General features: G+C 44.7%; 3 protein-coding genes and 1 pseudogene across 37 annotated transcripts in view, besides 1 other annotated feature; 3 read left to right on the top strand and 1 right to left on the bottom strand.

Moving 5' to 3' along the window:
• The window catches only part of Akap8 (A kinase (PRKA) anchor protein 8), a 17,567-nt gene extending 1,305 nt beyond the window's left edge, over nucleotides 1–16,262 (top strand). For 3 of the 7 annotated variants that reach the window (NM_001357760.1, XM_006524665.4, XM_006524666.4), the window contains exons 2-12: nucleotides 1,125–1,163; nucleotides 3,267–3,747; nucleotides 4,150–4,279; nucleotides 4,446–4,492; nucleotides 5,790–5,823; nucleotides 7,561–7,648; nucleotides 8,840–8,981; nucleotides 9,263–9,356; nucleotides 10,385–10,515; nucleotides 13,349–13,444; nucleotides 14,228–16,262. In NM_001357760.1, the coding sequence (NP_001344689.1) occupies nucleotides 1,135–1,163; nucleotides 3,267–3,747; nucleotides 4,150–4,279; nucleotides 4,446–4,492; nucleotides 5,790–5,823; nucleotides 7,561–7,648; nucleotides 8,840–8,981; nucleotides 9,263–9,356; nucleotides 10,385–10,515; nucleotides 13,349–13,444; nucleotides 14,228–14,677 (1,722 nt within the window). In that variant the 5' untranslated portion in view covers nucleotides 1,125–1,134 and the 3' untranslated portion in view covers nucleotides 14,678–16,262. Of the gene's footprint in view, nucleotides 1–1,124; nucleotides 1,164–2,055; nucleotides 2,089–2,587; nucleotides 2,868–3,266; nucleotides 3,748–4,149; nucleotides 4,280–4,445; nucleotides 4,493–5,789; nucleotides 5,824–6,671; nucleotides 7,649–8,839; nucleotides 8,982–9,262; nucleotides 9,357–10,384; nucleotides 10,516–13,348; nucleotides 13,445–14,227 lie in introns of all 7 variants that reach the window. The other 4 variants (NM_019774.5, XM_006524663.4, NR_131218.1 and 1 more) reach the window with 3 other exon arrangements.
• An 18,928-nt stretch (nucleotides 16,263–35,190) lies between these two features.
• On the top strand, nucleotides 35,191–123,662 carry Brd4 (bromodomain containing 4). Of its 26 annotated transcripts, XM_030249928.1 has the most exons (22): nucleotides 35,348–35,416; nucleotides 66,734–66,893; nucleotides 77,475–77,688; nucleotides 90,199–90,517; nucleotides 94,221–94,358; nucleotides 95,712–95,847; nucleotides 97,769–98,061; nucleotides 98,426–98,788; nucleotides 99,645–99,773; nucleotides 105,094–105,303; nucleotides 106,208–106,407; nucleotides 106,800–107,095; nucleotides 108,657–108,767; nucleotides 117,214–117,266; nucleotides 117,388–117,760; nucleotides 118,342–118,932; nucleotides 120,664–120,776; nucleotides 120,876–121,038; nucleotides 121,121–121,251; nucleotides 121,372–121,577; nucleotides 121,660–121,903; nucleotides 122,114–123,660. In XM_030249928.1, the coding sequence occupies exons 4-22, from the start codon at nucleotides 90,233–90,235 to the stop codon at nucleotides 122,180–122,182; spliced, it is 4,104 nt and encodes a 1,367-aa protein (XP_030105788.1). In that variant the 5' UTR covers nucleotides 35,348–35,416; nucleotides 66,734–66,893; nucleotides 77,475–77,688; nucleotides 90,199–90,232; the 3' UTR covers nucleotides 122,183–123,660. The 26 variants fall into 26 exon arrangements, with proteins under 26 accessions (XP_006524754.1, XP_006524753.1, XP_006524752.1 ...); XM_030249932.1 differs by lacking the exon at nucleotides 77,475–77,688 and adding an exon at nucleotides 94,989–95,075 and having other exon boundaries at nucleotides 120,664–121,038; nucleotides 122,114–123,208; XM_017317588.2 differs by lacking the exon at nucleotides 77,475–77,688 and adding an exon at nucleotides 94,989–95,075 and having other exon boundaries at nucleotides 95,712–95,850; nucleotides 120,664–121,038; nucleotides 122,114–123,208.
• Nucleotides 77,079–78,014, bottom strand: Gm4432 (predicted gene 4432; annotated as a pseudogene). The gene has a single exon (NR_102329.1). The product of NR_102329.1 is annotated as a predicted gene 4432 (transcript).
• Nucleotides 123,663–130,463: 6,801 nt separating the features above from the next.
• Nucleotides 130,464–136,164, top strand: Ephx3 (epoxide hydrolase 3). Of its 3 annotated transcripts, none has more exons than NM_001347341.2 (7): nucleotides 130,464–130,899; nucleotides 131,063–131,148; nucleotides 131,366–131,523; nucleotides 131,630–131,758; nucleotides 134,385–134,488; nucleotides 134,582–134,718; nucleotides 134,813–136,164. In NM_001347341.2, the coding sequence occupies exons 1-7, from the start codon at nucleotides 130,486–130,488 to the stop codon at nucleotides 135,036–135,038; spliced, it is 1,254 nt and encodes a 417-aa protein (NP_001334270.1). In that variant the 5' UTR covers nucleotides 130,464–130,485; the 3' UTR covers nucleotides 135,039–136,164. The 3 variants fall into 3 exon arrangements, with proteins under 3 accessions (NP_001334270.1, NP_001028335.1, XP_011244933.1); NM_001033163.4 differs by having other exon boundaries at nucleotides 130,464–130,920; XM_011246631.2 differs by having other exon boundaries at nucleotides 130,807–130,899; nucleotides 131,063–131,194; nucleotides 134,813–135,334.
• Nucleotides 139,026–140,432: an enhancer, noted in NCBI's record as "VISTA enhancer mm1733". NCBI's record gives its function as "enhancer in: hindbrain (rhombencephalon)[5/5] | midbrain (mesencephalon)[3/5]" and the evidence as "EXISTENCE:transgenic organism evidence [ECO:0001131][PMID:17130149]".

Raw genomic sequence — 141,409 nt, 5'->3', positions numbered from 1 at the left:
GGTTTTTTTGTTTTTTTAACTAAGAATTTTTTTAGCCGGGCGTGGTGGCGAATGCCTTTAATCCAAGCACTTGGGAGGCAGAAGCAGGCAGATTTCTGAGTTTGAGGCCAGCCTGGTCTACAAAGTGAGTTCCAGGACAGCTAGGGCTACAGAGAAACCCTGTCTCAAAAAACCAAAAAAAAAAAAAAAAAAAAGAAGAAGAAGAAGAAGAAGAAAAAGAATCTTTTTTTTTTAAGATTTATTTATTATATGTAAGTACACTGTAGCTGTTTTCAGACATTCCAGAAGAGGGCATCAGATTTCGTTAGGGATGGTTGTGAGCCACCATGTGGTTGCTGGGATTTGAACTCGGGACCTTCGGAAGAGCAGTCAGCGCGATTAACCACTGAACCATCTGGCCAGCCCCTCCCTGGTTTCTAAGTAGCAGTTAGGTATGGCCGTACTGAGTGCCTGTCAGCACATTTAAGGGACTGTGTTACAGTGGGGCTTTTGGGATATTCTGGAAAGGGAACTAACCATTAACACTGTCAAAGTGAAGTCATTCGACAGCCTGGGACTGTGCCACTGTATCGGACTATATGCTAGGCTCCAAAAACACAAATGAAGAGAATGTATTCCCTTTCTGTTCAAAGGAGTGTTGTAGGGGGTGACTTAGAAGGTCAGAGGGAGGCTTGAAAGCTGGGGTGTTGAGTGTTTAGTTACATGGAAGCAAAGCCTAACGTTTATGTCACCGAATTTCTAGCTTGTTTCCCAGTTTCGTGGCATAACTGGCAGCACTCTGAGCTTTCCCGCTTATGTGGCGGCTAGGCCAGTACAGTGGGCACTGTGACCTAATGCTGTGTTTTGTGTCCTCTAAACTTGGTTCCCTCCCTCCCGCCACCCCCCCCCCCTTTTTTTTTTTTTTTTTTTTTTTTTTTTTGCTTTGATGTCAGCTCAGCCAGGTAAGGTATGATGGTTTGCTTGCATTTGTGGGTGGAGATAGTTCTTAAAGGCTGGAGGAGGTGCGCTGGATCACATTTACGTTCCCTCGTTGTAAGCTGACACTTCTTTAGACTCTTTGGGTGTTATCAGAACTCTTATTTCCTTGAGGTAGGACAGAATCTTGACACATGATCTTTTCACAGGCTATGGGGCATGGAGTGCTGGACCTGCCAACACCCAGGGTAAGTGGTTCCTGATTAATGGGTTGGCTTGTGGGTTTCTCCACTGCATGCCCCCTTGTAGTAGAGCCCAGCATCTGTCTTCCCTAGGGGACATTTTGCCTTTTTTTTCTTTTTAAGGAAAAACAGTACTACATGGGAGCGGAGGCTGATTAGTAAGAAGAATGCTCCTTGTGTCACTCTGCTACCTGCCACCACAGGCCTCAGTAGCACCCATGCACCCCTGTTAGTCTGTATACACAAACTGTGCGTTCCTATTATGTTTAGCATATTGTGGAACGTTTGTCTTGGGGTGCTTTTCTTGTGACCATTTAGAGAGATAAAACCTGTTTTTAAGTCAAGAGTACAAAAACAGACAGTAGGCTAGATGTGGCCTAGGCTTTTGTTCACCCTTATTTTCTGAGTCTAGAACCTGTCCCAGGCCAAGTCCCTAGCACCATTGGAGGCAAGCCACTTTTTTGTGTGCCCCGTGAAAAGGTCTTCCAGACACCTCTGCCACATAATATGTTCTTATTCAGTTGAGAATGTGATTTCCTCCCACTCCCACTGATGCCTTAGGTATGGTTGGGAATAACTAGGTTTGGTGAGAACTGAGCTTATTTATGCAGGGGATTTTCTAAGGTCCAGTGCAGCCTGTCCTCTCAGTTAGTACTGTAGTGTAGACCACCATCTTGGGGATTGCTGTGTACCTTTCTTTTCTAAGCTTTCATGGGAGAAGTCAGGCCTGCCTGGGAGAGAAATATTATTGGTGCTTTGTACCTGTTCTGTAAAACGTGAGCATGCTAAGGACCACTGACACAACCAGTCACACCCCACCTTGTGGTGCAATGAGGTGGCAGCTGTCCTTAGGTAATAACTGGTATTGAAGTGCTTATGTGTTTTTGTTTTTCCTAAGGTACATATGGAAGTGGTATGACCAGCTGGCAAGGTAAGACCTTCTGAAAGGGACCTTGAGGTGGGCAAGTGAGTCTTTAAACAGCCATCCAGAGGTACAGGTCCCCACTCCCCCATCCTGGCTGTGCACATGGCTCTGTCGATAGCCCGGAGAATAAGGCTGCTGGGCCCTGAGGCGTATCAGAGCTAGGCTGACCTGAAGGGGAGTTTGAACTTGTTTGAGAGGGATTGTGGATATAGTGCAGGAACACTTTTCAAATGTCTTTGTTAGTACCTGGAATTGCTATTCTGAGGTTCTTGGCCATCTTTGATTAGGAAACAAGTCCTTCTGTCTCTTAAAGAAAACCTGCTACTACAATCTGTGGCCACCTGTCTCTCTGGTCTTGATCACATGTGTATTGTGGTATGATGTTGGTAATGCTTAGTTCCATAACTTTTTCCTTCTTGGTGGGCAGAGAGTGCTCCTGCAGACAAGAATGTCATGGCTAGCCTCATGTGCTCAGGCCTAACATGGTTCTTCTTTCTCCTGATAGGTTATGAAAACTACAACTACTACAATGCCCAGAACACCAGTGTCCCTGCAGGAACACCCTATAGTTACGGCCCAGCCTCATGGGAGGCCACCAAGACCAATGATGGTGGCCTGGCAGCTGGGAGCCCTGCCATGCATGTGGCGTCTTTTGCCCCAGAGCCATGTACCGACAACTCAGACTCGCTCATTGCCAAGATCAATCAACGTTTGGACATGTTGTCTAAGGAAGGAGGCAGGGGTGGGATCAGCAGCGGTGGGGAGGGCGTGCAGGACCGAGACAGGTGATTATGGCCTTCAACCTTTGCTCATGGAATCCCTTTCTGGAATCACGGGAGTGGGTACCAGCTCTTTTAGAAAGCCCTCTTTCCTGTTCCTCCTTTAGGCTGGAGTTGGACCCTGTGGGGTGGGCTTCACTGAAGGTTTCCTAAACTGCTGGCCAATGAGCCTAAGATTCTTTGTTCTGGCAAGGGCTTCATGCTCTTTCTTTGTTAGCAGTGTTTGAATGAGTGTTCTTAGGCTAGTTTGCCTTCTGGGCATTTAGGTAGATACTGACTGGGTGGGTTGGTTTCTTGTTCTGAATGTAAGAGGTCCAACTTAGTGTAAAGTTAGGCTGAGGGCAGATTATTGGGTAGCCTGGATGGCTTAGGCTGCTCCTAATGGGCTGTATACTTCCTTTGCAGCTCCTTCCGCTTCCAGCCATACGAGTCCTACGACGCCAGGCCCTGTATACCTGAGCATAATCCCTACCGCCCCGGCTACGGTTATGATTATGACTTTGACTTGGGAACTGACCGCAATGGTAGCTTTGGTGGGACATTCAACGACTGTCGGGACCCAGCCCCAGAGCGGGGCTCCCTTGATGGTTTCTTGAGGGGCCGGGGCCAGGGCCGCTTCCAAGACCGGAGCAACTCCAGCACCTTCATACGTAGTGACCCTTTCATGCCACCCTCAGCCTCGGAGCCCTTATCCACTACGTGGAATGAGCTGAACTACATGGGTGGCCGTGGTCTCGGTGGGCCCTCCACCAGCAGGCCACCTCCTTCCCTCTTCTCCCAGTCCATGGCCCCTGACTACAGCATGATGGGCATGCAGGGGGTGGGCGGTTTTGGTGGTACCATGCCTTACGGATGTGGCCGGTCCCAGACGCGGATACGGGATTGGGTAAGTTCGCCAAGTTCTGTCAGGCCTTACTGCCTTTTCTTCCTGACACCTTTGTTGAGCTAAAAGTTTGCATACTGTAAGATGCCCTCATTTCCCAGTGTCCAGTTTACTTTTAGTACGTTTACACCACTTGCTTTAGATGTGTCCATCATCTGTTCTCTAGTCCTAGCTCTGGGTTGACCTGTTGTAGATATTTCACAGCAATAGAGTCACACATGTGGCTTTGTGTGTCTGGCTCCCTCAAGCATGACATGGGCTTTTGGACTCTTATTATAGTCTCACTTTTTTGAAGGCTTTTTCCTGCCTTTGTTTTCTGTCCTTACAAGTGCTGATCTTTATTTTGTTTGGGGGGCATCTTACAGGCCCAGGTTAGCAGTACATGACATGTGTTTGTGTCTGTAGCCTAGAAGGAGGGGGTTTGAACGCTTTGGACCAGACAACATGGGCAGGAAGCGGAAGCAGTTTCCATTGTATGAAGAACCTGATGCCAAACTGGCCCGTGCTGACAGTGACGGAGATCTGTCTGAAAACGGTATGCTCTGGGATCACTGAGCCAGCTGGGTGTGATGGGAGGCAGGTGCCTGCTCTGGGTTGAAGTGGCATTGTTTGGTCAGTCAGGTCACTGAGTGTGGGAATGTGGCAATGCTCTGGGAACCATCCGCTTAAGGGCTAACACTTCTGTTCCCTGTATCTGGCAGATGATGGAGCTGGTGACTTAAGATCAGGAGATGAAGAATTCAGGGGGGTAAGTTCACCTTCACAGAGTCTCTGTCTCTCTGGGCTTGCTTTTTTCTGTCTTTCTTTTTCTTTTCTTTTTTTTTCCCCCTCACCAGAGGTGAAAATGGCTGTTTGGCTTGAATGAACCATATACCTTTGGTGTGCATCCTGTAACAACCATTTTGTTCTTGTGTTTGCTTGTTTTTAATTCTTTCTTCATACATTACATCCCAAAGGAAGTTTCTCTTTCCTCTCAGTCCTCCCCAGCCTCCTCTCCTCTTCCTCAGATCGATTCCTCCCATTCCCTTCTGAAAAGAACAGATCTCCCAGGGGTATATATTATCCACTGTTCTCTTTCTTTTTTATTCTTTTTGGTTTCTTGAGACAGGGTTTCTCTGTGTAGCCCTGGCTGACCTGGAACTCTGTAGACCAGGCTGGCCTCGAACTCAGAAATCCGCCTGCCTCTGCCTCCCAAGTGCTGGGATTAAAGGCTTGTGCCACCATGCCTGGCTCTTTCTTAAAGCTCCCAAACCATTTCCCTTGCCCCACAGTGCTGAGTTTAACCATCCGCCTTCTAATTGTGGGGCTCTTGTCCTGATACCCAGTCACTGGGGAGTGTCAGGGAAGGCAGGCTTGGGCCACACCACATTCCTGAGGAATGCACAAGGCACCAGAAAGCTTCCTCTGGGTACTTCTAATGGTCAGGTAGAAAGCCAGGTGAGGGTGGCCTGACAGAATCTTGACTAGTTTTGTTCTTTTGGGCAGCAGGTGGTAGAATCCAAGTGTTCTACCAACCTACCACCAACCACGTTGAGGCTTTACTAACAATCTTTCTTGCTCCCCATTCAGTTGAAGTAGCTCTTAAGGCTGGAAGTCTCTGCAGATCTCTGACTGCCTAGATAATCCTAGGGTCTGTATTTATACTAATTAGTTAGAATGCTAAACAAATACTTAGAAATTTGGGGGAGCCTGTTTCTGGTCAGTGCTAGAATTAGAATATCCCAGGGTGGAGCAGCTTCCCCTGCCAGTGGATAAGCTCTTTTTCTGTGGTACAAAACTATATTGGCTGCCTTTGCCACTGGGCACATTCTGTCACTTTGGAGAGAACCCGGTTGGTCACTGTAAAAAAAAAGAATTACCTTTATGGTCTTCTAATAGCCATGAGTTAGAGCTGGACACCTGGGCTCTTCTTTATGACTCCAGTTTCTTGGTGCTGCCTCATTTCCCAGCACCATAGCAGGCCACATCCTAGGTATTAGTCCTGGGCTGGTTAGACTTCTGGAAGCTCCGCCTCACTGCCTAACGTTGGGTTTGCCCTTTTTCAGGAGGATGACTTGTGTGACTCCAGGAAGCAGAGAGGTAGGCGTCACCCAGTATCTTTTGTAGCCTTTCTTTATCTGACCCACACTCGATGCCCAGCTCCCAGCCAGCTTCTGAGCAAAACAGACATGGCTCATGGCAGAGGTGCTGCAGCTGCACAGTGGACCCACACTAGGAACTAGCCTCAAAGCTTGGGTCCAGTGTTTGAGGCAAGGTTCGCTTGAAAGGAGTTCCTTTGCCTCAATAGATACAAGTTGTAGGAGGTAGGAAAGCGGGTTTTAGAAATCTGAAGAAAGAGGTCCCTTTTCTATTCCCGTCTTCTTTATTCCTACCAGGGGTATTTTTGTTATTGTTGTTTTGTTGGGGGGTTTCCCCCTCTTTTTTTCAGTTGTGAGCCTCAGTTTGTACCCTGGCCTCTGCAAGAAATCCTGGCAGCTTCAGTACCTGTGGACAGAGAGCAAATACCTACTATGGTTGATCTTGAGGTCGTGGGAAGATAGCCTATAAGGTGTACTCAGGGCCGTATCTAAAGGCCGTTTTATCACTGAACAGGTCTTGTAAGTTCTAGGGCAAGAGACCTAAGATCTGAACACCCCAAGGGTGAGAGTCAGCCTGAGTGGCAAGGCCTTAGGCTCACCCAGCCTTGTCTTTCTCCCTGCTGTGTGGACCTGTCTTAGCTGGTTACTCTCAAGGATCACAGGCTAACCCTTGTCCCTTATAATCAGAAGGCCTTTGGCTCCTTCAGCTCCTCAGGTTAACTAGCCCTCAGATGTCCCCTATCCTACACATTAAAGTTTTGTCCACAGCGCGGGATCACCCCCCAGCATTCAGCAGTTCATGCAGCCGGGTAAATGCTAAAGCAAAGGTGACATGTTTGTTGCGCACAGGTCCTGCTACCCAACCGGGATGACTTTGCTATTAAACAGCAGTCATAGTTTCAGGCAGTGACCTCTTGCCAAAAGTCCCACACGTCCTTTTGAGAGGCTTCTGAGCAGCGCACGCCGGTCGCCATCTTCGTGGGACAGTCTCGGGACTGGCACCAGGGGTAGGGGTTACAGTTCAGATGCTTATCCAACCTTTTTTCAGCATCCAGCCTTGACCCTCAGCCTGGGGCTCTGGTGTGGTCTCATGCTGAGATGCTGGCCACAGGCCTCTCCTGGGAGCTATGCCAGCCCCAAGGAGTAGATGGGAGGACCAGTCGGTCTCTTCCCATTTTTGTTTCTAGGATTGTTTCCCACCTGGCCTTGGGAAAGTCCAAGGATGTTGGTTTTGTGAGTGGAAACTAGAGATTGGGCCAGCAAGGACTGTCAGACCTGCTGAGTCCCTAGTTCAGATGAAGCCAGCAAGACAGTCACCACAACCCACCTAGACATGGGATGGAGGGTGGCACTGCAGCTTGTTATATTTCCTGAGACTTTCTAGCTGCTGCCTCTGTTGGGGATATTTGCAGCTCTTTGAGTGATGTGGGAGAAGAGCCAACAACAAAGTGATATATTGGACAACAGCCTGGGACAGAACAGAGTAGGTGGCCATGAGTGGGATGGGCCTCTGCCCATCAGGCCATGGGAGGAGTGAGGCAACTCCTCTGGGTTCTCATCCTGGTACACCAGGAACCTCTAACAGCTCCTCGGTGCCTTGGGGTATCCTAGCCCCACCACAAATGTAATGGAAGCTGGGCACAGGGTGTGGCTGCCAGGCTGCAGCATCCAACTTGGCCCCTGGAGCTGAGCTTTCCTGCAGGCTCCTCAGTGTCTCGAGGGGACTTTTCTGTTACAGGAGAAAAGGAGGACGAGGATGAGGATGTGAAGAAGAGACGGGAGAAACAAAGGAGGAGAGACAGGATGCGGGACCGAGCAGCTGACAGGTAAGGGACAGATCCCCACTAAAGGCTGTTGGATCTGGGCACTGTCGGGCTCTCCTAGTCACATGTCCTTCCTTTGTAATGCACAGGAGTTTGGTTTTATAACTCTAGCTGTCAACCTTAGCCAGGTTAGTGGAAGATACAATTTAGAGAAGTGTGTGGAAGATGGATGTAATTAGTTAACTTTGTTTTTGCTTGGAGAATCCACCTCTGAGACTACCATCTTTCCTCACTTTTGGAATTAGAGCCCGAATGCCAGAGCTGAGAGCTCTCTTGACTCCTCAGCAGGCCCAAGGGGTGGCCAAAACTGTCAGCACTTGACATTTAGCCTCCCAGAAAGTGATCTTCATTCAGGATAGCTGCTAGGAGGTGTTTTGATTCCCTGTCCAAATCTAGACAATCTCTGGGATTCAGCAGAGTGAGAATGCATGTGTAGGTGATTCTGCTGGCCAGATTTTGTATCAAACAAGAATGCTAAAATGCCAGGCCCATACAGTGTCTCTTTTACTCCATCATGGGACTGTCCCTCATGATTAAGCACCTACTGCCTATATGAGAATCTGTTGCTTTTTGGCATTGTCCTTACATAACAAGTCCTCTTACCTATGGAGCCATCTCCCAGGACCAAATGACCTAAAATTTTCATTTGTTGAGGGTTGGGCCATGTGTTTTTATGTGAATGAGTACACATCTGCCGCTGCATGCTCATGAAGGTCAAAACAAAGTTTGAAGGAATTTGTTGTCTTTTTCCACCTGCAGATTGGTGCAGGTCTTTAAGCTTGATGTCAGTTGCTGAGCAAGTTTCCCATTCTATAACATACCCTGCTCTTAGGGCTCAGGTGCTGCCCTCTCGTGCTGTTTCCTAGCCCGGCTAAATGGCTCAACACCTGGGAGACTGGAACTGGAAGAGGCTCCATTTGGCTCTTTCTTTTTTTGGAGGGGGGAGGGTGGGTCAAGACAGGGTTTCTCTGTGTAGCCCTGGCTGTCCTGGAACTCACTTTGTAGACCAGGCTGGCCTTGAACTCAGAAATCCGCCTGCCTCTGCCTCCCAAGTGCTGGGATTAAAGGTGTGCGCCTCCACGCCCGGCATGTTTGGCTCTTTTGAGAACAAGACTAATCCTGGTTCTTTGCGTTTCTGTATCCAAAGATGAGCTGGTAATCTCTGTATTACCACTTTTCCTGTGTTCTCTCTAGGATTCAGTTTGCCTGTTCTGTATGCAAGTTTCGTAGCTTTGAAGATGAAGAAATTCAAAAGCATCTGCAAAGTAAATTTCACAAAGAGACTTTGCGATTTATAAGTACCAAACTGCCCGACAAGACAGTAGAATTCCTCCAGGTAAAGTATGCTACTGTGTTTGAGGATCGGTTCTGAAAGTATAAGGACTCTTTAGGGGGTTAAAAGGAAGGAGAGACCTAAACATGATAGAATTTCTTTTCCCAAATTGAAACTACTATACATGTTCCTGTGTCACAGAGTGACAACAGCTCTGACCACAGCAGGTTCTGCATGTGGCAGCATGGAGCTGCCACAGTAGAACCTTATCCCACTCTATACTTGAAAAGTGCCCAGAGTAGTGTGTTGTCATTTAATTTGGTGGTATGTCTCAATCCTTCTAGGAGTACATCATAAACAGGAATAAGAAAATTGAGAAACGGCGTCAGGAGTTGTTGGAGAAGGAGAGCCCTAAACCCAAACCAGATCCATTCAAAGGTAAGTTGTGATCCAGTATCCAGGTACAGAACATGACTCCTGTAAGCTGGCTGCTCTTCCAGAGGACTCGGGGTTTGATTGTTATTACCACACGGCAGCTCACAGTCATCTGTGGCTCCAGTCCCAGGGAATCCAATGCCCTCTCTTGGCTTCTGTTCACATAGACATGAATACAGACAAAATACCAACACACCTAAAATAAATAGATTAAAAAAGAAGACAGAATGCAAAGGTTTATATAGTTCTATATATTGCAGTACTTAGCATGTATGAGGTCAGAGTTTGTTTAATCTCCATACCATGAAAAAACAGCCCAGGGCCTAAAGAAGTCCCTCAGAACTTAGGAACACTGACTGGTATCCTACGGTTTTTGAGCTCCAACATAGCAGCTCACAACTGTCTGTAACCCCAGTTTTAAGGGCTACGATGCCCTGTTTCTGGCCTCCTTGGGCACTGGGCGCATGTGGTGAGGATGCCCTGTTTCTGGCCTCCTTGGGCGCTGGGCGCATGTGGTGAGCAGACATATGTGCAAGCAAACTACTTTTTTTTTAATTAAACAGCCAAATGATGGCAGTCCGCACCTTTAATTCCCAGCACTAGGGAGGGGAAAGCAGGTGAGTTCAAGGACAACCTCTTCTACCGAGCAAGTCTCAGGATACCTAGGACTGCATAGTGAGACCCTGTCTTCAAAAACTAAACAAGAACAACAGTGCAGTGCTAGTTAAGGGCTACCAAAAATGTGAAGCCGCGTGCTGTGTAACAACATTAGTGGAAAGAAGCCCTGCTTGTGCTGAAATGAGAGCACAGCTGCGTTGATGGCCCATCAGGGATGTGAAGCAGCCTAATGGTTCTCTCCTGGTATAGCCACAGCTGGAAGGATGAGAAAGGCCAAAACAACATTTCTCACAGTGGAGCTGATCTCCACCTTCTCACCTTCTGTCCTAAAGATATCCTAGAGGGTAGAACAGGGAGAGTGTGGACCTTGCTGGAGAGGAGGGAGAAAGCTAATTGTTTGGTTTCCATTCCAGGCATTGGCCAGGAGCATTTCTTCAAAAAGATTGAAGCCGCACATTGCCTAGCCTGTGACATGCTGATTCCTGCGCAGCATCAGCTTCTCCAGCGGCATCTGCATTCCGTGGACCATAACCATAATCGAAGGGTAAGGCTTCTTTTAATGCAGGCTGCTCCTGGGGTGACCTCAGACCCTTGTATGCTGGGTCAGGAATGCTCACATTCCATCAGGCCTCGCAGTGAGTCTGTCATCTTACCGTAACCTTCACTTCAGAGTCCTTTAAAATGGGGTTGTGTTTGGTGGAATGCATCTCTTAATTCCCACCTACCTAGAGGCTGAGTTGAGAGACAGGCTTTCATCCTCTCTTTTCTCTCTCCGTGGTCTCAAACAGGTTCTCCGCATGTAGCCCTAGCTGGCCTCTCCCTCTGCCTCCCAAGTACTAAAGGTATATGCCTTGACACACAGCCTGGCCCTCTCTCTCTTAAAAAGAAGGGAAGAAAAACACACAGAAATTTGGTGTGTAGTAGCTAAAATTCTGAATTGAAACTGTTTTCTATAAATCAGAGTTAAGTTTCCAGTTGCTGAAAAATTGGATTTCAGTATGGTGAGGCCAGGACCGTTCAGAACTCCGTGGCCTGGGGAACTGACCTGGTTCCCCCCACCCCCACCCCCCTTCCCTTTTTCCTCTTGCTCTGGCCCAAAGGTTTTTCATGTTTCTCGTTATGGGTGGTTGTGAGCCACCACCATGTAGTTGATGGGATTTGAGCTCATGACCCCTGGAAGAGCAGTCAGTGCTCTTGACTGCTGAGCCATCTCTCCAGCCCCTGACCTGTGTTTTAGTATTGGTTTGGTCTTCCATTGATGATGAGGCTGAGGCTGAAGATGTTTAACTTGGGATTAACAAGGTTTTGTTGCTAGGTTTGTGGGAGTTGTTTGTTTTCATAAGAAGTGTGATCTTAGGGCTTGTAGCTGGTGGCTCACAACCATCTGTACATCTATAGTGTACTCAGATACATAAAATAAATAAATCTTTTTTTTTTAAGTGTGATCTTAGATATAATTGGCTTTTATCTGTGATCCTACAGTCACAGGTTGAACCAACTGGAGATTAAAAACTTTTGGTGTAAGAATTGCAACATTACTGAATGCACTGCAATTCTTTCTAAATGTTCCCCAACAAATACATTATAACTATTTTGCACAACTAGTTTTGTTAAGTCATCTAAAATATAGGAAGGATATGCAAACGCCAGTCCATTTTATAGGAGACTTGAGTGTCCTTGGACTTTGTAATCTGAAAGGACCATGAAGTCAGTTCCCTGCAATTAGGATGGTTCTGTGGGCCCAGAGCTTTTGATCGTTGTTGTGTGGTACAACTGTTGTAGATATGCAGATGATAAAGTGGGTGTGGGCTACATTGCTGGCCCATCTCAAGATAGAATACCAGTTGCTGTCAACCCATCTCTATATTTATTTTGCGGTTTGGGGATAGGGTTTTTCTGTGTGGTCCTGGTTGTCCTGGAACTTAGAGATTCATCTGCCTCTATTTCCTCGGTGCTAGGATTAAAGGCACACACCATCACCTGGCTACATCACATCTCTTAGTACTTGCTTTTTTTGTTTTTGGTTTGGTTTGGTTTGGTTTTTGGTTTTTCAAGACAGGGTTTCTCTGTATAGTCCTGGCTGTCCTGGAACTCACTTTGTAGACCAGGCTGGCCTTGAACTCAGAAATCCGCCTGCCTCTACCTCCCAAGTACTGGGATTAAAGGCCCGGCTTTTTGTTTTGTTTTTATTTAACGTGTATGACTGATTGTTTTGCCTGTTTGTATACCTGTGTACCATGTGAGTGTCTGGTGCCTATGGATGTCAGAAAAGCTCCAGACCCCTTTTAACTGGAGTTAAGAGACTCTAATTTGGAGCTGCCGTGTGGATGCTGGGAATGAATCCTGGATCCTCTACAAGAGCAAAAAGTGTTAGCCACTGAACCACCATCTCTTCAGTTCCTCTAGGACTTGGCAGAGATCTGCAGGACAGTAGTAGTAGTAACAAGCCAGGAGTCAGTGACATAAGATAAGCCTCAAAGCAGTCAAGTAGTTGATAAACTGCTTCTTTGAGACAGGATCTCACCCTATGGAGGCAGGGCCCAAAGCCTTGTACCACTGGACTTGCCCAATCTAAAGTTTTGGTTGATGCTGCTGGTATTTACTATGAAAGCAATATAACCCCCAAAAGTAAAAAGGTTTGCCCTTTTTCCCTGTTTAGTCCACGTAACTTACTTTTTTGTAGTGTGTGTGTGTGTGTTGTTTGTTTTGAGATACTGTCTCACAAAATAGCTGTGGCTAGTGTGAAACTAGCCATCTATATCAGACTGGCCTGGAACTCAGAGGGTTAAAGGTGAGCGCCACCATGCCCCTAAGTGCTCACTTTAGCCTTGCCGTGCACATGGAGCTTAGGTATCAAACCTGGCTTTACCCTGTGATGAAACCTTTGCACTTGCACAGCCTTTATGTAAAGGAACTTTTCTTTCCTATTTGGCATTTGAGATTTTCCTCCAAAATAGTTGTTTGTTTTTTGAGACAGGGTTTCTCTGTGTAGCCCTCCTGGTTTTATTTCTTACTGTGGGTGACAAAATACCCTGACCAAAAGCAACTTAGTAAAGTGTCTAGTGAATTCGGGTTGTATACCACATCATTTTGAGGAAGTAAATCAAGGCTGAAATCTGGAGCAACTGTCACAGCCACAATCAAGAGCAGAGAGAATGAATGCATGCATGCTTAATGCTGGGTCTCTCTCTTATGAAGTCCAGGGATTTGTGCCACTCCAGTGATCCGGGCTAGCCTGATCTAAACAGTGCAGACTTGTCTGTGGTTGGTTTGTGTCAAATTGACAGTTAAACTAAATGTCACACACTCTGGCTAGTTTTCTGATTTCTCTGATATTTTAAAAAGTTGTTTTGTTTTGTTTTTGGTTGCCTTTGCAGTTGGCTGCTGAGCAGTTCAAGAAAACAAGTCTCCATGTGGCTAAGAGTGTTTTGAACAACAAACATATAGTGAAGATGCTGGAAAAATACCTCAAGGTTTGTATTTCGGAATCTAGTGGACCAGAAAAGCCATGGGGATGGAAGGTGTGTATGTAGACAGCGTGCAGTGTTGAGCATTTCTGAGTTTTGGTTTGTTGTTGGTTTTTTTTTTTTTTTTAAATTGAAGGCGGCGATCAGAGGTTTGGAGGTTGGGGGTTTCCAGAGACTTGGTGTTTAGCTGTGACCGTGGGTGGGGTGCTCTTTGGTGGATCACTGTATTACACTACTCATAGTCAACACACATTGATGGTTATTTGGCTGTAAAGTGCTGAGCAGATGTTGGGGATAATGCTTGTTAGAAAGCATCCAGGCTGAGTGTAGTGAGCGACACATGCCCAACTACTCTGGAGCCATAGGAGCATCAGTTCCGCCCAGGAAATTGAGGTTAGCATGGCAACGTAGCAATACATGGTCTCCAATGAAACAGGACTAGAGAGATGGCTCAGAGATTAAGAGCCGATAGGGTCTGTGGGTGTCACTAGTGCTGCAGCACTTAGCGTGTGTGTACTTGGATTTAATCCCCAGCACCCCCAATATGGGTAATAGTTAACAGGTAGGAGACTGAATTTGAGGAAGGGGAACATGGGAAGAATTGGAGGAACAAATGTCATGAGTAGAATACTTACTTATTCTAAGTAAATTTACCACACTTGAACCTGAAGCTTCAAAGGCTGCAGTCTACAGTGTAGTGTGCTGCTTCGCAGACTCTTCCTAAAAAACGAGAGCTCATAAACTGGGCCTGTCTGGCTGTGCGCTGATTTGTGTTTCCTGTTTGTCCAGGGTGAGGATCCTTTTGTCAATGAAACTGCTGACCTTGAGACAGAAGGAGATGAAAATGTAGGAGAGGAGAAGGAGGAGACACCAGAGGAGGTAGCTGCCGAAGTCTTAGCAGAGGTGATCACAGCAGCAGTGAAGGCTGTAGAGGGGGAAGGAGAACCTGCTGCAGCGCATAGTGACGTCCTAACTGAAGTGGAAGGGCCTGTGGACACAGCAGAGGCCAGCAGTGACCCCCACACTGAAAAGCTACTAGAAGAGCAGACCTGTGAAGCAGCATCTGAAACCAGGAGCATCGAAGACAAGACCAGAGGTGAGGCTGCTGAGGCCAGAAACGAAGCAGCTATGCCAACAGCAGACGCAGGAAGCACGTTACCTGTCATAGCAATCCCGGGAATCATGGAAGATGAGCTGGAACAAACTGGTGCAGAGGCCAAAGATATTCCCACCGAATGATTTTTTTCTTCCCTGTTTCAAGGGATATGTTATATATCATGTGTTCTTTTTATTTTATAAGATGTACTAGGGTGTGTATTATTTGGTGGAAAGATTGGGCCATTTCCTTCCCAATGTACCTCAAGGATTGATGCTATACAGTAGATGGCTTCCTACCTCTGTTAGAATACAAAAAGAGGTAAACCATTTTCCCAAGTGGCCTTTGATGGCTATCTGTGCACTGCAGTTAGAATAATAAAAGTAGATCTTCCTGGTAATTGTTAAGTCCTAAAACGGACAGAATGTGAGGATTTTTTTGTGTGTGTGTTATGTTTTTGTTTGGTTGGTCTTTGTTTCGTTTTATTTGCTTTTTCTCCTGGAAAGCAATTTGTTACAAATATAACTTGTTTGAGGGGGAAAAAATTAATTATTTAGGGGAATTCCCTTATTCACATATGAATTTATTCATAAATTATGCATGGTTGATGTGGGACACACACGATTCAACCATCCATGTGTGCGAGAGCTCAGATTGTGCCCCCTACCAATAACAGTCCTGCCTGTTTCAATAAACATCAGACCAATTTTTTGTTTGTTTTGTTTTTGGTTGGTTGGTTTTTCGAGACAGGGTTTCTCTCTGTAGCCCTGACTGTCCTGGAACTCACTCTGTAGACCAGGCAGGCCTCAAACTCAGAAATCTACCTGCCTCTGCCTCCCAAGTGCTGGGATTAAAGGCATGCGCCACCATGCCCGGCTCATCAGACCTTTTTTTAAGGCCTTTATTTTAGCTTTGGCATTGAGATAGCATCTTGCTTGGACCAAGCTTGCCTTTGAATTCAATCCTCCTATCTCAGTCTCTGGAGTACTAGGACCATGTGTGTACAGCCAAGCTCAGCTGGGCTTTGGTTTTATAATACACTGTATTCTATGTTCCTCACCTGATGTGGCAGCATCCTGTTAACTAAAGGCATAACAAGATGGTGACCTTGGCCTGTGTATAAGATTGTCAGAGCTGTTCCATAGGAAGCATGCCTACCTGGGCCTCTAGAGTGAAGACACTGCCGAAGGCATTCGTTCTCTCTGTTCAGTGCTTGCTAATCAGTTTGATGTTTGTGTTCCACCTCTATTTGTGCAGGATTATGGGTTTTTGTTTTGTTTTCTCTTAATTTTGTTATTTCCACCTAAAAGTACTTAGGAAAAAAACCTGAAATTACTCATTGATGAAAAACAAATGTAAACTTCCGTAGATGGGATCTATCTGTAAAAAGCTCACACAGTTACGTAAAGATGTTTCATTTTAAGCAAATAGTATTCCTTTGGCAGTTCTGAGTCTGAGAAAGGGAGGCTCAGCATGTCTGTAAAGTAGCATGTACTAGGTTTTATAGGGTCAGTATGATGGGTTTTCCTCCCTTTTGAAGTTACAATACTGTGTCCATTAACTGTACACAGATCACATCTTGGAAATATCAACCAGTGAAGAATTATAAAAGAGGCAATAAAATATTGCAGGGATTAAATCAGCACTCTGTGAAGGAGCATTACTAGGGGGTAGGAGATGCACTTTGGGAATATCCTCGAAACAAGCAATAAACTGATGCCACGAAGACATTTGTGTTCATTAATTACTGCTGTTTAGAGTGTGTGTGTGTGTGTGTGTGTGTGTGTGTGTGTGTGTGTGTGTGTGTGTGTGTGTGTGTTTGATCTGAGAAACCCAGGGCCTCCTGGCAAGCAACTCTTACATTTACATGAATATGCCACCCAGAAGAAAACTTGTGGGTCCTAGAGATCCAACTCCTGTCATCAAGAGGTTTGGCAGCCAACATCCTTACATGGTGAGATGACATGACGTCACCTTTATTTTTGAGTCTCTAAGGTACTGAGACTACAAAAAAAAAAAAAAAAAAAAAGCAGTATCAAAAGGAGACTTAAGATTTTTGTTTTGGGAGTCAGACATGGTGGCGCACGCCTTGAATCCCAGCACTCGGTAGTCAGAGGCAGGCAGATTTCTGAGTTCAAGGCCAGCCTGGTCTACAAAGTGAGTTCCAGGTCAACCAGTGCTACAAAGAAACCTGTCTCAAAAAACAAAAACAAAAAAAGATTTTTTGGTTTGGGCTGGAGAAATGGCTCAACGGTTAAGAGCACTGACTGCTCTTCTGAAGGTTCAGAGTTCAAATCCCAGCAACCACATGGTGGCTCACAACCATCCGTAATGAGATCTGATGCATGCCCTCTTCTTGGGTGTCTGAAGACAGCTACAGTGTAATTACATATAGTAAATAATTTGGGGGGGGGGGCTAGAGATGGTTTCTCTATGTAGCCTAGCTTATCTAGAAATAGCTCTGGTCTCAAAACTCGAGATCACCTGCCTCTGCCTTTTTTGAGTACATCACCTTTTCTGGCTTGAGACTAAGAATTTTTAAAGTAGACCTGCCGTTGAGAAACATTTTAAGTGTATGTGTGTTCCCCCATTTGATGTCTAAATATATAGGTGATTTTATTATACGTGGAGTTAATTAAACTCCAAGATAAGGAGAAATTACTTGAGTATATGAGTCTTAAAGATGCCAGTAGGTCTTTTTCTTGTTTCGGGTCTCACTGTAATGCCAGCTGACCTTAAAGAAATTTGCCTGTTTCTGCCTCTCCGGTAAAGAATTGGGCTTTCGCCGGGTGTGGTGGCGCACGCCTTTAATCCCAGCACTCGGGAGGCAGAGACAGGTGGATCTCTGAGTTCGAGGCCAGCCTGGTCTACAAAGTGAGTTCCAGGACAGCCAGGGCTACACAGAGAAACCCTGTCTCAAAAAAAAAAAAAAAAAAAAAGAATTGGGCTTTCCAGTAAGATGTAGGCTACCTTGCCCTGCTCTAAAAACAGATTTTAAAGCCTGACCGGTAATCCCAGCTCCTTCAGAGGTGGAGGCCTGCAGAGTCAACTTAACTCCACTGTATCTCGAAATAGCTTTGTTAGCTTGCCTAGCACATGTGAGGTCCCAGGTTTGATCCCAGCAAAGCTAGAAAGAAAAATCCAGGGCAATTTGTGCAAGAGTAGTTGGTTTTCAGCACTCAGATACATACAGTCATATATACTAACTGTCACAACACTTAGCCAAGTTTGGGCATGCATAATACCAGCACTTGGAGTTCAGGTTATTATGGTGATCATACAGATTCCAAAGCCAAGCTTAGCTGCATACAATTCTTTATTAAAAATAAGCCATATTGAGTACATCCATACATAAAGAAAATCCACCATCACAATTTCTTATTAAGCCATTTGGCAATGTTTTAATAGTGGATCTGGGATTGCAGGTAGATGTCAGAGTGTATATTTAGTAGCGTGCCTTACTCCCTGCACTAAGAATTAAAAGTCCCCACCCACCCTCCATTTTTCTAATGAGGTAGGGTCTCGTGTAGCCTCGGTTGGCATCTTAACTCTACATAGTCAACTTAGAGCTGCTTACCCTCTTGCTTCTGAATACTGGGATTATGGCTTTGTGCTATGACAACTGACTAGGCTTTTTATGGTGTGCTGGGGTCAAACTTGGGGCTTTATGTCTTACTTTGTTTTTGAAGCTAGACATGCTCTTTCCTCAACTTTCCCACGCATGCGCTGTCACCCTTTGCCTAGTAACTGGTTTTTTAAGATTTATTTATTATACACTGTAGCTGACCTCAGACTCTTACTTATGGGTGGTTGTGAGCCACCACGTGGTTGCTGGGATTTAAACTCAGGACCTTCAGAAGTCAGTGCTCTTACCGTACACTGAGCCATCTCTCCAGCCCCCCTATTAACTTTTAAAGTGGGCAGTGGCATTAGGTGGAATCACAGTTTTACATAATCACTTTTATCTACTTCCAAGATATATTAATCCTTAAAGCCTTCCTTCACATTAATGTTGACTCCTGCTTAAGCGTGGAAGCCCAACCTTGACCTCTCAGGCTGACCCAGTAGGATTTCAGCCTGGACTTAACATGGAAACAGTCTCCTAAAATAAGCCTGATGCCAGGTGTGGCATATACCTTTGATCCCACCACTCAGCAAGCAGAGGCAGGCAGACCTCTGTAAATGTGGGACCAGCATGGTCTACATAGCCAAAACCAAACAGGGCCACAACAGAGAACCTCTCCCAAAAACCATCCTGGCATGGTGGCTAACATCAGTAGTCCCAGCACGTAGGTTAAGGCATGGTAGATTTTCATGACTTTAGTAAGGCTACCCAGGTTTTCAGAGTGAGAACCTGTCTCAAAAGAACAAAAAAGGGCTGGCGAGATGGCTCAGTGGTTAAGAGTGCCGACTGCTCTTCTGAAGGTCCTGAGTTCAAATCTCAGCAACCACATGGTGACTCACAACCATTTGTAATAAGATCTGATACCCTCTTCTGGGGTGTCTGAAAACAGCTATAGTGTACTTACATAATAAATAAATAAATAAATCTTTTAAAAAAAAACCACATAACCCAGTGAGATGACTGAACAAGTAAAAGCCCTTGGTACTGCTCTTTTCCCACCCAGCAACCTGCCCACAACTGTCTTAACTAATTAGAGGATCTAGAACCTGAGAGGGCTCTACCAAGCCCAAGAATGGCAAGCATGGCTCATTTCCCTCTCCTTTGCTAAACTGTTAGATTATGTTCCTAAACTAGTCACCAGGGTCTATTCCCTTATTTGGCCACTTCTCTCCCTGAGGCTGACCACCAAGAGCCAGCTACCAAAGCATTGAAGTCCAGCCATCAACACCCCAGCTGTTTGTTTGTTTGTTTGGAGACAGGGTTTCTCTGTGTAGCCCTGGCTGTCCTGGAACTCACTCTGTAGACCAGGCTGGCCTCGAACTCAGAAATATGCCTGCCTCTGCCTCCCAAGTGATTGGATCAAAGGCGTGCACCACCCTTTGATTGCCATAATTAACATGTTGAATCAAAATTAACCAACTCTTTCCCTTTATAAACTGCCATTTGCCTACAGCCACTCTTCTATCCAGAATAGCAATCTTTTGTCTCTCAGAGCAAATTAGCCCCCCAACCCCTTGTTCTTTTTTCCTTCTCCCTTGTTCTCTCATGTCTTTTGTTTCTCTGAAGCAAATAAATCTCCTTTATGCTGAGAACTTGGCCTTGGGGTGTATTGTGCTGATATTGTACCCCCCCCCTTTTAATACCCCCTTTCCATCCTTGACACCAGGCATGCACAGAAAATAAAACAACAAAAATATCAGAACTGGAGAGATGAAAGAGGACCCAAGTTCAGGTCCCAGCACTCCTGTCACAGATGGCAGGATCTGAAACTGTCTTTTAGGTATCCATGGGAACCTGCATTCAAATGTAAACCCCATCACAAACATATATAAATCTTGTTTTGTAGTTTTTAAGATTTATTTTATATATGTGAGTACACTGTAGCTGTACAGATGGTTGTGAGCCTTCATGTGGTTGTTGGGAATTAAATTTTAGAACCACAGCTCTCTCCAGTCAGCCCCACTCACTTCGGTCAACTCCACTTCGCTCACTCAACTTCTGCTCGATCAGGCCCAAAGATTTATTTAGTATTTATTATATATAAGTACACTGTAGCTGACTTTAGACATACCAAAAAGGGGCATCAGATCTCATTACAGGTGGTTGTGAGCCACCATGGTTGCTGATATTTGAACTCAGAACCTGTGGAAGAGCAATTAGTGCTCTTACCTGCTGAGCCATCTTGTCAGCCCTGTTTGTTTGTTTGTTTGTTTGTTTTTTGTTTTTCGGGGGGACAAGGTTTCTCTGTGTGACTCTCACTTCCCTGGAACTCACTTTGTAGATCACACTGGCCTCAAACTCTGGCATCTGCCTTCCTCTCTGCTTTTCTGAGTGCTGGGATTAAAGGCTATGCCACTATTGCTCTCCAAGACTATAGAGGGTTTTCAAGTTTAAAATTAACCTGACTAGGTAGTGGTGGTACATGCCTTTCGTCCCAGCACTTGAGAGGCAGAGGCAGGAGGCTCTCCAAGTTCCAGGCTAGCCTGTTCTACAGGGAAAATTCTAAGACAGCCAGAGTTACTTGGTAAGACCGTTTCTCAACAACACAAATTTAAATTGTGTGTTTTGTTTTGTTTTGTTTTGTTTTTTCGAGACAGGGTTTCTCTGTATAGCCCTGGCTGTCCTGGAACTCACTTTGTACATCAGTCTGGCCTCGAACTCAGAAATCCACCTGCCTCTGCCTCCCAAGTGCTGGGATTAAAGTCATGCGCCACCACGCCTGGCTTAAATTGTGTGTATGTGTGTGTGTGTGTTCTTTTTTTTTTTTTTTTTTTTGGTTTTTGGTTTTTGGTTTTTCTGAGACAGGTTTTCTCTGTGTAGCCCAGGCTGTCCTGGAACTCACTTTGTAGACCAAGCTGGCCTTGAACTCTGAAATCTGCCTGCCTCTGCCTCCCAAATACTGGGATTAAAGGTGTGCGCCACCACGCCCATCGTGTGTGTGTGTGTGTGTGTGTGTTCTTAACTGCACATTCACAAGCTGTCCATTTCATTCTTAGCTTCTCCTTACACTGTAACCTCAATCTTATTATTCATTTGTTTTGTTTTATTTTTTCTTGGCCTTGAACCAAAGTACCAATACTGGGATCGCAGCCTATCATGTTTATTTTAGTAATCCACACTAGCCACCCCAGCCTGCAGGCCTGAGCTCCATCCCTGGGAGACACATGCTGGAAGAAGAGAACTGACTCTTGAAAGTCGCCTTTCTGACTGCCACCCACCTGCCTCCACATGTGCACCCCTCACCCTGAAACACACAAAATAGACAAAAGGGGAAAAATGTATTAGACATAGTAGTACATCCCTGGGCTACCCTGAGCAACAATGGGAATACCTTGTCCCAACAAACTAAAATGGTGAAGGATGACCCAGGCCTAAGGAATCAGTGTAGAAAGGATCCTTACAACACTCAAGTCCCAGCACCCACACATGGACTCATAGCAACTGCAATGCCAGTTGGCAGGGAGGGAGAGATCTGACACCCCTTCTGGCCCTTGTGGGCACTGCATGCATGTGGTGCATAAACAAATTCGGAAAACAGTCATAACACATAAAATAAAGGTAAATAAAATCAGCAAATAAAGTCAAGAAGAAGGGCTGATGGCCTGCAGGAAAGCCCCAGACCAGGGGCTGGAGAGATGGCTCAGTAGTTAAGAGCACTGGTTGCTCTGAAATAAGAACTGGAGTTGGCTTCCCAGCACCCATACTGAATGGCTCACAAATACCTGTAACTCCAGCCAATGGCTTTGAAGTCTTTTGAAGTCTTCTGGTTTCAATGGGCACTCACACACAAGCATGTGTGTGTGTGTGTGTGTGTGTGTATACACTCATACACACACAAATAAGATTAAAATCCCTACAAAGAAAAAAAATCACCAGCCCTCCTGGTGACACACACTTTTAATCCCATCACTCAGGAGGCAGAGACCGGTGGAGCTCTGTAAATTACAAGCCAGTCTAGTTAGTACATAGCAAGTTCCTGGTTAGTTCTCCACATAGTGAAAACTTGCCTCAAAATTAAAGACAAAAATGTAAAAGCTAAGTGGTACTGAGTAAGTACCATGTCCCACCGGTTATCAAGATGAAAAAGGATAATGGATTGGCATGGATGGTTTCTGAGCTATACCAGTGTTTAGTTTCTTTTCCTTTTTCTTAAATCAACAACCAGCTTAAGCCAGATGTGGTAGCACATCTGATATTCCCAGCACTTGGCATGGTGAGGTAATACGGTGAGATCAAAGCCCTTCAGAGCTGTACAGTAATAACCTGCAGGCACCCCAAAAGAGAAGAATTGGAGGGCTGGAGAGATGGCTCAGCGGTTAAGAGCACTGACTGCTCTTGCAGAGGTCCTGAGTTCAATTCCCAGCAACCACACGGCGGCTCACAACCATCTGCAATGGGATCCATGCCCTCTCTGGTGTGTCTGAAGACAGCGACAGTGTACTCACATATAATAAATAAATAAATCTTAAAAAAAAAGAAAAAGAAAAAAGAAAACAATTGGAGAAAAGCCCTGCTGCTTTCCTTGTGTTATTTTGGTTTCATTTGATCGTTTTCAATTTTGGGTTTTGGTTTTTGAGCTGGATTTCCCTGTGTAGCCCAGGTTGTCTTGGAACTATCTCTCTATAGATCAAGCTGACTTAGAACTATAAGATCAGCTGGCCTCTGTCTCCTTAGTGCTAGGAATAAACATGTGTGCCACAAGTCCCTTAACTTTGCCAGGCTTGGTGACATGAGCCTTTAATCCCACAATTCTTCAGCTCCTTCTATTGTTGCTTTGTTGTTCTTTAATTTTTTAAAATTTTATGATGTTACAGTTTTTTATATGTATATTCTAGTATTTGTATGGTGTTTGCCTGTGTCTGTTAAACATATGTGAGCCTGGTGTCCACAGAAACCAGAAGAGGTCATTAGGTCCCCTTGAATTGGAACTACTGATGCTTGTAAACTGTCATGTGGGTGCTGGGAACCAAACTTGGGTCCTGTAAAAGAACAACAGTGCTCTTAACTGCTGAGTCAAATCCTCTAATCCATTTGGTGTCTCATCTAGTCTGGGGTACCCTCAAATTCACTATATAACCAACACTGCCTTTGGACTCCCAAGCCCTGTCTCTGACTGCCAAGGTCGGAGACTGCCATAGTGCACCAGCAGGCCCAGCACGGCTCTAGAAAATTCCATCTAGCCGGGCATGGTGGCACACGCCTTTAATCCCAGCACTTGGGAGGCAGAGGCAGGCGGATTTCTGAGTTCAAGGCCAGCCTGGCCTACAAAGTGAGTTCCAGGACAGCTAGGGCTATACAGAGAAACCCTGTCTCAAAAAACCAAAAAAAAAAAAAAAAAAAAAAAAAGGATGGTTGTGAGTTACCATGTGATTGCTGGGATTTGAACTCATGACCTCTAGAAGAGCACTCTGTGCTCTTAACCTCTGAGCCATCTCTCCAGGCCCCCCTATTACTTTTCTAACTTCTGAATTGGCTACTTCCCCAGGTGTTTATTCCAAATATTTGCTATTTCTCCTGGCCCTGTGCTCGTGACCTAGCTTCTATCATGGCGGCTTCTTCCTCCCTTCTGTGCCAGCTCACATTCCAGTTCCTCTCTCCCTGCAACCCCCAGCCAGGTAACTGAAAAAAAACCAGCCTATCTCTATTCCCTCCAGTAATTGGCTGTAGCCATTTTATTCAGCCAATAGTTTTAAGTTAAGGAGTAAGGCTTGCACAACAAAAGCTGGTATAAGTGACAATTACAATGTAAGGTAGGTGTGGTGTAATGCTAAATTCAGTATCCCAACTTGACCTTGGGATACTGAATTTAGCATTACAATACATAGCAACAGACCAAAGGGATCCTGTTGTAATTAGCCACTTGGGTAATTGAACTCTCCACCCTGGAAGAGCTGGGCAGCAGTAGCACAAATCTTTAATCCCAGCACTCGGGAGGCAGAGGCAGGCAGATTTCTGAGTTCGAGGCCAGCCTGGCCTACAAAGTGAGTTCCAGGACAGCCAGGGCTATACAGAGAGAAACCCTGTCTCAAAAAACCAAAAAAAAAAAAAAAAAAAAAGGATATGAGTTGTTTGGTTTGGGAGGTAGGGAAGGTTGAGACAGGAACTCTCTACAAAGCCCTGGCTGTCCTGATGCTTACTATGTAGACCATGCTAATCTTGAACTCCCAGATTCCCCCTGCTTCTGCCTCTCAAATACTGGGATTAAAGATGTACGTAACAGTATGTCTAGTCCCAGATAGGTTTTTAATTTAGAAAAACACTTGAAAGCCAGTGTGATGGCATAAACCTGTAATCTTAGCGTTTGGGCATTAGAGATAGGAAGATCAGTAGTTTCAGGTAAGTCTGTTACACAGGTTGTTGGAGACCAGCCTGGGCTATAGGTAACGCTGACTCAGCAAAAACAACCCATTCCTCCCATTCCAGCTCAAAAGCAAGAAAATACATAAAAATGCAAAAAGACCACGTTTGGTAGAGTATTTATCTAGCGTGCACAGAGCCCTGGCTTCTGTCCCCAGCATCTCATGTCTGTAATCACCTGAGTGAGCATAGTCTTGGATGGAGCCAGGTAGTGGTTGACACATGTTTTTAATCCCAGTATTTAGGAGGCAGAGTCAGATGGATCTGAGTTCCAGGCCAATCTGGTCTATAGAGCAAGTCCAGGACTGCCAGGGCTATGCAAATAAACTCATTCCAAAAACCAAAACAAATCAAATCAAATCAAAGCTCTGGTTGACTTCCATCACCAGCATGCCCACAATCCCAGCACAGCAGGAGGATCAGAAATTCAGGGTGCATGCCTTTACCCAGCATTTAGGAGGCAGAGGCAGGCAGACCAGGCTGGCCTTGAACTCAGAAATCCGCCCACCTCTGCCTCCTGAGTGCTGGGATTAAAGGCTTGCGCCACCATGCCGGACTTATGGCTCAGCATTTAAGAGCTCTTGCTATTCTTCCAGACAACAGGGTTCAATTCCCAATTCCCACATATGGTGATTGACAACCACCTGTAACTCCAAAACTGTTCTTGCAGAGCACCTACATTCAGGCCCCACAACCCTTACTGCAGATCTCACAACACCTGTTATCTCCAGCCTCTGGGGCTCTGACTGCCCTCTTCAAGTTTATTTGAGCACCTGCATGCATAAGCATACAACATACAAATACAAATAATAAAATCCTAGCCAGGTGTGGTGGCGCACGACATTGATCCCAGCCCTCCAGAGGCAGAGGCAGTCAGATTTCTGAGTTCAAGGCCAGCCTGGTCTACAAAGTGAGTTCCAGGACAGCCAGGGCTACACAGAGAAACCGTGCCTTGAAAAACCAAACACAGAAGTGGGTGCTCACAGTCAGCTATTGGATGGATAGGAGCTAGAGAAATTACCCAAGGAGCTAAAGGGGTCTGCAACCCTATAGATATGAAGTAACCATATCTTCATATCTATATGAAGTAACCAGTACCCCCCGGAGCTCGTGTCTCTAGCTGCATATGTATCAGAAGATGGCCTAGTCAGCCATCAGTAGAAAGAGCCCATTGGTCTTGCAAACTCTATATGCCTCAGTACAGGGGAATGCCAGGGCCAAGAAGTGGGAGTGAGTGGGTAGGGGAGTGAGGGGGGTATGGGGGACTTTTGGGATAGCACTAGAAATGTAAATGAAGAAAATACCTAATTAAAAAAAATAAAGCAAAGATAAACAAAATAAAAAATAAAATAAAAACCAAAAGAAAAAAAATCCTAGGCCTGGCTGGGAGGTGGTATCTTTCACCTTTAATCACAGCATTCAGGAGACAATGGCAGATAGATCTCTGAGCTCAAGGTCAGCCTGGTTTACAGAGCAATAGGAATAGCCCAGGCTACACAGAGAAACTTATCTCTGAAAACCAAAAGACAAACAAAACCCTGCCACCCCCAAACAAAAACAAAACAATTTAGGCCTGGAACGTTGTCTCAGTGTGTCAAGAGCTTACTTTATTTAAGGTAGAGAGCAATTGAGAAAGATACATCAACTAGTATACCTGCATGTTTACAAACAGGTCTCTCTCTGTCTCTCTCTGTTTCTTTCTTTCTTACTTAGACCAGCATTATTCAGTGGAAATATAATGCAAGAGGGTGGAGGTAAGCTTAGTGGTAATGTGTGAGGTCCTTGAAAAAAGAAATGTAATGTGGGGCTGGTGAGGCGGCTCAGCGGGTAAGAGTACTAACTGTTCTTTCAAAGATCCTGAGTTCAAATCCCAGCAACCACATGGTGGCTCACAACTATCTATGAGATCTGATGCCCTCTTCTAGTGTGTCTGAAGACAGCTACAGTGTACTTACATATAATAATTAAATAAATTAAAAAAAAGAAATATAATGCATAACTTTCTATTTTCTTTTAGTCATATTAAACAAGACATAAAATTAAGTATTATTTAGTGTATGAATTGAATACAGACATTACTGTATAGCTTGCAGGAGTTATTTGCTCCTTTTACTTTGTTAAATGCCTAGAATTGAAATCTGGTCTTTGGTTGCAATTTCCCCAAAGATACATTTTGACCTTCAGGGAAGTGCTGCAAGACACAGTGGTAGTTAACACCTTTAATCCGAGCATTTAGGAAGCAAAAGGCAGCAGACTTCTGTGAGTTGGAGGGCAGCCTGGTCTACATAGTAAATTCCAGAACAATCAGGATTATTCAGGCAAAACAGAAAACAAACAAAATAAATTCAGGGTATTTGAAAGAGTGGAGCAATGAGGAAATCAACAACTGAAAAGTTTCAGGAAGTCCCTGAAACTGACCAGATGCAGTGAGGACTACTAAAAGACATTCTCAAACCAAAGTAGACCAGTGATTCTATTATTCTCTTTGGCCCTTTGATCTACCTACAAGTCATATACAAACTCCTTACAGCTCTTTGTGAGCTGTCACTCATGCTTGAGTGGGGTTTTGTTGAGGCAAATGGTCTGAGTTGTTTCTGCTCTTGTAAGTCATCCTGATAAAACTCATTGGTTTACCCAGCTGGACTTCAGTAATAGCCTTACCTTGGTTTGTCATTGGTTCCTGTTTGAGATGAGTGCATATTGTTCATGTCTCATATTGTCAAAGACCAGACTAAGCTCAGTGGGAAGCACCTTGATCAGTTTTCTTGTATTTTGTATAGCCCATTACATATCAAAATTATTATTAATGTTATTATTTTATATTTATTTATTTTTATTTTTCTCTGTGTTATCCTGGCTGTCCTGGAACTCACTCTGTAGACCAGGCTGGCCTCAAACTCAGAAATATGCCTGCCTCTGCCTCTCAAGTGCTGGGATTAAAGGCGTGCACTACCACTGCCTGGCCAAAATTATTTTAACATGTAATCAATTTAAGCGAATGATGTATGTATATACCATTATATATCAAAATTATCTCAACATGTAATCAATATACAAGTGAATGATATATTTTTACACATGAAATTAAAACATTAATTTTAAAATTAATTTAAAAATCATTAAAATTTATTGATGTTTTGCCTATATGTATGTATGTGTACCACATGTGTGACTGGTACTGATGTAAGTCAGAATGTATTGGATTCTCTGGAACCAGAGTTATGAACCCCAATGGAGAGCTAGGAACCGAACCCCAGGTTCTCTGCAAGAGCAACACGTGCTGTTTAACTACTCAGCTATCTCCCTACCCATCACCTAAAATGCTTAAATTAATGCAGTTTACATTTACAATTTTTTTTAATTTATTTATTATTATATCTAAGTACACTGTAGCTGTCTTCAGGTGCATCAGAAGAGGGCGTCAGATCTCATTATGGATGGTTGTGAGCCACCATGTGGTTGCTGGGATTTGAGCTCAGGACCTTTGGAAGAACAGTTGGTGCTTTTAACCACTGAGCCATTTCTCTAGCCCACATTTACAATTCTTAATTCAGGGCAGCTTCATTTTAAACACTCAATTGGTACATGGGACTATCAACCTTAGATAAAGCACAGGACAAAGAGTATCAATGCTGTAACATTAGGGGTTGTAAATATAACGCTCAGTGGTTAAGAGCAGCAGGTGCTCTTACAGAGGACCTGGGTTTGCTTCCCAGCACCCACATGCTGGCTCACAGCTATTTGTAACTCCAGTCACAGGGGATACACCCCCATCTTCTGGCCTCTGTGGCACAGCATGTATGTGGTACACAGACATATGTGCAGGCAAAATACCCATATATACAGGGCAATGGGCTACGCTCAGACAGCCTGGTTTCCAGTTGAGGCTACATCTTGAACCACCCCCACTCCCCTTCTCCGGAGAACCCAATCTGTGGTAATTCCCACCTACATAGGACGGCAGGCTTTCGACCATGTCTCCTGGACCCCTGGCTCCTGTCAAAGTTACCGCCCCCACAGCCCCAACCGGAGAGGCATGGCTATCAGCCACTCCCACATGCAAATAAGGTTTCCCTCAAACTCTCAGTCCAAGCCATGAGAGGTACCTGCTGTCAAACTCTGAAACAGCCCCAGAACTGTATATACATCCATGCAGGGAATTAAAGGCACACTAGAACTATTCCTTCGTCTGAGTCTTTTGTTCCAAGAGCTGTATGTAACACTTGAGATCTTCACTCCCAAAGAGCCACCTGGGGTCTTCACTCCTCACTGAATTGTCAGCTTTTGGTTGGTCCAGCCTGACCAGACTCAGTTCAGAGCAGCTCAGAGTTACCGACCTGCCTGCAGTTGATTCCCTTCGCTGGAACCTACCCACCAGGCTTGGACAGAGATCTCCGTGGAAAACCTCTGGTACCCAGGCCCACACATATACACAAAATAAAATAGTTAAAAATAAAGTTAAATACTTGTTAAAATTAGTAGCATTGTTTATTGTGACGGAACAATAAACAGGGAACAAGACACAAAGACACTTATCTTTCCATTATATTATTCTGTATTGTTCAATTTAAATAGTTTTATTACACTCAGTACCATATTTAAAATCAATCATAAGAATTGTTTGTGTGAGGCTCAGTTCACAGAATGCTTGCCTCATATTTATTTATTTAAGATTTATTTATTTATTTAATGTATGAGCACACTGTAGCTGTACAGCTGGTTGTAACCCTTCATGTGATGGTTGTTGGGAATTGAATTTTAGGACTTCTGCTTGCTCCAGTCAACCCCTCCCAGTCCAGTCAGCCCCACTTGCTCCAGTCGACCACACTCCCTCCAGTTGACTCTGCTTGCTTGGTCCCTGCTCATTCCAACCCCCAAAATTTATTATTATAAATAAGTATACTGAAAAATAAGTAGCCGGGCAGTGGTGGCACACACCTTTAATCTCAGCACTTGGGAGGCAGAGGCAGGTGGATTTCTGAGTTCAAGGCCAGCCTGGTCTACAGAGTGAGTTCCAAGTTCCACTTGTGCTACACAGAGAAACCCTGTCTCGAAAAACTAAAAACTAAATAAATAAGTACACTGGGGGCTGAAGAGACGGCTCAGTGGTTAGGAGCACTGACTGTTCTTCCCAAGGTCCTGAGTTCAAATCCCTGCAACCACATGGTGGCTCACAACCATCTGTAATGAGATCTGACCCCCTATTCTGTCTGAGGACAGCTACAGTGTACTTATTTCTTTAAAAGATTTATCTATTTATTATATGTAAGTACCCTGCAGCTGCACTTGATTTGAACTCAGGACCTCTGGAAGAAGAGTCAGCGTGCTCTTACCCGCTGAGCCATCTCGCCAGCCCGATCGCCTTGTATTTATGAAGCCCTCCATTTGATCCCCAGCCCTGCACATCACCAGGCATGTTGGCCGACACTTTTAATCCCAGAACTACTGAGACAGAGGCAGGAAGATAAGAAGCTCAAGGTCATCCTTACCTATAGTTCAAGTTTAAGGCCAGCCTGGCCTTAATGTACTTCATGTTTCACTCCTTAATATTATCTTTTTGGTTTTTAGAGATGGTTAATTGTAAAGTTCAAAACAGCTGAAAGAAGGGTAACAAGTGCTTCTAGATCAGTAGGATTGAAATTCTCTTTCAGTGATCCTATGTATATATATATATATTTTTTTTTTTAAGATTTATTTATTTATCATATGTAAGTACACTGTAGCTGTCTTCAGACACTCCAGAAGAGGACGTCAGATCCCATTACAGATGTTTGTGGGTCACCATGTGGTTGCTGGGATTTGAACTCGGGACCTTTGGAAGAGCAGTCCTCTTACCCGCTGAGCCATCTCACCAGCTCCAATATTTTTGTTTTTCAAGTCAGGGTTTCTCTGTGTAGCCTTGGGTGACCTGGAACGTAAGAGATCCACCTGCCTCCACCTTCTGAATGCTGGGATTAAAGGTGTGCACCACTGCTGCCCAGTATTCTTTAATATTTTCAATGATCTGTTGTGGGTTTTAGTATTATAAACACAACAGTAATGGGAAAAGGTACAAAGATGGGCTGGAGAGATGGCTCAGCAGTTAAGAGCACGGACTGCTCTTCCAGAGGTCCTGAGTTCAATTCCCAGCAACCACATAGTGGCTCACAACCATCTGTAATAGGATCCAATGCCCTCTTCTGGAGTGTCTGAAGACAGCTACAATATATACATATACATAAAACAAATAAATAAATATTTTTTAAAAAAGGGAAATAAGCTGGGCGTGGTGGCGCACGCCTTTAATCCCAGCACTCGGGAGGCAGAGGCAGGCGGATTTTTGAGTTCGAGGCCAGCCTGATCTACAAAGTGAGCTCCAGGACAGCCAGGGCTATACAGAGAAACCCTGTCTTGCAAAAACAAAAAAAAAACAAAAAAAAACAAAAAAAAAAAAAAGGAAATAAAAGGAGAAAAGGTACAAAGATGATGGCACACACCAGTAATCCCAGTACTCAGGAGGCTGAGGCAGGAGGTCTGCTGTTAGTATATTGAGACCAGCCTGGGATATACATCAAACCAAAATAAATAATATGAATAACAAAAAATAAAACTTTAAAAATTGTGTGGTTGGGCAGTATATTTCAGTGGTAGACCACTTGCCTGACTTATTCAAGACCCTGGGTTCAATCACTAGTACTTCAAAATTAGATAAATAGCATAAGGAGCTTGAGACAGCTCAGCCAAGGAAATCATAGTTGAGGGAATGGACTCCTCCTGTGAGCTGTCCTCTGGTCTGGAAGCTATACATATGGATTTATGTATCCTTCACTTTGGTACACATTCATACACGTACTTTAAAAAAAAAGTATGTTCAGCAGTATTACAGAAAACAGAAGGAATGGAACATTTGTTTGCCAAAGGAGTTTTGAGATACTGCCTTAAGAGTTCCTGTGTGTCTTCTGGCTGGATTGAATTTCTAAGATGAAGTATGACTAATAAAATGAAACTTCAAGGCAGAGATCTCTGAGTTGGAGCCTAGCCTGGTCTACAGAGACAGCCAGGGCCATACAGAGAAACCTGGTCTCCAAGACAACAAGCAAATAAACCAAACCAATGAAAAATGTCTCTCTCCACAGCACTTCATCCTAGGTCTTGCTACATTCCTTTTACTTTATTCTATTTATTTTATTTTTTTTTTAGTTTTTCGAGACGGTTTCTCTGTATAGCCCTGGCTGTCCTAGAACTCACTTTGTAGACCAGGCTGGCCTTGAACTCAGAAATCTGCCTGCCTCTGTCTCCTGAGTGCTGGAGTGGTTGCTGGGATTTGAACTCAGGACCTTCAGAAGAGCAGTCGGTGCTCTTAACCACTGGGTCATCTCACCAGCCCCCATAAGTTGCCTTTTTTGTTGTTTGTTTTTTTTCCAGACAGCATTTATTTTTTTTCTGTAGACCAGGCTGGCCTTGAACTTAGAGATCTGTCTGCCTCTAGAGTGTTGGGAGTAAAGGCCGGTACCACTACCATCAGGGTATAAACTGCCAGGGGGTGGGGGAGCCAGATTTTATTATGCCTTGCAAACTGGCATCTCCAAATTATTTTCAAAAGCATTTGTTGCCTGTAACACTAATAAATTAAATTAGTAACACAAGAGAAGTGGTGGGCGGGGGCAGTTCAGCTTAAAGCTGATACAATTTTTTTTTTTTTTTTTTTTGGTGTTTCAAGACAGGGTTTCTCTGTATAGCCCTGGCTGTCCTGGAACTCACTTTGTAGACCAGGCTGTCCTCGAACTCAGAAATCTGCCTGCCTCTGCCTCCACCTCCCGAGTGCTGAGATCAAAGGTGTGCGCCACCACGGCCGGCTACAATTGGGTTTCTTTAACCATAATTTACTAAGCCCAGCCCTGTGGGGCAAAGGCCTTTTTATTCCAGAACTGGGGAGGCAGAGGTGGATCTGTGAGGTAACCTGATCTACAAGGTGAGTTCCAGAACAGTCAGGACTACACAGTGAGACCCAGTCTCAGACAGACAAACAAAAACACCAAGTTTGTAGCCCTGCCTGGCCTGATCCTCCCTATGTGGATTAGGATGGCATCAAACTCAAAAAAGATCTGGATGCTTCTGTCTCCCAAGTGCTGGGATTATAGGCACACGCTATCTGTCTGTCTACTTATTTATTTCATGTATATGATGAGTACACTGTAGCTGTCTTCAGACACACCAAAAAGAGGGCATCAGATCTCATTACAGATGGCTGTGAGCCACCATGTGGTTGCTGGGAATTGAACGCAGGATCTTTGGAAGAGCAGTTGGTGCTCTTAACCACTGAGCCATCTCTCCAGCCCTAGGCATACACTATTATGGCAGACTACTTTTTAATTTCAAAAGGTATTACATATATCCACTTGTGTGTAAATTACACAAGCTTGTGGAGGTCAGGGCCAACTTTCAGGAGTTATTTTCCCCTCCCTTTCAGCGTGTGAACCCCCCCCCCCCCCCCCCATCTCTGCATAGCCCTGGCTGTCCTGGAACTCACTCTGTAGACCAGGCTGGCGAACTCCACCACTGCCCGACCTTTTTTTTTTTTTTTTTCTTTCTGAGCACCTTTTGGAAATAACATGCAAAATTAGAAGATATTTAAAAGTTTCATGGCCGGGTGTGGTGGCGCACACCTTTAATCCCAGAATTTGGGAGGCAGAGGCCAGCCTGGTCTACAGAATGAGTTCCAGGACAGCCAGGGCTATACAGAGAAACCGTGTGTGTGTGTGTGTGTGTGTGTGTGTGTGTGTGTGTGTGTATGTTGGGGGGTGGGGTGGGGGGGGGGGAGTTTCATGATCTGTAGCCCAAAGTTAGACGCTTTAACAAATGTTACAATTTCTTCACTTCTTATAACTAATTACATCTCATAATTATCATAGTCAAAGGTAAAATTTTTACTTGGCTTAGAATATACCAATATAACCAATTAACCTTTGGTTAATCACAACTAAAACACAATAGTAGGGAATACTTTTATTCTTTCTTGTTTTTTTTTTTTTTTTAAAATATTTATTTATAAGGTCAGAGGGCCAGTCCCAGGGATTGGACTCAGGTAGTCAGAAATGGCAGCAAGTGCCACTGGAGTCATCTCACCAGCCTGTTTGATTTTTTTTTTAAGATTTATTTATTTTTATTATATGTAAGTACACTATAGCTGTCCTCAGACACTCCAGAAGAGGGAGTCAGATCTCATTATAAATGGCTGTAAGCCACCATGTGGTTGCTGGGATTCGAATTCCGGACCTTCGGAAGAGCAGTCCGGTGCTCTTACCCACTGAGCCATCTCACCAGCACCTGTTTGATGTTTTGACAGTCTCACTAATACAGGGTGGTCTTCCTTTTAACCTATTATCCTTCTGCCTCAGCCTACCTTTTTCTTTTAGCCTTCTTAATTCTGGACACCTCTCTCTCTCTCTCTCTCTCTCTCTCTATATATATATATATATATATATATATATATGCATATATATATATATATATACATACATACATATACACACATACACACACACACACACATGGGGAACCTTAAAAATTCTAATTTTTTCTTTGGGGGTGGTAGTACATACCTTTTATCCCAGTACTTAAGAGGCAGAGAAAGACAGATTTCTGTGTTCAAGGCTATTCTAGTTTAAGTTTTAGGACAGTCAGGGCCATACAGAGAAATGCTGTCTTAAAAAATCTCAAAGATCTTCTGTATTCCAGGCTGGGATGTTTTGCAACCCCTCAAATGGTCACATACCTAGTTCAGAGTATGCTGGGAGCTGACTTACGTCTTCAAGAATTAAAGTTAATCTGGAGGACAAGAAAGAGAATGTTCTAGGCTTAGAGATCCGTACTGATCAATCTTCAGCTCCTCTACAGAGGCCAGCCAAGAAGACCTGGGTGTGGTGGTGAACACATGTAATCTCATTACTTGGAAGGCTGAGACAAGAAGGGTAAGAATTCTTAAGATCCTGCTCTGAAAAAAAAAATCCCCGCTGGCTCATTCTCTTATTTCATGATACATGAAATATTTTCCTTAAGTTGATTCCATAAATTGAGTGTAGTGAATATAGTGAAACGTGTCTGTATTTTCAGCAATTGTCAGTTCCCACTGACACACAACTAGCCATAGTCCTCTGGCCTTAATGTTCCTCTATCACCTGTCTGAGGGCTCTCTTCACCATCTGCTCTTTTGAGTCTGTCATCGGATTATTTAAATTTTTGGATTAAAAATCTTTTCTTGGGGTTGGAGATTTAGCTCAGTGGTAGAGCGCTTGCCTAGCAAGCGCAAGGCCCTGGGTTCGGTCCTCAGCTCTGGGGGAAAAAAAAAAATCTTTTCTTGTCGTTCTTGCATGTGAAGATCCCCACTCATCTGCAAGGTTCCTTCCCTGAGTCTGCGTGTCGGCTTCCTCCGAAAAGCTGTTTCCTTATGGATGGCCCTGAAGACTCTTCTTGTCTTCTCTTGATCTTCCCTCTTCTGTGTATCCCTCTGGGGTACACAGTCCTCAGAGACCCTCGATCGTGTTCCAAGGACTCCCGCCCTCCTCCCCCCAGTCGGGGGAGCCAGTCTCCTGTCCTCACCTCTACAACCGCCGCCGGCACTAACGAAGCTCTCCGGACCTGGGAGGACCAGCGGGACGCGCACGCCGGGCGGCGGCGATGACACGGGGCCGCGCGCGCAGCGTGCGTGGTGACATCAGTGCGCTGGCGGCGGCGGCAGGGCTGTTTGTTCTGCTCTCCCGCAGCCGAGGAACCGAAGCAGTGGCGGCGGCTGCGGCGGAGGCTGCCAGCAGTGCCCGCGGGCGAGCGGGGCCTGTGAGCGCAGCGGCGCGGCGGGCGCGGCGGACGGGCCCCGGCTTGGCGTCCCGGACAGCGTGCGGCGGCGTGCGGCCTAGCGTCTCAGGTGAGGGGACCGGTGTCCTTCGCGGCCGCGAGGCGGGCTGCCGGGGCCCCACGGCGCGGCCCGCGTAACCTGCATTGCGTAATGGGGCTGGTGCGCCACCACCTACGCCATCGGCGCGGGGGTGGGGAGGCCGCAGTTTCGTGGGCCCGGAGCCTGGTGCTTCTCGCGCCCTGCCGGGGCAGCCCGCGCCGTTGGGGCGGCGGCGGCCGAGTGGGCTCGCGGACTTTGTACCGGGGCAGTTGCGCCCGCCGCTGTCCCCCTTGGCGCGGGCGGCGGCAGGGAACGGGACCGGGACCGGGACCGGGGGCGCGGGCGCGCTGGGCGGCCGGGGGCGGGCGGGGGGCGGGCCAAGCTCCCGGCACTTCCTGCCGCCGCCATTTTGTCAAGTGAGGAGGAGGAGGAGGAGGAGGAGGAGGAAGCGACTGCCTCTGGATCTGCGGTGCGCGCCGGGCCGCGTAAGTCCGGGCCGGGGATGCTGACCGCGGGTACCGCCCGCTCTCTCTGGTTGCAGTTCCCCCTTGGGGCGGGTCGCTCTTGCGCGTCGTGCCCCGGCGCGCTCTCCTTCCGTCAGCTGGGTACTCCTGCCAGTGCTGGGATAGCGAGTTCCCGCTTCATAGTCTCACCTTTCCGGCTGTCCCCGGAGCTCTGCCTAGAAAGAGGTAGAAGATTTTGTTCACAGGGAGAGAGCTTCCATTGCACGCCTGCTCCAGGCTGGACCCAGGGGACAGGAAGGGTGACGAAGGACCAGGAGTCCCTCTCGACCCACCCACTCCCAACCTGGAAGCCTACTCTTTGGGTGCTTTGTTTTGATGGGTCTCTGCTTGCTGCCGTCCCTTGCAATGGCTTCTTACTTGCAGGAGTGTGTCGGTTTAGGGTGGGGATGTTGGAGAGTTGTGATTCAGCAAAATGACCCCCCCCCCCCTTACACACAAACACGGAAATAGCACTTAAACAAGAAGCCCCCAAGGCCGAGCTGGGTTGGAGATGGGAAATCCCACGTTAGTGTAGTGGACAGTGTGAATACTTTTGCTCAGGCCGGTGGGTGAGTCATGTGCCTCTGCTGATTGGCTGACCTCCCTGTTACTCAAGACAAGGGTTTTTTTGTTTGTTTTTTTAAAAGTGTTTTTAGCCTGCTTGTTTACTTGTTTATGCTTTTCGAAATCTGGTGAGATTATCTCCTGTGTGTGTATATATGTTGGATGCCAGTTGCAGCAGCCCTCTTGAGAATGTCTTTACTTATCATCAAAGGTGATATTAATAGCCCCTGGTTACTAAAATCCAACTCTCAGTGTACTTCTAAGCCAATGTGCTCTTCAGTGCTATAATAAAAAATTGGAAAATTTTTATGAATGGAGATGTCAACTTCCCTTGGAATTGGTAGAGCTTGGGTGTTGTAAAGAATGTCACCCACAGGGCTAGACAGATGGCTCAGCGGTTAAGAGCACTGATTGCTCTTCCAAAGGTCCTGAGTTCAAATCCCAGCAACCACATGGTGGCTCATAACCATCTGTAATGAGATCTGATGCCCTCTTCTGGGGTTTATGAAGACAGCTATAAATTAAAAAAAAAAAAAAGAAAAAAAAAGAATGTCACCCACAAAAATGCAAAGGAATTATGAATGTGTTTTCAATTTCAAGAAGTCTTCAGCTAGCCGGGCGTGGTGTCGAACGCCTTTAATCCCAGCACTCGGGAGGCAGAGGCAGGTGGATTTCTTAGTTCGAGGCAAGCCTAGTCTACAAAGTGAGTTCCAGGACTGCCAGGGTATACAGACAAACCCTGTTTAGAAGTCTTCAGCTGGGGCTCAGTTTTATGGGCTTTACAATAATTTACAAGAACATTATTTTATTCACTTTAATTTGGATGGAGAATGATCTTTCCATAGAGGGCATTTATAGGTAACCAACTCCTTCCTTCTCAAAGCTTCAACTAGGAAGGTTGGAAAAGGTAACACTGTCAAAGACTGAATTGAATTGATCAAATCTAGAAGGAAAAGCCCAGAATTATAAAATATATTGTTGCTGATTTGTACATCCTATCTTTGGTAGCCAATAAAGTATTTAAGGACTCAAGGTAAAGTAAGTCTTTTTAAGTGGTATTAGTTGGTCTTAACTGGAAATAAACCTCTTTTTATCTTGTTAGCATTCTGCACATGCAAATTGCTAAAGATAAGGGATTTTGCTTATTGATGAAAGCTAGGATACAAAAGTGACTGGGACATTTTGGATGTTCTGAATGCCCGTGTGTTTCATTTGGAGGGCTGCAAGAGGGAACTTTTATCTAAGGATTGCTGGAGAACCTTAGACCACTTAGTAAAATTTCCACTAAATTATTGAATTATTTAAAGGAATTTAGACTTTGTCTCCAGAGTTAATCTTTTTTGAGCCAGTTTTGTGATCTTTGTACCAAATTACACTTTCACTTTTGGAGAGATACAGAAGGCGGCAGTATTTTCAAGTTACACAATTCAGGCTGTTGAATGACTTGAGAGTTAGAGATTCTATAGAGTGGAGAGTATGTTTATTAATATTTGTGCACACATGCATTCTCCCCTGGAGAGCAGAAGAGGGCCTCGGGTCCTCATGAACTAGAGTTATAGAAGGTTGTGAGGAGCCGTGAGAATGCTGGGACCAGAGCCTGAGGCCTCAGCAAGAGTGGCAGTTACAGACTTGCCTTCTCTAGGCACTGGAGGCAGGGTTTTGATACAGGGTTGAGTCCAGGCTGTCCTCAAACTTGGCAGTTCTCCTGTCTCAGCCTCCTAAGTGCTGGGAGTCACAACAACCTGCTTGGGGTTGTTTTTAAAGAAAAGCCATTCTGGGCAGTCTATGTGGCTGTAAAGTGTTTGAATGTTTAGAGTTTGGGAAGATGGTACAGTGAATGGCCTGTAACTTCAGCTCTTGGGGGACTGACACTGCCTTCTGACTTCCTTCCACCCATGCATGCACAGCGTGCGCACACACACACACACACACACACTCTCACACACACACTCACACACACACACACACACACACACAGTTAAAAATTGTAATGTCTAAGTTTGAAAGAACCTGTGAGATTAACTGAGGTTGGAAAGAAGAAGGGCGTGGTATCACACACAGCCCTGTAATCTCAGTACTCAACAAGCAGAGAGGCAGGAGGTTCTCCAGTTCTTGGATAGCTTGGGCCACCTACTGATTCTGTGTTCTAGAAGGAAAGTTTGTCATTGAAATTTACTAATGGAGCTGGGTGTGGTGCCACAGGCCTTTAATCCTAAGTACCCTGGAGGCAGAGCGCTTTTGAGGTTGAGGCCAGCATGGTCTACAGACCCTATCTTGAAAACCAACCATCCAAAACCCCCCTTGCTAATAGTATCTAATAAGTCTTGTGATTTTTATTGTTTTAGTAAGAAAACACCAGACATTTGCAAAGTGAGAATTGTGAGAAAATCCTTGCTGCTGCTATTTCACTTAATACATATGGTATGCACATGTAGCAGATTTTTAGGTACTTTCATTTTCTTATAATTCCACAAGAGAGGGTTTTGTTTGGCTTTTCTTTTCTTATTCTGTATTGTGTACTTGGTACCTAGAAGAGCATCTTAACGATTGAATAGGAATTTGCCATACATAATACTAAATGCAAGTTCATTAAAACAATACTGTGATTTATAAGACGTGTGAGTTTTAACTAAGAATACCACTGAAGTCTCTAGTAATTGTGGTAAGCTTACTGAGTGGTATACAGTTGCTTAAGTGTACTGCTTTGACTTCCCTATTTAGCAGTTTGCAATGTGGTCAGTAGGTGTAGGCTGTTTCAACCCTGACCTGCAGAAAATATTTTAAAAGGGAGAAGTGGGCAAATAAATAAATAAATGTGTATGGGCAGCATGTTTTTCTTTTCTTTTCTTTTCTTTTTTTTTTTCGAGACAGGGTTTCTCTGTATAGCCCTGGCTGTCCTGGAAACTCATTTTGTAGACCAGGCTGGCCTTGAACTCAGAAATCCGCCTGCCTCTGCTTCCCGAGTGCTGGGATTAAAGGCGTGAGCCAACACGCCTGGTTTATTCAGTCTTAATGGATAAAATGGTGGGCTTGAATAGTTTTTACTTTTGGGAAAGATAGAATAGTGCTGCCTATAATAACTCCTTCTGTATAAGGTCAAGAGTGGTGGCTCTGGGGATCAGTGACAGGATAGAGAGTTGGTGACCAGCCTCACCTATATTTTGAGGCCCTGTTTATCAGGAAAAAGGTTTGTGTATAAGTATTTATATGGACATGGATTAATTTTATGGGCCAGATATCTAGGAGTGATTTGATAGGCCAGATGGTAATTTTTTTAAAATCATTTTTGAAGATGTACAGAGACTATTTTGGTGGGTTTTTTCTTTTGATTTTGTTTTTCAGTGGAGTGGGTTGTTTGAGACTGACTGGGTCTCACATAGCCAACGTTGACCTTGAACGTTGGAATTACAAGTGTGCCCCACCATCATTTATACAGTGCTGGGGATCATATACTGGGCTTTGTGCATGTTAGGCAGGCACCTGTACCATCTGAGCTATGTTCCCCAGCCCTGCAGGGACCAACTGCATTGCCTTTCTAGTGCTTATGTCGTAGTGTCAAAACAAAGGAACATTTGATCTTTAGAAGTCCAAGTCATAGATCAGTTTGATACAAGTGTATAGGCGAAAGTCTGGAAGAAGTAGCCAAAGTTTAGGTAGTTCTGGTTGTCCTAGAGCTTTCCATTTAGACCAGACTGGCCTCAAGTCACGGATCTGCCTGCCTCTCCCCCCCCCCCTCCCCCCGACAGGGTTTCTCTGTATAGCCCTGGCTGTCCTGGAAACTCACTTTTTAGACCAGGCTGGCCTCAGAAATCCGCCTGCCTCTGCCTCCCCGAGTGCTGGGATTAAAGGCATGCGCCACCAGGCCCAACTGCCTGCCTCTTTTTTGAGTGTTGGGATTAAAGTTGAGTATCACTACTTCCAGCCCTAAATTTTATATTTTTAAAAAATTTATTTGGGCATATTGCGTGTCTGTCTACATGTGTGAAGTATGTATAGAGTATACTTTTTAAAATAAAAAAAAGACTTATTTTATGTGTATGTATGTTTTACCTGTATATGTCTGTGTACTGCATTCAGACCTGGAGTTAAATAAGGATGCTTGTGTGGGTACTGGGAGCCAAACCTGGGTTCTGTGTAAGATCAGCAAGTGCTCTTAACTGCTGAGCTGGTTTTCTTTCCTTGTACAGGTAAGGGTTTTGTTTTGTTTTGGCTTTTCTTTTTTCTTTGCTGTTCTTTTGGTTTTTCGAGACAGGGTTTCTCTATATAGGCCTGGCTGTCCTGGAACTGAGCTCCATAGATGAGACTGGCCTCACACAGAGAGCTTCTGCCTTTGCTGCCCAAGTGTTGGAATAATACCTGTGCCACTACTGTCTAGCCATTCATTCATTCATTCATTCATTCATTCATTCATATGTTTCTCTTTGTAGCCCTGGCTGTTCTGGTTTCCTTTTGTAGACCAGGCTGGCCTTGAGGTCTTGCGTCTGCCTCCTGAGTGCTGGGATTAGAGGTGTATGGCACCATACCTGGCAGCTTTTATTTTTGAGGATATTTTTTTTTTCTCCCAGTCTAAATAGCATGCCAATCTTAATAAAAAACTGTATGTACATCTCCCAGGGTAAATCATAGGGCATATCTTATTCTGAATAAATTGATGAAAGAATGTCTAGTGTCAGGTTTAGAACAGTGTAGACATATTCCTCTCTTCAACTCTCACATGCCCAAGAGACTATGGAACTCAGGGCAAGAGACTATGGAACTCAGGGCTTTACAGAACCTAGGCAGAAGCTTATTCTGGGCTACAACTGCTACAGTTTTGACATCCTTTCTTTTACTTTTTTGTGACACTTGTCTCACTGTGTAGGTCCCACTAGCCTCTTAAATAGCAATCTACTTGCCTCTGACTTCTTTTTCTTTTTTTTTTTTTTTGGTTTTTTGTTTTTTTTTTGTTTTTTTTTTTGTTTTTTTTTTCGAGACAGGGTTTCTCTGTAGCCCTGGCTGTCCTGGAACTCACTTTGTAGACCAGGCTGGCCTCGAACTCAGAAATCCGCCTTTCTCTGCCTCCCAAGTGCTGAGTTAAAGGCGTGCCCCACCACACCCAGCTGCCTCTGACATCTAAGTGTTGTAATTAAATGTATGCACCACTATACCACATCGTTTTTTTTTATTTTATCTGAACAATAGTAATATGTGGTCATTTAAAGAATTTGGGCCAGGCAGTGGTGGTGCATGCCTTTAATCCCAGCACTTGGGAGGCAGAGGTAGGCGGATTTCTGAGTTCGAGGCCAGCCTGGTCTACAAAGTGAGTTCCAGGACAGCCAGGGCTACATAGAAAAATCCTGTCTCAGAAAAAAAGAAAAAAAAAAAAAAAAGAATTTGGAAAGTTTAGGATGTATTTTAAAGTTGCAGGTTCTTTTGCTGGGTGGTGGTAGTGCACTCACGGCCTTAGTCTTAGTACTTGGGAGGCAGAGTTAGGCGGACCTCTGAGTTTCAGCACAGGGCTATACAGCTTTGAAAAAAACTAAAACCAGCCACTCTGCCCCCTCCATTTTTCTTTTAATCTTATTTTTATTTCTTTTTTCTTTTTTCCTTTTTTTTTTTTTCTTTTGGTTTTTCGAGACAGGGTTTCTCTGTGTAGCCCTGGCTGTCCTGGAACTCACTCTGTAGACCAGGCTGGCCTCGAACTCAGAAATCCGCCTGCCTCTGCCTTCCAAGTGCTGGGATTTAAAGGTGTGTGCCACCACGCCCGGCTGTTATTTTTATTTCTTTTCAGTTTTCTCCCTATACTTTCATAGCAAAATTGAATTGGACCCTCAATTAAGGGTGGGTTTTAAGAGCCTTGCACATACTAGGCAGGTACTCTACCATATATCCCTCACTATATGGAGTTTTTATTTATAATTGTGAGAGAATATGTGACTGTTGGTGCACAAGTGGAAGTCAGAGGACTACTTTTTTAGACTTGGTTCTTCATTCTCTTTTATGTAGGCTCTGGCAATCTCTTGTCTAGTCTAAAGCTCTTTGATCTGCTGAACACTGGCTCTGGTTGCATTTTTGTTTTTGAGACAAATGACCTGAGTAACCCTGGATGCTTTTGAAATCCCTGGTCAGCCCTGCTTTTGCCTCCCAATTATTGGGATTACTGTTGTGCACCAGCCTGGCTAGTTTCTTTTGTTTTGCCAAATTACTATACAGGTGAACCTTTGGTAAAGTTAAGTACTTAAAGCACCGTGTAAGTCTACCATAATTTCTAGTTGTGGATGTGGTTTTCAGATTTTTCTCTTTCATCTCTAGGAATAAGACCACTAGATCAAAAAGTGTGTATTTGAAATCCTTCCATTGTTACTCTTCTAGAAAGACTACATACATTTCCATTTTTGTCTGAATTTAGCAGTGTCTTATTTATACTAGTGAGGTTTTAACATTTTCTTTTATATCATAAATGACAGTTGTGTGACTACAAAATGTCTTTTCTTAGATGGGTTCTCAGGGCTATTTCTATGAGAAAATAGAATGTTCTTGGCACTTGATCTTGCCAGAGTAAGCCCCATCCACCCCCCACTCTCCTACCCCTAATCCAGTCTCCTGGTCTTGAGATCAGAGGCCCTGCTATCTGAATGCTTTAAGAATGGTGACTCTAGGGCTGGTGAGATGGCTCATTTTGCATTAAAATAAGTGTCTTCCTGGCACAGATCTTATCAATCCAGTGCCCTCTTTTTTTTTTTTTTTTTCTTTTTTTCTTTTTAATTTATTTGCTTTATATGAGTAAACTGTGTCTTCAGACACCAGAAGAGGGCATCAAATCCCATTACAGATGGTTGTGAGCTACCATGTGGTTGCTGGGAACTGAACTCAGAACCTCTGGAAGAGCAGTCCGTGCTCTTAACTGCTGAACCTTCTCTCCAGTACCCTCTTAAGGTATTTGCTGTCTTCTTGCATTCTATAGGATAAAGAAAGGTAGGAAGAAGATGGGGTATGTCCACAACTAGAAATAAGCACTCTGATGAGTAGGTCTTGGTTTTCTAGGCAGGTCCCAGAGAATAGATACCACCATCCAGGTTCTTTTTGTCTCCATTCTAGCAAATTTCAGTAGAGACTAATGTAGGAGATGATATAAAGGTGGCAGAGGCAGACAGTCTGCAGGCCAATCAAGGCTATATAGTTGAGACCCTGTCTTAAAACAAAAACAAAACAACTGACCACTTGAGGAATTGAGTAAATTTGCATCTCCTGAGTGCTATGATTAATAGTGTACTATCTAAATGGTGTTATCGCCTCCCCCTTCTGTAAAGAAAATCATGTTAGCCCTTCCAGTGTACAAAGGCTCTGGAACTTTGCTGCAGGAAGCAATGGTCTTAGTTGGGTAGCATTCTAGATAGCTGTGGAGCTCACTGTCAGGGTTCAGACCTGTGCCTGTCCAAATTGTGTTCTCTCTGTAAGCCACAGTTCTGACTTATAAAATGGGATCAGTATTCCTAAGCCTTGATGTGGAACAGGGTGGCACTCTTATGTATGGCTGAGTTTGAGAGTGCCTCTTACTGTATTTATTTGTATTACTATGCTGTACTGCTCTCCGTTGGGTTTGGAAGGTGGAAACCAGTAGTATTTGTTTTGGAAAGGACTGGGACTATTGTCGGGGTCTTTGCAGTGGCCACTCTACTTTTCTTGGTTTCCATTCAAGGTCGAGATTGCTTGTTTCTAGCTGCTGTTACATCAAGAGACTTGTGTATCTTGTGAAGATAGTGCCAGGGGAGAGGTATTGTTGGGCTTGGTATTATGCAATTTCCAGAAATACTAATTAGTAATTCCTGTGTCCTTGAATATGGTTAATATCCCCAGTTGTCCTTCCTCAGGCAATAAGACACATGACTTCAAGTGTTAAAAAAAAAAAAAAAAACCAGGAAGAAGACTAGTTAAAATAGGACTTAAATTTGAGGACTTTTATCTGAAATAGTTGGCATACACTTTGAGGAAGAGTGTATTTTATGGGAGCCGATTATTATACTGTGTGGCTGAAATGAGAACCACGTGGAATATAGAGCCTGCCAATGTGGTTGGGTGGTGGAGTCATACAGGGTAGCTGCTCTTGGGCTACTCTGATCTCCCAGGACTCCGTTTCTTGTGTATAAAATAGAGTAAAAGTTAGGTTGTATAGACTGGAGATTGAGGGAAAGAGAGTTGAAGAGAGTTGCTTTTTGTTTAAGGTATGATCTCTATAACCCAGGTTGGCATCTAAACTCAGCAATGCTTCAATAGCTTTCTGAGTGCAGGGACAAATGTTGTCACCTCACCCAACAGTAATTCTTTGTTTGTTTGTTCATATATATATGAATAATTATATTGTTGTATATTTGTACTCCTGAGCATGTTAGTGTGCCACATATATAACCCTAGTCCTTGTAATTCAGAAGAGAGCATTGTAGTAATTACAGACTAGTAGTGAAACCCTCTTTTTGACTGCTGAGCCATTTGTCTAATCATATCCACTTAATGTAACTTCTGTTAAGAAAGTCTTGGCCAGTTGTAGTGGCATACTTGGTAGGCAGAGGCATGCAGATCTCTTGAGTTCCAGGCCAGCCTGGTCTATAAAGTGAATCCAGGATAGCAGCAAGAGCTCTTAACACAGACAAACCCTGTCTTGAAAAACCAAAACCAAACAGACAAAAACAGTCTTTTGTTAGGTTTCTTTGAAATATAAGTAACTTGGGATGGGCTTACGTTTATAGTTCAGTGGTAGGAGACTGATGTGACATGGGTGAGACCCAAGTTTCAGTCCCCAATATCATAAAAACATATGAAAAAAACTAGTTGCAGCAAAAGGAAATTTGTTACTCATTAGCCAGATGTGGTAGTACATGCCTGTATTTCCAATACTAGAGAGTGTAAGGCAGGGGGATTAAAAAGTTCACTCTGAGCTACATATGAGATTTGGTCCATAAAAGCGGGGGGGGGGGGGCAGAGGGGGAAGAGGGAGAGGCCTTTGGTGGTGCCAAAGGTTCAAACGATGACTTCAGAGCTTGTTTTACATTTCTCATATTCTGACCTCAAGGTCAAGAAGTGGTTTCTTCCAGTAGAGAACCCTTTTTGATAGCAGACTTTAACAGCAACTCTCTGGGTTGGATCATTGTCCATTTGTCAGGCACAAGGGGGCAAATGTTTAAATTACCTTACCTCTAGGTACCTTTAGGTGTTTTGTTTTTCTGTCCTCCATGCATCCCAAGTAACAGTTCTTTTTTTTTTTTTTTTTTGGAGACAGGTAGCCCTGGCTGTCCTGGAACTCACTTTATAGACCAGGCTGGCCTCGAACACCTGCCTCTGCCTCCCGAGTGCTGGGATTTAAAGGCGTGCGCCACCACGCCCAGTCTCCAAGTAACAGTTCTTAACAGTGCTTTGCTATTTGAGTAAGATAAACTGTGTTGGGTAGTTATTGAACAGACTCTTAAATTGGATGGAGAACGTACTAATAAGGTGAATAGAATTTGGATGTCTAAATAAAGGAAAGGTTAGCCGGGCAGTGGTGGCCCATGCCTTTAATCCCAGCACTTGGGCTCTCAGTTTGGCTGGAATTAACCCCCAGGAAATAAGGATGAGAAGCTTATTACTACACTGTCAAGGGGTTAAGGAAGTCTTTGTTGAGAAGGCAGATAGGTAAGTTTCAGTATTTTACTTACAGTAATAACACTGTGCTAAAAGATGTTTACCTCTGTCTTCCATGCTTGTAGAAGCAACTGTAGTTTCATGATTGGCTAAACTTTTCTATAACCAAGCTTCTGTTTACCATTCTTTTAGTTTTACAATTCAGATTTCCTAATCAAAATTAAGCTCCACTAGAATAGCCATTTTCCTGTGGTTCTTGCTGTTGAAAGATTTGTGAAAATCGAAAAACCATTGGCCAAGAATTAGACCAGTCATACTGTATTTTTGCTAAAGCATCAGCTTTAAAGCAGCTCTAGGCAGGGTTGGAGAGCCTTTAGAATTTGAAGAATGTTCTGGCTCAAAAATAAAATAAAAGTATGCATACATAGTCTTTGAACCTTAAAGACAGAGACCCACATTCAGGATAGATGTACCGGGTTTACTTCTGCATTGATAAATTCTATGATGGAGACTTGGACATACATCCTGCTCTTGTAGAGAGTCACATACTTTTGACACTAAATCATTCTGAGCACTCATTAGTAGTTGTCCTTTTAAACATCCATGGGAGGGTTTTCTAGAGTCCTCAAGTTACCTCTGTGTCATCAGAGTAGCTGCAGCGGTGTGTCCCATGCCTCCCTCACGTTATTACCTGTGTTCTTTAATGGGGATAGAGAATTTCAGGGTGGAGTAATATAATTTATAGATGAAGAAAGTTTTCCAGAACTCTGCCCTAACTTGTGATTTTTCACATCCCTCACTCCTGGGATTTGGTGTTGTCATGGAGCCTTTGCTGTAGAAGGTAACCCAATGGGTTTTAGCCAACCTGTTGATTTATTTGGTGGTGTTGGATATATAGGTAGGTTTAGAAGACATGAATGCTATGGTCTCTTATGTGTCTTAGTGCCTGCTCTTAAGTTCTTGGACAGTGGTTATGTCCTTGAACATACAAGGTAAAGGAGACATTTTGTGGGAAAGCACAGCACTTGAGGTACATAGACACATTATACCAGACTGTCACTCTACTTTTCTTTCATACATCCTTTGGGATGTCACTCTACTATCCTTCCACACATCACTACCTAGTGGAAGGAATAGGAAATACAATACCATAAACTTAAATAATTCATACTTCTAGAATTGGGGCAGAATGGAAAAGAACTCACTACTAAGAACAGTACAGTATCCATTAAACTCCTTCCTCCTTCCCTAATTTCTAAGCTTTGAAACTGTGTATATACACTAGTGGCTATTTTCCTGCCATCATTTACTAGCTTTTAATTACTTGCATTTCTTAGCTTAATTCCACTTAGTGTAAAGGCATAACTTTTATTAACTTAAGCAGTTTTACTTTTCTATTCTGTAAGAGAAATAAGATTACCTACTGGGATTTTTTTTTTTTTTTTTTTTTTTTTGAAATGGGTGCATGGGATTGGAGATATGGCTCAGTTAACAACATGTATTGTTCTTCCAGAGGACCTGGTTTCACTTATTCATGTTTTTGAGTGGCCAAGTGGTGGTCACTCACAAATGATCTGTAACTCCAGTTCCAGAGGATCTGACAACCTTTTCTGAATTCCTTGGGCAGCAGACTTGCATATGGTGCACAAACATACATGTAGGTAAAACACCCATACACATTTTTTTTTAAAGTGCTATCTTTGTGTAGGGTGCTTTCATTTATAATCCTCACTTTGTTCTGAAGTGCTTTCCTTTAAGGGGTGTGTGTACCAGTTTGTGACTTTGTTTCCTTTTTGAAGCTGGGAAACCACTGAGTCAACAATTGCCTGGAAATAAATAGTATCTTAGAATTAATATATTTCAAGATTATAACTTAACATTTTTGTAATCCCAAGAATGAATGAAGTTTTGAATTACCAGTGTTCTCTCGTAGGCCCTTTTGAATTATGCCACATATTGCTTGTGGCTTGTATCTTGTATCTCTTTGGTGTCATCTCACAGGACTTCTGCCTTACAAGTCTGTTTGTTCTAGCCACTCATGTCCTTCCTTTGTAAGTTTGAGAGCTGCTCCTTCATAGGCGCCTTCCCAGGCTGTTAGCTTGAGCACAGCACTGCTGGGTATGCCATTCTAGTGAATATATTTGTGTAACTTGTGCTTTCATGCTGTATTTGGAAATTGTGTATTCCTCATGTCCTCAGAGAATAATTTTAAGAACTAAGTATTTAATACTGTCATCCCCATTTTGTGATAAGGCTGTGATGCATAGAGAGCTCAGTCACTTAGGTAGGTTTGAAGGTCATAGAGCCGGTTAGTGGCAGCACCTAGCTCCGCAGCTCACACTCTGGAATGAATCTGCTGTTCTGCTCTGTGTGAGGAGAGAACCCACCCCAGGCAGCTTTGCTTTAGGGATCTCAGTTGGTTTGAATACTACACAATATGTATATGTACAAAGTAGACTCCAGAAAGGATTTTGGAAAAGGAGATCTTCCAACTTTGCTTAGAGGGAGAGACAGGGTCTTCAGTACCCAGTAGGATGGGCAGTCAGAAGAGAGATGAGAAACTCTACAGCACATTTTTTTAATTCTTTCATCTATGTGGTCAAGGAAAAAAAAAACACACACAGTGCCAACATGCTGAAGAATTGCTCAAAATACTAATTTAACTTCATCTTGAGAAATGTTCCCACTAGAGCACCAGCTGCCTTGACTGGATTCACTTCCATGTTTTCTTTTGATAGTCTAGTGGGTTTGAGTGAAATGAAGGAGGCTTTTTTGTTTGTTTATTTTGCTTTTTAAAACAGGGTTTCTCTGTGTAACCTTAGTTGTCCTGGATCTTGATTTATAGACCAGGCTGGCCTCGAACTCAGACTTGCCTTTCTTTGCTTCCTGCTGGGATTAAAGGCATGTGCCAGTAAAATGAAGGCCTTGTGGGAGTGGGAATAAGTCAATACAGTGGAGCAAGAGTAGAGCTTTAGCTCACTTGCCAAGTCTTGTCAGAATCAGTTGTATGGATTAGATGGTCAGGATTATGGTGAGCCTTCAGTCTTTTAACATTACTTTTGGTGGTACAAATTGAATTAAGTTTGTAGGTGATCCCTGCCCCCAACATTATTCAAAGGAATTTTCCTTTTTGAGGACCCCTGTTCAATGCATATACTGGATTTAGTGGGTAATTAGCCATAGTGCTGTATATTGCACATATAGCAAGAATTTGAGGGTGAGCAAAGGTGCTTTCCATGTCTATATTGTAGATGTAGTGTATGCCAGTAATCCCAATACTCAGGAAGCAGAGGCTGGGAGATCATGAGTTCAAGGCTAGCATTGGTTACATGAGACCATATCAAGAGAAAATGACCAGAAGAACTGAAGCAGATAGTTAGTTGAAGATTCCTAACCTCTTTGGAGAGGCAGATGTGATTCTTAGCAGGTGTGCCCTATGGGATAATTTTTTGAAGTTATATTTTGTTTTTAGTTATGTGTATATGTGTGTCTATATGGGAATATGTGCTTGTTAAGGGCAGGTACCTAGAGCTGAAAATACAGGACAGGTGGCAGTGAGCTGCCAGATTTGCTAAGAATTGAACTCTTGTCCACCATAAAAGTAGTATAGTTATAGTTTCTCTCTTTCTCTCTTTCTGTCTGTTTTTCTCTCAGACTTATTTATATGAGTATGCTGTAACTGTATTAAGACACCAGCAGAGGACATCAGATCCCATTACAGATGGTTGTGAACTACCACATGGTTGCCAGGAATTGAACTCAGGACCTCTGGCACAGCAGTCAGTACTCTGAGTCACCACTCCAGTCCCCCAGTATAGTTTCTTTTTTTTTTTTTTTTGTTTTGTTTTTGTTTTTTCGAGACAGTTTCTCTGTGTAGCCCTGGCCTGGCTGTCCTGGAACTCACTTTGTAGACCAGGCTGGCCTCAAACTCAGAAATCCGCTTGCCTCTGCCTCCTGAGTGCTGGGATTAAAGGCATGCGCCACAACGCCCGGCTCCCAGTATAGTTTCTTAATGATGAAGTCCTGAGTCATCCCTGGCTGCCCACTGCCCCAGTCCCAGCTGGATTCCCACCCCGCTTTGGGTGCTGTTGGTACTGTTGGAGATTGAGTCCAGGACTTTGCATGTGATAGGCAGATACTATATTCAAGCTGTATGGAGATAGAGCAGTTTTCATTGTACTTATTTTTTCCTTGCTTTGTTTGTGTTTTTGTTTGTTTGTTTGGTTGGTTTTTTGTTTGTTTGTTTTGTTTTTTTGTAGTCAGGTGTGGCAGTGCAGACCTTTATTCCTAGCACTTGGGAGGTAGAGGGAGGCAGATATCCTTGAGTTGGCTTTGTATCCTGGTTTATATGGTAAGTTCCTGGTCAGCCAGAGCTAGAGAGCCTCTATATGGGTATTTGTCTGCATGCATTTCTGTGTTGTCATGCCCATTGAAGCCAGATGAGAGTATCAGGCCTCCTGGAATTAGATACAGGTGGCTATTGACCCCCATGTAGATACTGGAAATCAACTCCAAGTCCTCTACAAAGAGCAAGTGCTCTTAACTGCTGAACAGTCACTTCTGCTTTTTCTCACTTTACGTTTATTTATTTGTGTTCTTTCGAGACAGGGTTTCTCTGTGTAGCCCTGGCTGTCCTGGAACTTACTCTGTAGATCTGGCTGGCCTCGATCTCAGAAATCCGCCTGCCTCTGCCTCCCGAGTGCTGGAAAAGGCATGCGTCACCACTTCCCGGACCTATTTTACTTTTTTTTAAAAAAAAACTGACTATAAATAAAATGACAGCTGTAATCTACTCAAGTAAAAGTTTGGTTCAAGAGTATGTCTTAGTTCGAAGAAAACGGTAGAAGTGGTTAAGTAAGCTCCATGTAAAACTTGCTCTTAAACTAACTCATGATCAAAATATAATTTACTGCAACATAGTTACTTCTCCACTTCCAAAGTCACACTCCCTTCTTAGAGGATCCTGGTTTCTGTGCCAGGCTACTGTCATGCTTCATTTCTGTGTTGTCTCACTTCCTCCAGTCATACACCCCATTCTTCCTGAGCCAGTTTGGATGTCACAATGCACTTGCTCAAATCACTTATTCAGTAAATCATTCATTCATTTCTCCAGCTTTTTCTCACTTTGTCTGTATTGTATTGTGAAATGGGGAAGATTTTTGTATCCTTTGCTGGCGCGAAACTCCTTATATAGACCAGCCTGGCCTTGGCCTGCTGTGATCCTTTTGGCTCTGACTTAGGAGTGCTGAAATTACAGGCGTGTGCCAACATAGCTGGTAACTCTCCAAATTTCTAGAACAGTTCTGTCCAGTGTTCAGTGGGTTATTCAGCCTGGTAGATACTACCCTGTGCATAAGTGAGCCTTTGAAATAGTCTGGAGAATTCAGTCAGTGCTGTTGTCAACTGCTTTGACAGGCTTTAGGAAAAGTGGCCTCACTTTATAGTCTTATGACCATTTTCTTGTGGACATGGCCCTGAAGGCAGGAGAGGCATACTGCTAATGCAAGGGGAAATCTAAGCTAGACCTGGTATCACTCAATATTGTTCTCAGAAGTTAGTAAGAGGTGCCGAGGTTCTGGGGAGAGAGAAGAGAAGGCCAGATAATAATAATATTAAGTAAGCATGGGTGCATCCTTTCTCTTCCTCTAAAGTTAGAAATGAGAACCTAGCTTGAGAAAGCCAGACTCAAAGTGGGTTGAGAACACTGGTGGTAGATTCAGCTTCGTTGGGAGGGCTTCTCTTGCCTTTACCCCATCTATTCATCCTGTTATCATACAAGTTATTTAGTACTTAGAGTATTCTCACCCTGAACCCCATTTTGTGAGTGGAGCTTTGAGCAAGACTGCCCATTTTGGCACCTTGTTTTGTATATGGAGAGAATGTGAACAATGGAGAGAAACTGAACTATGCTACTAGAAATACTGTTAGAAGTTCTCCTTGGAGTCAGTGGGAGTCAAGATGAGGAGAAAGAGTTACCTGATGGTTCAGGATGGCTCCCAAGTTGTAGAATTGGACCTTGTGCACTTTTGGATAGTTTTCTGGTATTTAAATGTATGCTTATTGAGCACTTTTCTGTCCCAAGCACCAAGCAGGTGCTGGCTGCCAGCACTGAGCAGTAGATAAGGGCCGAGTTTATGTGCAGTGAAATGAGGAACATAGAGTGTTTCCTGCCTTCAATTGAGTATATGCTTATGAAACAATCATTTATTTCCAAGTAATGATACTCATTTTATTAGTTTGCTGTTTATTTGAGCAATTATTTTGTGTAGGTCTTTGGGGGGGGCGGGCGGCTTTTTGGGACAGGGTTTTTCTGTGCAGCCCTGGCTGTCCTGGAACTCACTTTTTAGATCAGGCTGGCCTTGAACTCAGAAATCCACCTGCCTCTGCCTCCTGAGTGCTGGGATTAAAGGCGTGCGCTACCACCGCCGGGCTTTGTAGGTCTTTAAATACTGACAGCCTGGTAGTGGTGGTGGTTGAGAGGTGGTGGTGGTTTTTTCCAATCTTCACTTACAGCTTAAAAGTGTGGAGTAAAGTTATTGCTTACTTTTTTTTTTTTGGCAGAGGGAGTCATTAAAAATACATAAAATTCATCACCAGAATAATGTTAGTTGCATGCATATCATTGTGTGAAGATATGTACCTTTGTTTTACATTTTATTTATTTGAGTGCATGAGTGCCACAGTGTGGAAGTAAGAGGACAGTTCTTTTGGGAATAGCTGCTTTCTTATACCATGTGGATTCCTGGGATTGAACTCAAGTCAGCAGGCCTAGCAGCAAAGTACATTTACCTGCTGAGTCATATTGGTGGCTCTTCCAGAATGTCTTTGTTGTCCTATTACCACATCATGACAATTATACTCCTACTTACTGTTTCTATGAATTTAAGCCATATATTATTATATAAACATTATCAGTGGTTTTTAAATTTTTTTTGTGACTAGCTTACACTTAGGATAATGTTTTACTAGGTGTATCCATGTAATAGATTAATAATACCTCATTGACTAAAAATGTCCCACCATGTGCCACACTTGATTTTATTTATTTTATGTGTCTGGGTGTTTTGCCTGCATGTATCTTGTGTATCACTTGCATGCCTGGTGCCTTCAGAGGCCAGTAAAGGGGGTCCTCTGAAACTGAGCTTCAGGTGGTTGGGAGCCAGCATGGGTGCTGAGAGTTGAACCTCCTGAGTCTTCTGGAAGAGCAGCCAGTTTTCTTAACTTGCTGAGCTATCGCTCTAGTCATAACACTTGCTGGCCTAGAGCTCACTGTGTAGATCAAACTGACCTCAAACTCACAGAGATTCATTCAACTGGTTTTATTTGTTTGTTTTGTTTTTTGTTTTTGTTTTTCCCTTGATGCTAGGATCAAAGACGTGTGCCTCCATAGGTTGCCACCTGCCTGCCTGCTTTCTGAACACAGGCTAAAAAACTCTTTAATGTAGAAGCCAACTGATAGCTACAATTCTTGTACCCTGCCTGTACACTAACAGTGCCTTGCAGTTGGGAGCTGAGGTAGGTGTACTCAAGGGCATATAACTATGTAAATAGTTCAAACAGTCAGGTGTCTTTCACAGTAGTCTTAAAATCAGCAACCAGCATCAGGTATGATGGCATCCTTTCATCCCAGCAGTTGAGGCTGAGGCATGAGGAGCTCAAATTTGAGGCTAGTCTTAGGTTCATAGTGAAACCATTTCTGAAAAACAAAGTCAGGGGCTGAGTAGTGGGTCAGCTACAAAAGGCTTTGTCTGGCATGCTTAAAGCCTTGGGTTCCCATCTCAATTCACAGAATAAAAGTCAACTGGTTAAATGGATTAGACCCATATCTTCACTTTCCTAAGGTCTCATCCTATCAGTTATTCTGGAACCCCAGTATTGTCACTTTGACATGTTTTGTACAATGTACAAGAATATGCCTGAATAGTTTTGATATCTATCTATCTATCTATCTATCTATCTATCTATCTATCTCTTGGTTCAGCAGGTCTCATTCTGAGAAAACTCACTAAATACTCACTAAATAAAGGTAATACTTTTCTTTGTGTTGTTTCAGTGTGGCCAGAGAAGGTTAATTTTTTTTTTAAAGAGGTTTCTAAAGTCTGAGGTTTCTATCATTTTGAGCAGTTGTAATAGGAAATAGCATTGATTCTTGGGTACTGAATATCCGATAATCATAATAAAAGATCAACTTTTAATCAATTGATGAATACTTGATTGGATTGTTTCATTTTTCTGTCATTAATGCTGTTAATTTTTATACATGAGGTGTTCTGGTTTTGTATAAATGTGCTTCTTTTCTCTTTTAGATGTATACATGTAAGGATAGATAGAACCATGGATTTTGTAGTACTGGTATTTTAAGTAGTTTCCAGGGAACTGCCAGACAGTTGTCCAAAAAGTGTTATGTAGCCAAGACTGGCTTTGATCTCCTTATATAACTCAAGCTAGTCTCAAAGTCACTATCCTATGGTTTTCTGGTTGCTAGAATTAGTGGTTTGTGTCATCACACCCAGCTAGTAGTTGTGTTGATGGTGGATACTGTCTCTCAGTGTTGTCATGTGACACACCAGTTTCTGTGCGCCTTGAGTGCATGCCTGAATGCATGGTGTGGTCAAAATATATGTTGAACTTTATATTTTCTGTGCGAGTTTACTCGTTTTCCTCTTTTAATTTTGTGCACATGTGTGTGCTTATTCAATTTTTTATTTTGTAGACATTTGTGCCATCAGAATTGTTTTTATTGAGGGTACAGAACAGGCACATTAAGAGAGTAGTGTTTAAAAGGGGGAAAAAAAAGCCAGGCAGTGGCGGTGCTCGCCTTTAATGCCAGCACTCAGGAAGGGGAGGCAGAGGCAGGCAGATTTCTGAGTTCGAGGCCAGCCTGATCTACAGAGTGAGTTCCAGGACAGCCAGGGCTACACAGAAACCCTGTAGAGAGGGGAGGGGGAGAGGGAGGGAGAGAGGGGGGGGGGAGAGGGAGGCAGGTAGGTAGGTAGGTGGGTGGGTGTTGTCATGAGCATTTTAAATGTAAGATGGGCGTGGGTCAGTGGGGATGCTGTTGTAAAATGACCAAGTATTTTCAAAACAATTGTTAGCAGTTTGACTTTCCAAGTTTATCAATAGAGTAATAGATTTATTTACTTTTTATTTTATTTTATTTTATTTTTCGAGACAGGGTTTCTCTGTATAGTCCTGGCTGTCCTGGAACTCAGTTTGTAGACCAGGCTGGCCTCGAACTCAGAAATCCGCCTGCCTCTGCCTCCTAAGTGCTGGCATTAAAGGCGTGCGCCACCACCACCCAGCTCAGATTTAATTTTGATGGATGTGAAATGTCACTGTGACTTTAATTATAATGATCTTGAGCACTGCATCTTTGTGGGTAAAGTTTGGTGCCCTTCTCTATGTCACTTAGAGTATCTTTTGATTGTCAGAGGATCTTAATTTTAACGTATGTGAATTTATTAACTTCTCCTTTGTGTTTGGCAAGAGCACTGCTCTGGTGCCAGCTATATTCTTTGTTGAAAAAGTTATAAAGGGCAAGTTATAAAGGTGCTTTTACATAAGCCAGATGACCTGAGTTTGATTCTAGGACCCACTTAGTAGGAGAGAATAGACACCCAAAATAGTTGTCCTCTGACCTCTGCAGGTATGCAGCATATGTATCCCCCTCACCAAACACATCTTATTGGATACTGCATAGTTCTTTTTAAAAAGTTGTAAGTTTTGCCTTTCCAGTTTGTGCCAATTTGAGGTATAGGTAAAGGGGTCACATAGATTTTAAATAGACTGGTTTTTGTTGTTGAAGCCAATGAGCTTGGTGGTTATAAACCCAAGGTTCTGTACTCTTTTTGTGTTCAAGATCCTCATGAGATTGAAATACATCTGTGAGCTCTAAGTCTTAGTGTAGTCAGTAATTGCTTCTCGGTCTGGGTACAGCTTCATTCTTTAAGCATGTGGATATTCAGTGAAAGTTGGCACTTAACTGGGAAAATTGCTACTAGTGCATTGCCTGCCAATAAACAGTTACCACAGCTTGGCTCAGTAAATCTCCTTGTGGGGCACTGTTGGCTTGCAGGTACAAGGGCTTATAACCCAGTCTTATAGTTGTGTCATAGCTATGCAGCCTAGAAGGGAAAGCACACTACCTTCTAGGAAGCTAGGGAGATAAATCACTAAAGCGCTTGATTGCAATTGTGGGAACTGAGAACCCATGTCAATTTATTTTTTATTTTTTTTTATTTTTATTTTTTTTATTTTTTTTTTTAAAGATTTATTTATTTATTATATGTAAGTACACTGTAGTTGTCTTCAGACACACCAGAAGAGGGAGTCAGATCTCGTTATGGATGGTTGTGAGCCACCATGTGGTTGCTGGGATTTGAACTCCTGACCTTCAGAAGAGCAGTCGGGTGCTCTTACCCACTGAGCCATCTCACCAGCCCTCAATTTATTTTTTAAAAAGTCTAGATGAGGTGGCATATACGTGTAATTTTAGTATTGGACAGATGGATTCTCTGGAACTTGCTGGACAGCCAGCTTAGCCCACTTGGCAAGCCTTAGGCTAGTGAGAGATCATGTCAAAAAAGCCCAACCAAAAGGTGGGTTGATCCCAAAGAAAGACATAACAGTTATCCTCTGGCCACCATGCTGTGTGTGCGCGCGCGCACACACACACACACACACACACAGACAGACAGAGACTATAAATATATGGTAACCGTTTCCTGTATTCCTGCTTGGGTCACAAAGCTGTGTTCAAGGCCTACTTATTCCCCACATAACTGTGATAGGAAGCTGGCAGCATTGAGCCTGAGCTAAGCCTTCTGGTGCAAAAATGGTTGTTTAGAAACTGTTGAGGACCACATGTGCCCAAACACACTCTGTGTTCCTGTGGGCAAACAGACAGCAGGGGATCTGGTGGCTTTTGGCATTTGTGCTACAACATACTTCTCTGAATGATTTTTAAAGAGATAAAATGGATTGGAATTGTGGTAGGTTTAAAGATGTGGGCAGGGAGGAAGGTAGGGAAGCCACCCCCCCCTTTTGTTTTTTGTTTGTTTGTTTTTTGATTTCAAGACAGAGTTTCTTGGTGTAACAGCCTTGACTGTCCTGGAATTTGATTTGTAGACCAGGCTGGCCTCGAGCTCATGGCGATCCACCTGCCTCTGTCTCCCTAGTGTTGGTATTAAAGGCATGCATGCACCACCATTGCCTGGCCAGTGGACATTTTTTTTTTAAAGATTTATTTATTTATTATATGTAAGTACACTGTAGTTGTCTTCAGACACTCCAGAAGAGGGCGTCAGATCTCGTTACGGATGGTTGTGAGCCACCATGTGGTTGCTGGGATTTGAACTCTGGACCTTTGAAAGAGCAGTCGGGTGCTCTTACCCACTGAGCCATCTCACCAGCACCCATTTTTTTTTTTAAGTTGTTCTCTTTAAGTAGTCAGATGTCAGAATGAGGGCATCAGACATTGAGAGGTCATTGAATCTCTCTGCCTGGCTTGCTAAGGGGTCTCTTGTGTTTGATTGTTTTGGAGGGCAGAGTCCTGTTATATTGCCCAAGTTGGTCTTAAAATGATAGTTCTACCTCAGCCTTCTGAATAGTGAGAACTATAGGTGCCTACCACTCTATGCATGGCCTTGTTGCACGTTGATTAGGGCCTTTTGTCCTGTGTCTTTCACAGGGTACAGTATAATAATTAGCCATTGGATGCTTATTGATCACTTTCTTCACTCTAATGACCATACTTGAAAAACTGGAAACATCCAGATAATAGGAGGGAAGTAGTTAATAACGTAAGACTGGCCTATAGTGACAGAAAAGCAGCTATCTGTTCATACCATACATAGTTAAAAGTGACAACTAAGGTGTGGGTGGGTACAGTTGTTACCCTACTTACCCCACTCCCCCAGAGAGGAACTCAGAGGTCCCCATGCCCCTGCCTCCCAAGTGCCGGGATTGAAAGCATGGGTAGCCACCAGAGCCTAGCATGGGTACAGTTTTGAATCTGAATACTACTATGGCTTACCTTGGACATATAGAAATAGGTGCTATATGACAAGTGGCCTTTTCATTAGCTTTTTTCACTTGTCATGACAGTTGTATGTTTTAGGGGTTGTTTTTTGTTTGTTTTTGTTTTTGTTTTTCAAGACAGGGTTTCTCTGCAGTCCTAGCTGTCCTGGAACTCACTCTGTAGACCAGGCTGGCCTTGAACTCAGAAATCCACCTGCCTCTGCCTTCCAAGTGCTGAGATTAAAAGGCATGCACCACCTCCGCCCGACTGACAGTTGTATGTTTTTTTTTTTTTTTTTTTTAAGATTTATTTATTTATTATTATATGTAAGTACACTGTAGCTGTCTTCAGACACTCCAGAAGAGGGAGTCAGATCTTGTTACGGATGGTTGTGAGCCACCATGTGGTTGCTGGGATTTGAACTCTGGACCTTCGGAAGAGCAGTCGGGTGCTCTTACCCACTGAGCCATCTCACCAGCCCCATGTATGTTTTAACCTTAGTCCCAGAGACAGATTTGTCCTTTTTAGTACTGCTTTTTCCTCTGAACATGAAGATGTTCTGTAGGGGCCACTTCCCCTGCCTGTTCCTAAGAATTTTCAACCCCAGTAAGCCCACATTAAAAAAACATATGATCCAGTTATTATAAGATATATCTAGATTGGGCAGATCTTAACACTATACTAACTTATTCCCCAGCTATGAGACCCTTTATTATTTGCGGTTTCTCCTGGCCACGTGGTTCTGGTCCATCATGACTTACTTGATCCTCTTCTGCCTCTCTAACTACCCCCACTCTCAAACCTTCAGTCCCATCTTTCTCCTCTACTGCACAATCACAGTCTTTAGCTTTTATTGCCCAGCTAAAATGGGGAGAAGATTCACATCCTTTATCCTTGGTCCAATTTTAAAGTGTTCATTAAATCTCCGGCAAAGATACTTGTGTGTTGGCCTGATGCTTTTTGTATTCTCATGTTAATTCTGCTTCCTGAAGCGATGTTTCACTTTTTTAAAACGATTTATTATTATACATAAGTACACTGTAGCTGTCTTCAGATGCACTAAAAGGGGGCATCAGATCTCATTATGGGTGGTTTTATGGGTGGTTGTGAGCCACCATGTGGTTGCTGGGATTTAACTGAGGACCTTTGGAAGAGCAGTCAGTGCTCCTACCTGCTGTGCCTTCTCTCCAGCCCGATGTTTCACTTCTGTTTTAGAGAAAATTCTAGCCTGAGCTGAGTAAATAAGTCTACTTTTTTTGAGTTTTGTTTTTATTGATGTTCTTTTAGTCTCTGTGGTTGAACATGTGATGCATTGTTTTAAGTTTTAAGCTTGAAAATTATTTTCTGTTTCTGAATGTGTGCATCTTTTAAAAATATGTATATAAATGTTAAGGACAGGTATTCTTGTTCCTAAACATTTATAGATGTAAATGCCTGGTGCTCTCAGATAGGAAATGGGCACAGGATCCTTGGAAATTGTAGCCTGTTGTGAGCCACCATATCATGATGTATTGGTAACTGAACCCAAGTCCTTTATAAGAGCAGTCAGTGCTCTTAATCACTGAACCTTCTCCCCAGTCCTCGTGTGCATCTTTTAGTCTACAGGTAATAACTTCTCTTTCCCACATTTGGGTGTGTTTGTTTTGTGTCTGAGACAGGGTCTTAGATATTCTCAGCTGGCCTCAATTTTACTATGTAGATGGTCTGGAACTTGTTTCATTTGCCTAGGTGCTAAAATTTTATCACACCCAAGGTGTATATGTGTGTATGTGTAGGAAAATGGGGTTAAGTTTGTGTTAGACAAGTTCTCTATCCACTGAGCTCCATTGCTAGTCCCACAAACTTTTTTCTAAACTATTTATTTTCATTTTCTGTATATGAAGGTTTTGCCTTCATGTCTGTATGTGCACTAAGCATGCTTGGTGCCAGTGGAGGCCAGAAACAGGCTTTGGATCCCCTAGAACTGGAGCTGTGTGACATGAATGCTAGGAATTGAACTCAAGACTTCTGGAAGAACAACCAGTACTCTTTTAACTACTGAGCCATTTCTCCACCTCCAACTTTTTTCTTCTTTTGAGACAGGTTCTCTCTGTTATGTAACCCTGGCTGTTCTTGGACTCACAATATAGATCATGCTGGCCTGGAACTCAAAAAAAAAATATGCCTGACTCTGTCTCTTGAGTGCTAGGATTAAAGGTGTATGCTGCCATTTCCAGAATTCCCGCATTCTTTTAAATTTTATTTTTATGTATATGGGTGTTTTGCCTGCATGTATCTCTGCACAATTATTATGCAGGACCTTAGGAAGTCAGAAGAGGGTCAGATACCCTGACACTAGAGTTATAGACAGTTGTGAGTGCCATGTGGATGCTGAGAATCAAGTACAGGTTCTCTGGAAAGCAGCCAGTTCTCCTAACCAGAGACATCTCTTCAGCTCCAACAAATGTCCTCCGTTCCCCCCAGACAGGGTTTCTCTGTGTAGCCCTGGCTGCCCTGGAACTCACTTTGTAGACCAGGATGGCTTCGAACTCAGAAATCTGCCTGCCTCTGCCTCCCGAGTGCTGGGATTAAAACAAATGGTTTTTTAAAATAATCTTTCAAGCCATTCATTGAACCTAGAGGCACCACTTTGCAAGGGTTTTTTTCCCCCCCACAGCACTGATATTTTTAGTCATATTTTTACTTTTTTTCAAAGATTTATTTCTTAATTATGCATCTATGTATGGATATGATTATATGCATGTGAATGCAGTGCCCTTGGAAACCAGAAGAGGGGAGCAGATCTCCTGTCTGTGAAGTCAGTTGTAAGCTACCTGGCTGTCCTCCAACTCAAAGATCCTCTTGCCTCTGCCTCCCAAGTGCTGGGATTAAAGATATGTGCCACCCTATTGCGCACTCTTTTTGTGTGTGTGGGTGTGGGTGGGTGGGGGGTTTGGTTTTTCGAGACAGGGTTTCTCTGTGTAGCCTTGGCTGTCCTGGAACTCACTTTGTAGACCAGGCTGGCCTCGGACTCCCGAGTGCTGGGATTAAAGGCGTGTGACACCACGCCCGGCCCTATTGAGCACTCTTAAATGCTGAGCCATTTCTCTAGAACGTAGATGGGTGAGTGCATTGCAGAAGCAGGTGGCCATTTTCTATAAGCTAGCACTAGAATGCCATTTCATGCTCTCCTGAGTGATGGGGATTGACCGACTACTCCAGCTCTGTAAGAAGGAGGGAGGAGGAAGCATGGACATCATGTCCCAGAATCTACTCGTGTTGTTACCAAAAAACCATGGAAATGTGTCACTGTTATTTGACAGCTCTGCCTGAGGTTGGAGAATTGTGCGAATGAGCTGCAGGTGGGAGTAGTAGCTGACATTTGGGTACCCAAGGTCTTGCCCACATGCCCTTTCATTCTGAGTTCTTGTCAAGAAACTACAATTGATTACTATTCTGACTAGGGACCCTTATTATCAAAAAGGAATTGGGTGACTTTTGTGGATACGGCAGAACTTGGGAGCTGAAATGGCTCAGGTGTTGAACATTCATTTCTCATGATCCATGTTTGTGGGTGTGGGGGTGTGTGGGAAGGAGGGGAGAGGTAGAGAGCCCATGTCCTGCCAGAGTGCCTGTGCTCTGGGCAGGCTGACGTGGGAGGACTGCAGGAGGCTTTCCACTGGACCCCGAGTGGGCATCTGGGCTGTGTGAACTCTAGTGGGGGTTGGGGGTGTGTGGACAAGGGGCAGCCCCCAATACCAGGGGCCCCGGGGTGACACTCTCGGCCCCAGAGATAAGGGAGAGAGGGCAGGGGAGAAGGTTCCCATGCAGGCGAGAGTCCTTAGTCTGGTCTGTGGCTGGAGCACAGGAAGGCCTTCTGATGGGAGATTAGGCACGGTTTGTTAGGAGAAAGCCTATCCCATTGTCCAAGCACAGCTGGCCTTGATGAACAGAGACAGTCTGTGGTTTTAGAGCTTCATTGTAGAAAGGCAGGGGGAAAGAGAGAAGGTAGAAAGAGGGAGAGACCGGCCATGGCCAAGAGGAGAGAAAGGGGAAAGGAGAGAGAGAAGAAAGGCTAGAGAGTAAGATGGAGAGAGTAAGAGGTTAGAGAGAGTAAGAAGTTAGAATAAGGGAGTGAAGAGAGAGGATGAGGAGAGTGTGTAAGAGAGCAAGGAGAGGCCAAGCAGCCCTCTTATAGTGGCCTGTGTTATCTTGTTGTTGCTAGGTAGCTGGGAGAAGTCTAGCCTGAAGGTCAGAAGCTTAGGACATTGTCTATGTGACTACTAGCCAGGCACATGCTTCTCCTGTGAGGGCTATGGGGGCGATAACTTTGACAGGAGCCAGGGGTCCAGGAGACATGAGGGAACACCTTCTGTCCCATGTAAGTAGGAATGAATTACCACCACTGGGTTTCTCCGGGGTTCACAACCTCAGCTCTACTGGAGACCAGACAGTCTGTGCATAGCCCATTGCCCCACACATTCTATTTCCAGAATGCACATGGCAGCTTAAAACTTTTTATTACTCCAGTTTCAGGAGGGCAATGCTCCAGGCATAAAGTAGCAAGTCAAACACTTGCCCACATTAAGTCAAAATAAAATTAATTAAAATGAAAAGAGTTGTTGACTTTCTATAGAAGTGGCAGAAGTTGGGCTAAAGAGATGGCTCAGTAAGAATGCTTGCTGCTTTTACACAGTACCCAGGTATGGTTCCTAGCACCTACAAGGAAGCTCATAACCATCTGTAATTAATGGCTCAGGGACTCTGACCCCTCTATTGAAATCTTCATTTGTACCAGGCACACACATGGTACACACACGTGCAGGCAGGCAGAACACTCAGAAAAGATTGGAGGACGGGCTAGATCTTTAGTGAGTATTAGACTAAAATAGAATTTTTTTTTAAATGTGGAGAGTATGCTGTATCCATTCATTGCATAGTGATCATCTTACTAATAGAATGACAGGGCCTTCTACCTTAAGACAAATGATTGGTCACAAATAGCACTCTATCAGAAGGGGCCTTTCCTGCCTAAAATGGGAAGGCCATACTATCTCTATGAAGTGGATGTCTGACATTTTGGCTAACAAGTCACCATATCAAGTGTGTTTTTTTCCTCAGATGTTCATTTCTGCACGTACCATGGTATTTCTGTAAACTGGGAAAGGACTCAACAGAAAGTAGAACAGAATATTTTAAAGGGTATAGACAATGAGACATAGGATGTACCAACAATTACCCAAATGTTGGGATCTTAGAAAGTTGGTTTTTTTGTTTTTTTTTTTAAATAAAGACCTATTTGTCTTTTTTGAGTATGAGTATTTTGCACCCATGTGTATGTCTGTGTACTCCATGTATGTATGTATGTGTGAACCTGGTGCCTGCAGAGGTAAGAGGGTGCTGGATTCTCTTAAACAGGAGTTATAGATATGGGCTGTCATGTAGGTGCTGGGACCCTGGTCTTCTGAAAGAGCTGCCTGTGTTCTTAACCTCTGAGCCATCTTGAGCCCATCTGTGATAAATGGTGATCTCTTCATGTTGTGCTTGCTTGCTATTTGCTTGTTGACTTTTGGGAGCAGGGTTGTGGGGAGTGACATGATCTTATGTAGCCGGATCTTCCTGCCTCCACATCTCTAGTGTTGAGATCACAGCTACATTACCAAGCCCATCTCTGCTTGTGTGTGTGTGTGTGTGTGTGTGTGTGTGTGTGTGTGTGTGTTGGATTTTGTGTGTGTGTGGGGGGGGCAGGTTTGAGACAGTATTTCTCTTGTGTGTATTCCTGGCTGTCCTGGAACTCAGTCTATAGACCAGGCTGGCCACCTGGAACTCATAGATATCTATCTGCCTTTGCCTTTCAAACTCTAGGATTAAAGGTGTTGGCTACCACCTCTGGGCTGTTTCCTTTCTTTGAGCCTCAGGTGGCTGTTGGGTTATTTTCAACGGATAAAATTTTCAATGGATAAATGATTGTCATTTTTCCCATGGAGCTGATTTCCTAGTATGTAATGACATTGGTTTAGTTAAATCGTTAGAGAAACTGCTTTAAGTTTGTAATTATAGATCTTCTTTCCCTCACCTATCTGAAAGACGGGATGCAATTCAGTCCTGTGCTTGCTCAGCCAGAGGTTTTATTTATTTATTTATTTATTTATTTATTCATTATATGTAAGTACACTGTAGCTGTCTTCAGACACTCCAGAAGAGGGAGTCAGATCTTGTTATGGATGGTTGTGAGCCACCATGTGGTTGCTGGGATTTGAACTCCAGACCTTTGGAAGAGCAGTTGGGTGCTCTTAACCACTGAGCCATCTCACCAGCCCTAAGATTTATTTATTATTATATCTAAATACACTGTAGCTGTCTTCATATGCACCAGAAGAGGGCGTCAGATCTCATTACAGATGGTTGTGAGCCACCATGTAGTTTCTGGGATTTGAACTTAGGACCTTCCGAAGAGCAGTCAGTGCTCTTAACCACTGAGCCATCTCACCAGCCCCTCAACTAGAGTTTTTCTCTATGAACCATCTCTCTACAATCCCTTCTTGACATTTGAGGGTGTAATAAAGGAGAACAAAGTACACAATACCATGCTGTTTTCTTGCCAAAATGGTAAAAAAATGTAAGTTGAGGGCTCTTGGAAGTTTCACAATTATAGAACTACATATATATGTATCTGAGAGAAGGAAAGAAGAAAGCCTTTCTGATAACAGTTTTACATTACTATGCTGGATAGTTTAACACATGTTTTTGGTTTAATTCTTATATAAGCTTAATGGTCTGAGAAGGTGGCTGAATAAAAGAGTACTTGTTCTTGCCAAGGATCTGGCTTCAGTTCTGAGCACTCAGAACCATCAGTAGCTCTAATTCTAGGGGGATCTGGTGTCCTCTTGGGACCTTCATAGGCATCGAACACATATGTCCATGCCCACAAGCAAAACACATAACATTTTTTAAATATTAGAAAAAAAAAATCTAAGGTTGATGATAGAAAATCCTCTTTTTGGGCTAAAATAAATGCTCAGGACCACAAAAGGTCATGGTCTATAGGAAGGTCTTGGTGGTTTAGAAGAATTTTGTGAGGAGCAGCCTCTGTCAAGAGTACACAGGTGCAACTATGATTATTCACTAGTCAACCAGAGAAACAGGTGGCTCTTAGAATGGTGCAATCTTTTTTGTCATTAGCTTTTCAGAGTTAGAGAAAATGTTATGCCCCACTAACCTCATAGTCAGGTGGAAGGTGCTGTAGAGACTGAGTGGGAGGTGAGGGAGACTGTACATTAGGTGTGTTTACACACACCTGCATTGTTTCTCTCAGGGCTCCACTTGAATCAGCTATGCAGCCTGCTTTTGCTGTCTTAAAAACACGTCTCTGGACATCCTATTCCAACATGTATGGATTAATTTTGTGATTAATTTAAGCTTCAAACACATTGGGGCCTTCCAGCCTGCCAGGCCCCTCACTTACTTACTATGATATTACTTGTAATTTCAAATTTCAGTTTGTTGTTGGTATATAAGAAAGCAGTTAAATTTCACATTTTTGTATCTGCATCCTTGCTTTTAGTGTAGAACTTTCTGTTGATTCTTTGGTATTTTCTAGGGGAGGCAATCATGCATCTGCAAAGAAAAGTTTTCAGTTATTCCCTCCCAATTGTGTCTCTCTTGTTTCCTTTTGTTATTGGATTAGTTAGGACTTTAACACAAGTTAGAGGACACCCTTGCTTGTTCCAGATCATAAAGGACAAAGCCTCTAGTTCCTCAGTATTAAGGAATTTTTGTGAATGCCATACAACAGCCTATCCACTTCAGAACATTTTGGAAGATCACTTGAGGAGGGCAGATACGGGGTTATGGAAAATGGAGTAAGCTAGTATATTTGAAGAAATCTTAGGTTTACTATCTCACTCAGCAAAGAGATAGGGAAACTTAGTGCCCCTGGGTCCTACAATATACTGCAGACACTACACTTACGCTGGCATCTCTGGACTGCGGTAGAATGTTGTACATCTTTTTTAGCAAGTTGGTTCTCTGAGATTGACAAGTATGATCCCCCCCCTGGCCCCCGCCCCCAGACAGGGTTTCTCTGTGTAACCCTGGCTGTCTTGGAACTGGCTTTGTAGACCAGGCTGGTCTCAAACTCAGATAGATATTCGCCTGTGTCCGAAACCTCTCTTGGAATTTCTCATTATTTCTAGAGTAGGAAATAAACAACAGAAGTAAAAGTATGATGTTGAATGTTTTTGGAGTTAGACATGCTAGTTTGTTTTCTGAATGGTCTTTCTGGCATGGAACCTGCTTGTACACCTTTCTCTATCTTTGACTGCCATGCCATTTCATCGGTGCCCAGGGTTCCACAGTCCCACAGTTCCTCAGCCTACCAAGGAGCTTGAATGTCAGCCAGGGCCTAGAACCCTAGGCTCTGAGGGAATCAGTGGTTTTGTTTTTGTTTTTGAATTAGTCCTGGCATCCAGTCATCATTTACAGTGTCCCTGGGAACCTGGCAGAGAAGCCTCAAAAATTGGCTCAATCTGCCCTTGGAAACACAAGCCTGCCCTAAATTGTTAGTCGTCTCTCATATATTGAGAAGGCTTCTGAAAAATAGTAGAAAGAGAGGGTGGGGGTGATTATCAGTAGATTTCCAGGCCAGTTCTGTCATTCTGCCCCTCTTCTATTCTCCTTGTTTTCTAGCCAACAAGATAGCTGTGTTCCAGTTTTGTTCAAAACTACTAGTGAAGAAGTCCTCCTCTCCTCTCATTCCCATATCTGCTTTCCGTCTGGACACAACATTGGGTCTAAGAAAATCAGCTCACCAGGCTGTGACCACTGAATCACATTGGAGTTCTCTGTAGTGAGTAAGAATTCTGGAATTAAAAAAAAACAGAAAAATTATGGGTATGGTTTTTTGTTTGTTTGTTTGTTTTTTGTTTTTCAAGACAGGGTTTCTCTGTGTAGCCCTGGCTGTCCTGGAACTCACTCTGTAGACCAGACTGGCCTCGAACTCAGAAATCCGCCTGCCTCTGCCTCCCGAGTGCTGGGATTAAAGGCATACGCCACCACGCCCAGTTTATGTTTTTGTTTTAATCCCATGGATTAATCCATGGGATATAGGACTGCTTCAGATTGTCCACAGCAGCTGACTTTGATTTGCCACATGCTCTAGTAGGGATGTGATTTTGACAGCTGCAGATAATTTCTGAGAGTGTGTGACATTTGGAATTTTGGACTTTTCAGAGGGTATATAAATACTGGGGCCCCCAAGAAATATGGTGGCTTGTTGTTGGTTGGTCTCTATTGGTCAAGATTTGTCTAAGTAGTTGCATGTAAAGAACAAGAAGACAAAATTAGATATCTGGCAGCAGCATTGCCCCCTTTCCTACTCCTGACTTTATTCAGGGATCGCTATCCTTTTTTTTTTTTTTTTTTCTAGTGTTGGGGGGGTTGAAGGAAAGGGGTGGAAGAAAGTAGCAAAAGACAGCTTCAGTTCAGCAGTCTAGAGACTTTCTCCAAGCTTTTATTACAGCATCAGAAATGTGGGGAAAGAGAACATTATACTTAGTCATGTCCACTTATGTTTAGGTTATGAGGACATTGATGCCAAACATATTACATTATAAATACTCAACAGATTTCTGGTGTGTCTGGCATGACTCTGTTTCTTTATTCTTGGTTGTGCAGTGACTCAAGAGTTATGACTTGAAGGTTAGAGTCATCCCCGGAGATCTCAAAATATAAATAACACTTGGTACTTACTGTAGAGAGAGAGGAGCCCAAACATCAAAGACTATAAAGGTTTCTGTCCTAGATGTTGCTGGCTCTGTAGTTCTGCACATTGTTGCTCTTGGGTCAGGAACTGAGTCATAAATTCAAACCCAGTCTGTGAGGCAAGATACATACTGGGCCAATGGTACTTCTGGATTTGCTTGACCTCCCTCTCCCCCCACCCCTCCCTAGCTTCCTCCCTCCCTCCTTCCCTCCCTCCTTCCCTCCCTCCTTTCCTTCCTTCATTTTTTTGATATCTGCTGGTAGATATCGCTTGTGGAACATCTCTTTGTTAGTTTGAAGGTAGAGATAATGATAGTAGTTTGGTTTCTTATGGCCCAGTTGACTGCTCTTTGGCTGGTGAAATCAATGTTGAAGCTATTTCTGTTGGTCATTTGGTATGGGAAGTTTTCAGTGAATGAATTGGCACTTTTTTTTTTTAACATTGAGTAAAAGTGGTTGTGCCTTTGCCACTGTGACAGTACTATTCACAGAAGTCCTGGAGGGAGGTTCAAAAGTTGTAGGCTTCATAGAGAGAGCCTGTTAGCAGAATAAAACAGTAGAAACAACTGTTCCATCTTTAGGAAAAGTGAAGAAATATGCAAAATATAGTTATCCTTATAAAGTACAGTATCCTTCAGACTTAAAAGGAAACTGTCACATGTTTTATAACATGGGTGGATCCTGAGCACATCGTACCAAATGGAAACATACAAGTACAAGGAGACAAATAATGATGGTTTTCCACTCAGAGAAGATATTTGTATAATCATAGACAAGAATAGAGCAGTGGTTTCAGGGACAGGAAAGAGAAGTTAATATTTTGTGAGCAGACTTTGTGATGGATGAAAGACAAGTTTTGAATAAGGATCTGAATGATGAGTGTGTTAACATTGTAAATGTACTTAGCCCTACTGAGTCATATGCTCTCAGTGTATAGCCTAGGCTGGCCCATACATACCTGCCTACCTGTGTCTTAGTGCTTCTGTGGACTATGTGCAGTGTTCTGAATTGGCCAGTGACTGGATTTGTCAAGGATTATAGGCTTTTGTCAAAGTTGTGGCTGGATTTTTGTTTTGTGAAATCGCATGGCTACTACTGACCTGTTGCTTATTGTTACCGTGCCTTTGACGTTCTCCACGGTTATTGGGCTGTGTTTATACTCTGCTGTCCTGGGGACTGAGATAGTGTGCCTTCTCTGTTCTTGGACATTGTAGTATTTTACCAAGTATCACCTTCCTGTGGCTTTTTATTTGGGGTAGTGTTGTGAAATAGAGTTGATCAGAGAATCTTTTTTTCTTTTTTTTTTTGTTTGTTTTTCTTTCGAGACAGGGTTTCTCTGTATATTCCTGGCTGTCCTGGAACTCACTCTGTAGACCAGGCTGGCCTCGAGAGATCCCTGCCCATCGATCAGGAATTCTGGTATAATTAATAAGTTAAACTTTTTTCAGGCCTGATTTTTGTTTGTTTGTTTTTTGTTTTGGAGACAGGGTATCTCTGTAACCTTAGCTGTCCTGACCAGGCTAGCCTTGATTGAACTCATAGATCCACCTGCCTCTGCACCCACCCCAGCCCCGGCCCCGCCACCCGAAGTGCTGGATTAGAGGTGTGCTACCACTGCCCAGCCTCAGGCCTGCTTTATAGGTCTTGTTCTCCCGTGGGTACCCAAACTTTGTTTTGAGGTGAAGGTATGTTTTATTTGAGACCAGGCCCAGGCTGGTTCTTAGAAACTTCCCAAGGAGCAGGAAGAAACGGGTATTAGGACTGCAGACACACATCACTGTATACAGCTTGTCTTTTTGGTTGGGTGTGTCATTACTTTGAGCAGTACTGCCAGTAGCCTCCTTGAGTTGTTGGCATTGGCAGTGGACAGCTGCTGGTCTCAGGTTCTTAGGTGTTCATGTAGTAATATGACCTTGGTTAGATCCACCATTTCAAGTCCAAAGGAAAAATGTTTTTATTTGCCCATATGCCTTCCTTGAGCAAGCTATTTTCTCAGTAGTACACTAAATAGTTTAAATAACAACTGGCTTCTTAAAGAGATCTTTCAGGGTATAGATAACATCTAAGCCCCAGATGGTTGTGAAATGAAACTCTTTTGGGTTTTCGAGACAGGGTTTCTCTGTGTAGCCCTCGCTGTCCTGGAACTCACTTTGTAGACCAGGCTGGCCTGGAACACAGAAATCCGCCTGCCTCTGCCTCCTGAGTGCTGGAATTAAAGGCGTGCGCCACCGTGCCCAGCTGAAATGAAACTCTTGATTTTGTTTCTAGATATTTGTTTCCTTGAGTACTGCCTAGGTGATCTAGCTGAATTTTTATCCTTTCTTGATCTGTTTTGTTACTTGTTTTGTTTGTGAGACCTGTAGTTCAAGACCCCTAGTGGGGAGAGAATTACCCTTCCACAGGTCTCATATCTATCAGAAATTTATACATAATTCATAAAATTAGTAAAATTCCAGTTAGGAACTAGTAACAATAATTAGGGGTCACCACAACATGAAAGACTGTATTAAAAGGCCACAGCATTATTAAGGATGAGAACCACTGGCCTTAATCTTATATTTGTGGGACAGGGTGTCTATAGTTTAGAAATCTTTATTAGGTTCTAGCTGAAAATAGACTTGGAAATGACTTTCACTAAGGCTAGAGAGATAGCTCATTGGTTAAGAGCACAGGCTGTACTTCCAGAGGACCTGGGTGCAGTTCCTGACACCCCACATGACAGCTCAAAACTGTAACTCCAGTTTGGGGAGATCAAGTACCTTCACATAGACATATACACAGGTAAAACACCAATATACATAAAAATACGTCATTAATATGGCTGTGAGAATGACTGCCAGATTGTAAAGGACTGGCTTCCTTAAAATTCCATTTGTATGAAGTTGTACCCTACCCCAGGTGTCATGACAGTGGATAAATGCCATGACCTCTCTTGAGATGGAAGAAAGTGACGGCACCTGAATTCCTAAAGCTTTTACCAGAAGATGTGGATATTCTTTTCCCTCTGTTAACCTACCCCACCTCATTGATGTTACTCTCCATATGTACCTCCCATTGCTTGAGTGTGAGAATGACTAGGAGGTGAATTTCTCCCTTCTGCTGTTGGCTGAGGAGAAGTCTCCACTGTTCAGTTTGTGCTTGGTCTTGTTACTGGTTCCGTAGTTTATAAAGTGCAAATAGAAAGAGTAAACTAGGTAAGATCAATTTATGCATAGTGGCGTCTTTTTCTTCTCTCTCTTGCTTGCTTGCTTGCTTGCTTGCTTTCCTCATTAAAGATAGAATATAACTAATGAGGTAGGTTCTGACTTTGGTTAGCTAACTTTCTAATTAAAGATAGAACATACTGGTGGATAAAAATTCTGACTGGTAGTTTAGTACCTCTCATTCAGCAGTGCTTAAGTGAACTGTTTATTTTGGAGGGTACCACTCTTCGCAGAAGGAGTTGCATATATCTGAAAATGTAGCAGTTTAAGCCTCTGGTTTCAGTAACTGTAACCTGCTTAAGAGGTTGGGATTCAGGATCACACTTGATTCTTGGCATAAGAATCAGTAGGTAAATTAGCAAAAGCATGAACAACCAACCACCAGAGTTGTATGTAGGTTTGGCTTATACAAAGTCATAGATTGACTACTTTTTCTTTAGCTTTCCAGGTGGTAGTGCAACTGTTGAAGACTGGAAGCTGTAGCTAAGGTTTCTTCTTAGTCTTATCATAAAGCTGGCAAATCAGCTTTAGATTAATCAGCACATGAATGGGATGTTCTATTTAGTGAGGGAAGTTTCTTCCCTTTGGTGGACTGTGTTGTGTTAAAAGATAAACCCCACAGAACCTCAGCTGTGGAAGTCCCATCTCACCGGCTCTGGCTCTCTCCTTCCTTTGTTCCTTCTCCTCTTCCTTCTCTCTCTCTCTCTCTCTCTCTCTCTCTCTCTCTCTCTCTCTCTCTCTCTCTCTCTTTTGGTTATTCGAGACAGGGTTTCTCTGTGTAGCCCTGGCTGTCCTGGAACTCACTCTGTAGACCAGGCTGGCCTCGAACTCAGAAATCCGCCTGCCTCTGCCTCCCGAGTGCTAGGATTAAAGGCGTGCGCCACCACGCCCGGCTCTTTTTTTTAAAAGATTTATTTATTATATGTAAGTACACTGTAGCTGTCTTCAGACACTCCAGAAGAGGGAGTCAGATCTTGTTGTGAGCTACCATGTGGATGCTGGGATTTGAACTCTGGACCTTCGGAAGAGCTGTTGGGTGCTCTTACCCACTGAGCCATCTCTCCAGCCCCCTCACTTCCTCTTTTCTTAGCATCTGCTTTATTCCCAGTTGTCTGAGTCCATGAGGACAAATGTTTTGGAATCAGATCTTAAAACTCTGTAGATCAACAAAATACATAATTATTTGTTAAATGAGTGAGTGAGAAGTCCAGTAATGCACATTTCACACAACAGAAATGAGGTGACTGAAGTCATGCTCAGGCTGACTGTGACCACCCTTAACAAGCCTTAATTTGCAGTTTGTTCTTTACTTTTCAAACAAATTTATTTATTTATTTATTCATTTATTTATTTATTTATTTATTTATTTATTTATATGCAGTAAACTCAGAAGCAGTCCTTATAACTGTTAGTGGGCAGGTAGCTATAAACAGTGTTGGAGGAACAGTTTGCATCCTTACTGTAACCCTTTGGTGGTATTATATCATGGTGCTTTTGTCCCATCTAGGTCCTGCTGGAGTAGTCACATTCTTTTTCCTCTGTAACTCAAGATTTCCTCCCCTCTTTTGGCAGTACTGGGAGTGGAACCCTCAAACTCAGAAGTCTGCCTGCCTCTTGAGTGCTGGGATTAAAGGTGTGCATGTGCCACCATTACCTGGCCCAAGAACACTTTTTAAAGCCTCACATTGGTCTTTGACTTGAAAACAAGTCTTTAGTAGATATATCTCTAACAGGACCCAGTAAAGAAAGTGAGCCAGCACCAGGTTGGAATTCGTGTGTAGAGTGTTGGGTGTTACATATTAAAAAAATATGTCTTAAAAGGAAAAAGGAACAATAGAAACATGAAAAGTATTGCATTGGATAGAGCAGGAGATGTGTAGGTTCTGTGAATTCAGGCTTTCTAGGGTAGAACTAGAACCTGGAGGCACAGAATATGGTGGCCTGTCCGTGGAGGAGAGGGCAGTCCAATTTGCCTAGGTTCTTCCATGGCTTGGTGTTCTGTGTTAAAATGATGGAAAAGTCTTCTCTCAGGCTTAGGACATTTATTTGGGTGGTGTTTTGGGTTGTTCTTGTACCACTTTTTATCACTAAAAGGGTGTAAGTTTATACTGGATTTAATAAGGTTTTTCTTTTTCAACACCCTTGGTATGTTTCTTTACCTGAAAGTCTAGTGCATTTTGATGCCATTTCTGTGGCAGCTAGTGAAATCCAAGGGAGCAGATTGCATTTTTGTGATCATAGGATTAGTTGAAAGCACATCTAAAATTCTGTTGTAAGTCTCGGCTGCTTTTTTGAAGAGAATTGAGCTTATCCAGTACAATTTGGGCGGGCGGGGGGGGGGGGGCGTTCAAGACAGGGTTTCTCTGTGTAGCCCTGGCTGTCCTGGAACTAATTCACTCTGGCCCTGAACTCAGACATCCCCTGCCTCTGCCTCTATAAAGTACTGGAGTTAAACGCATGTCTTCAGGCCTGGCTAGCACAAATTTTTGTTATTGACTACTGTATATCCTTTTTGTGATTGAAAATGTGACTACTTAACTTTCACCGACTGCCTCAGGAAGCTCCCCTCCCCCCCTTCCGCCTCTCCTTTTCAAAGATGTATTTATTTATTTTATGCATACGAGTACACTGTACATACCCGAAGGAGGGGATTAGATCTCATTACAGATGGTTGTGAGTCACCATGTGGTTGCTGGGAATTGAATTCAGGACCTCTGGAAAAGCAGTTAGTGCTCTTAACTGCTGAGCCATCTTTCCAGTCTCAGGAAGCTTTTCTTGACCCAAGCCTCTTACTGCTGAGGTACCTGTGTCACCTTGTGAGGTTGCCATCTGGCCAGACCCAGGTACAAGTGGTGCTTCAGTCTCCTAGCTTATGTTCTCTTAGCTTGTTAGATTGGTTACATGGGACAGTTCAGGGTCAGAAAAAATTATTCCTTACTTTCGGGTGGGGGCATGAAAACAAATTCATACAAACCATGGAGTTCATGTTTTGACAAAGGTTCTCATGCAGCCATGGCTGTCCATAAACTCCATAGTCTTCTTGCTTCAGCAGGTGTGCAACAGTAGCTAAAAACCAAGTTTTCTACTGGAATTATTTGGAGATAACACCTCCTGGTTGGCTTTTGGCTTAAGCATCAGTTACTTGAATGTAGAATGTAAATAACAAATAGTAGAGTGTGGTAAGAGAGAGCTAGATAATAAAGACAAGTTGAGGTAGAACACTGGAACCAACCAACTTCCCTCCCTCCCTCCCATGTGCATTGGCATTTTACCTGCATCCATGTCTGTGTGAGGATATCGAATCTCCTGGAAGTTACAGGAGTTACAGGCATTATGTGGGCTGCCATGTAGGTGCTAGGAACTGAACTTGGGTCCTCAGGAAGAAAAGCTGTTGAGCCATCCATCACTCCTGCTCCACACAGGAAACATTTCATTTCATCTATTTGGGCTGTTTTCTTTTTGATTGTTCTGGACAGAGGGGCTTATTGGGGGTGCATGCCTGTTGGAGGAGTTGTTTGATAAAGATGGGTATTCATTCTCACGGTCCTTCTTTGGAGGACTGAGGAGTCTATTCCTATGACCTTTCTGTTCTTTAAGCAGATGATTCAGTAAGCGTGTTTTCCAGCAATAAAAGAACGCATTCATGCCATTCACAGACCAGTATGCTCAGAGGTCTGACTTTTTCTGTCTGCTGGAGAAGATGCCTTAACTTCCTTGCCCTTGGTACTACTATGGGGGTTCTGACACTTAGGACAGAGGACTGGTGTATGTAGCACAAGCTGCTCAGCTATTGTGGCGTGAACAGGGGATGCTAGAAAGCTCACACATTTTTGTGCCCTCCTGGAAAAAAATCATGTAAGGGAATGAAAAGCCTATTATAAATAAATTTATTTGTTAAGACTCTGAAAACTTTTATTGGTTATCTCTTTTACTTTAGTGTATTTGGGAGATGGTAGCGTATTAAAAGCACTGCATGTCCTTGTTGGCTCCATTTTTCATCATGGTAGCCTCCATGTTCAGTGCTGCAGCCCACATTGTAAGGCCTGATTTCCCTGTATGGAGATAAACATCAGTGTCAGGCTCATGTCAGGTTCTCCATTACAGAAAAGGCAGAAATGTGTAGAAAATGGACTGTCAGGGGCTGGAGAGATGGTTAAGAGCACTGACTGCTCTGCCAGAAGTCTTGTGTTCAATTCCCAGCATCCACATGGTGGCTCACAGCCATCTGTAATGGGATCTGATACCCTCTTCTGGTCTGAAGACAGTGACAGTGTATTCACATAAAAGAATCCACGGGGGCGGGGGGGGGGGGTGTTGGATGATTTTTCCTTCAGTCTCAGCTATGTGTGGAAGCCTTTCATGTACGACACTTTAATATTTCTAGAGAGGTTTCTGCTTTTCCCTTTACATGTACTGTTGGACTTTTGGAGCACAAACTTGTTTTCCCCCCATTTGTCTAATTAAATTGACAATAGCCTAAGACCACATAACCCCTCTCTGCCAGCTCTAACCTGTTGTGCTGTGTTGCCTTGGTCATGAGGTATGAGAAACCAGTCCTTTTAGGCTCTTGAATTATTTTTGAGTCTTACTCAATGTTTTCCCATTGGAAAGTCTTGGAAGGTGTGTGCACTAGCGATCAGAATAAGGCCTTATATGAGATAAACTCTGCACTGATTTATGCCTTTAGCACCTCCTTACCTTATGTGGTTTTGTTTTGTTCTTTTAGGAACCTCTATGTTAAACTTGTTTTCCTTCCTCTCAACAAGAATCTTAAAGGATTTGTATAATGCCTACCCTAAATAAGATAACTAACTGGAGAAATTGTCATCCCAGTGGGAGCAGGGTCTTTTCTTTTTGCTGCCCAAACCCTAGGAACAGAATTGGTATCCCAGAACCTTTGTGAAAACCATGGAGGTGTAGTTGCCATCTGTTATCTATCGTAACATTAAGGAGTCAAAGTCAGGATCACCAGGATAAGTTGGGCAGTTAGACTAGGTGATCATCAAGCTCTGCCTTCAATAGAGAGCCTATCTTAATAAAGTAGATTTCAAAGAAGGTGCCCAGTATCAACTTCAGGTCTATAGGTCTGATTCCTTCACCCCCACTCCCCACCCCAAACACACACACACACACACACACACACACACACACACACACACACACACACACACACTCACACACACACACACACAGAGAGAGAGAGAGAGAGAGAGAGAGAGAGAGAGAGAGAGAGAGAGAGAGAGAGAGAGCAGGATGATCATGAATTCAAGGACTACCTGGGCAACGTTGTCTCAGAAGATAAACAGGAGGACAATGCTTTGTCAGGGATATAAATGTCAATTTATATCCCTAACACCTATACTTATGCAGCAGCATGGTTCACATTAACCATACTAACTGTAAAAATAAGGCATTGGGGTGGGGCTAGGGAGATGGCCAGATGGTTAAGAGCACTGGGTGCTCTAACTGAAGACTCCTGTTTGGTTCCCAGGACCTATACATGGCCACTTATATCCATCTGTGATTCCAGTTCCATGGGACTAGATTCTTTTTTCTGACCTCTTCTGTTACCAAGCATGCATGCAGTAACATACATAAATACATGTAACCAAAGCATTCCTCATACACATTAAAAAGAAAGAAAAAAAAAAGAAATCCAAGTGTTCAGAAACTGATGAATGTGTAAGTAAATTGTGTTTCATGTGTAGTCATTTTTAAAACTAGGAAGGCACTTCTGTTGTAATGTGGATCTTGTTAAATGAAATAAGCCATGGTGTTCCCCTCAAGTGAGGCCTCTAGAGACGGAATGTAGTTGGGACTGAAATCAGGGAAGTACAGGGAGTTAGAGCTATGTGGTGTGGTTAATACAGTAACATGAATGTACCTAAAGTTTTGAGGCTAAGGCAGGAGGATCATGATTTAGAGACCAGATTAGGCCTACTGTGTGTCAGTAACATCTCTGAAAGGGTAAGGAGAGCTGGCTTGTGGCTCATACCTTTAATCTCAATGCTGAGTATCTATTGCGTTTGAGGCTAGCCAGGAATACAAAGGGAAACCCTGACTCAAACCAAGCATGAGATTTGGTGCCTTATCATCATAATACCACAACAGTTTTACAAAAGGAAAATCAATTTTTAAAAATCACTTATTGAGATCTCCTGTACTGTTTTCAAAAGGGTCTTCTCTCATTTACACTTATTACATGGTTTTGTTTTAAGGAAGCATTCTGAATTATAGACATGTACTGATAGCATTAAATGTGTGCAATGCTGGGAAAGTTTCATACATCTGATTACTACTAAGGCCTACATGCCTAAGGCTCAATCATATGTTTTTGAATGAAAAATTTACCCCCAAATTGAAATGTACAGTGTGGAGTGCTAAGATTAGGTATGCAATATTTAAAAGTTGCATATTTATTTTGCTTTATGACTCTGTGCTTATACCTTCAACACTTTCACAAGGATTTTCTGCTCCTCGATAAGGAAGGCCCACTTGATCCCGTCACAGACAGACAAGCTTGCCACACATGGACCCACCATAGGCCCTGCTGACGTGCTTCTTGGTCTTAGACAGTCTCAGAAGGACATCGGGCCTCACAGCACGAACCCCTCGCAGTCTGCCTGGGCGCAGGCCACATGCGGATTTAGGTGCTTTCCCAACCTTCTTGGTATAAAGGTAAACAGTTCTGTTGTTAGCCTAGTTTTGTTAGAGGCTGTATTGTAGGAAAGCCTACGACAGTATGTCAAGTGCTGTACCATCCTGAGTGCCTCTAAGCACTGTCCCTGGAAGAGCATTAAATGTCTTTTAAAATTATTTTTTGGGTTTGTAAAAGAATGCAGATGCTTAGGTGAAAATCAGAGGATAACTTTTGGGAGCTGGTTCTCCTCCAGTAGGTTATGGGGAGCAGTCAAACACAGGTTGTCAGACTTATGCAGTAAAAACCCCTTTACCCACCAAGCTATGTCACTTTCCCCAACTCTGCCTCTCTTGTTGTTTCTGAAGACCTGGCTGGCCTTAAAACTTGCCCTAGCCAATAATTCATGTTGTTAAAAAAAGTGATCATATATTAAAAAATTTGGGCACAGGAGGTTTATCAAGCAAATTGTTAACTTTAATCTCCCCTTTAAAAAAAAAAAAGATTTATTTATTATTATATCTAAGTACATTGTAGCTGTCTTCAGACACTCCAGAAGAGGGTGTCAGATCTTATTACGGATGGTTGTGAGCCACCATGTGTTTGCTGGGATTTGAACTCAGGACCTTCGGAAGAGCAGTCGGTGCTCTTAACCACTGAGCCTCTCTCCAGCCCCTAATCTCCCTTTTTATGTTAATATGCCACATGACTTATCACATTTCTACTGGATATATAGAGATACAATGTCACTGATGCAATTTCTATTTTTGGGACACTCCACCAGACCCTTTCCTTTCTATATGATGCTGAAGTCTCTGGACCTTTGTCTTTTGGTGAATTCTTGGCTGGTATTTCATTTGTCCCAATGAGATCTCAGCCTGTGAATACCCAATATCTGCTTTGGCATAGCACTGTGTTGACTCTATCAAGTGTTAAACTCATAAAAGGCAGCAGTTCTGCCAAGTCTCTTACCTCATGGCAGAGAGGGTAGGTAACTTTGATTAGAATGCCTTCCTGCCCTCAGGCATCCGGAGAGCTGGAAATCTGGGAAAGCTGTAGTGTGTGGATTCCCTTTTCTCTGTGCATCTTTTTCATACCAAGGTGGATTGGATGTGGTTTGAATATGCTTGGCCCTTGGGAAGTGGCACTGTTAGGAGGTGTTGCCTTGTAAGAGGAAGTGCGTCAGTATGGGGGTGGACTTTGAAGCTTCACCTAGTGGGGAAGAGTCAGTTTCTCCTGGCTGCAGTTGGGTCAACATGCAGAACTCTCAGTTCTTCTCTAGCACCACATCTGCCTGTATGCTACCTTGCTTCCTGCCATGATGTTAATAGACTGAACCTCTAAAAATGCAAGCCAACCCCAAATATTGTTCCTTGGTCATGGTGTCTGTTCACAGCAGTGGAAACCCTAAAACAGTGGACTTCATTTTTACTACTTCTGTTGTTCCTACTCAAACCTGGCTATTTCAGATCTTTTAACTTTTTTTTTTTTCTTTTTCTCTTATTTTTGTTTTTTTGAGACAGAGTTTCTCTGTGTAGCCTTGGCTGTGCTGGAACTGTAGACCAGGCTGGCCTCGAACTCAGCCACCTGCCTCTGCCTCCCAAGTGCTGGGATTAAAGGCATGCGCCACCAAGCCCAGCATCTTTTAACATTTTTTTCTTTTTTCTATACTGGAAACTATTTTATCAGCCAGGAGATGGGAAACAAAATCAAATAGAGAATAAAAATGAAACAAGGGTAGTTTTCTATTTCTTCTCCTGGAGTATTCAAGGGCCCCTATGTGTTTCATCCCCCCCCCCCTTACATCCTAATCACAGCCCCCTCCCCATCTCCCAGTATTCCTTCTCATATTGATCCCTTCCCCTCTCATCACCTCTGAGAAAGGGGGGGCGGGCAGTCCTCTACTGCTGCCTTGGCTCCTCAAGAGGCCAGGCAAGGCAGCCCAGTTAGGGGAACAGGTCCACAGGCAGTCAACAGAGTCAGGATAAGCTGCATCTGCTATACATATATGGGGAGTGTCTGGGTCTAGCCTCTTTGGTTGGTGATTCAGTCTCTGAGAACCCCAAAGGTCCAGGTTAGTTGACTCTGTTGGTCTTTTTGTGGACTCCCTGTCCCCTCCAGGTTCCTCAGTTCATCTCCCAATTCTTCCACAAGCCCTAACTCTTCCACAAGACTTCCGGAGTTGGTCTGTCTTAGTCAGGGTTTCTATTCCTGCACAAACATCATGACCAGGAAGCAAGCTGGGGAGGAAAGGGTTTATTCAGCTTATAATTCCACATTGCTGTTCCATCACCAAGGAAGTCAGGACTGGAACTCAAGCAGGACAGGAAGCAGGAGCTGATGCAGAGGCCATGGAGGGATGTTCCTTACTGGCTTGCTTCCCCTGGCTTGCTCAGCCTGCTCTCTTATAGAACCAAGACTACCAGCCCAGAGATGGTCCCACCCATAAGGGGCCTTTCCCCCTTGATCACTAATTGAGAACATGCCTTACAGTTGGATCTTGTAGAGGCATTTCCTCAATTGAAACTCCTTTCTCTGTGATAACTCCAGCTGTGTCAAGTTGACACAAAACTAGCCAGTACATGGTCTAATGTTTGGCTATGGGTCTCTGTATTTCTTTCAGTCAGCTGCTGGGTGGAGCCTTTCAGGATAGTTACGCTAGGCTCCTGTCTGCAAGCACAACAGAGTATCATTAAGTGTCAGGAATTGATTCTTGCTCATGGGATGGGTCCCAAGTTGGGCCCCAGTCATAGGTTGGCCATTTATTTCCTCTGTCTCTGCTCCATTTTTGTTCCTGTACTTCTTGTAGGCAGGACATATTTTGGGTGGAAGGTTTTGTGGGTGGGTGGGAGTCCTGCCTGGCTATAGGAAGTGGCCACTTCAGGCTCCATATACCACCTCACTACTAGAAGTCTCAGCTGGAGTCACCCTTAGAGACAAATTCTACCGGGAGCCTCCCTCAGCCAGTTTCCCTTTACTTTCCCGGCCCTCTCTGAACATTAGTTCCATTCTTTACTTTTTTTTCCTCTGCCTGCAAGTTTTCAATACAGAAGCAACAAGAAATTCCATGGAAGGTTCATCTGGGGTGTGATATGTGTGATAGTCTGTACCCAGATTTTGGTTTGCTTTGGTCTGAAAGATCCCTATCAATGAAAGTTAGTTTCCCCTTAGTGTTTAGTTTTGGTTATTTTGGGTTTTTAGAGTAGGAGTTAGTATATTCCAAGTAGGCCTTAAACTATGTGATGACCTTGAACTTCTGATTTTCTTAATTCTACCCACCCCCTGTCTTGGAGTTATAGGTAGAGGCATGTGCTACCATGTGATGGTGTGACTCTGGCACCCGATCTATTTCTCTAGCCTAACTCTTCATAATTAGATCCAGAAGACAAACAGTCTGCAGAGGCATACACTTAGGCCTCTAGATACCTAGGATGCACTCTGGAGGGGCTGGTTATCATTGCCCTCTCCCTGGGACAAGAGGAAGGCAGATTAGATTAAGAAAGCCTCAAGAGAAAACAAGACAAGTCTTATCTTAACTTGATTTTTTTTTTCCTGTACTACTTCCATCTTCTCTCTTACTAGTGGGTCCTTGATTTTTGTGGGTTACTATGTGGAAGGTAGGTAGTATTAGTATTAAGTAGCAACATTATTTCTAGCAGTCATAGCTCTTAGTAAAGTGATTTTTGTTTGCTACTGTTTTCTGCTTTTAACAGTTGTCATTTAAAATGGTATAGGGTTTATTTCAACCCTTACTCATGCAGGAAGTTACCAAGAAGGTATCAGTTTAAGTCCAAGCACCCCCTCCCCCCCAACTGACTTGATTAGATTGTCTGCACAGTAAAAACAGGCATTGGCTGAGGACTCCCTGAAGGTGCTTGACTGGGTGGCTTTTGGCTTTTTTTTTTTTTTTTTGGATTTTTGAGATTGGGTTTTTCTGTGTAGCTCTAGCTGTCCTGGAACTCACTTTGTAGACCAGGCTGACCTCGAACTCAGAAATCTGCCAACCTCTGCTGGGATTAAAGGTGTGTACCACCACGCCCGGCTAGCTGGGTGGCTTTTAAGTGGTGTCTGGAAGCCAAGACTCTACTGAGGAGCTTCATTGACTTGAAAGGCATCTGTGAAGGACTGGCCCTCTGTGTTTGTGTTGAATGTGAGCATTTCATTCTAGACACTATCAGCTGTTACTGACGGCTCTTCTGGCTCTGGATTACTAGTCACACCCACCTTTGTAAACTGAGACCTATAGTCTTTGTAAGTCTGACATTAATTTTGTGTTACTTCCCTCTCCATCCTGTATAGTTGGAGTTCATGATGAGAAGTAAGGCAAGGAGAGGAGAGAGATTGCCTTTCTTGGAGTCACTTAAGAGACCAGGGGCAGGAGGCTAAGCTGGTCAAGGTTCAGTTCCCAGCACCCACATTGGGATTCACAGCCATTTATGGCTCTAGTTTCAGAGGATCTGATGCCCTTGTTGGGGCCTTTGAAGGTACCAGGCACACATGTGATACCTAGATGCAGACAAAAATATTCATATACATAAATGAAATATTTTTAAGAGCCTAAAAATTAACCCATATAACATGTTCTAAAATTCAGCTTCACACTGCCTTTAATCTCAGCACTTGTGAGGGAGAGGCAAATATCTCTGAGTTTGGGGCCAGCCTAGTCTACATAGTCTCATTATAGATAGATAGTCAGAGCTACATAATGAGACCTTGTCTCAACCCTGACTTCTCCCGCAAAAAAATAGCTTCATAACAAAGAGCTTGGCATTAGTGTTGATAGACAGGCTCCAGCAGAATCTAGTGGGTGCTTGTGAAAGATGGGAGGTGCCAGAAACTTGACAGGTTTTATGTATGTGGTGGGTAGATGAGAGGTGGTAGGTTTTTTTTTCTCCTTTTCTTTTTTTCCTCTTTTTGTTTTTGTTTTTGTTTTTTTTCAAGGCAGGGTTTCTCTGAGTACCTTATTTGTCCTGGAACTCACTTTGTAGACCAGGCTGGCCTCGAACTCAGAAATCTGCCTGCCTCTGCCTCCCAAGTGCTGGGATTAAAGGCGTGGGCCACCATGTCCGGCTCCACATCTGCCTCTTTTTTTTTTTTTTTGTGCCTGTTGTTCCATGTGTCTGTTCATTTAAACCTAACATCATCTGAAAAAAAATTTTTTTAAAGATTTATTTTTATTTATATAAGCACACTGTAGCTGTGTTGAGATAGACCAGAAGAGGGCATCGGGCATCAGATCCCATTACAGATAGTTGTGAGTTACCATGTGGTTGCTGGGAATTGAACTCAGGACCTTCGGAGGAGCAGACAGTGCTCTCAACTGCTGAGCCATCTCTCCAGCCCGGAGATGTGTGTGCGTGTGTGTGTGTATGTATGTATGTATGTATGTATGTATGTATGTATGTATGTATGTGTATGTGTGTGTGTGTGTATGTATGTGTGTGTGTGTGTGTGTGTGTGTGTGTGTGTATGTGTATGTATGTATGTATATGAACTGTGTTATCAGCTAGGAGTGGTAATGCATGCTTTAACTCCAACACTCAGGACAGGGTAGGTGGATCTCTGAGTTCAAGGCCAGCCAGGTCTACAGAGGGAGTTTGAGGATAGCCAGGGCTACATTGAGAAACCCATCTAGAAAAATCAAATCATTTTTAATATACAATATTTTCCTTTTCCCTTCTCTTCAGAAAGTCTAGAAATCTGTGGAACAGGACCTCTAAAACTGGCCCTCAGGATAATTGGAGTTTTATTCGACTATAGCTGGGCTTACCTGTTTTCTTGTGTGTGGTTGTTTCACATTGAGGTAACATAATAATGAATTATTTTGAGATATTATTTGTGGTCCTTTATAGGAAAAGTTATCCCAGCAGTCTTGACTGTGTCCATACCAACCAGTGTTTGGTTTGATTTGATTTCCACTGTATGTTATTTAAACGTTTTAAATTTCTGACTCTTTCTGGGCATATTTAGCAGTTGTGATGTAACCTGTATGTACACTATCTGTACATTTGCTGGCATCCTTTACAGAGAAGAGGAAAGCAGTTCTGCTTTCTCATACTCCCAGTGTAGCTGGCCCGCCTAGTGCTTTCTGAAGGAAAAGCACTGGAATTCTAGTTGATGGGGCTGTAACTAGACCCAGCTGGGCTACAAGACCTTTGATGGCCCATGCTGCCTCCAGGGAGGAAGACAGAACTTGAGTGTTACTTCAGACTCCCTTCACTCATCAGAGCATGCAGTACTGCAGAGTCTGAGGTGCAATGGAGTCCAACTTGTCCTGTGTGTGTGTGTGGCGGGGCTGGGGTGGGGAGTTATATACAAACCAAGAAAGGATTAATCCAATAAAGGATTAAGGCTTCTAAGAGAGCTGCCTTGGCACACAAGCCACTGGCCTGGCTCCAGGCAGTGCAGTCTGGCTCAAGTTATAAGTGCTGTTCTCACCAGCTGCAAGAGCCAGTCAGATAGAAAAGTGATCCCATTTGTGCTTCCCCACTGACACAGATGCACAATTAAGCAGTGCTGTCGTCGTAAATGTGAAGTAGCCACTGCTCTAGGACTAGGAGAGGGATGGGCCCTCTCATACTCATGTTGTAGAACCACTATTTCAGCAGAGATGTTCCTAGGGCAGGGTAAGATGCTGCAACTAGATTTTAATGACAGAATATAGGTTTAATTTTTTTCTTTCCTTTTTGATATTGTATTACGATTACATCATTTCTCCTTTGTCTTTCTCCCTCTAGTTCCCCCCACGTACCTCTCCTTGTTCTCTTTCACAGTAATGGCCTTTTAAAAATTGATTGTTTAGATACATATATTTAATATACACACATATATATATTCTACTCAATATGTGTAAAGTTACTTTTATGGTTTTTTTTTTTTTTTGGTAGACCTGTATAGAAGTCATTAAGAATAGCCACACCACAGATTAAATAGTGTACCGTCTTTTTTTTTTTTTAAGATTTATTTATTAATTTATTATATGTAAGTACACTGTAGCTGTCCTCAGACACTCCAGAAGAGGGAGTCAGATCTCGTTATGGATGGTTGTGAGCCACCATGTGGTTGCTGGGATTTGAACTCCTGACCTTCGGAAGAGCAGTCGGGTGCTCTTACCCACTGAGCCATCTCACCAGCCCTACTTTTATGTTTTTAAGGTGACCAATTGGTGTCCTTTTCCCTGGAGAAGATTATTTCTTAGTTACCTGTAGTTCTTTGCGTAGGTTTGAGGCTTCACTGTCCTCCTCTCCCCCATCCCCATTAGCATGTCTTTTGTTCTACTTGAGCTCATGTTTAGGCTGTCATGTTGGTGAGACTTTATAGGTATCACTTCTGACATTACCAGGAGAGTCTAATGGCAAGCTCCCTGGTCCTCTAGCTCTTAGAATCTCTTTGCCACCTTTTCCACAATGTTCCATGAGCTTTAAGTACAGAAGAAGTGTTTTGTAGATATATCTCATTGGGAGTGGGCTCCAAAAGTCTGCATTTCAGTTGGTTGGTATTTTTAGTTTTGAAAATGGTCTGTGTTGCAAAGAGAAGTTTCCTTGATGAGGATTGAGGACTGCACTCATTGGTAGGGATAAAACAATGTTTAGAATGTAGTGAGGGATTAGGCTCTTTTAGTCAGCTTCTCCTCCTAATCTATGACTTCACCTAGCTCTGAGTAGTTGGCTAGTTCTCTTAATACCAAGCATGATTTCCCTCCTGTTGAGCACGATTATAGAGCTATTGATTTTTACCAAGATATGTGTGCTGTGCCTGTCAGTCATGTGTTTCATAGAGTTGTAGCTGGATAGGACTGTTGGTTGCTTCCCTCCTTTGGAAGCTCACGAGGTGCCTTCTGGGACCAGGAAAAGCTAGTTCTCAATAAGGAGGCGTTCAAGTCCGTTCCAGTTCAGCCGCCTCTGAGCCCTGTATCTGAAGTGCTTGATATCTTCAGAAATAGGGATTTACCTTCTACCTCTAGGCATAGCAATAACATGCATGCATGTTTGGGAGTCTCTTAAACAACCCTAATGAACAGCTCAGAAGAGTTACATGGTGTTGGAGTTTTTGTTAGGCAGTCTTTGTCTCCAGGAGGGATGAGAAAATTTCTTTTAAAGTATGTATGTATGTATGTATGTTTATAGGTTTTAAAAAAAACCCGATTCCTTACTACTTTTTTAGACATTCTTACTGTTGCCATCCTTGCCTGTATTTTTCTCTGCCTTCCCTCCCTAAGTTTGCCCCATCCCCGGCATGCACACCCCGATCAGATCACTTATACTTTGCTTCTCACCACTCTGTTTCCTCAAACCCTGGTAAGGATCCCCCTTTTCCTGTTTTCTGCAGTTAACTCCAGTATATGTACTCACAGCTGAAGATCTGGAGTTAGGAACCTCCAGTGAAACAAAAGATAAGACGTTAGTCTTTCTGGATCTGGGTTACTCCACTCAGTATGATCTTTTGTAGTTTTATTCAAATCTTTGTTTAATTTTTCTCAATTTATTTTGCCAGTTATCAGTGTCTCTTACTTCTTTCTTTTTGTTCCTGGGGAGATTGTGTCACTGCTTTATTCAAGTACTTTCACTTGTAGAAAGGGTTATTCTACCTCTCTCTCTCTGTGTGTGTCTGTCTGTCTGTCTGTCTGTCTTCCATGTCTTAAGGATATATGTAAATTTGAATGTATTTTTTCCTATGGACCTGGGGCTAGCCACATTGGCCAGAAGGAAACAAGTTTAAGCTATGCTTGTTCAGGTCTCTTCTTATATCCCAAGCTTAAAATGTGAATTGTGCTTCAGATTTTGCCTATAATGATGTCCAAGTCTCCCTGAGAACAGATGGCCAATTACCACAAATTGTCTCAGTTCTGATTTATTTGGAGTGAAAATATTTGGAGATAGCACTACTAGAAATCTGGCTGGAGCCTTAGTGCATGAGCCATATGTGATATTTAGGTCCATGTGTACTGAGGGCAGGCCTGTTGAAGGATGGAGTAGTGTACTGTCAGCCAAGGCAAAAGAAGCAGCTCACAGTCATTGCTCCTGGGCTTGAGGAGGCCACTCTGGATCAGAACATACCAAGTCCATACCACTCTACACCATCTCTAGTGTTGTCATGGTGAAGATGATGATGCCGCTGTCTGACCTGTGAGGTTGCTGTGAAGTATAGGCCAAGTCTATAATGCAGAGCATAAAGCATCATCAACCCTAGAAGTGAAGACTTCTACGCTCTAGGGGTAATTAATTTAACCAGCTAACCAGCACTCATAACTGTTCCTTACCTCTGACATTTTGCTGCCTATGTGTTGTAATATCAAGAAAGCTGTAAGTCTGAAGGAATAGAGCAGAAATTGAGGAGTCACTGGGCTCCAGGGGGACTAAGGCTGGAACCTGATTGGAATAAAATGGGGTTGGTCTCAACCTACTAAACTTGTTGGCAGTGGTCATAATGGACAACTATTGTACCCATTGCAATATGCACATCAGCTGTTTCTAAAATAATCTTAAAGCAATGTTAAGGAGCAAGGTGGTATCAAGGATGTCCTTGAGAAGATGGCATACTTAATCAGAAGTTGATGAACTTTGGGAAATACGTGTGTACATGTGCAAGTATGTTTATTGTAATAGTACATATATATTCCTACTAATTCTCAGGTTAAGTACTTGCCACTCAGGCATAAGGACTAGAGTTTATTTAGATCTTCAGAAACTGAATGTCTGATGGGCACAGTGGCCACACGGGCAAGTTGGCTAGCAAAACTTGCCTAATGAGTGAGCTCTAGGCTTGAGCGAGAGAGTTTTGTGGGGTGTTTTTTTGGTTTTTTTTTGTCTCAAAGAAGTTAGATGGAACCATAATTGATGGTAATTTTCAAGTTAGCCAATGATCTCCACGTGCAGGCAAATGTATACACTTCCCCACACACATCGAAACATACGTACCCAGTACAAACACTCCTGTGTGTGAAAATGGGGAAACCCTTTTCACATGGACTCAGGCCAAAGGAAGCACTCATTAATTTTGTGAAACTGCTAATGCCTCAAGAGCTGTTGCTGTTAAAATGCTTTTTTTTTTTTGAAAGGAGAACTACTTTATTATCTGTATGTTATTATATAGTTACTTCTTAATGACCATCTGTCTCAAAACTATACGATAAGTGTAACCTCTCAGATTGAGAACCATTGGAGGCACCACCTACTTCCCCCGTTATAGTGACTTCTTGTGATATTTGCTTTTTATTACAGTAACAACAAGGTGTTAAGCTTTAGAAATTACTGCACCACTGAAAGGAATATATTAGAGCCTAACAAAAGACCAATTGCTTTGTTTTAATAGTGTTTGCAGTGACCCTCTTGCATGATGTCCTTGGGACACCTTGGTATTAGCACCACACTGTCCATCCTTGCTTCATCTTTCCCTCTATTTCTATAAACTCAAAACAGGTTATTACAGGATTTCTTCTGGAACAGATTTAGAATCAGGGTATTCATTGGGGTCATGAGCATTTAAAGTTGAAAACATTATGTGGAATTTTCTAACAGTCCAATTTCTAATTTTTTATCTTAGTAAACGGGGGCTTCTGGCCCTTGCTAACAGGTCAGAAATGAAAGTGGAAGGGGGGTAACTTTTTTTTTGACCCCCTAAGTTGGCTTTAACAGTTGCCTTAACTGTCAGATTCTTAGCTACCATTCTGTTTGTTCCTCATAAATGCTGCTGTCTCTCTTGCCTAGATCAGTGCCTCCATTGTCACTGTACTGATGAGACCTGTCTCTGCTTACCTCACCATAGGAGCACATCCTTGTTATCAGTATAGTATCTCCTCTCCTGTCCATGGCTGGAGCAGCAGCCCCCCCCCCCCAATTTTTTTTTTCAAAAAAAATATTTTAATGATATTGATTAAAGGGTTGCTTAGTCAACTTAGAATATCTTGTCAATTGCTAAATGCTGCAGGCTGCCATGTAGTTCCAGTGAGACACAGATAGGTACCACATTGTCCTTATGAGTGCTGCTTTTTCAAAGCTGTGAGACTGATCCCTACAGTAAAAGAATGAGAATGTGAAAGAGTGAGAATGACTGCTTCAAGATTCAAGTTGTTATGTGTGCACAGGTGATGGGTAGGAGATTTGCAGCTGTCTCTGTCACTCTGTGTGTGTGCTTTTAGCAGATATAGCAAGTAAAAAGTCTGAAGGTAACAAGGATGGCAGTAGTGATATTGTGGACCATAGATAGTTGAGGCCTAGTAAGGATGACATTAAAGGGAGAATTCACCAAGGGACTAAATAGGTTACCCCCATACTTATAAGGGAAATCACTAAGACTCATTTCCTTGCTTCAGGGGCAGCAAGGAAATGAGTCTTGTTCATTTTCCTATTGACTGATTGATTGATTGATTGATTGACGTTTTTGTTTTGTTTCTGTTTGAGGGTGGGAGGTCACTGCAATGGGAGTGGACAATCCTTATCCCACTTACTCTTTTTGAATTGGGGATCAGAGTGAGAAAGGTTACTACTCCTTCAGCTATGGTTTATTTATAAACCTTAGTTTGTTTCAATGGGATAATTGGGTAGACAAGTATGAATTTTATTTAGTTTTTTGTTTTGTTTTGTTTGTTTGTTTTTGTTTTTCGAGACAGGGTTTCTCTGTGTAGCCCTGGCTGTCCTGGAACTCACTTTGTAGACCAGGCTGGCCTCGAACTCAGAAATCCGCCTGCCTCTGCCTCCTGAGTGCTGGGATTAAATAAAGGTGTGCGCCACCACGCCCAGCTATGAATATTTTTTTAATGAGTGCAATACCTTTTCATGAGATTTCTTTTAGCAGTAAACATGTATTGTTTGAATATTTACTTTGAAAATGTTTGTAGTTAATGTGAAGCTGTTTAAAAGCAATGTGCATAGGCCTTATCTTAATGCTCTTTCTTGTGTAGCCCTGGCCTAAATAGAAGTATTGGTTTGTTTTTGTGTTGTATAAGCAAGAGCTTACATTATCTTATCCCATCACACAACCACCATTCTCTAAAGGTCTGTAGGGAAAAGGGCCATGCAAGTTTATGAAACATAGCTTTATTATACCTTCTCCCTTGTGACTCTGTAGTTTCCAGTGGGTATGCTTGCTCCTGATCAGCTCTTAACTTTGTGCTCTGACCCTGGTTGTTGACAGGTATACCTATCTTCTGTACTAGATGGTCACTTTTTTTGGTGGTCTCCTGAGATTGTATATACTAGGCATGCACTCTACCACTGAGGTATATCCACTCAGTCCCCTTCTTATTTTATTTTGAAACACAATCTGACTGAGCTGTTCATATAGGTCTTAAACCTGATAAAACCACCTTTCTCAGCCTCCAGAGTAACTGGGTTTACTGCCCCTCATCACCAAGCCCAGATAGATGGCTAGTCTTAGAAGAGATAATGACTAGGGCTCTTTTAGTTGGAGAGTGGAATAGTAACTCTCCTAGCCATCCTGACCAGTTAATACCAGTGGAGCCCAATCTTTGGAATCTGCAGCCAGGGTTACTCATTTCTAGTTTGGCTTATGTGCTATCTGGTCTTTGATGGGACTTTTTTCTTTCTGTTTAGAGTGCCTGGTGAAGAATGTGATGGGATCACTAGCATGTCTACGGAGAGCGGCCCTGGGACAAGATTGAGAAATCTGCCAGTAATGGGGGATGGACTAGAAACCTCCCAAATGTCTACAACGCAGGCCCAGGCCCAACCCCAGCCAGCAAATGCAGCCAGCACCAATCCTCCACCCCCAGAGACCTCCAACCCTAACAAGCCCAAGAGACAGACAAACCAACTGCAATATCTGCTCAGAGTGGTGCTCAAGACACTATGGAAACACCAGTTTGCGTGGCCTTTCCAGCAGCCCGTGGATGCCGTCAAGCTGAACCTCCCTGTGAGTAGCCATCTGGACAGGGCCTCTGGCTTCTACTACCCTCAGTCTCTCCTGGTAAAGGCAGATTCTGCAGAAGGGTAAAGTTGGGTTTGGAGTCATTGAACTCTTAACCACCAGTGTCCACAGTGGCCTTTCAATATATTGTTGTTATAGACTTGAAAATTAAACAGGAGGGCTGGTGAGATGGTTCAGTGGGTAAGAGCTCCCGACTGCTCTTCCGAAGGTCCGGAGTTCAAATCCCAGCAACCACATGGTGGCTCACAACCATCCAATCACGAGATCTGACTCCCTCTTCTGGAGGGTCTGAAGACAGCTACAGTGTACTTACATATAATAAATAAATTAATTAATAAATCTTTAAAAAAAAAAAAGAAAAAAGAAAATTAAACAGGAAAGAAAGAGCCGGGCGGTGGTGGCACACGCCTTTAATCCCAGCACTTGGGAGGCAGAGGCAGGTGGATTTCTGAGTTCAAGGCCAGCCTGGTCTACAGAGTGAGTTCCAGGACCAAAAAACAGGAAAGAAAGAGAAGAAGCTAACTGGCTTAGACATTAACTTATTTCTTAGTTAATTGGTACCCCAGGTAAAATTGTATAGAAAAAGTTTAAAACAGGATGAGCTGATGTCAGAACCCCAACTAGTATTTCAAACCTTTCCGTAGCTGTGGTTGGTCAGCCTGTACAGAGATTACTGCAGCAGCAGTCACTTGAAGCACCACCAAAGCACTCCAAAGCTTGAAAGACTCTCTCCTCGGGAGCAAGTGCACACAGGCTCTGGGGCTTGAAGGGGACTGCTACTGTCCCCTGGGGATCTCCCCTCCAATATACTTGCTCATCTTCTCGCTTTCTTGGGGACTGTCCCATTTGTACATATCCCTAGCAGACAGCTCTACAATCTGAACCCCAGTGAATGGTTAGGACAAGTGCTTTTATAGTTCCCTTCAAAAGCCAAGGCTTAGTTTCTAAGTTACTCTCTGGTATGTATTAAGTTCCATGCCCTTTTGGCAAATGTGTTATGTGGTGGTAGCCGTTATCCAGGTTTGGTCTGTGAGGGCTAGAACTCTTTCGTGTGTACTTAGTTGGTGGCCTAGCTTCTAATAGGTGTTCATGTTCTTCAAAATGTGATAACCCACTCTGGCCTGTCTTGAAAATTATTGACCACTAAATATATGTCTTTTGGTCTTAGAAGAAGAGACAAGACATCTAGGTCGTGAACTTGATAGAAAAAGATGTGTGTGTGAGGGTAGTGCCCACTATTAACTAAGATAAGCAATATAAGCAGCTGCCAGTGGGGGCCTGCAGGTCACTTGGGAGGCCTGCTTGAGATTAATGGCAATAGTCTATAGCATCTAATTCTACAGATGAAAAGGTAACTTTTTTTTTCTTTTTGCTATGAAGAGACACCATGGCCAAGGCAGCTTATAAAATAAAGTATTTAATTGGGGGACTTGCTTACAGTTTCGGAGTATTGTGTTAGTCCATGCACATCCTAACGGGGGCAGGGGGGTATGTTGGCAAGCAGGTATGGCGTTGGAACAGTGGCTAAGAGTTTATATTCTGATCAACAGAGAGAATGAAACTCCCCAGGCCTGGTGTATATACTTTTGAAACCTCAAAGCCCTTCCCTATTGACACTTTTTCTAACAAGGCCACACTTTCTAATCCTTCCTAAACAGTCTACCAACTAGGGACCAGACATTTCAGTATATGAGCCTATGGCAGCTATTCTCATTAGACAGCAGCACTCTTTAGGTCAAATAGGATATATAAGGAGTTGGGAGTGGAAGGCAGGTTTCCAAACTTTTATGAGAAGAGGGGCAAGAAGAGCTCTTATTGAAGAGACCAAATAATCACCAGCAAACAGTAGTCCCCAGGTTTGTACGTCAGAGAACATGAAATCAAAATGATGAGAGTTACACACTATCTGTCATCCTGCTGGCTGTTAGAAGACCAAGAAACTTGGCTTTGAGGGAAAAGTATGTCCAGGCTAGAATAGAGGAATAGTTGTTATAAAAAAGATTTAATAGGTGCAGAGGCACAGAGGCATTAAGGGGCAGAGACCAACCAATGCAGGAGATTACTAGGGGACTCAGGTGAGGCCACAGGAACATACTAGAATTCCTAAGGGATTCAAGTGAGGTTATTGGAATATGCTGGTGAGTAAGTATATGGTAGGTGATGCATGTCTGTCAAGTGCAGAGGCTGCAACTCCTGAAGGAATTTCCCTCTTTTGGATGATATGAATCCAACCTTTCTTCTAATTTTATCACATTTAGCAGCCTTTTAAAAATAAAGGGAGACAGGCGGTGGTGGCATATGCCTTTAAATATGGAGGCAGAGGCAGGCGGATTTCTTGAGTTTGAGGCCAGCCTGGTCTACAAGGTGAGTTCCAGGACAGCCAGGGCTACACAGAGAAACCCTGTCTTGGGGGAAAAAATAAAAAATAAAAATAAAGGGACAGGTCCTAGGCTGCCCTTGATCTTGTTTCATAGCCAGGTCTGGTCCTTTTACTGTATACCCTCCTAACTTTTGAATTGCAGGTGTGTACCTCCACTGATGTTTTCAAAGAAAGGTTGCTGAACAAGAGTGATCTGAAAGCCCTTAATTTGAATAGACCCGGGGGCTAATCAGCTAGTGCTGTAAGAGCTCATACTTTTCAGGAACTATTAGAAAGCCACCTTCCAGGTCTCCCTTTTGCATTCTCTGGGGCCTTATATGTCTTTACATGCAGTTTGGCCTCTTGTCCTACCTTAAACCCATTGCCTTAGCTCCCAACAGTCTTTTATCCCACTGCTCTTCAGCTTGCCCTTTAATGTTGTCCTTCTGTTTTTGAGCCACTTGAAACACTAGACAATGCAGGTCTAAACACTGTTCTCAGAGTTTTGTCTACAGAATAAAAATATTTGGATTTCCATAGGTCTTCATTTGCTTTTAGTTCTCTTAGGAGGGGAGGAGACAGCATGAAATAAGTTAGAAAGTGTGGTTTTCAGTTGCCTTTTGGCCTGGGTGCACAGGTGCAGCCTTTACCAGAGCAAGACGCCTGGATGTTCCTTCTCTTGCATAGACAGTAGTAGCCCTTTCTTTCTGGGTGTCAGCACATCTTAAAACCTCATTTCCCACCTTAATTTCGGAACATATCTTCATGCTCTCCTCTGCCCCTCTATTCGCAAGAACTGCTTTTTTATATGCTGTGTGCCTTCCCTGATACTTACAAGGAAGGGATGTTTTAACGCCCCCGAAGAGAAGGGGAGATTATAAGGCTCCACCCCTACTTGAGGAGATAGTGATAATTGGCTGCTGAGAAAAAGGAGAGTCAGTTTTCTTTGGGGATATGTCTACTGGGAAGCTGCGGATGCTCCTAACAGTCTCACCCATGCGCGTACAGGCATCACTAATTTGACTCAGTGGGGTGTTTAAAAAAGGAAGACAAGGAGGCCTAGATGAGGGGATTGGGGGATGAGGGCAGATTTTGATCAAAATACATTGTGCATACAATAAATTATCCTTTTTTTTTTGTTTTATTTAAAAAGAAAATATTTATTTTTCCCCCTTGTGAATACAACCTGTTAGCATGTGAATTTCCATCTAGCACTTAGGAATCTGTCCTTTCTTTACTTACTTTACAGTCAGTTCCTCACTGACACCACGGGAACGTCTTTGGCTGTGGAGTTAAGTAACAGTGGCCTTTGATTTCTTTGCTCCTCAGGATTACTATAAGATTATTAAAACACCCATGGATATGGGAACAATAAAGAAGCGCTTGGAAAACAACTATTACTGGAATGCTCAGGAATGTATCCAGGACTTCAACACTATGTTTACAAATTGTTACATCTATAACAAGGTGAGATGTTGGGGGGCAGAGGTCCAGTTTCCCTGCTTGGGAAGGAGGGGGAGTAAAAATAGGGATACTTCTAAGGAGCCCAAGGACAGGGTTGCTGGGATAGCTGGGCTGTGTAAGGATGATAGCAAGAGACTCCCAGAAGTAGGATAATGGGACCTATAATTGTGCATAGGATTGGGTGTTTCTTTTGTGGGGAGGAGGGCATTGTTATCCTTGTTAGCCTGAAGCATCTGCCTCGAGTACCCTTGGGGTTTTTATTTTAGTTCTTGAGCATGTCTAGTACAGAACATATGAGGACAGATGACACCAGGTGGTCCTTTGGGATGGTGTAAATTTTCAGGTAAAAGAGCCTGCACAACTTAGAGTTTTGCAGAGGTGTGCTCAGGCACAAACCTTGATGTGAGAGGGTACAGTGGGGCTAGCTGCAGACCCCAGCTGTTCTGTGGGTCACAGTCTCCTGGAACTGTGGACATGGCCATAAAATCCAGTGTCCTCCTGGTCTTACATATAGACCCACGGGCCACTTCCTAACCCCGTAGCCAAACCTTTCGGCTCGGCTGTGCCATGAAGCCAGATCATTTGTTTACAGTTCAGACCACAGATGTGATTAAAACCAACCCTTTCAAATAGAACGACTCTGGAGGGAGACACTATACAGAACTCAGCTTTTGACCTCTGCTCGTGTAGTGGGTAAAATTGCCCAGAAGAGATGGGTAGGTGAGTTTCTTGAAGTTTACTGTGTTTTGTAAAGCCTTAGTTCTCACCACTTAGGTGGAAATTAAAATGTACAGACTAGGCCCTCAGTTTAGAGCTGAACGGGGACAGCATGTTCTGGACATGGTGACAGAGTGGGGATTCATAAGGCAATGTGATAAGGGCTTTGTTCAAACCTCACTGAGCTGCCATTGGGGTACATTAGGGAGCACTGTTGGAACCCTAAAAAATATTCATCACCAGAAAAAATGCTGTGTAATTTGAGTAGTTCTAGTGAATTCATTTGAGTTGTATCTGAAGAAATCCCAAAGTAAAGGAGGGCCTCCCGTTAGGAAATTAAGCTGGTAGGTACATAAGGCACAAGGATGGTTTCTTGGAGCTTAAAACTGAAAGGAGATTCAGGTGGATAGGTCTTCTTAGGAATACCAAATAGCATAACCATTATGGCCCCTGGAGTCCAGATCTTGTTTAGGAATACCTGGTAGCATAAAGATTGTAGCCCCCTGGAGTCCATAAATCATGAAAGGAGCCTGGGTACAATGCTCCATGTATTGGAGCATGGGGGTGGCCCTGGTGTCCCGTCCACAGAGATGGGAAGAAAAGGCCTTCCAGCTCTACCCCACCTGTTTCCTCATCCAGCCTGGAGATGACATCGTCTTAATGGCAGAAGCTCTGGAGAAGCTCTTCTTGCAAAAAATCAATGAACTGCCTACAGAAGAAACTGAGATCATGATAGTCCAGGCAAAAGGAAGAGGACGAGGGAGGAAAGAAACAGGTAGTTGTGTTTCTCCCTCATCGTTGCCTATTTTCCAAGTTTATCAGAGTGCTAGGGATTACAGGGAGTTAGGTGGTGACAGCAAATATTTCATTGCTGATATTTGAACAGAGTGGACTTTAATATCATCTATGCTCCTAGGAAGTCCCATGGATCTGAAGTTTCTCCTTGGCAAAAGTCACTGGGCCCTGAGTAGTTGATAAACTTAGATATAAAAGAAAGCATGGCTTTGACATTTGATTCTTCACCTTTGGTGCTGTAGCTGTTTCTCGCTTTTCTCTCAATTTTATTATTTATTATTTGTTTTATGGTGCTAAACCTCAAATCCAGCAAGTATTTCACCATTGAGCTTCATGCCCTGGTCCTGCTTTTCCATTTTAGAATAAAGAAATTATTCTGACAGAAGCCGTTGTAACTAGTTTCCCAATCTTTAAGGTTTATCATCTAAATTCCCTTAATGCCAGTCATGTTTGCCTCTGGTGCTCACTCATCTAAAGCCAATTACTAACTTCTTCCTGCCTCCCAGTTTCCAACTGTACCACTACTAACAAAACTCAAGCAGCCATCTGGCAAAGTTGCTATTAACAGGTACTATGTCCTGTACTTTACAGTTCTGAGCTGCAAAAGGGTGACAATTTTCAGGTTGCTTCTGGTTGTTAGTTATTTGCTTCTTTTAAGACATGCTTTTAGCCTGGCCTCCCACCTTGCTCTAAAGTGGCAAAGGCACAGGGGCCCGCTAAATCCAGAGTAGCTTTTGGAATTACCAAAGAAAGACAGTCATTCACATGTATGTTCCCACTCCTTTCTCCTCTTCCTCTCCCTCTCCCTTCCACTCTCTTCTCTCCCTCCTTCCTTCTTTTTCCTTCCCTCTCCTTCCCTTTGTTAATTCAGACTCAAAGTCTTCATGCTTCTTGAGTCTTGTTATTACATATATTCACTACTACTCAAAACTTTTGGCAGGTACATGGATTAAATCACATTCCTTATCCATAACATGCAGAGCCTACTCCTCACTTTCTGGGACTAACAGTTTTGATGATTTGACTGCAGCAGGCACGGGAATCTCAGGCTAGAAAGAAAATTGGGAAACTCAGTAGAACCTCCCCCTTCCTCCTCATATGATTCCTGGAAAGCGCTCTAGGACAGCCTACAGATAGATAATGCTTTTGCTTTCCTGTCTGTCTGTCTGTCTGTCTCCTTCCTGAGGTAGAATTTTTTATTGACATAGCCCAAGCTGGCCCTAAAACCTTAATCCTTGCAACTTGGCCTCCTCACTGCTGAGATCGCAGGCTTTAAAGACTTGCTGTCATTCCATCTGAATGCAAATCATAGTACAGGATACGGTCCCTGGTTCACCTGCTCACGTTTGGGCTGTAGTTATAATCCTTTGTTTTTAATTTCTGATTTGGTGTGCCATGTGACTACTTTGTGTTGGAAGTTAGAATGCAGCTACAGGGAAACAAGCTGAGTAGTCACAGATGGCTACAATTGTCCACTAGTCCCTAGTGGCTCTGAGAGTTGAGACCATCCTACTTTTCAGAAAGCTTGCAAGGTCGACTGCTGCCAGATCTGTCAAAAGCACTCGGAAGGAAGTGAGGGCAGCTGTCTGCATTCCCCAAGGAACATTTTTCTGATTTCCATGTGCAGCACTGGTGATAACACAGTGTATAGGTTTCCCACTCTTTTAGCCTGGGCTTCCCTTCTTATCTCAGTCTGTATCTGAGTGAGGAGTTGCCACCAGGACACCTCAGGAAATGATACCACTTCCCTGGGGACACAGGAATAAGTTTGGTGCACAGTGATACCTGAAGTGTTCCAGATGGTCTTAACACTAAACAAATGTAGTACACAAGTATATGTGGGTGTTTTGTCAGGGTGTGCTAACATAGCTTTTAAATTTACTATTTTTTATGATTGGTAGGGGCAGCAAAGCCTGGTGTATCCACGGTACCAAACACAACTCAAGCATCAACTTCTCCGCAGACCCAGACGCCTCAGCAGAACCCTCCTCCACCTGTGCAGGCCACAACTCACCCCTTTCCTGCTGTCACCCCAGACCTCATTGCCCAGCCTCCTGTCATGACAATGGTGCCCCCTCAGCCACTTCAGACTCCTTCACCGGTACCCCCCCAGCCACCACCCCCACCTGCTCCAGTTCCACAGCCTGTGCAGAGTCACCCGCCCATCATTGCGACCACCCCCCAGCCTGTGAAGGTGAGCATCCTGGGCCCTGGTGGATTGCTGCCACCAGAGACGGACTTGCAGGCTCTCTTAGTTGTTTCTTCTATGGGCTGTGTAGCTCAAGGCCCAGGTAGTAAGCAGTAAACCTCTTCAGCAGGTTCTGTGGCCTCTAAGGGAGTAAATACTCTATTGAGTTTTGTGCTTTTCTCCTGTTGCTGGCTGGTTCTAGTCCAGCTGTGGAAAACAGTGGTGTGACAGGGTCTCAGTGCAGTTATACCTTTGGGCTTGTCCTGAGTATTGGGATCCCGGTCAGGGCTTGGTTTCAGAGGTGATCCTGAAGGGCAGCTGTACCAGCCAGAGCCTCTGATTGAGACTTTTGTGTCTGTGCTCATGGCAGACAAAGAAAGGGGTGAAGAGGAAAGCAGATACCACCACCCCTACCACCATCGACCCCATTCATGAGCCACCCTCACTGGCCCCAGAGCCCAAGACCGCCAAGCTGGGTCCTCGGCGGGAGAGCAGCAGACCTGTGAAGCCTCCAAAGAAGGATGTACCGGACTCACAGCAGCACCCAGGGCCAGAGAAGAGCAGCAAGATCTCTGAGCAGCTAAAGTGCTGCAGTGGCATCCTCAAGGAGATGTTTGCCAAGAAACATGCTGCCTATGCCTGGCCTTTCTACAAGCCTGTGGATGTGGAGGCACTGGGTCTGCACGACTACTGTGACATCATCAAACATCCCATGGACATGAGCACAATCAAGGTTAGCTACCAGGTCCCTGGGATGATGGTCAGAGACAGGATTTCTCCTAGACTAATCCAACAACGTTCTGGGTGCCCCCTGCAGGTTCATTGTTGAAATAAGTGAACACTAACCTAGTATACTTGGTTTCAGGTGATGACTCTGCCTATTTCCTTGGTGTAAGGAGATGTAAGATGCATACTCGAGCTCTCTCAATGCCCCTGTACTTCTTTGCACCTGCCAGATGGTCTAGGAGACTGGGTCCTCTGGGCTCAGTGTGATTGGCAAGAAAGGCTTTGCTGTTTGATCTGTAGAAGACACAGCACTATCTACCAACATCATCACCAAAGTATTTTATTTAAGGACTTTTATAATTTTCCTCCTGGAAGTAGAATAACATTGCTCAAACAGGAGATTCCTTTCTGTACCTTCAGTACAAGCACATGCAAGATGAGAACTTGTTTTATTTTCTCATCAGTTCTGGCATAATCTCTTCTGGGATTCTGTGCGTTCAGTTTCCCTTTAGACTTTTCACTGACCTCAGTAGGGTAAGCCTGGGTCTAAAATCATTTCTAAGCCCCAAGACTTGGCAGCTATATCTCCGTATCTGTCTCATGCCGAGAACCGGAGTGATGGCCTGTTGTTCTTCTTTGTCCCCATAATCCATATTCTAGTCTGGATTAAACTGAGAGCCACTAAGAAGCTACCTTGTTTCCCATCAATAATGTATTACACACACACACACACACACACACAGAGAGAGAGAGAGAGAGAGAGAGAGAGAGAGAGAGAGAGAGAGAGAGAGAGAGAGAGAGAGAGAGAGAGAGACAGACAGACACAGGAACAGAAATGTCTAAGGCCTACTTTGTATTTGCAGTCTAAACTAGAGTCCCGAGAGTACAGAGATGCCCAGGAATTTGGTGCTGATGTCCGATTGATGTTCTCCAACTGCTACAAGTACAACCCCCCTGACCATGAAGTGGTAGCCATGGCTCGAAAACTCCAGGTAAGGCTCCAAGGTCAGGCCAGATCTTGCCTTGTCAGGTATTTATTCTGTCACTTCACTCATAATAATGCAGTGAGGCTTGGAGGAAATTTTGTTTTTGTTTGTTTGTTTGTTTGTTTGTTTGTTTTTGAACAGGGTCTCTCTTATGTAGGCCTGGCTGTTCTGGAACTCTTAACATAGATCAGGCTGAGCATATGTAACTTACCTAATGCATACATACATTTTAAGTTAGGGTCATTAACTTAAATGTGAGTGGCTGGTTCTGTCTGTCTGCCTGTTCGTATCCCCCAACCCCTACTCCCCACCCTGCCCCTTCAACAACCTGGAGGAGACTTTTATTTTTTTTAAGACTTATTTATTACTTATTTTATATGTAAGTACACTCTAGCTGTCTTTAGACACACCAGAAGAAGGTGCCAGATCTCATTAGAGATGGTTGTGAGCTACCACGTAGTTACTGGGATTTGAACTCAAGTCGGTGCTCTTACTTCCTGAGCCATCTTACCAGCCTAGCTTTTATTTTAAAGAAAAGTACATACCAAAATTTACAGAGACCTATAAGGTACAAGTGCTCTTAACCATTGAGCCATCTCTATAATGCCCAGACCTGCCTTTAAAGGAAACATAAGATCTTAATTCCCAGCCATTTCTTCATTAGTTCATAGGTTGCTACCGCTCTCAGGTCAGTGGTCTGCTGAGCAACCTGCTACTAAGAAGCACAGGTATATTAGTTGTGGGTCGCAAGGCTTCCTTGGGTCTGCTTATATAGCAGTCTCTAGGGTTTCCAGGGCAGAGATTTGCAGAGCTGTTGGTGACCCGTTGGTCTTTGTCATTAGAACTTTGGTGATTCCCTGCCTCCATACTATTTTGTTAGTTTTGCTAATGTGTCACATGATAGCATCTTTTCTCCTTCAGTTCAGAGAACATGTCAGATTCAAGGGTAGCTTGATAGGATTGACTACTGCTCTTTGATAGTGTTGACCTGGCTCTTAAAATTCAAATGCACGATCAGACTATTGGGAATTTTTCACTTGATTGGTTGATTTTGTTTGTTTTACATTTATTTGTATGGGTGGTTTGACTGAGATGTCTGGTGGTTATGGAGTCTTAAAAGATGGTAGCAGATCCTCTAGACTGGAGTTGTAAGCTTCCAGCTTCCTTAATGGTGCTCGGGACAGAACCTGAATCTCCTGCAAGACCATCTAGTACCATTGGTTTGGTTTGGTTGGTTTGGTTTGGTTTTTGTGTGTGATTGTTGGTTTTTGTGTTTTTGTTTTTTTTTTTCTTTTGGTTTTTTGAGACAGGGTTTCTCTGTGTAGCCCTGGCTGTCCTGGAACTCACTCTGTAGACAAGGCTGGCCTCGAACTCAGAAATCCGCCTGCCTCTACCTCCCAAGTGTTGGGATTAAAGGCATGCACCATCACGCCCGGGGTGGTTTTTTTGTTTGTTTGTTTGTTAGTTTTTGTGTTTTTAAATCTTCCTTAGTTTTGTTTTTTTTTTTCTGACTTGTACTTGTCACTTAGCATTCCCTCTTCAGTTTGGTGTTATCTGTCCTTCAGCTTCATAAGAAAGGCAGCCCCTTCGCCATTTATGTTTGCTTTCACTAGTCTTTATGTGGAATTAAGGCTTTTAAATTTTGCTACAATTTTTTAAGATACATTTTATTTATTAGTTAATGTATTTGAACTATACTCTTGTTGTCTATCTCTGGCTAGTTCTACCTCTACATTCTGAATACTGGAATTAAAGATAGTCTACATCATACTCAGCTGACTGCACTTTTTAAACAGGACCATCAAGTGGCAGCGTGCCTTCAGACTTTGGTCTGAGGACCCCCTCCTTTTGCTCACAGTTTTTTAGAACCTAGGGTAGTGTTTGGCCATTTTTGTCCCTGGTTTAGAAACTGTAAAGTTCAATTCAGTTTCCTGCCAGCAAGGAAAAATACTATCTTGAGGAATTAATATTAAAGAAGGGAAAGAAAAACCACTGTGTCTGGTGCGCCCCCCCCCCCCCCCCCCCATGCCTTGCCACTACTTCTTCCTCTGTACAGTCTGGACTCTGAAGGGGAAGGGTTTGCTTTTATATTTTGGTGTCTTGTTTAAAAGTTTTCTTTTGTATACCTTTCTCCTCTTAGTGGGTGAATCTGTTCAAGCATACCATTTTTATTAGGATGATCACCAAGCTATCTGCTGCTTAGCAGCCTACAGAGATGAGTTCTTCATAGGCATTGACTAACAAGCTTGACTTAGATGAGATGCCTGTTCTCAAGGAGAGTCCCTGTGAGGCAGGCAGGGGTGGAAGGTTCTTAGCATTATCTTTTGCCAGGCAGATCTCTATTCTGAAAGGCAGTTATCTTTGAAGCATCTTGGGGTTTTGTATTCTTTTTCTACAAATGTCCCCTATCAGAAATCTGTAAGAAGCCAGAAAGGGGAACACAAAGCTTTTACCTTGTTTACCTCTTTAAGAAGTATGGGGGAGGGGACACACTGAAGAAATGAGTAAATGGTTAAAAGTGCATTCTGTGCACCATGAGGTCTAGAATTTGGATCTCAGAACCTACCTCAAAGAAGGACACCGGATGCCCTCTTCAGGTCTCTATGCATACAGGTATGCAGACCTACTCTCTCTCCATAGGCATATTCTCACATAGATACATACACAAAATAAGTTTTTTTAAAAAGATTCATTTCAGGCCAGATAGTGGTGGCGCACGCCTTTTGATCCCAGCACTTGGGAGACAGAGGCTGGCGGATTTCTGAGTTCAAGGCCAGCCTGGTCTACAGAGTGAGTTTCAGGACAGCCAGGGCTATACAGAGAAACCTTGTCTCCAAAAAAGAAAACAAAATTCATTCCTTTGTTTGTTTGTTTGTTTGTTTATTATATGTATAATGTCCTGCCTGCATGTATGCCTGCCTGCAGGTTAGAAGAGGACACCACATCTCAGTAATAGATGGGTATGAGCCACTGTGTGGTTGCTGGGAACTGAAATCAGGACCTGTTGACGAGAAGCCAGTGATCTCAACCTCTTGAGCTATCTCTCCAACCCTGAACACAATTTAAATTTAAACCAACTTAAGTTTCTTTTCTTTTTCTTTTTCTTTTTTTTTTACATTTTTCGAGACAGGGTTTCTCTGTGTAGTCCTGGCTGTCCTGGAACTCACTCTGTAAACCACGCTGGCCTCGAACTCAGAAATCTGCCTCTCAAGTGCTGGGCGTGCGCCACCACACCCTGCCCAACTTAGGTTTCTTAATTAGGCTATGTTGCAGGAATAGAATTTACTTGGAAAAGTTATATAGAAAAGGAAAACTTCCTTTCCACCTTCATTCTAGAAGATTTGTAGTAACTGCAGCCCATGTGCTTACAGGACTTTAATTTGTTGAGGAGGTGGGCACAAGTTCCTTGTGGTTGTAATTGTTTAATAGGGAAAAAGAAACTGGAAAGACATTTGGCGCCTATTTTAGGTCCCAGAGGTAGGCAGGTTTTACTATGGGCCTTGGTTTGTTCAAGCTTCCTCCCAAGCACGTGGCACCGCCTACTGAACTTTCAATTTTTGTATCCCAAAATTTTAAATGGGTTTCTACTTCCAACTTTGGCTTCTGGACTGTTTCATCTGAGATAACTTAGACACTGTGACCCCCCCAGCACCTGAATTTGTATTGAAAGGGCTTTTACCTACCTACCTTCCTTCCTTCCTTCCTTCCTTCCTTCCTTCCTTCCTTCCTTCCTTCCTTCCTTCCTTCCCATTTTGGTTTTTCAAGACAGGGTTTCTCTGTGTAGCCCTGGCAGTCCTGGAACTTACTTTGTAGACCAGGCTGGCTTCAAACTCAGAAATCCACCTGCCTCTGCCTCCCAAGTGCTGGGATTAAAGGCGTGTGTCACCACACCCGACCTTATGATTTCTTTATCACATACAGCCTGCTTAGTATTCTAATACACACACACACACACACACACAGAGTTTACCTACATGAGCTGACCTAGGCCCTCTGCATATATGTTCGGTGACACCATCAATGTTGGATCCTCATTGGAACTCCTGGTTATTCTCTCGTTGCCCGTGTCATGGAGATCCTGCAGCTTTGGATCAGCAGGACTGGCCCAAGTGTTTGCAAATTATACTAAGTTTGGGATGAGCATACTCAGTGCCCTGGATCTGGGCATGGGAGGTAGCTGAGCTGGTCAGCACACTGGCTATCCCTTATTTGCACCACCAGGGTGAGTTCTCTAGCACTTCTCCAGGTAGGCCTCCCAAAATGACTCCATCAGCAGGAAAGTCAGGGTCAGCTTTCATGCCCTCAGGTGCTTTCTTGCACCCAATATCTCCAGAGCCAGCTCCAATCTGCTGCCCAGTCAAGGCTACTCCTAACTGCTGCAAGTACACTGTAGCTATCTTCAGACACTCCAGAAGAGGGCGCCAGATCTTGTTACAGATGGTTGTGAGCCACCATGTGGTTGCTGGGATTTGAACTTCAGACCTTCGGAAGAGCAGTCGGGTGCTCTTACCCACTGAGCCATCTCACCAGCCCGGTTATTCCATTCTTAAAGCAGGTCTTTAAAAAAAATCTTTCTGGGAAGCCAACCTTATTCCTTATATGTCTATTCTGTGAGTTGTTGTTGGATTGACTGTGGCCTCCCCAACATAGGCGGGAGGAGTACAGATTGCCAGTTGGTTGCCTGTGTGTGATTTGATTCCTAGGAGCACAGGCAGGGACTACTGCTCTATGAGTTCTGTAACTCCATGTAACTGTCAGCTGGTCTCAGAGTCTGTGTGTGTGTGTGTGTGTGTGTGTGTGTGTGTGTGTGTGTGTGTGTGTGTGTTCCTCTGCCCAGAATCCCAGTGGCTTCTGTGGCTTCTGCTCTGGTTGGTTATACTTCACAAGGTACCCCTTATTGCCATAAGCACTGTACACCGCTAGCCAGCATTCCTAGAGATGCATGATCCATAGGCTTATTCAGTTACATGGACTACTCCGAGTAATAGGAAGGCAGATGTAGACACATACACATGTGCATTCTACTGGGAATATTCAACTCAGCCTTTGCCAGCATTCTTTTCTCTATGTAGGAGGCCAGCAAAAACCTCATGTCAGAGAGCTCCAGACCTGTAAGGAGGTTTGGGCATCTTCTCTGGGGGTCTTGCTCATGGCCTAACACTTACTAAGAACCCTCAAACTAAAGTTCTCAGAAGACTAGTTTTTTTTTTGTTTGTTTGTTTTTTGTTTTTTTTTAACTTTGGTCACTGTTTCCTCCAAGGAACAAATCTGGTCCCAGGCATTCCGAGGGCTGAACACCCACATAAGCGTGGCTTTCTCTCCCCAGGATGTGTTTGAAATGCGCTTTGCCAAGATGCCTGATGAGCCTGAAGAGCCAGTTGTTACAGTGTCCTCTCCTGCAGTGCCACCCCCTACAAAGGTGGTAGCCCCACCCTCATCTAGTGACAGCAGCAGCGACAGTTCTTCCGACAGCGACAGTTCCACTGACGACTCTGAGGAAGAGCGAGCCCAGCGGCTGGCTGAACTCCAGGAACAGGTGAGAGAATCTGGTTTTATGTGCAGAAGCCAGGATAGTAGTTAGTTTCTCACGGGATTCTAAGAGATGTTCTCAACTCTACCTTTTTAAAAAGCTCCTTGTGGCATTTCCTCTTTCTCAGCAGCATGTTATTCCTACAGATAGATATGCTGTGTGTTTTGAGTAAAGGTGAGATACAGACATTTTCTGTGAGAATAGACTTTAGGATCCTGGGGCTGTTTGTTTGTCTACAATAATCTTACCTTTGAGTTAGTCACCAAGCCCTAGTGTTTCAGTTTACTCTTTACCTAACCCTTAGAAACCTTCCTCCGTCCTTCCTCCCTCTTCTCTGCCCTTCTACCCACTTCACTGCTCCTCTACCTCTGCACAATAAACCTCTCCCACGTGGAACCACCAAAAAAAAAAAAAGAAGCCTTTATCCCGGAAACATCCTGGGACTAAGATAGCCAGGAGATTTAGCATCTGTCAGGCTATTCAACTTCTCTGTTGTGGAGGACGGTAGCAGTCCTTGGAGATCAAGGAGTGGGTAAGCACACCTTAGGGATCTCATTAATGTGGCAGGAAGCCAGCGTGCCCTCTGCTTCTACCATACCCACAACTCAACACTCAGGTATACAGTTTTACATGATACAGAGCTATCCTCCAGGGTTTAGGTAGTGAGAAGAACATTTAGTCCTGGTAGTGGGTGTGTTAGTTTGCATCTGAGGCAGGTTCCCACTAAAAGTTTGGCTAGTAACTCAAAGAGATCCACCTACCTCTGCCTCTCAGATGTAGGAAGGGATTGATTGTAGACCTGTACCATCATGCCCAGCCTGGTTGTAATTAATTAATTAGTTAATTTCTCTCTTTCTCCTCTTTTCTCTCCCTCTCCCTCTCTTCCTCTCTCCTCCGCTCTTTTCCACAGCTCAAGGCCGTGCATGAGCAGCTTGCAGCCCTCTCACAGCCCCAGCAGAACAAACCAAAGAAAAAGGAGAAGGACAAGAAGGAAAAGAAAAAGGAAAAGCACAAAAAGAAAGAAGAAGTGGAGGAAAATAAAAAAAGCAAAACCAAGGAACTTCCTCCCAAAAAGACAAAGAAAAATAACAGCAGCAACAGCAATGTGAGGTCTGTGTTTCCCAGTTTTTCCATCTTTGGGAGTGGTGATCCCAAAAAATGATTTGTAGGGAGGAAGACAACCCTGTTGGCTTCAGTCACCAGTCTGGGTTGGTGCCCTATCATACGCACTTAGCTGTTCCTTCCCCCTCAGTTTTTTTCCCTTAACGTGCTTTGGTAACTCAGTGCTTGACCAGAGAGGGTACAGTAGGCAGCCATTATGCAGTTACAGCTTCTGTAGCCTGCCCAAGTTCACTCTGGTCTTTCTGGTCGTTCCCTGTTGAGAGTGGGAAGTCAAACAACACCCACCCCGCATGCTTACACTTAACCACATACATTCTGAGGGATGTGTGAAGTTTTTGTCAGGGAACCCATTCTTAACTGTATATCTCATCCCTTCATAGCAAGAAGGAACCAGTACCCACGAAGACCAAGCCGCCTCCCACATATGAATCAGAAGAGGAGGATAAGTGTAAGCCCATGTCTTATGAGGAGAAGCGGCAGCTAAGTCTAGATATCAACAAACTTCCTGGTGAGAAGCTAGGCCGTGTAGTACACATAATTCAGTCAAGGGAACCATCACTTAAAAACTCCAACCCCGATGAGATTGAGATTGACTTTGAGACCCTGAAGCCATCTACACTACGAGAGTTGGAGCGATATGTCACCTCCTGTTTGCGGAAGAAAAGGAAACCTCAAGGTATAGTTGAGAACTCTTGGTATAGGGGTCCTTCCCATGGAAAGGACACACACACACACACACACACACAAGAGAGACAGACAGAGACAGAGACAGGGGGGGTCGGGGAGGAGGGAGCTGGAGAGAGGAAGTTATGAATTCTATGCGTTTACCATAGAAACCCTAAGAATGACACTGCACCAGACCCTGGATTGTCATGCCTTTCTAGGCCTCTTTGGTGGCCTAGAAACCTACCTGAATCAGCTGTTTTTTGAGACTTGCTCTGAGTAGAAGCTGTTTTCATCTCTAGTTGTTAGCCATACAGTTTTCTCCAAAAATGATCTCTCACCTCTGTTGAGGTGAGGCCAGGAGGAAAGAGGTGTCTGGATGTCCTATTATCTGGTGTTCGTTCAGTACTGAGCCCCACCTTGCTAGCAGAGGTGATGCCCACCCCATCCCTGCCATCAACCTTCCAGACACCTCTTCCATCTTATGCCTCACATTGGCATGTAACTTTCCCCTTAGTACTAGAGGATTTAGTTAGCTTAGGATGTGTGTCAAAATATTTTTTATATACTGCTTTCTTGGCCTGTGCTAAGTCCTCAGAACTTTGCTCTGAATCCCCTGAATCTCATATTCGGTGACATCATATGGGCTTTACTCTCGCAACTTAACAGGAAAGCTTTGAGAACCCTGGAACTCTTTTTGCTTGTTTTGCTGTGCTCTGGGCACAGCAGATAACCTGTATGAAAAAATTACTGCTCACTGCTCTGCCTGGTCTTCTGAGTCTATGAGAAACCATTCAGAGAGTATTATAAAAGAGCTTGATGAGGCCTTGAAATTGCAACACAATGCTATGTTTCAGCTAGTGTGGAGTGGACTACCAATGAGAACCTTGGAACTACTCAGAATCTGGGTTGGTAGTTGTTGTCAGGAGCAGTCTTTAAGCCTACAGGGCTCAGACTTCTCACTGGCCCTTCCTCTGGGTAGGTGGGAATACACTGTGGCGAGCAGCAGCTGTCTGGGTTGGTAGTTGGGAATACACTGTGGCGAGTAGCAGCTGTCTGGGTTGGTAGTTGGGAATACACTGTGGCGAGCAGCAGCTGTCTGGGTTGGTAGTTGGGAATACACTGTGGCGAGCAGCAGCTGCATGGGTTGGTAGTTGGGAATACACTGTGGCGAGCAGCAGCTGCCTGGGTTGGTAGTTGGGAATACACTGTGGCGAGCAGCAGCTGCCTGGGTTGGTAGTTGGGAATACACTGTGGCAGCAATTGCCTGGGTTGGTAGTTGGGAATACACTGTGGCAAGCAGCAGCTGCCTGGGTTGGTAGTTGGGAATACACTGTGGCGAGCAGCAGCTGTCTGGGTTGGTAGTTGGGAATACACTGTGGCGAGCAGCAGCTGTCTGGGTTGGTAGGTGGGAATACACTGTGGCGAGCAGCAGCTGTCTGGGTTGGTAGTTGGGAATACACTGTGGCGAGCAGCAGCTGTCTGGGTTGGTAGGTGGGAATACACTGTGGCGAGCAGCAGCTGCCTGGGTTGGTATCCTCTCTGATGCAGCTCTGTCTGTTATTGGGTTACAGCTGAAAAAGTTGACGTGATTGCTGGTTCTTCCAAGATGAAGGGATTCTCATCCTCTGAGTCGGAGAGCACCAGCGAATCCAGCTCCTCTGACAGTGAAGACTCTGAAACAGGTTAGCTGATTCCTGTTTAAACATCTTATCAAACTACCCCACTCATCCCCGGTACTATCTCAGTCCTTTGTCCAGCCCAGAGTTGATGGCCACTGAGAACTGCCTGGGCTCTTCTGTCCACCCATTCGTCATGTTAACTTCTCCCTGCAGAGTGGCAAGATGCCCAGTGTAGCAGCACTCTATTCTCTCCATCTGGGTAGTGGGTAGACCTTGAGGACTGCAGGTGTTGGGGTCCCATCAACCTTGGGTTGCAATATCCCCAGTCCCCTTCTAGTATTCTGGCCTTGTAGTTGTCATGGAACTACATTTTAGCAAAGTAGAGCCAAGCCACCTATATCTGACAGCCTGCATGATCAGTCTGTTTTGAGCTCTGTTGTCTGTAGCCTGAGCTTACACTATGGAAAATGCCATTTTTTTTCCTTTCCACAATGTGTTTACTGCTGTTTTGTGTTGTCTGTTCCCTGATCTGTTTTAACTACATGTATGTCCTGCTCTTCTACTTATACCTGTTCTCTGTGGGCCTATATAATGGTGTTCAGTTCCTTTATTCTGAGCACCAGTTACAGAGCTCTGGAGGTGAGGGCAGGTGGTAATGATGGGAACAGATTGCTTTACCAGAAGTGTACTTTTCTTTATTGTTCTCAGAGGAGCAGGTGCTCACATTGACCTCAAGGGAAAGATAGGGAAGAAGGCATGGTGTACTTAGGTTGCCTGATACATGGTTCACATGAGTGGTATTACCCCTGGGCAGGTCAGGTTCCATTTGCTGAGAAGATAAAGTCCACCTATGAGCTAGCCCTGGGGTCTCAATGTGTGAGGTCTATAGTGGGCCTGTGGAGGAAAAGGCTCCTGGCAGTCTTCCATGGATCTTTGACTTGTGGATCATGTCAAGGAAAGTCAAGGCTCCCTTAAAACAGCAAGGATGAGCTTTGTTGTCTCAGACTGTACACAGAAACTGGGAGTTAGAGGGAGGAAACATTTTTGTGGGCCATGGAGTAGGCTTGGGCCTTCCCTGGACAGTTCTCTGTTCTGCCTTGTATTTGATGAGGAATGTATTTACAAAGAAAATGTAATCCACTAAATGGTTTGTTCTGCATTTGTTCCGCAGCATGTGGAAATTAGATGGTCTCACAACCTCCCCTATTTATTATTTTCCCTGTTCATTCTAAAGTACCTTGCCTCACATTCCCATGAACCAGCAGGGGGAGCTGCATCCTAGGCCTGCTGGTCAGGGCTGGCCCTGAGCCATTCCTTGAACGGGGGCCACCGCCTTGAGCAGGGTGAATGGGGTGAATAGATGTATTCTTAGGGCTCCATTAGCATTCTTGGTGGCCACTGACTTTTCACTTTTATTGCCAGTCAAGCTTTACATTTGCCTTTCCTCTGTTTTCTCTCTTTCTTTTTTGGGGAGGTGTGTGTGGGGGGGTATTTTCTAGATTGTCCCTCCTAAGATTTTGCAGCCTTCTTTTCTAAGAATCCAAGTGTTCAAATGACAATCCCAGAGACTGACCCTAACCTGATGCTAAACATCTTGGCTTACCTTTAGGATCTTAGAGGACCCTGACCCCACACACAAGTATTTTTGAGCCACTGCCCCCATATCCCTCTTCTTTGAGTGGTAGTCCTCCTATGGTCCCACATGAGTGCCCTCCATCTGTCTTTCCTTGATGGCTGTCATGATGGCATTTCCAGCAGCTTTTTGCTACTGTTACAGAAAGAAGACTTTTTTCCCCTAACCCGCCTCCTCACTTAAGTAGAAAGCTTGTGCAACAAGTAACCCGAGAGCCCTGGGAACGGCTGTCCTGGCGGGAAGGAGGGTGGGATTTAAAGTCATGGAGCTGCTGATCGCAGACTTTTAGGCCTTGGCTATGGACCCTGACCATTTTGGCTCCTGGGCTGAGCCTCTCCTTCATTCCAGATGATATCCTTCCCATTTTTGGCTGGCCTCCACTTGTCTTCGTTCAGACCACTAGTTTTTATTTCCTACTATGTACAGAGTGCTGTCTTGTGAAGCTGTTAACATGAGATTTTGTTTTAGAACCCCACATAAGACACAAAAAGACATGGTCATCCATGGACACATGCATATACTAGCAAAACATCTTCTGTCTCCTCATACCACACAGGTACTGCTGTTTGTGATATTTGGAGTGCAGAGGTGGGTGAATACTCTAGTAGCTGATCTCCTGGGTCCAGGAAGCCCAGCCACCTTAGCTAGCCTCTGTAACAAGTAGTACTACCATGTCAGGAGGCCAAGGTAGAGATGGTGTAGACACGGAAGTTGTTTCACTTTGGTCTTTGGGTCTAGTTTATGTTTTTCATGTTCTTATTTTTCTACTTGAATTAAAGCTAAAATTTCTCATGGAACCTATTTTTGTTATTTGTACTAAGGGTCAATTGTACTACCATGGCCCCGGTGATACAGACCATCTAAAGCAACTGAAGAGAAGCATTCAGTAGGGGCTAGAAGGTATACAAGAATGCATAGGGTTAGACCACACTGACGATGAGTGGGTGGGATGCTTTACTGGCTGGATTCCAGCCACTGTGTGATCCTCCATGTGTAGCAACTGCACCAGTGGCCCTTCGTGACATTTGTCTTGAACCCAGTTATTTGTAGTTGGGCTGTTCTGTTTTTCATTGAGCTTTGACTCTAGCTTGAGTCTGGAACTGCTTACTGGTTCCATGTTAGAATAAACAGAATAAGGCCCAGGTGTAACTCCCTTCAACTTTAGGAAGTCTTCAAACTTGGGCGGGGAAAGTCAGGGTGTAAGACACTGTGGCTCTCCTTTCCCAGAACTCTCTCAGTCACCAGTATAGAATCAGATCATCCTTCATATGGGGTAAAGTTCTTTCATTATATTGCTAATATCTGGTTCTCCTCATATATTTTCCACAGGTCTTTGTGAGTATAGGTAGCTACATAGCTAATTATGTGCATCCACTCTGGAGTCACCCCTATAGTGTACCTCAGCTGCCTGGCCTAGAGTGGGATTGGAGCCATACAGTGAGAAAGCTCTGGAAGCGCAGTCTGTTCATGCAAGAGCACGGTCCAGCTATTTTAGTCTTACTTCCTTTTCCCAGGATTGGAACATGTGGGTGTTCCTTAATAGCTCCAGGGTAAAGAGGAATGCGTGGTGTTTTGGAAAGGCTGGAGCTGGGAAGTGCAGACAGGGGCAATGAGACACACTCTAGAGACTCTGATCAGGGAGCCAGCTTCAGCTCCCTGGCCCCAGGATCTTTGAGACTTCCCTTCAGGGGTATAGTGATCCTGCTATCAGAATGTGACAGTTACTTCAGAAAGGGTTAAGGCCTCTTGAGAGTAGGAAATGTACTGAGCCAGGTGGCACCTCCAGAAGCTCAGGAGTTTGAAGGGATTGATTGGGCTTCCCCAGAGTGAGGGCCAGCTTTGTGGAATGTGGCTGAGTGGGCGGGGTTTTCCCAGGCATGTTCTGGGACTAGGGATTGTAACATTTATAATTCCAGCAGTGGCGCCACTCTGCTACATGTGGGAACCAGTCCAGACCCCTCTCTGGACCAGAATCCATATTGGATGTCCTGAAAAAGGATGGAAAGGATAAGGCCTCTTTGACCTCTTCCTTCCCTCAACAATTGTTATGTCACCAATTTGCTTTTAATAGAGATGTGGAAATAGACAGAAATGGCTCTGCTCTATGCCTTCCTCAGTGGGAAGTTTTTTTTTTTAATTGGGGGCTTTTCTTCTCTGACCACTCTATGAGAAAGGGTTGGTAGTTTGCTTTTCTGAAGCTGGTTCCTGGTGACTTTGACACACCTGGCTGGTGAGATAGCTTGGGGGCAGTGGGCACCTCTCACATGTAAGAGGGACTTCAGGAGTAAAGAAAATACCAGAATACATAGTCAGGGCACATGGAACTCATTAGCAGAATCAGTTTTGTTTAGAAGTGCAGACAAGCTTCAAACAATTTTAGAGACTTGTACATACACTGTGGCCTTTCTGTGGTGTAGATTTATCCATCCCTGCCAAGGCAGGCCAGTCAAGGATGGGGCTCTTGGTTTCCAACAAGGTCTTCTTGAGCCCTTTCAGTCACTAGGGCACAGAACCTGGCCCAGTCTGCAATTCTTCTGTTCTTGTAACTTGAACGGTACATTCCACACCATTCTCTCACACTGGTTTCTTTCTCCCTCTATTAGGTCCTGCCTAATCATTGGACACGGACTCTTAATAAAACGGTCTTCAGTTCCAGATTCCTTCCCAGCGAGCTATAGCTTAAGTCCCATTTTCTTCTGTGAAAGGGACAGGACTCCATCAAGTTATGGAATTGCTCAGAGCCCTGGGCCTATCCCCTGGGGTGGATTAGTCATGTCCAGCAGCACACACCTAGTTTCACCTTCAGGAAGGCTGCCTGCCTGGCCTGCTGCCTGGGCCTCTCTGTACAAAGACTGCCTGGCTATCCTGCCCAGCCTCCCTGGTCATCTGGGGTCCTCTGGGTGGGTGGCATCTCCTAGAGGGTGATAATAATCCTCCTCTATGCATACATGTGGTGCTGCTCTGTGTGCAAAGCCTGATCACAGTGTGTTTCCTCTCTTCGTCCCTTCCATCTTTTTCTGAGACTCCAGACCTTGCAGTGACTTTAGCCCAGGAAAGCTAATTCACCGGGAGGATGAACATTGTGACCTCCCATGTGGGGCCACCCTGGTTGGCTTGATCAGATGGAAGCTGTGACCAGCTTTACCTGGCACGTAGCCTCCTGAATTCTCCTTCAGTCTCTGTTGTTCCCGTAGAGTACTAAAAGTTCAAGTAACCCAGTGAACACTTCCCCAAGTTCTTTGGTCTTCTCTCCTCATCACATAAGAAAAATAAATAAATACCTTTCAAGGTTGCTGGGGAGGGACATGCAGCCCCACTGCCAAACCAGGTCAGGATCTGGGAAGTGGGCAAGAAAAATTACATGGCTACTTGTGAACTGCCTACAGTGCCTCAACAAGTTCCGTTGCCATCACGGCCATCCTCATCTTTAGCTTCCAATAATGACAGCAGCTGTTGAGGCAAGAATAGACCATATCATCCAAACCTTTCCAGAAACAAACCAAAGTAGGTTGGGGCGTTTGTTTGTTTGTTTGGGGTTTGTTTTGTTTTTCTTCCCTGAAATCTGGCCCTGGCCCTTTTTTTTTTTTTTTTTTTTTTTTTTTTAATCACAGATCTAGCACCCCACCAGAAAACTGCCTGACATAAAAAGCCCCATTTAGTGGGTTCTTTCTGTCTTTTTTCTTTTTTTCCTTAATGTACTTCTGAGAGAACTGTCTCAGACACCTTGGAGCTTGTCTTCCCCTGGGGCTAAAATGAGACTGTGGTGGTGCCAAGTACCTTCCCAGATTCCAGAGTTTCCATATTCAAGGGTTGCTTGCTGCCCTCTATCTGATATGACCTTTGGGTCTCAGACTCCCTAGAACATCCAGTGACCCCCCCCCCCCAAGATGCTGCTGCTGAGTTCTTAGGCCATTCCAAGTCCTCTGTGTGTGTCTCTATCTTCAAGATAGCTCCTTTTGCCAAATGTACTATTTTGAGCTGCCCTTTGGCCTGTGCCTGACGTATTCCCAATGAACTTGGCTTGGCTGGAATTGGGGGGAAAGGAGACTTCTTGCCCAGAGATTCCCACAGGACAGTTGGGAAAACTGTTGGCATTATCTTTCTGGGAAGCTTTTGCTATCTTGGACCAAATGGTGGCCTATATTCCCACCGTATCTTGGCTATGTGCCTCCCTTGCCCCTCCCAACACCCTGTCTACACACGTGCATACATACAGGGCAACTTTCCCTGTAGAGTACTCTTTGCTATCATGAATCCCATCCCTGGCTATGTGTGCCTACTGTGATAGGAACACTCAGGACCTGTTGAACTTGAAAGATCTTTAGGCTTAAAGGTTGTACTTGGTACCCTGGAAACACAGGCAGAAAGGACAGTGTCCCACCTGTTCTTCCTTGTTGGTAGTTTTCTGTTCCCGGGCAATGGGAGGTCCCCTTGGAAAGCCTTAGTATACCAGCTGGGATCCTGTTGGGGAGCCAGCAAGGATAGTGGAGGGCTTCTCTCCTTAATTGCCCTGCCCTTAAACCTGTCTCCTTCATTCAAGTGGGGCCGGGCTGGGGTTGAAATCAGTGTTTTAATCCAAGTTTACAAAAATCATTTTACTTTGTACAATACCATCCTATGTAAAGATGAAATTTGTGTTGGAGTCTAAGATTGTTATGGAATAAAGATGACACAGTGTTTGAGGCCATCTCCATGGAACCCTTTCTAGAGAGTTTTGTGTGGGGTGTCTGGGCTGGTGTGTCATGAAGCACTTACTGTCCTGTCTTCTTACTGGTAACCCAACCCAAGGATTGGGCTATAGGAGCTACATAGGGCTGCCTCACAACACATTTCAGCTCCACTAGTCTCACCTGGGCCCAGAGGGCGCATCCATTTCTACTCTGAAGATGAGTCCCAGAAGACTCCTGCGACCTTTGCAGTTCCGCTGAGATTTCCTAGAACCCCTTTGTCCGCTGCTCTTGGTCCTACGCCTAGTCTTGTAGACCGTAACTTGAGGCAGGTGGTGAGAGGCAGGAAGTATTTTTCCCTCTGTGTAAGTAAGAAAACAATGTTCAATGTTATTAGACACTAGGAAGGAAGCAAGCCTCGCTCCTACCCAGACATCTCCCCACTCAGTTCAGCCTCTGGTGCCACCTCCAAAGCTTCACATGTGATAGAGCAGAGTGGTTCAGCTTCATCTCCTCAAGAGCACACTCAGCATTTTTGTAGGGCAGCTCTCCCCAAATCCCTGCCTTATCACCCTGCCCACTCCACCCTTCTTACAATGTCACCGAAAATGCTAATAGAGAAGCCTGTCTAAGGTTGTTCAGCAACCCCCCCCACCCCCCAATCCTGAATCATTGGTCTTTAGCTGTTGTGTGTCCCCTGTCATACAAGTCCTTCTGGTGAGTTCTGCAGCTGGTGCTGTTTCTACATTTTAAATAGTCAAATGCCCAGCCCTGATGAGACAGATCTTTCCAACCGTCCCCTTTCTTCCTTGTAATAAGCTCTCTCGCCAAATTTCTTCTACTGACCCCCAAGGAGTTGTTAAGAACTCTGCTTTCTGGCATCCAAATTTGGGCTCAGCCTTGGGTCTCATGAGCTAGGTGTCCTCATTTGTGTGAGGACATGTTTGTGGCTGCTGAGGTCTGTGCCTGTGTTTTGTCAGTGCTGCATGGAGTGGTGCGCTCTTGCAGGGTACAAGGTGCCATCATTCTGTTGAATGCTGCACCTCAGGGACTGTGCACTTCACAGCACTTCAACACAGCTATGAGCAAGAACTGGTGTTCTGACAAGGTGCTTGGGGAAGGCCAAAACAGACACAAAAGTGACTCCTATTGACAGTTACCTGAAAGGCTCAGTACCATGGGCAGAGTCTCCAACCCGGTTGATTGGTATTTGTATTGTTTGTCAGCCCAAGAGTACTGGCCAAGGTGTTATCCCTCTCCTGGAGTATCCAGTTGCCAAAATTTCCTTATAAACTCTTAAGATGGAGGCAGAGGTATGAACTTAGGTTTTTAACCAGCTTAACAGAGAAAGGCACCCTTGCACACATACAGCATTGGCCTTCAGCCTCTTAAGGAGCCAGGATACACATTGCCTTCTTTCTGTTCACGTTGACTGTCCAGAGAAGAGTCACTGACATCTGTCTTGTCCAAGGAAGAGAAAGGGGGCCAGTGCCATGTTTTTGGCAGTGAGCACCTGCCGTGTTTGTTCGTGGTCATTCTGGGGAGGACATCCTGCTCCCTTAACCATAACCAAAAGGTATCCCCTTCTGTGGTCTCATTCAGGGTCCCTCTCCTTTCCCACTCTATGGCTCTGGTCAGAGTTAGGCTCCATGCCAGGACCACTGATCTCTCGCAGTCCCAGCCTCATCTCCTTACTCTGAGGCAAGGACCACCTGGCACACAAGTCTACCAGAGACCCTAGATTGCTGACTCAGCTTTGTGGTCCTGCTTGGTTGTCCTCAGTTTTTGGATGAAGCCTTGTTCTCAGCTTGTCTCAACTGGGGTCGTTGCAAATATCCAGAGTTATTCCAGAACGTGGCAGGTTATAACACAGAGTGTGCTGACACTCTCAGCCAAGGTATGACTCATGAAATGGGGAGATGGTAAAGTCTCTAAAGCTTAAATTCTGGCATGCCAGGGCCTTGCCCTTTACTTATGCCTGTGGTCTGGAGCTTGTTAAGGCATTTTCAGTCACAGTTCCTTGGAAAAGCTACAGGTAGATGGATAGGTGACACGCCACACATCTTTTTCTCCCTATGATGGCCCAATTCAGATGCATTTTCAGTGTTACCAATCCTTGTCCTAAATGCCCCATGTCCATGTCTTCTTCGTCCAAGGCCAATTCATGATCTCTTCCCCAGAGTCTCACTACCTTTTCTTTTCTCTGCAGAGATGGCTCCCAAGTCAAAAAAGAAGGGGCACACTGGGAGGGACCAGAAAAAGGTATGTGCTTCACTGGTATCTCCTCCTTCAGTGATAGCTGCCTGAGAGGGTGCTGTGGGTCTGATGCAGGCTGATTTCTCCTGTCTGACATCAGCCCGGGTGCCTCTCTGTCTGCCTGCAGCATCATCACCATCACCATCCACAGATGCAGCCAGCCCCAGCTCCTGTGCCCCAGCAGCCGCCCCCACCTCCACAGCAGCCTCCTCCACCCCCACCTCCGCAGCAGCAGCAGCAGCAACCTCCACCCCCACCACCTCCGCCCTCCATGCCACAGCAGACTGCCCCAGCGATGAAGTCCTCGCCCCCACCCTTCATCACTGCCCAGGTCCCCGTCCTGGAACCACAGCTGCCAGGCAGTGTCTTTGACCCTATTGGCCACTTCACCCAGCCCATCTTGCACCTGCCGCAGCCGGAGCTGCCTCCTCACCTGCCCCAGCCACCTGAGCACAGCACTCCACCCCATCTCAACCAGCATGCTGTGGTCTCTCCTCCAGGTGAGCCATGGCTCTCTCTCCTTTTGCCACCTTGGTTCTACTGCATCATCATCAGTGACTTTGAGCATCCTTAGCTTCAGGGATGAGTCGGTTGCTTCTCTGGGATACGACTGATGTGCCAGAAGATTGTAGTTAATTCTTTGGGGCCAGGCATTCTGTTAGATCAGCAGAAATTGGACCTGTCTGCAGCCCTGGGTTAGGGCATGGGAGAGACATCCTCATCCTCATCATTAATCCTGTGGGGTTTGGAGAACATGGATGGAGGGGAAGAGACGGAGAAGTGGGGATGTTTACTCTCTTGGCAAGCTGATGGAAGTCTGTGAGCAGATATCACAGGCCTGAAGGTCTGTGCAGAAAAAAGGAGGGAAGGTCAGGGACACAGAATATAGGGCAGGATGGCTAAGGAAGGCCTGCAGGCCTTCTCAGAGCTGTCTTCTTGTACTGTCTGTAGAAGCTTGCGAACCAGAAGAACAGAAGGTGGACATGATGTCAGGACAAGGTCAGGGTAGACAGAAACGCCAATCCAGAACCAAAGGAACTAAAGCCTCATGTCTATTTTGTTTGTTTGTTGTTTATTTCAGCTTTGCACAATGCGCTGCCCCAACAGCCATCTCGGCCCAGTAACCGAGCTGCTGCTCTGCCCCCAAAGCCTACCCGACCCCCAGCTGTGTCCCCTGCCCTGGCCCAGCCCCCCCTGCTCCCACAACCACCAATGGCTCAGCCCCCCCAAGTGCTGCTGGAGGATGAAGAGCCACCTGCCCCACCCCTCACCTCCATGCAGATGCAGTTGTACCTACAGCAGCTGCAGAAGGTGCAGCCTCCCACACCACTACTCCCTTCCGTGAAGGTGCAGTCCCAACCCCCACCGCCTTTGCCGCCTCCACCCCACCCTTCTGTGCAGCAGCAGCAGCTCCAGCCACAGCCACCGCCACCCCCACCTCCTCAGCCACAGCCACCACCCCAGCAACAACACCAGCCTCCACCACGACCAGTTCACTTGCCATCCATGCCCTTTTCTGCTCATATTCAGCAGCCCCCACCACCCCCAGGACAGCAACCTACTCACCCACCCCCAGGACAGCAGCCCCCACCACCACAGCCTGCCAAGCCCCAGCAAGTCATCCAGCATCACCCTTCCCCCCGGCACCACAAGTCAGACCCCTACTCAGCTGGTAAGCAGGCCCCTCGCTTGTACTGGGGTGGGGGTGTGTGTGTCTTACTCTCACAATGCACTGTTAGTTTGTGGTTCAGGCTTCAGTGAGTTCAGAGCCAAACCCTGGTAGGCACTGTGTAATTGGAGTATCGTGCCCCTGTTCCGTATTTATCAGGCTGTTTGTCTTGTTCACAAGCAGAAATACTTCAGAAAGAAACCTTCCTTGACCTTAACTCATAAATGGAAGGCAGGAGCCAGTCAAGGCACCATATCTAAACATTCAGGATCAGGGAAAGTTTCCTAGAGGTGACCCTGAGTTAAGCAGGAGATAATTTGGTAAACAAGTTGGGAGTTAGAGAATAGTTTGGGGAATAGCCAATCTCTGCACTGAACCCTGCAAGACCCAGGTGGCATTGATTGGCCCATGTAGGTGAATATGACTGGGACTCATAAGCAGAATCTACTCAGGAACCCTGACTATCTGCCTAGTGCAGACTTCAACAGTGTTGTTTGGGCCATACCCTTTGGTTTTTATGGCACATTTGACTTTGAGTTGTTGATAACCAAAATGCTCTGCCCATCCCTGACTAGAAAATGTTCCAGTCAAAGCTTACAGCAACATCTTACCTTTGCGGGTCAGGTTCCTGGGCTCAGGACTGTATATACACCATGTTGTTTGCCTAGGGGTTGAATTAAACTAAGTGCTGCCTGCAAATTGAGCATCAAAGTAGGGCTGTAACTGCTCCTATACTTAACACACGCTACCAAAGGGCAAACAAATTGTTGCATCCCCTGAGCTGGGTGCAGCTGTTGGTTCTCTCTGGGCCTGGCCACCCATCTGGCTGTGCTGATCTCATCCTTTGGAAGGAAGGTAGAGAACCAGCTTTGGGCATCCTAGGCCAACAACTTACAACCTCCCTCTACTTTGTCTTAGGGCCCCACCTAAGATCCCTAAGGAGTCCTATGAGTTGGAACCTAGCTAACAGCTTGGGGGCCAAAAACCAAGTTGTCAGAGACACAGATGGGCACCCAGCCAATTCCCAGCACCATCCTTGAACTGCTAGGCCAGCTCTCCAAAGCTACCAGCAAACCATAGACCAGAGAGTCTTCTGTTGTTCAGATCAGCCTTAACAGGTGCACTTGATAGCACTAACACAGCCAACACACTGTCACAGACATTTACCTGTGAATGACAGTCGAGTGGAACCAGGGTGGTAACTTCGAAGGAAGTCCTGATAAGCTGGGTTGTAAGAAAAGAAAAAATCTGACAGAATGCAGCCTACTGGTCTTTGCTGCTGGCCCAACAGTGGAGCCAAGGGTCTGCCCGCATAAGATATTATGGTCTTCTTTGGGTCTGCCAAAATAGGTATATTAAACTGGAGGAGAGGGGATATTGTCAGAGTAAGAGTTCCTATACTAGTATGGTGGCTTAGAAGTGGAACCTGGAGGACTACTCTGGACTGTAGCTAGCAGAGCTATGACAGGTGACACAGCCCCTTTCTAGCTGGGATTCAAGTAGAGAACAAACTACATGGGAATGTACGAGACTCAGCTTCTCCAGTCCCCAGGAAGGAAGGCCACGCCACATCCTTACCCCAGTTATAGTAGATACTGTAGGTTTTCATCCTTTCAGCTTGTTTGGACCACATGACATTCCTTTTATTATTCTCTTCTCAAGATCCAGGTGGCCCAGGGCTAGTGGCCTGTATCTACACCAGCTCTCTGACACAGTTCTTGCCTGGTCTCCTAGGTCATCTTCGTGAGGCTCCCTCTCCGCTTATGATACATTCCCCTCAGATGCCACAGTTCCAGAGCCTGACCCATCAGTCTCCTCCCCAGCAAAACGTCCAGCCTAAGAAGCAGGTAAAGGGCAGGGCTGAGCCACAGCCACCAGGGCCAGTCATGGGCCAAGGCCAGGGATGCCCACCTGCCTCACCGGCTGCCGTGCCTATGCTGTCCCAGGAGCTGCGACCACCTTCAGTCGTCCAGCCCCAGCCCCTGGTGGTAGTAAAGGAGGAGAAGATTCACTCACCAATCATTCGCAGCGAGCCTTTCAGCACCTCACTTCGACCAGAGCCCCCCAAGCACCCAGAGAACATCAAGGCCCCAGTCCACCTGCCCCAGCGTGAGTGTCCTCCCTGCCTGCATCTTGCTAACCTGCGCATCTTCCAGGTGACCCAGACTCACATACTGTTTCTCAATTCTAGGGCCTGAGATGAAGCCTGTAGACATAGGGAGGCCTGTGATCCGGCCTCCAGAGCAGAGTGCACCCCCACCAGGGGCCCCTGACAAGGACAAACAGAAGCAGGAGCCAAAAACACCAGTGGCACCCAAAAAGGTAAGGGTAGTAGGTGCTTCAGTGCTCTCATCTCATTGCGATTACTCGGGTTGGGCATAAGCTTCTTGACATACCCTGTGCAGCAGGCCCTCACCTGCCTCTTGACCTTTGCCTATATAGGACCTGAAAATTAAGAACATGGGCTCCTGGGCCAGCCTGGTACAGAAGCATCCGACCACCCCATCCTCCACAGCCAAGTCCTCAAGTGACAGCTTTGAGCATTTCCGCCGTGCTGCTCGGGAGAAGGAGGAGAGGGAAAAGGCCCTGAAGGCTCAGGCTGAGCATGCAGAGAAGGAGAAGGAGCGGCTGAGGCAGGAGCGCATGAGGTGGGCTGGGGTCCATGCAGGGCACTGGGGCTCCCAGGGCCATACTGGGCTCCAGGCTGACCTGGGGCCCCGCTCTGCCCAGGAGCCGAGAGGATGAAGATGCGCTGGAACAGGCACGTCGAGCCCATGAGGAGGCACGACGGCGCCAGGAGCAGCAGCAGCAGCAGCAGCAGCAGAGACAGGAGCAGCAGCAGCAGCAGCAGCAGGCAGCTGCTGTGGCCGCTGCCTCTGCCCCCCAGGCCCAGAGCTCCCAGCCCCAGTCTATGCTGGACCAGCAGAGGGAGTTGGCCCGGAAACGAGAGCAGGAGCGGAGGCGCAGGGAGGCAGTGAGTAGGGGGACCTGGTGGGAACTTTTGGGCGGGAGTCTACCGTGGAGATTCTGGGAATAAAGGTCCTAGGACCCAGGGAGAGAGAGAGAGAGGCAGTGAGCCCAGGATGGGTGTAAGGGAACAGCACTGGAGCTATGCACATGCAGTATGGGGAGCAGGTGGAGCAGGGTACCCCAAACTCAGTTCTTCCTCCTTCTTCCCCTCCAGATGGCAGCTACAATTGACATGAATTTCCAGAGTGATCTTTTGTCAATATTTGAAGAAAATCTTTTTTGAGAGCACCCAGGTGACTTCTGACTTTTTCTGGCAAAAATGTTGACTCTCCATCCATAGTGTTAGGGGCAGCCGTGGAAGCAGCAGCAGCCAGGGATGTCTCTGGGCCTGGCTCTCCTGCATGCTGTGCCCGGGGCAGGCCTGACGGGCGGGCAGCTGAGGATCGCAGAGCCCATCTGCCTTACAGCCAGCCGGACAGACGTCCTACTACATGCCACCCCCTCAGAGGACGTCAGTTCAGGGCACGTCTCAATATGAGTCAAGTGCCAGCTGGACCTGAGGCCTGCTTCCCCGCGTGCGGGGCAGAGGCCCTTCTCTGCGCCAAATGTCTGACTACACAGTATACACAGGACATTGTTGCTGCCGCCACCGAGACTGGTTTTCTGTCCCTGAGAACATGACGTTTGTGACGTCCTACCCATTGGGAGTCCTTCACACCCCAGCCATCGCTGCCCACTCCCAGGAGGCCAGGGCAAGCCTGTGTGGACTGGAGCAGCAAGGCACTGGCCCACCCCTTGCTGGCACTGACTTTGCCTTGAACAGACCCTCTCCCCTCCCCCACAAGCCTTTAATTGAGAGCCGCTCTTTATAAGTGTTCGCTTGTGCAAAAGGGAATAGTGCCGTGGAAGTGTGTGTCCATGGCAGTTTGGACAGGGGTGACTGTTCACACGTATGGACAGGCCTCGCCTGGGGAGTAAGGCCACCAACCAAAGTCAGTTCCTTCCCACCTGTGTTTCTGATTTTGTTTTGTTTTATTTTTTTCCTATATATATATTTTTTTTTGTTGTTGTTGAATTCTATTTTATTTTTAACTCTCTTCTCCTCAGACACAGTGGCACTGCTTATCTCCAAATGGTGTGATCGTCTCCTCAGTGAGCGGCGGCTCCCACTGCGCTGTGGGTAGTGTGTGACTGTGGCTGTACTGTATAGTGAACATAGTTGGCATATCTTTGTTTGAAGTTTGTTGGTGATTCCACCAAACTGGTGTAAAAAACAAAAACAAAAAAACCCACAAACCACCCAAAACTCACAAAAAAAATCCTGCTTGTATTCAGTTTCAAACTTTATTAGTCTCACTTTTAATTATAAAACCAGAAAGCTGCAATTTCTTTTCCCTCTACCCCTTATTTGTTGGCTTCTTTGTTTTTTTAATGTCAAATCTGTTTGTTTTTACCAAGAAAGGGAGAGCCTGAGGAGGTCTGCAGGCTTTGGTGGGCTGCGAACCGAGGCGGAGGCCCCCACCCAGTACCTGGTGAGACCAGTGTGCTGCGCCTTCCTTCCTATTAGTATTTTTGTTTCGTTTTGTTTTTAAATTGGAGCCCCTGGTGAGGTTACATGTGCCATGAGAACCCACTCTACACCATAGTGCTGGTGCCTCAGTGTTGGCCAAACTCTGGAGTCACTGACTGGTTTGACTTTCATGTGGTAAATATGCATTTGGTCTGTACTGATCATGGAATAAACACATCTCTCTTTTTTAATGCTGCTGTCTCCCTGAAATTTCTTTGTGAAGCAACTAGGTATTCTGGCTTGCTTAGGCCAGGCCCAGGTTCCCATGCACCTTTGTGTAAGATTTACCAACAGTTGATGCAGAGCCACTCTCCAGTGGCCAGTCCTGCCTTTCCTGGGCAGGAGCTGCTTGGGCTCAGAGTTCCCCCACGCTGAAGTTGTAATAGGGAGCCAGATAACCTGTAACTCCCTGGCCTGGGTGGTGATGAGGCAGTGAGACCACATCCTCACTGAAGGCCCTACTCCATCCTAGTCCCTTCTTCACACAAGGCTGGGGGCCGCTTTTCCCACCGTGCTTGCCTCTACCTAACTCCTAGTTTGATTTAAGCTCAGGGTTAACCACATACTCTTAGATAATGTACACTTCCTCTAAATAGGATCTCTGTGTCCCCACACAGAAACACATTTCCTCAAGAAAGCCCCCCCCCCATGGCTTCCCTGTCTTGAGCCAACTTGTTCACACATGCCCCCACACCCAAGAACAGTCTCTGATGTACGATAAATAATTATACGTATGCAGAGACAAGCTGACCGAAACGTTTCTAGCGCTCTTGATCTGTTATCTCCTACCCCTCAACCAGAAAGGCCAAACCTCACAACACAGGCACAGTTCAGGTACCCAGCCAGGACTCAACTCCCTATCCGTAAGGCCCTGTCCTGCTCCAGAAATTTCATAGATTACAGTGATAGAGCAATGACAGTTTTATTCCTGAGGTTTCCTCTACCACATCCCACCCTCTCGTGTGTTTCTCTTGTTCAGATATTTCCCCATGCTGGGCCCCACTTCTGAGGTGGGGAAATGGTTTCAGCTGTACCTTCATGCTCAAGTTTTGAATGGCCTCCACACCTTCCTAATGGGTGTTAACTGGGTTGTAATTAGAACTGGGATCTATTTGATTTCTCTGACCATTTTCAAATCCTTCCTGCAGTACTAGACATCTTAGTCCTGTACAAGAATAAGAGATGTGTACAAGCTCCCACTGTACTGTATGCACGGGTCGCTCTGCCAATAATTATGTCAGTGAATCTGAGACTTGTATTAAAATACTTTAGACATTTGTAGAAGGGAATTCATAGACTTTTCACTTATATACTTAAAGGGTTTGTTTTTGGGTTTTGTTTTTTGGGTGTTTTTTTTTTTTTTCTTTTTTTCTTTTTCTTTTTTTTTTTTTTTTTTTTTTGTGCAGTTCTCATTGCAAAAATAAACATTTGTACTGAGTATAAAGTTAACCTCCTGTGGTTACTGATGTCTTTCTGAGTGTAGAATTGGAAAATGGATGTGAGTTGGGGGCTCCATAGTAGAGTTTAAAGAAGGGAAGTTACTAGATGCCTGTAAGCCACAAGAGCCAAGCTGGGGCTCAAGAGATCCTGGGAACTGGATTGTAAAGAATTGATTTTTATGAAATTAAAAATGAAACTAGGGGCTGGTGAGATGACTCAGCGGGTAAGAGCACTGACTGCTCTTCTGAAGGTCCTGAGTTCAAATCCCAGCAACCACATGGTGGCTCACAACCATCTGTAGTGAGATCTGGTGCCCTCTTCTGGTGTGTCAGAAGACAGCTACAGTGTACTTACATGTATAATAATAAATTAATCAAGCAGAGGTCCTAAAACTCAATTCCCAGCAACCACATGAAGGCTCACAACCATTTGTACAGCTACAGTGTAGTCACATAATATAAATCTTTTTTTAAAAAAACTTTAAAGTTAGCTGGGTGTAGTAGTGGCTCATAATCCCAGTATTCAGGAGGGGTAGAGGAGGCAGGGGAAGTCTGAGTAGCCAGCCCCACCCTACCCACCCCCCAAAAAGGAAAAAAGAAACAATACTGGTTAATCATGCAAGAAGGATAGGAAAGATGGTTAAGTCTTAGAATAATAAAAGCAGTGAAACTACTCACGCGCAGTTGACTTAAGCAGAACAATGTGTGTGGCCATTCACTGTGGGTATGATCATGGTCCTTCAACAGTAAATATTCACTAGCCTAGTAGCCTGTTTGGTAGTACAGAGGCATTTAGTTACTTGAAAAGAGATGTGGCCCGTCTGGTAGAGTGCTGACCAAGCATGCCTGAGGTTCTGGGTTCAATTGTAGCATCGCAGAAACCAGACATGCTAATGCACCCACGTAACTTAACACTCCGGAAAGGAAAGGAGGCTCAAAAGTTCCTGGTAATGAACTATAGAGAGAGTCTGAGACCAGCCAGCCCTAAGGTACACTGTCTCAAAGAACTAGCCACTCAGCCAGGCAGGCATGGTGGCCTCTCAGGAGGCTGAAGCAGGATCCTGAGCAGTCTAGTAAGACCTTGTCTCAAAAATTTAGATACAGCTTGGCTACATAGTTGCAAGAGTCAGTCTGGGTGGGGGGAACCCTAATAAATTGTAATGATTGCTTTCCTTTTCCTCCTTTTATTAAAGATAGATTATTTTCTCATACAATTCATATCCTGATTATATTTTCCCCTCCTATTCTCATTTCCTCCCTACCTCTTTTCCCCTCGATCCATTCCCTTTCTGTCACATGAAAAGAATAGACTTTTTAAAAATAACAAACATGACAAAATAAAATACAATCAAGAGGGCTGGAGAGATGGCTCAGTGGTTGAAGAGCACAACCTGCGCTCCCAGAGGTCCTGAGTTCAAATCCCAGCAACCAAATGGTGGCTCACAACCATCCATAATGAGATCTGACACCCTCTCCTGGTGTGTCTGAAGACAACTACAGTGTACTTATTTATAATAATAATAATGACTTTTAAAAAAGATACAATCAAGAGAAAAATTACAACATTGAGGCTGGACAAGGCAACCCAACAGAAGGAAAAGCCTCAAAAAGCAGGTACAAAAATCAGAGATCTACTTGTTAACATAAAAATACTAAGCTGAGCCACTCGGGAGGCAGAGGCGGGCAGATTTCTGAGTTCAAGGTCAGCCTGGTCTACAGAGTGAGTTCTAAGACAGCCAAGGCTATACAGAAACTGTTAGGGGTGGGGGCTGGGGACCAGAAAAAGGAAGAGAAGCTGAAAGCAGAACCTGGTGCAGACCGGTATTATGTATTTGCTGCTTCAGTCTCTTGAATGAGCCTTGCTTTGTTTTGATGAGCGCCCTTGTTCTGGTGTCTGTCATCTCTCGGGCTCTTACACTCTTTCCACTGCCTCTTTCTCCAGTCCCCTGAGTTCTGAGGGGGAAGGATTTGATAGGCTGAGTGGTCCAAGGAGTCTTCAGGTGCAGTAGCTAGCTGTGGGGTCTCTGCATCTGTCCCCGTCTGCTGCAGGAGGAAGTTTCTCTGATGATGACTGACCTATGAGCAGAGCAGAGTATCATTAAGAGTCATGTTAGTGTGTGTGTGTGTGTGTGTGTGTGTGTGTGTGTGTGTGTGTGTGTGTGTGTGTGTGTGAGTGTGTGTTTAGATCAGTAGTGTGGTTTTACCATAGGTCTCTGGGCTAGCTCCTCTCTGGTTCTTGGTCAACCAAGCAGTACTAGGTATGTATGCTCTCTCTCTTGTAAAGTGGGCCTTAAGACATTCTCACATAGGGGTGATAGCTCCAATGTTCAGTGAATTGTGTGGGTGTCATCCTCTGCAATGGGGCACCGCAGTCAGTGTGTGGAGAGCAACCCATTGGCTTAGTTAGCAACAGCCTAGATGGTTTCAGGATTTTCCTGGGAACTCCTTGGCCAATAACTATTAAATGCAATTCAGTCCTGGTACTGGAATCTAGTCCTGTCACCTCATTTGGTGACAAGAGATGGCTAGTTGGCACTCCATATCCCCAATTATAGGAGACCTCATTCGGATCGCCTTCATATATTTTAGAGTTTCCATTGCACTAGGGTCATCCCTCAAATGCCTCTCAATTCCAACCGTCTCCTCCCTGTTCCCTCTCGAAACCCTACTTCTCCCCCTCCCTACTTGATCTTCCCGTGTCCATCCCTACTTGCACCCAGTCCACCAGTAAAATTTGTCCTAAAATCCCTGCCAGGGAGATCCATGTGTCCTCCTAGTCCCGTCCTCTTAACCTAACCTCTCTGGGTCTACAGATTGTAGATTATCATTTATTTAATTATTTAGTATCTACATATAGGTGAATCCATTATCATTTACTTAATAGCCACATATAAGTGAATACATATCATTTTTATCTTTGTAGGTCTGGGATACCTCAGGATTATTTTTTCCTAGTTTCACTAATTTGCCTGCAAATTTCATGGTGTCACTTTTTTAAACAGCTGAGTAAACTCAAGGATTTACTTATTTTATGTATATGAGTACAATTATAGCTGTCTTCAGATACACCAGAAGAAGGTGTCAGATCCCATTACAGATGGTTGTGAGTCATCATGTGGTTGGTGGGAATTAAACTCAGGACCTCTGGAAGAACAGTTGGTGCTCTTAATTTTTAATTTCTCTCCAGCCCTCAGTGATTTTTTTTAATTTATTTATTATATGTAAGTACACTGTAGCTGTCTTCAGACACTCCAGAAGAGGGAGTCAGATCTTGTTACAGATGGTTGTGAGCCACCATGTGGTTGCTGGGATTTGAACTCCGGACCTTCAGAAGAGCAGTCGGGTGCTCTTACCCACTGAGCCATCTCACCAGCCCCGATTTTTTTTAAGGCTAAATTAGGTGAAGCTCCCTGCTGAAGTGCTTATCCTGCATGAGGAAGGCTCTAAGCTCAGTCACTAGTACTGGAGAAAGAGAAGCAGCTACAGAAGTGTATCTCTCTATACCACTCTGCTCCTTTAAAAGTGATGGTTACTGGGGCTAGCAAGATGGCTCAGCGGGTAAGAGCACTGACTGCTCTTCCAAAGGTCCTGAGTTCAAATCCCAGCAACCACATGGTGGCTCACAACCATCTGTAATGAGATCTGACGCCCTCTTCTGGAGTGTCTGAAGACAGCTACAGTGTACTTACATATAATAAATAAATAAATCCTAAAAAAATAAAGTGATGATTGCTGAAATGATGACTGTTGTCCTGGACACAATGTAATGGACCTTAATGATCACATTAATTTTGAAATATACCCCAGGCCAAGATAAAATAGCAAAACAGACACTTAAATGAAGTTACTCACAGTATTGATTTTATTGCTACTTCTGTAAATATGACAGGCTGCTGTAACTTTAGGTCCAGATATGACAGGGCATTATGTTATCATTGTTCCTGATTTAAAGAGTCTGTGACTGTTCTCTTAATGTGTCTAAAGTCTAAAATGTTTTTAAAATGAAATTTCTTCTGGAATTTCATCAAGTTGAGCTCTTTACAACAGAAAGGACTGTTCTTCAAATACATACTTTTAAAGATGAAAAAGAAAGGAAGTGTATCTCTCTAAATACCTAATATTCCTCTAGATATCTAAGTAACCAGCAGAAGAGATTCTGAAAGCTTGCCAGTAGCCTTGGTGTTGGATGAAGCACAGATGGCTATGTCTACGTTGTTTTGCTGCTAAGCCAGATGTATGACTTCAGGCAAAATGACCTCACCCCCAAATTTCAGGTTCATAATCTGTACTGTGAGGATATGATAATGCAGGGCTACTCTAGGGTTAAATAATGGGTGTCCCTAAAATAGTCTAAGATCTTGGGAAAGGTTGCAAGAGAAGCAGACTCATTACTGAGACACAATTCTTGCTTGACACCATGCCCCGTCATGCTAGGCACTGCCCTATTTCCTCTTTCAACCAGAGCCTCCGTAATCCAATATGCCCAGGCCAACTCCAGGTTTCAAATCCAGCCTGTTCTCTAGGAGGCAGGGTCTGCCCTTGGCTGTCATCTGAGCTTGGCCTTCAACTCTGGCAATTTAGCACTTAAGCCCCACCTGTCCTTAGAAACCAGTGCCCGCTGGATGATGGACCCCCTAAGCCAACGGGACGAGAGGACAAAGAAGGGTTGGAACCAGGACAATGGGTCTCATTCAGGGCAGGGTCTTCTAGGTCAAGCCCTCCAGCTTGGAAGGCAAACGGTGAGACTCCTACTGCCCACACCTACCTACAATTCCCAGCTATGTAACGTTATTTGCTCTTCCACTTCTGGGTTTGTTAAACTCTCACTTTCACGTTAGTTTCTTGCCCCTTTCCAGCTCCAGAACAGACTCGTTCTTGGGTCTAGATTCTACCCAAGCCAACAAACCTATCCTCAGTCTTTCTCATCCAAATACAGACTCCACCTAATTCCCCTTCCTCCTTCATAAGCCACACCCCTTAACCTCTACCTTAGATATGCCTCGCTCCTTTGATCAAAGCTCCACCCATCTCAGAGTTCCAAGCTCCACCCATCTCAGAGTTCCTCCCTTCCTTCGTCCTGGATTCAACTCTCCTTCCTTAGAGCTTTGCCAGTGGCTTTTTTTTTTTTTTGGGGGGGGGGGGTTGTAGCTCTGGCTAGTCTAGAACTTTAGATATAAATCATCTGCCCTTGAACTCAGAGATCCATTTGCCTCGGCCTCTTGAGTGCTGAGATTAAAGCATAGAGGGGTGCATGTGCTGCAGTATATGTGTGAACAGTTGAGAGTCAGTCCTCTCCTTCCACTTGTGGTTCCCTGGGATCAAAGTTAGATGGGCAGGTGTGCTGCCAAGTGCTCTTACCTGCCGAGCCTTTTCTAGGTCCTGAACACTGCCACCTGCTACAGAAATTTTAATTCTCTGTTCCTGTTTAAACTCCATCCAGCATGTCCTAGGGCTCCGCCCACGGTCCCTCTTTCCGCAACCTCCGAAACCAGGTCCTCGCAGGCTCCACCCCCAACCCCCTCATCCTTAAGTGTCTCGTTCTGCCCAGGTACTTTAGCTGCCACTTTAGAGTGAGTCATGAGAGGTGGCAGTATCTGTCCGAGCCGCGCATCTGTTTCCTCGACCGGTCCAGTGGACTCCGATAGCACGGTGGAATCCCAAAACAAAGGTGGTGGGCTGCTGGCGCCAGCACCCCTGGCTCAGTCTCCCGACCACGGCGGCTCTGTAGTCGTCCCAGAGCGCAAGGATATGCCGGAGTTTGTGGTGACAGCGCTACTCGCACCCTCACGCCTCTCGCTGAAGCTGCTGCGAGCGCTGGTGATGAGCCTGGTGTACTTGGCTGCCTTGGTGGCCGCGTTTGTCTACAGCTGCATCGCGCTCACCCATGTGATGTGCCGTCCTCGCAGGGGCTGCTGCGGCCGCCAGAGGTTGTCTCCCCCAGAGTGCCTGAGAGACCCCACGCTGGGCGAGCATTGCTTTCTAACCCTCAGGGTGAGTGTTCCTCCCGTGAAGGTAGGTTTCAGGGGGCGGATGCGGATTGAAGAAAGGAGGTTGAAATGTCGGATCTGGAACATCCTTGGGTGTTCAAGTCTCGGGAGGAAGCTCCCATATTTCCTTACCCTTCAGCTCTTACTTAGATTGGGTCCTTCTGCAGAGTTCCGGCCTGCGTCTGCACTATGTCTCTGCTGGTCATGGCAATGGGCCACTCATGCTATTTCTGCATGGCTTCCCAGAGAACTGGTATGTCTGGGCCCCTGGATCCTGATGCTCACTGGACTAGGGAAAGGTAGAGTTCTGACTATGAGGTACTTGGGAAATGGGAACCGGTAGGGTTGAGTAATCCTGGGATTCCACTATTTCCTTCCTAAGAAGTCCAGAGCAGAAAGGTGGGATGGCCCAAAGCTGGGTATAGGAGGTGCATTCTGCTGACTAAACTCCCAACTCCCTTACCCAACAGGTTCAGCTGGCGCTACCAGCTGCGAGAGTTTCAGAGCCATTTCCATGTCGTGGCTGTAGACATGCGTGGTTATAGTCCCTCTGATGCTCCAAAGGAAGTGGATTGTTACACCATTGACTTGTTGTTGGATGACATCAAGGATACCATCCTAGGCCTGGGTATGACTCATCTTCTCATTTTTGCTCCTTTTGGGACCTACTCCTACACGTCTACCTCATCCCTACTGTATCTTATACCATTGTGTCTCTCTCTTCCCACCACCAGGGTACTCCAAGTGCATCCTCGTGAGCCACGACTGGGGGGCCTCCCTTGCCTGGGAGTTCTCCATCTACTACCCATCCCTAGTGGAGCGTATGGTTGTGGCCAATGGTCCTCCCATGTCAGTGATCCAAGGTGTGTTGGACTATGCCTAAAGCCCGTGTATTCACCTGTGACCTGGCACGGGGATCCAGATAAATGCTAGTACACTTAGGAGTAATGTAAATTGTCTTGAGCACTTTCAGGTTGGAGGTGATGGAGTATAGTTAAGTGGTTGCACATTTGTTTACTATATTAGCGGGAAAAGGTGTGCTCTCCAGCATTGAGAGAGAGAGAGAGAGAGAGAGAGAGAGAGAGAGAGAGAGAGAGAGGGAGAGGGAGAGAGAGAGAGAGAGAGAGAGAGAGAGAGAGAGAGAGAGGGAGAGGGAGAGAGAGAGAGAGAGGGGAAGGAGGGAAAAGCCTGGGTCAGGAGTGTTTCTGATTTTTGCATTTTCTTTTATTTTTAGAGTGTTTACACACATCATCAGATCATCTTGTTGCTAGAGCCTAGCTCTGAGCATGACATTAATTTATGCTTCCTATATACTTCCTGTACCTAGACTTGAGTAGACTGAAAGAAATTCATACAATAATCTTAGTGACTTTGTACGTGAAGGAAAGTTCGTGGAGCTGACTATACTAGCATATACCTACTACTATCAGCACTTGAGGGGCAGGGGCTGGAGGGATGACTCAACAGAGGAGGGCACTTGTTATTCAAAGAACCCAAGTTGGATTCCCAGTGTCCAGATGGTATCCCACTGTACTCCAGTTCCAAGGCTCTAAATGTCCTAAACTGACCTCTGTGGATACCAGGCACACATGTGGTACAAATACATACATGTAAATAATAACAAACATTAATAAAAACAATTAAGTCTAAAAAGAAGCCAGATACATGCCTTTAAACTTGAGAGGCAGAGGCAGGTGGATTTCCATGAGTTTTCCATAGTGAGACCCTGCTTCAATAAAACTGAACCAAAACCAAACGAAAACATGAATTAAGTCTAAAAATAAGTAAATAGATAAATGCTTAGGAAGCTGAGGCAGGAGGATCGTGAGTTAGAGAGCAGCCTGGGCTATGTTGTTTCCTGTCTGAAACAAACATCACACACACGCGCGCCCACACAGACACATAACTGTACATTGAACCATTAGATGTCAGTCAGCTGGTGTATAGCTGGCATATACTTTGGATTCCAGCACTTGGGAGGCAGAGGCAGATGGATCTCTGTGAATTCAAGGCCAGTCTGGTGTATATGGTGAGTTCCAAGTTAGCCAAGGCAATACAGTGTCTCCAAAAAAAAATAAAACCACTCAGATTTTGGGGCATTTAAATTTTTTTGGATGAGGGTGGTCAACCTGTGCCTGCCAGTCGCCTATAATAGACTTGCATACAAAGTCACCATGCAGGGCTCTTGGGCTGATGAAAGCGTTGCTAGCTTCATGTTCTAGTTGAGGGAAACTGAGGCAAAGGAGATGATGTCTGTCTTTGATTTCTTTTTCTTCTCTCTTCCATTTGTTTGTTTGTTTCTTTATTGAGAGGAGTCTCACTATGTTGGCCTAAGCTGGCATGGGGCTTGTTGAATCTACCAGGCTGGCCTCAGGCTATAGAGATACATCTGCTTCTGCCTTCTGAACACTGGGATCAAAGGCATGTGCCTCTGTACTCAGCATTGACAGCAAAGACACAAACAACTAATAAACCACGCCACAATGGGATCAGACGCTCCTTCCTTCTGGCTCTCTAATGTTTTTGGACCTTTTTTAGTTGGTATGAGTGTAGGAGATGATGGAATCTAGAACCCCAAGATTGCTAATCACATATCCTCATTGAGCTACACCCCATACCTGACCTGGGAAGTACTGTAATCTTCACTGTGTTCAAAATCCATTTCATCCTACCCTTTTCTGCAGGAGCCTGGTACACAGTAGGTGTTCAATAAATGTTTATTACCTAAAGCAGAGGGAATATGACTAGGCCTAAACAGGAGAAGCCTGCTGGTGCCTCCTGAGGGTACCCAGGAGCTTTAGAGGGAGAAACTCCCGTTTTGTTTTGTTTTTTTTTTAGGGGGTTTCTCTGTGTAGCTGTGGCTGTCCTGAAACTTACTCTGTAGACCAGGCTGGCCTTAAACTCAGAGATCTGCCTGCCTCTGACTTCTGAGTGCTGAGATTAAAGACATATGGCACCACCACCCAGTAAGAGTTATTTGTTTTATGTTTATATGTATATATCTGTGCTGTGTGTGTCATGGAGGTCAGAAGAGAGCATTAGAACCTATGGACTAAGCCAGGCGTGGTGGCACAAACCTTTAATCCCAGCACTTGGGAGGCAGAGGCAGGCGGATTTCTGAATTCGAGGCCAACCTGGTCTACAGAGTGAGTTCCAGGACAGCCAGAGCTACACAGAGAAACCCTGTCTCAAAAAAAAGAAGAAAAAAAAAAAAAAAAAAAAACAAACCCATGAACCCATGGACTAGTGTAACAATCATTTAGTGCCACCCGACAGAGGTGCTGGGAAGCAAACTTAAGGTGTCTGGAAAAGCAGCATGCACTTTTAAACCCTGAGCCATCTATCTCATCTCTCCAGCTTTGCCTGGTCTGTATCTGTGAAGACAATATGGGAGGGCAGCACCCAGCCAGAGTGGGGGCATTGTCTTCACAGACAGGCAGGCAGCAGTGGTGGTCTAACCCATACTCACATCCTTTCTCCTCTTCCCAGAATACTCAATCCACCACATCGGCCAGATATTCCGATCAAACTACATGTTCCTGTTCCAGCTTCCCTGGCTGCCAGAGAAGCTGTTGTCTATGTCTGACTTCCAGGTGCAGTGAGGGTTGAAGTCTAGGACTAGGGGATGGCAGAGTGGGGCTGAGCGACCTGGGCACTGAAACCAGCACATTATTGTGTACACGCAGATTCTCAAAGACACATTCACTCACCGCAAGAACGGCATCCCAGGACTGACTCCTTCTGAACTTGAAGCATTCCTTTATCACTTCTCACAACCTGGATGCCTCACTGGGCCCATCAACTACTACAGGAACGTGTTCAGGTAAGGTTGTAGCCAGGAGAGAAGCTGAGGAGAGTGTCGGGCAGAGGGAATGAGAGTAGTCATTCTTCCATCTACTTGTCTGTCTTGGTCGCAGGAACTTCCCCCTGGAGCCCAAGAAACTGTCAACACCCACGCTGTTGCTGTGGGGGGAAAAAGACTTCGCCTTCCAGCAGGGGCTGGTGGAAGCCATTGGAAGACACTTTGTGCCCGGCCGGTTGGAAAGCCACATTTTGCCAGGCAGTGGGCACTGGATTCCACAGAGCCATCCTCAGGAGATGCATCAGTACATGTGGGCCTTCTTGCAAGACCTGCTGGGCTAGAAGCTCTTGTTTGCCAGCCTAACATTGATATGTTGGAGCACATATCCCCTGTCCTTGTGTACCTGGGAGTCCATGCAGTGTGTGCATAAGGGTGCACTCCCAGAACTCCGAGTTACACACAGAAGCATCTGTGGGCATCTTGCCTCACCTGCGTGGATGTCTTACTACTTATCAAAACCTCCCTGCCCCCAAGGGCTACACAAACCATAAATTCTAACCTTTCTGTCTTGTTTTCCACCCCCGGTCTGATGTTTAAGTCTTCCTTAATATTGCATCCAATATATTTCTAACACACAGGAATACTTCAATTTAAATGTTAATGAGCTAAAACGAACCACTATGAAAAATACAATGTCTCTGAAGCCAGGAAGACCGACAGCTGAGTGACTAAAAGCATTTGGTGCTCTTGTAGAGGATATGAGTTCTATTCTCAGCACTCACATGGAGTTTCACAGCCATCCATAAATCCATGTTCAGGGGACAGGACACTCTTTCCTGCTGTCCCTGAGCAATGGGCATGCATACAGCATACACACAGACATGCAAGTCAGACATTCCTACATACAGAAAAGTCAATAAGGAATGTGTGTGTGTGTGTGTGTGTGTGTGTGTGTGTGTCCCTGAGCAATAGGCATGCATGCAGCATACACACAGACATGCAAGTCAGACATTCCTACATACAGAAAAGTCAATAAGGAATGTGTGTGTGTCTCCCTGAGCAATAGGCATGCATGCAGCATACACACAGACATGCAAGTCAGACATTCCTACATACAGAAAAGTCAATAAGGAATGTGTGTGTGTGTCTCCCTGAGCAATAGGCATGCATGCAGCATACACACAGACATGCAAGTCAGACATTCCTACATACAGAAAAGTCAATAAGGAATGTGTGTGTGTGTGTGTGTGTGTGAGTGTGTGTGTGTGTGTGTGTGTGTGTGTGTTTCAAGATAGGGTTTCTCTGTGTAGCCCTGGCCATTCAGGAACTCACTCTGTAGACCAGGCTGACCTTGAACTTGGAGATCTGCCTGCTTCTGCCTCTCAAATGCTGGAATTAAAGGCGTGCGCCGCCACCACCCTGTAAGAAGTAAATCTTCTTTAAAAAATACAGTGTCTTGGTCACCACAATAACTGTGTATTCACTGCTAAATCACATAAGTGCAGAAAGTTGCACCAGACTGTCAATGAAGGTGGTTTAAGAAAGATGGTTTTGCAAGTGAAGGCACTTTGCCGCCAAACCTGGCAGTTGGAGTTCAAGTGTATGTGCATGTACCCACACACATGCAACAGAAGTCAATCAATTCCTATAACGAAAGGGAGTGCTTGGTGGCCACAATGGTGCACCCCTGTCATCTCAACACTTGAAAAGCTGAGATGGGAACATTGCTGAGTTCAAGGCCATTCTGGGTCGCACAGAAGTACCATGTCTTAATAAATAACAGTCTTTTCCCTGATGCTGTGGAGTTGTGAGGAAGTGGAGGCTGCAGTGCATTCAAGATTCGGCTTTGCCTGTAATCTGACACCCTGGCCAAGGAAGGCATTGCTGTAATGAGTGTAAGGTGTAATGAGTGTCAACACTGCTTTACAAAAGTGCTGAGGACCTCCCTCATCCACGACAACCTCGTGCTAGGCCTCTGGCAAGTACCAAGCCCATCTCTGTGTGCTTGCACCCCGCTGTGATGAGCTGATGATGGGTGGAAGAATTCGGTGGAGGCATTCTGTGTTGAGCGCCAAATCAACCTAATTAAGGTTGCTGAAAACAAAAAACTAGGGAAATGGGTCAGCCTCAAAGCTGATAGATAGAGAGGGGAAGCCAGGTAAAGCCGCTAACTGCAGTTGTGTAACGGTTGAGGAGTCTGAGGCTAAGGATGTCACTGAAGAGGACTTCAAATGCAAAAATGAATATTTTTGGCTCATTTGCTTAAAAACAAACAAACAAACAAACAAATAAAAACTATATCAAAGAGTGAGGTGCCCCCCTGCTGCCTCCTAATCACCAAGTAAGGATCCTCACAGGAAAGAGGGAAGCGAGCTCAGGGCAGCTCCCAGTGATCCCCATCTCTATCATGATCAAGTTCAAGTCAGGTTAAACTCTCTCCTCTCAGCCTGCCTCAGATCCCCGGGGAAACAGCTCTGGGTTCTGTTTGAAAGGGCCAGCTTCCTGAATGGACATCTGGGATCAGACAAAATGGCTCAGCAGGGAAAGGCTCTTGCCACTAAACCTGAGGACCTGGTGGCTTCAATTCCTGAGGCTCACATGACAGAAGGGCACGACTGACTCCCACAACTTGTTCTCTAACCTCCACGTGTGCGCCATAATACATTTGCATGCACACATGCATACACACACACACACACACACACACACACACACACGATATCTATGTATATGGATGATAAATGGGCACCACTGGGACCTGAGGCCTCTAGTCTCCAGCTTTTAGAATCTTCTGCTTCAAATAAGCCAGTTTTTGTTTGTTTGTTTGTTTGTTTGTTTGTTTGTTTTTCTACTTAGTAGCCCAAGCTGGTGTAGAACTGGAAATCCTTTAGCCAAAGCCTCTTGAGTGCTGGAGTTACAGGCTTGTGCTAACATATCTGGCTTAGCCAAGATTCTGCTGAGTATCTAAATGCCTGTAGACGCAACAATCAGATGATAGGATTACAAATGGAGAGTGGAAGCTGGACATGGTAGATGGCACAAGCTGGTAAGGCCAGGACAGTGGAGCCTGGGGCAAAATGATCCCAGGTTTCACAGGTTTGAGACCAGCCTGAGCTATGGAGTAAGGACGAAGCTAACTTAGGCTACCGTGTAAGACCTAGTCTTAGAAGAATAGAACAATTACAAAACAGTGAGGTGAACCACCAGCTCCAGCCTGGTCATAATAGTCATAATAATTGTATTGTCTAGGATTTTACAATTAATTAATGAAATATTTATTTATTTTGAGACAAGGTCTCACTATGTAGCCTGGAATTTGCTATGTAGACTAGGTTGATCTGGAACTCATTTTCAGTTGCCTCTGGCTCACCTGGACCAGGGACTAAAGGCATTCACTACTGTGCTTGGCTGTTTACTGTGTTGTTGCTGGTTTGTTTTTGTTTGTTTGTTTGTTTGTTTTTGTTTTTTTCGAGACAGGGTTTCTCTGTGTAGCCCTGGCTGTCCTGGAACTCACTCTGTAGACCAGGCTGGCCTCGAACTCAGAAATCTGCCTGCCTCTGCCTCCTGAGTGCTGGGATTAAAGGTGTGTGCCACCACTGTCTGGCTTGTTGTTGTTGTTGTCGTCTTTATTTATTTATTTATTTAGAGACAGGATCTCCCTATTAGCCCTGGCTGCCCTCAAATGTGCAGAGACCTGCTTGTCACTTCTTCCTGAGTGTTGGAATAAAAGACACAGGCCGCCATGCCCAGCTATTATTTTGAATGTGTATGAGTATGTGTCTGTATGTGTGCATGCCGGGTGTCCATGAAGCCCAGAAGAGGACATTAGGTCCTTTGGTCACAGATGGTTGTGAGCCTTTGTATGTGTGCTGGGATTTTAAGTCCTCTGAGAGCAAGAAGCGCTCCAAAGTGCTGGGTTTACAGCTGTGCACTACCATTGATTTTCATTTTACTTTTTTAAAAAAAATGGTTTTTCATGACAGGGTTTTTCTATGTAGCCCTGGCTGTCCTGGAACTCACTCTGTAGATCAGGCTGGCTTTGAACTCAGAGATCCTCCTGCCTCTGCCTTCTGGGTACTGGGACTAAAGACTCTTGTCACCACTGTCTAGCCTGTTTTACATTTTTAAAAATTCCTCTGTGGGTCCTGGGGATAGAACTCAGCCTGTCAATTTTGGCACCAAGCACCTTTACCCACTGGGCCATCTCACTGACTCTCTCTCCTTTTAACAATTACATTTGATTTATTTATTTTATGTGCATTTGTGTGTATGTGTGTGTGTGTGGTGGGGGGATGTAGTACAGATGGGATGTCAGTTGATTTAGCTAATGAACCATCTTGCCACCATCTTTTTGTGTTTTTAATTACATCTATCCATCTATCTAAGTATCTATTCTGTGTGTTCTAGTGCAACATTGCTTGTTGTGAAGTCAGAAGACAGCTTGCAAAAGTTCTTTCTCTCCCTCTACTATGTGTGTCCCAGCAATCAAACTTAAGTCGAGCTTGGCAGCCAGCACGTTTGCCAGATGAACTATTTTGCTGCTCCCCATTAATCTGTTTCTTTCCCATTCCCTAGGAACAGTGTCACCTGTATCGTGAGCACTTGGGAGGCCTGAAAAATGTCTTCTATTTTGGAAATGAGCCTGCCTAGCCGGAGCCCTCTGTTATGGCTGTTGCTCTCTGGCCTCTTTGTTCCTAAAGAGACATGCTTTTTACTCAGCATCCCAATATCAGCCATTTTTGTAGGTTCTGGGGGCCATCTTGGAATTCTGGAGCTCACAGAGCAAGAGGGAATGGAAGGCTCTGCCAGTGAGTGAAAGAACTCAGATGTGGCAACTGTGAGGAGCCACAGTCCTCGTGGGGGAGGGGAGGGATGCACTTTTCCCAGGAGTCTGGAAGGTTTGAGGAGAGAATGAGCTCTAGGCGTTGGAATAACAGGGAGGCCAGTCACTGCTCCCAGACCATCAGAGGCTGCAAGCAGACTGATTGTCAAAGAGAGCCGGGGAGATTTTCTTAGCAGAGGAGAGACATGTCTTGCATTTTGAAGAGCTGCCTGTGGCGGTTGGACAGTTCATGCAAGAATGCGTGCAAGGAGACGGGAAAGGACTTTCTCAGACTGCAGGGGGCAGGGAACAGGGATGACGGACAGAGGACAGGGACTGGGACTGGAGGGGGGCTGGACACCACCCCTAGGGCCAGGCCTACATACACTACAGTGTCTTTTTTCTTGTAGGTCAGGAGGAGGGGCTCTCAGATCCTAAAGTGGAGGTCTGGGAAGAAAAAAAAAATCTGTAGGTCAGTTGAAGACCAATAGACCTACAGGGTGGTAGGTCCACCAGTGGTTGCTAGGGTGACAGGAGAAAGGTTGATGGTTGACCAGAACGAGATAGTGGTTGTCTAGGTGACTAGAGAGGCCCAGGCAAAGGCTGACCACAGGCTTGGACAGTTACTGGGACGGTTGCCAGAGTAACCAGAAGGCTCTGCTTTCTGTCCCTTCATCTATCCCCACCTCCCCACTCCCAGGGCAAAGTGGGTAGAACAAGGGAGAGGGAGCAGGCCGAAGAAAGGTCTTCTGAAGGACGGATAATATTCCTTGGGCAGAGTCCTCAGGCCAACATCAGCCTTCCCTAGCCTGAGCTAATCAATAGGGAAGTGGATTTCTTCTGACCCAGGGACTTGGTGTGTGCATCACTTTGGGCCAGGGTTGAGGGCTTTGTTCTCTAACCCCTTGCCTCCAGCCCGCTTTCCATCACTCATTCATTCATTCATTCATTCATTCATCAGTTCATATCGCACTACTTGGACACCATTGGCTCTTCTCCAGAGAAAGTCCAGAGGTGACACAGCTGAGCAGGGACAGAGACACAGCAAGAATGTAGTCAGGTCCCAGTGGAATAAGTAACCGGGCAGGGACAATGACCTGGTAGGAGGAGAAAAAGCAAGTCTTCCTGGAAGAGGCTGTCACAGAGTTGAACTGTGGAGAAAAAAAAAATGTGTCCCACCCTAGGGAGCCTTTCACCCACGCTGATTTATCATTTCCTTGAGACTAGAGGCCAGTGTGTGCTAAGATGCCATGGGGCTGTAAAGGACTCCAGAATGCCAGCAAGGAAGGGGCCTGGATAAATTTGTACATGGGACATTATTTGGGGACTGATAAGGGGGCTCAGGTGGGCTGGGGGCAGAGACAGAGAGGGTGAGGCAGGCTGAACAGGGAGACACAAGTACACAGGATGGCATGGAGGCAGATTAAGAGGTCTGGCCTTGGAACAGACATCTAACAAAGTCTCACAGGTTAAAGGACAGAGATAGAGGCACAGGGAGTCGGGGTGAGGGGGTGGAAGAGATAAAAAGCCAGTCAGGCCAGTGTGCACGTTTCAGTTCCCCAGCAGTGGAAATGAGGCCAAGGTGTCAAAAGAAGCCTGGTATAGACTGTGATTTCAAAAGATGCTGAGTGATCGAGGGTAAGGATCAAGCATGCAGACTCCTGTAGAACTCAGAAAGCTAAGCTTCCTACAACATCTAGAAGGAGGAAAATTGGAAGGCTGGACAGAGCTTCTCTGAAGGAGGTTACCAGGGGTGGCCAGAGGTCTGGGGACCTATTGGAACCCAGTGGCTGGGTATCGGATGGGGAAAGCATCAGGAGTCTCTGACATGAGAACAAAAGGATGTCTACAGAGCTTAGAGACAGGTTTATGGGCAAAGGCTCTTTGATT

The sequence above is a fragment of the Mus musculus genome, chromosome 17 (assembly GCF_000001635.26).
Source record: "Mus musculus strain C57BL/6J chromosome 17, GRCm38.p6 C57BL/6J".
NCBI classification, from domain to species: Eukaryota; Metazoa; Chordata; class Mammalia; order Rodentia; family Muridae; genus Mus; species Mus musculus.
The sequence above is the reverse complement of the archived record's forward strand: the minus strand, read 5'-3'. Positions and strand labels throughout refer to the sequence as shown.

Bases quoted from the DNA above. Each gene is read 5' to 3' on its own strand.
- Brd4 (NM_001286630.1), top strand. From the start codon at position 90,233: ATGTCTACGGAGAGCGGCCCTGGGACAAGATTGAGAAATCTGCCAGTA. The intron at 90,518-94,220 runs GTGAGTAGCCAT...TTTGCTCCTCAG, and splicing joins CCGTCAAGCTGAACCTCCCT to GATTACTATAAGATTATTAA. The intron at 107,096-108,656 runs GTATAGTTGAGA...ATTGGGTTACAG, and splicing joins GAAGAAAAGGAAACCTCAAG to CTGAAAAAGTTGACGTGATT.
- Ephx3 (NM_001033163.4), top strand. From the start codon at position 130,486: ATGAGAGGTGGCAGTATCTGTCCGAGCCGCGCATCTGTTTCCTCGACC. The intron at 131,524-131,629 runs GTATGACTCATC...TCCCACCACCAG, and splicing joins GGATACCATCCTAGGCCTGG to GGTACTCCAAGTGCATCCTC. The intron at 134,489-134,581 runs GTGCAGTGAGGG...GTGTACACGCAG, and splicing joins TGTCTATGTCTGACTTCCAG to ATTCTCAAAGACACATTCAC.